The 144179-nt window shown below is 39.1% G+C and overlaps 1 protein-coding gene, 1 non-coding gene and 2 pseudogenes across 7 annotated transcripts; 2 read left to right on the plus strand and 2 right to left on the minus strand.

The window, feature by feature from the left end:
- Positions 1-3355: 3355 nt before the first annotated feature.
- On the plus strand, positions 3356-110532 carry MAGED1 (MAGE family member D1). 6 transcript variants are annotated; one of them, XM_074029237.1, is made up of 14 exons: positions 3356-3397; positions 27948-28003; positions 102425-102505; positions 102780-103913; positions 104557-105225; positions 105356-105419; positions 105644-105723; positions 105890-105981; positions 106209-106288; positions 106380-106422; positions 106676-106738; positions 108358-108472; positions 109732-110117; positions 110324-110532. In XM_074029237.1, the coding sequence occupies exons 3-13, from the start codon at positions 102461-102463 to the stop codon at positions 110107-110109; spliced, it is 2763 nt and encodes a 920-aa protein (XP_073885338.1). In that variant the 5' UTR covers positions 3356-3397; positions 27948-28003; positions 102425-102460; the 3' UTR covers positions 110110-110117; positions 110324-110532. The 6 variants fall into 6 exon arrangements, with proteins under 6 accessions (XP_073885338.1, XP_045240079.1, XP_073885337.1 ...); XM_045384144.3 differs by having other exon boundaries at positions 103206-103913; XM_074029236.1 differs by lacking the exon at positions 27948-28003.
- LOC123571464 (U6 spliceosomal RNA) lies at positions 79859-79964 on the minus strand. Its single transcript, XR_006695624.1, has one exon. It is a non-coding gene; the product is annotated as a U6 spliceosomal RNA (small nuclear RNA).
- A 24746-nt stretch (positions 110533-135278) lies between the features above and the next one.
- LOC102124716 (importin-7 pseudogene) lies at positions 135279-136530 on the minus strand (annotated as a pseudogene).
- Positions 136531-138611: 2081 nt separating this feature from the next.
- LOC102125091 (cytochrome b-c1 complex subunit 9 pseudogene) lies at positions 138612-138789 on the plus strand (annotated as a pseudogene).
- Positions 138790-144179: the final 5390 nt, after the last annotated feature.

Genomic DNA, 144179 nt, shown 5'->3' on the forward strand with positions numbered 1-144179 from the left:
CACTTATGAAACTTAGTTTGGCTGGATATGAAATTCTGGGTTTAAAATTCTTTTCTTTAAGAATGTTGAATATTGGCCCCCACTCTCTTCTGGCTTGGAGAGTTTCTGCTGAGAGATCTGCTGTTAGTCTGATGGGCTTCCCTTTGTGGGTAACCCGACCTTTCTCTCTGGCTGCCCTTAAGATTTTTTCCTTCATTTCAACTTTGGTGAATCTGGCAATTATGTGTCTTGGAGTTGCTCTTCTCGAGGAGTATCTTTGTGGCGTTCTCTGTATTTCCTGGATTTGAATGTTGGCCTGCCCTACTAGGTTGGGGAAGTTCTCCTGGATGATATCATGAAGAGTGTTTTCCAACTTGGTTCCATTTTCCCCCTCACTTTCAGGCACCCCAATCAGACGTAGATTTGGTCTTTTTACATAATCCCATACTTCTTGCAGGCTTTGTTCGTTTCTTTTTCTTCTTTTTTCTTTTGGTTTCTCTTCTCGCTTCATTTCATTCATTTGATCCTCAATCGCTGATACTCTTTCTTCCAGTTGATCGAGTCGGTTACTGAAGCTTGTGCATTTGTCACGTATTTCTCGTGTCATGGTTTTCATCTCTTTCATTTCGTTTAGGACCTTCTCTGCATTAATTACTCTAGCCATCAATTCTTCCACTTTTTTTTCAAGATTTTTAGTTTCTTTGCGCTGGGTACGTAATTCCTCCTTCAGCTCTGAGAAATTTGATGGACTGAAGCCTTCTTCTCTCATCTCGTCAAAGTCATTCTCCATCCAGCTTTGATCTGTTGCTGGCGACGAGCTGCGCTCCTTTGCCGGGGGAGATGCGCTCTTATTTTTTGAATTTCCAGCTTTTCTGCCCTGCTTTTTCCCCATCTTTGTGGTTTTATCTGCCTCTGGTCTTTGATGATGGTGATGTACTGATGGGGTTTTGGTGTAGGTGTCCTTCCTGTTTGATAGTTTTCCTTCTAACAGTCAGGACCCTCAGCTGTAGGTCTGTTGGAGATTGCTTGAGGTCCACTCCAGACCCTGTTTGCCTGGGTATCAGTAGCAGAGGCTGCAGAAGATAGAATATTTCTGAACAGCGAGTGTACCTGTCTGATTCTTGCTTTGGAAGCTTCCTCTCAGGGGTATACTCCTCCCTGTGAGGTGTGGGGTGTCAGACTGCCCCTATTGGGGGATGTCTCCCAGTTAGGCTACTCAGGGGTCAGGGACCCGCTTGAGCAGGGAGTCTGTCCCTTCTCAGATCTCAACCTCCGTGTTGGGAGATCCACTGCTCTCTTCAAAGCTGTCAGACAGAGTCGTTTGCGTCTGTGCAGAGGTGTCTGTGTGTCTTAGTTTACTGTGCCCTTTCCCCAGAGGTGGAGTCTACAGAGACAGGTAGGTTTCCTTGAGCTGCTGTGAGCTCCACCCAGTTCGAGCTTCCCAGCAGCTTTGTTTACCTACTTAAGCCTCAGCAATGGCGGGCGCCCCTCCCCCAGCCTCGCTGCTGCCTTGCCGGTAGATCACAGACTGCTGCGCTAGCAACCAGGGAGGCTCCGTGGGTGTGGGACCCTCCCGGCCAGGTGTGGGATATGATCTCCTGGTGTGCCTGTTTCCTAAAGCGCAGTATTGGGGTGGGAGTTACCCGATTTTCCAGGTGTTGTGTGTCTCAGTTCCCCTGGCTAGGAAAAGGGACTCCCTTCCCCCTTGCGCTTCCCAGGTGAGGCAATGCCTCACCCTGCTTCAGCTCTCGCTGGTCGGGCTGCAGCAGCTGACCAGCTCCGATCGTCCGGCACTCCCCAGTGAGATGAACCCAGTACCTCAGTTGAAAATGCAGAAATCACCAGTCTTCTGTGTCGCTCGCACTGGGAGTTGGAGACTGGAGCTGCTCCTATTCGGCCATCTTGCTCCGCCCACCCAAACATGCGTTTCTAAAGAACCCATGGGTCAAAGAGGAAGTACAGGCTGGAGACAGTGGCTCATGCCGGTAATCCCAGCACTTTGAGAAGCTGAGGCAGGAGAATTGCTTGAGCCCAAGAGTTCAAGACCAGCCTAGGTAACAAAGCAAGACCCCGTCTCTACAAAAAATAAAAAAAGATTAGCTGGACATGGTGGTGTGCTTCTGTAGTCCAGCTACTCAAAAGACTGAGGCAGGAGGATCACTTGAGCTTAGGAGTTTGAGGTTATAGTGAACTATTATCATGCCACTGCACTCCAGCCTGGATAACAGAGTGAAATCCCGTCTAAAAAAAAAAAGGAACTACAAAGGTGAACTAGAGATCATTTTGAACTAAATTAGAATCAATACACAAAAATATCAAAATACAAAATATAAAGATTGGTGGGATGCAGGTAAAGCAGTGCTTAGTGGGAAACGTGAGTCAAATTGTTGAAATAAATTGTAAAAATACCAGCAAAACTAAGGACCTTACTGCTAGTTTCCTTCTTTGCTCTGACCACATTTTGGTCATTTATTCATTTAACAAGCATTGATAAACACATATTTTATGCCAGGCTCTTAAGTGTTTAAATGCCATTTTTAGCTCTAGGCTGTGGGATCCTAGTATAATGTCTCTGGGTGTAGCATAGTATTTGGGACATGGTAGGTGTTCAGTATATACTTGTGGAATGACTAAAAATAGCCACAAGAGATCGTCCCCTGTGGTGAGAATTGTGGTGCAGATTTGGGGGCCAGGAGAACTTTCTGGAGGTAGTGGCAATAAATAATTCAATTCTAAACTTGTTCTGAAGGTATTTAACCAGAGTACGGATTTTTATTACTGAAACATTTTTTTCAGTTTTCATTTTCTTCTTTTTCTTGGGGAGTATGTAAAATAATGCAAGAGTGCTTTCTAAATAAGTCCACCTCTATTCTTTGGACATTGGAATATGGTATGTAACTCTGGATACGATTTCAAAGCAAAAATGATTTAGATTTAAGATGTTTTAAAAAAGCTTGAAATTGAAGTACACCGCTAATACAAATGAACTTTTTAAAAGTGGTGTGCCAGAAAACAGTAAATCAGTTTGGAAAATATGTAACTGTAGACGTCCAAGACAGAGAAAATGAGGCCTGAGTTAAGGGATTAAGATGAACGGAGATATTCCTAAGGCGAATCAACAAGGAGAGGTGGCGAATTGTACATGAAGGATTTGGCAGAGATACTGCGGTTCCTGGCACGACTAGAATTAGGATTTGTAAAAAGTTAGTGATTCTCTCTCCCAGCCGGTTTACATCACAATGTATGTGTTCATCTATTGAGGGAGTCAATGAGATAGAGCATTGCAGAGCTTGCTAGAGAGGCACAGGAAGTTGCCTGAAGTGAAGGAGGGGGCGGCGGCTGCAGAAGCTAAAGCTTCCGCCAAACAAAAGAGGACAGCACTTCCGGTCACGCCATCGTCGCTGCCTTCTTCGTCAAGGTGAGTGTAAAGAAGGGGACTTGGTAATTCTCACAAATAAATCCCCATACACTCCAGGGAAACCTCCTTTTGTGCCTCAACGTGGGGTGGAAAGGAGAATTCATCCCCGCGAACGTTGTATGATGGATGCTTCTGGCGCCTGTGGTTCTGATCTCACCGTCTCCTCCCTTCTCCTCAGGAGATGGGGAGCCCGCACCTGCCCCACCTCCTGACTCTTGTGGTCCTTTTATCCGCTTGACTCCCGGTCATGCTTCACCTCTCCTCTTTATCCCGGATCCTCTTCTCTGATCTGAGCCAGGGTCATTCCCTCTACCACAGGTCACTTCTACCTCCTACCTCTCACCTCCGCCTTCTGCCCCCCATCCTTTTAACCTGCGACTCTTTGCAAGCCCTTTCCTACACTGCTTTACTCCCCCTGCTGGCCTTTGGTCTTTCCTATTCCCCTCCCGCAGAGACCAATAAATTACGTACTTTGCAACAGTAGGTGTGACTTCAAGGTCAAGGCTTTTTTTTTTTTTTTTTTTTTTTGGTTCTTTTAAAGTATAAGCAAAGAAGCAGAAACCTTAGAGCCCTAAGAGACATAGGTACTTGTCCAAATTATGTTTTTTTATTTTTTTAACTCAACAAAATTACACATCATTTAGATACTATTGCACAGATTTCAGTCTTCTACATATTGCATTTATTTTTTTCTGTTGCTATAGAATTGAATCCTCAAATTCTGGGGGGCAGACATAGTGGATTATACCTATAACCTGGTGTCAGCTTCAGCGTAAGCTTTCCTATCCCCTGTAAAACTTCTCTTAGTGGAGGAATCACAAATTTATTACTTTATATGAGTTGAGTTTATTATGCAGTTTCTTTTCTGGTCTCTGATAGCAACATTAAACAGCAAGCTGACGTTTTTCAGACAAAGACTTTTTCTCAGAGCTTTGCAAGTATTACATAATCTATTTATTGCAATGTGAAATGTACTTTTACATTTGTGACCATGTCAAATTTATCTTGTGAGAACATTAGTTATTAAATAATAATCACAACTTATTATTGCCTTTACCAAATGATCATTAAATTGATGGTGAGAATCAGTGTTTTCCAGGCTCTATCAGGATCTAACGAAGAATTTAACCAAAGTTCTCTTTGAACAAGCAGTTGACTCCTTCCTGTGTGTTATGCTTGCCAAAATAAGGGGTGATTATCTTTTCTAGGCCATGTACAGTTTTTATTTAAGAATAAACAATGAGGCAGAGCTTTTGTGACACCACAACACTTAGGAACTTTTCCAAAGAGTATTGCTGATGTCTCTTTATACTCTATTTAAATCATTATTAGACAGCATTTAAATGTTATCATACTTGTTTCAGCCCACTGTGCATCCATCCATTCATTCAATAATTTTTTATTCAATAATTTTTATTTGCCAGACAGTGTTCTCAGCACTAAGGATACAACAGTGGATAACAAAAACAAAGTCTTTTAAACTTTAGCTGGGTGACAGACAATAACTTAATATATAATCAATATATATTGGCAAGTGCCACTGGTGTTAAATGAACAAAACAAAAAGATATGAAGAAATTAAAAAAAAAACAAAAAAAGATAAATATATAATAGGTTGTAATGTGGAGAGGCTCTGTTATTTTAGATAGGATGGGCAGGAAGGCTTCACTGGTAAGGTGATATTTGAGCAGGGACCTGAAGGAAGTGAGGGCACACAATATGCAGATATTAATGGGAAAACAAAATTTATGTCATAGTCTCTGCATTTGTTCACTCTGTTTCCTAACCCGCCCCCACTTTCCCATTCCCCTAGTGGTCACTTTTCTGCATAGTATTAATTCAATGCTCTGCATACTCAGATAACTTGATCCATTCACATACATTTCTCATATTCTCTTCTTTCTGGCTAGCTTCTTGCTACCATTTAGGCGACTTGTCAGCCTCTCTAGTAAGACATATCACTGTCTCCATACCCACCTCATCGTCAGTTTGTTGATTGCTGGCTCATTGTGTGCTAACCCATGGCATATATGATTATCTCTTTCGCTGCTCTTATCACTATGTGTTCATAATATGTTGTCCATAAATATTTGGTATGGTAAAGTGAAATGAACTCAGTACTTGTTTATAACAGATAAAACTTTTAAATATGGTTTTCTCCCTAATGTTCAAAACCATTCTCTAAGGTCAGTATTATCATTGTCATTTTACTGATGATAAAACCAAGACTAGGAGGTATGTAGTAACTTGCTAAACTGTGGTACAGTTTATGGAGTTAAGGTTTTTCAGACACTCAGTCCTGGTCTGGTTCTCTCTGTCTCTGTTTCTTAATGAGAAATAGAAAATATACAGAATATTTTATTATTTTATAAAACAATCTTGGTATAGAAGTTATATTTTTTGTGCTTCTTTTACAACTTAGATCATATCAGGTGCTTGATATGATATTAAGCTCTGAGAGGCATGGATAATGCCTCTTTTTACCAGAATATTTTTAAATAAAAAATTAAGCAGAAGTTGAAAGAAGAGTACAATGAAAACTTTTATATTCTGGACCTAGATTCAACAACTGTTAACCTTTGCCATATTATCTCACTCTCTCTATTACTCATTCTCTTTCTCCATCCATCCATCCATCCATCCATCCATCCGTCCATCGATTTATCCATCCATCCATCTATTTCTTGATCTATTTTGGCTGAACCATTTGACACTTGCAGACATTATTTTAAGTAAATGTAAATACATGCAGAAAAGTGCACATTATCATAAGTGTATAGCTCAAAGCATTTTATTTACTTATTTATTTTTTTGACGGCGTCTTGCTCTGTCGCCCAGGCTAGAGTGCAGTGGTGAAATCTTGGCTCACTGCAACCTCCGCCTCCTGGGTTCCAACGATTCTCCTGCCTCAGGCTCCTGAGTAGCTGGGATTACAGGCGCGTGCCACCATGCCTGGCTGGTTTTTTTACTTTTAGTAGAGATGGGGTTTCACCATGTTGGCCAAGCTGGTCTTGAACTCCTGACCTCGTGGTCCACCCGTCTTGGCCTCCCAAAGTGCTGGGATTACAGGCATGAGCCACGGCACCCGGCCAGCTCAAAGCATTTTCACAAAGTGAACTCAGCTGTGTAACCAGCATCAAGATCGGGAAATTTTGAAAGACCCTAAATGTATTCCCTATTTGTTACTATTCCAAATTAATCACAATCCTGGCCTCTGTCACTGTGTAATAATAATTTTGTCTGTTTTTAAACTTTAAAAAGTAACACAGCTTGTGTTAATTTTTTGGCTTGAGGATTTGTTTCTGAGATTCATCCATGTCATTGAGTGTAGTAGTAATTACTCTATTTTCATTGCTATTCCATTGTATGAATGTACCACAGTGTAGTTACCCTTTTATTGTAGATGACATTTTTGTCGTTTCCATTTTCAGCTTGCAAATAGTATTGTAAACACTCTAGTACATGTCTTTTGGTGACATATTCACACATTTCTGTGGGACATATACCTAAGAGTAGAATAGCTGCATCACAGGTTATGTATATGATTAATTTTAGTAAATACTGCCAGCCAGCTTTCCAAGGTGATTGTACGAGAACACTCCAAACAGAATTTTTTTTTTTTTTTTTTTTTTTTGAGACAAAGTCTTGCTCTGTCACCCAGGCTGGAGTGCAGTGGTGTGATCTCAGCTCACTGCAACCTCCGCCTCCCGGGTTCAAGTGATTCTCCTGCCTCAGCCTCCCGAGTAGCTGGGATTACAGGTGACTGACACTGTGCCCAGCTAATTTTTTTTTTTTTTTTTTGTAGAGATGGGGTTTCACCATGTTGACCAGGCTGGTCTCGAACTCCTGACCTCGTGATTCTCCAGCCTCCGCCTCCCAAAGTTCTGGGATTACAGGCCTGAGCCACTGCACCCGGCCAGAAATTTTTCAGAGTGGAAGTTGCTCTAGAATATGGCCAACACTTGTCTTTGTTTTGATAGCTATTCTAATGGTTATGAATGGTATCTCACTGTGGTTTTATTTCACATTTCTCTGATGATGGACCTTTCCATAAGTTTGTTAGTCTTTTGGATAATTTTTATGAAGTGCCTGTTCAAATCTTTTGACTACTTTTTCTCCTGGGCTAACTTTTTTTAATTGATTTATAGGAGCTCTTTCTATATTAAGGATGTAAATGCTTTGTCAGATATATGTATTACAAATCTCAGTGGCTGGTATCTTCAGTCTCTTCATGGTGTCTTGATGAACTGAATATCTGAATTCTAATATCATTCCCTTCATTATTTTTTTTTCATTTATGGTTAGTGCTCCTTTGTACTGATTAGGAAATCTTTATATTTCCCAAGGTAATGAAGGTATTTTCCTAGGCTGTGTTATTGTTTAACCTTTCATATTTATATTTATAATCTGCAATTGATTTTTGTGTATATTGTGAGTATGGGTATGTGTAAAGGCCCATTTTTTTTGTTGTTGAAGTGGACATTCATTCAACCCCAAACCACTTGTTGAAAAGATCATTCTTTCCCTTTTGTAGTGCCATCATATTCATTAACTCAAATATATAAATCAATAATTTGATTTAGTTCTGAATTCTGTTCAGTTGGGTTTGTCTATCCTTGTATGAATACCACTGTCTTAATTAATGTAACTTTACAACATACCTTATGTATGGTTATGTGAGTCTTAACACTTTTGTTCTTTTTCTTCAATAATGCCTTAGTTATTCCTGGTCTTTTTCCAAATACGTTTTAGAGCTAGTCAATTTCCACAAACATTCTTCTTGGCATTTTGATTGAGATACCATCTAACAGATCAGTTTAGGGAGCAGATATCATGACACATCACCCTTAAATATCTCAGTGTTCATCTCCTAATATTAGCATTACTTTGTAGTAATTAATCACCATTATCTCACTAAGGAAAATTAATGATTCCCTAATATTAACGAATACCTAATCTTTTCAAATTTGTAAGCTGGTATTTAAAACTATTATCCAACCTAGATTAATGTATTGTTAAGTTTTTGGGGATTTTATTGGTGCTATATTCTCTCCTTTGTTGAACTTGTGAATATTTATATATTTAGTACTTTTCAATCCATTGCAGTCATTATTTCTTCTGTTTTTCCAACTGTCCAATCATGGCAAGTGGGAGCCCATTCACATTCACATTGGCTTCTGGGTCTTTTCTCTTTTGTTACATACATTTTCAAATATATTCAAAGTAGAAAATAGTAAAATAGGCTGTGCACGGTGACTTACCCCTGTAATCCCAGCACTTTGGGAGGCCGAGGTGGGAGGACCATTTGAGCCCAGGAGTTTTAGACCAGCCTGGGCAACAAAGTGAGACCTCATCTCCACAAAAAATTTAAAATTTAGCTGGACATGGTGGCACGTGCCTGTAGTCCCAGCTACTTGGGAGGCTGAGGTGGGAGGATCACTTAAGCCAGAGAGTTTGAGGCTGAAGAGAGCTGTGATTGCACCAGTGCACTCCAGCCTGGGCGACAGAGTGAGACCCTGCCTTAGAAAAAAAAATGGTAAAGTAAACATGCATGTGTCCTTTGCACACGTATGTTTATTGCAGCACTATTCACAATAGCAAAGACTTGGAATCAACCCAAATGTCCATCAGTGACAGATTGGATTAAGAAAATGTGGCACATATACACCATGGAATACTATGCAGCCATCAAAAAGGATGAGTTTGCGTCCTTTGTAGGGACATGGATGCAGCTGGAAACCATCATTCTTAGCAAACTATCACAAGAACAGAAAACCAAACACCGCATGTTCTCACTCATAGGTGGGAACTGAACAATAAGATCACTTGGACTCAGGAAGGGGAACATCACACACAGGGGCCTATCATGGGGAGGGGGGAGGGGGGAGGGATTGCATTGGGAGTTATACCTGATGTAAATGATGAGTTGATGGGTGCAGCACACCAACATGGCACAAGTATACATATGTAACAAACCTGCACGTTATGCACATGTACCCTACAACTTAAAGTATAATAATAATAAATAAATTTAAAAAAAAAAAAACATGCATGTATCCATTCCCCAGCTTCAATAATTAACAACATTTTGCCAAAACTGGCAAGTTTTGTTTTATCTATTCTCACCCATTTTTTTCCACATCCCAGATATGTCATTACACAGGTAAATAACTCAGTATGTATCCCTAATTCATAGGTGCATTAAGTAACCACTGCGTCATTATTATACTTAGTAAGATAAACAGTAATTCCTTTTTTCTTTTTTTTTGAGATGGAGTCTTGCTCTGTCACTCAGGCTGGAGTGCAATGGCGTGATCTTGGCTCACTGCAACCTCTGCCTCCCGGGTTCAAGTGATTCTCCTGCCTCAGCCTCCCAAGTAGCTGGGATTACAGGCGTGCACCACCATGCCTGGCTAATTTTGTATTTTTTGTAGAGACGGAGTTTCTCCATGTTAGTCAGGCTGGTCTCAAACTCCGGACTCAAGTGGTCTGCCCACCTGATCCTCCCAAAGTACTGGGATTACAGGCCTGAGCCACCACGCCCAGCGTATTTTTTTTTTTTTTTTTTTTTTTTTTTTTTTTGAGACGGAGTCTCGCTCTGTTGCCCGGGCTGGAGTGCAGTGGCCGGATCTCAGCTCACTGCAAGCTCCGCCTCCCGGGTTTACGCCATTCTCTTGCCTCAGCCTCCCGAGTAGCTGTGACCACCTCGCCCGGCTAGTTTTTTGTATTTTTTCAGTAGGACGGGGTTTCGCCGTGTTAGCCAGGATGGTCTCGATCTCCTGACCTCGTGATCTGCCCGTCTCGGCCTCCCAAAGTGCTGGGATTACAGGCCTGAGCCACCGCGCCCGGCCTTTTTTTTTTTTTTTTTTTGAGACAGAGTCTTGCTCCCTCACCCAGGTTGGAGTGCAGTGGCGCGATCTTGGCTCACTGCAACCTGCGCCTCCCGGGTTCAAGCGATTCTCCTGCTTCAACCTCCAGAGTAGCTGGGATTACAGGCGTGTGCCACAACGCCCATTTCATTTTTTTGTTATTTTTAGTAGAGACAGGGTTTCACCATGTTGGTCAGGCTGGTCTCAAACTTCTGACCTTTTGATCTGCCCGTCTTGGCCTCCCAAAGTGCTGGGATTACAGGCGTGAGTCACCACCGCCCCGGCCCCTAAATTTTTTCTTTTTTATAGAGAGATGGGCTCTCGAATATGTTGCCCATGCTGGTCTCGAGCTCCTGGCCTTGAGGAGTCTTTCCGCTTCAGACTTCCAAAGTGCTGGGATTACAGGCATGAGCCACTGTTTCTGGTAATTGCCTTAAAGTTATAGTTATACAGTAGCTTTGTTAAGTCAGTATCCAAACAAGGACCGTTTATTGCCAATGGATGTTTTTCTCTTAAGTCTTAGCCCTTGCATAGTCCCCTTTTTATTTTATTATTGTTTTTTTTGAGACGGAGTCTAGCTCTGTCGCCCAGGCTAGAGTGCAGTGGCGCGATCTCTGCTCACTGCAAGCTCCGCCTCCAGGATTCATGCCATTCTCCTGCCTCAGGCTCCTGAGTAGCTGGGATTACAGGTGCCTGCCACCACTCCCGGCTAATTTTTTGTATTTTTGGTAGAGACGGGGTTTCACCGTGTTAGCCAGGATGGTCTCGATCTCCCGACCTTGTGATCCGCCTGCCTCGGCCTCTCAGAGTGCTGGGATTACAGGTGTGAGCCACCGCGCCCGGCCCCTTGGTGTCCTTTTTAAAAGATCGTTGATTAATTCAAGAAACTACATCATTAGTTCTATAGACTGTCTCATTATCTGGATTTAGGTGATTGCTTCCTTGAGGTGGCATTTATTTTGTTTTCTCATCTTCGTGTTTCCTGTTTACTGGCATTTAGAGCTAGGGGCTTGATTAGATTCAATTTTGATTATTTTTTAAGAGAAAGACTCATTTTAGGCAGTGCTGTTTACTTTCTATTGTGTTTTATCATGTCTAATTTTTTAATTGATGCTGGGATTGATTTGTCATTTCAGGGTATTGTCAGGCTGATCTCTCCATTGTAGCTTTTCCTACCAACCTTTCTTCTATTGGTTTTAGCAGCCATTGATGATAATTGCTTAGATTCATTATTTCTGTAGAGGTTGAAAAATGGTGATATTTAATTCTTTCAATCTTTCTGCATTATTAACTGGAATTACTTTATAAAGAATACTTTTTCCTTATCAGCTATTTTTTGTCCTGAAGTATATTTTGTAATAATCAAGATAGGTGCTGCTGCCGCTGCTGCTTTTTTCATTTATCAGTGTTCATAGTAATGAGTTGGTTTCTTAGCAACCACCGTTTTCTTTAATATCATTAGGAATTCATGGATTTTTACGTAGTTCAAGTGTATCCACCCATTGTGGTCATTTTTTTAATACTTAAACTGTGTCATCTTATAAATTAGGAACCCCTTCTGTTTAACTTCTATGTTTTTTTCACATTATCTCATTAGTCCTTGTTGGCGTCCTTGCTTTTTGGCGTAAGCTATTTTAGGCTTATCATGTACACTCCCTGCCCCACCCTTGGAATTAGCAATTTTACAAGGAACCATGTAATTTTTCAGTGAACCTTGGTATTTAGAAACTAAGATGGGAATACTCAAGGGATTATTATTTTAAAAGTCATGCTACCTGATCTTTTGTTGTGCTCTTTTCCCAGCTATTGTGAATGCATTTGAATGACTCTTGCAGCATTTTATTGAAAATTCGCTAAACATGGCTTTCATTTGTTTATGTAGTCATTCATCCAGCAAAAATTTATAGAATGCTTACTATCATGTATCTGGTCTTATGCTGGGCACAGGAAATATGAGGTTAAACTTGACTGGTCTCCTGTCCTTGAAGAAGACTCATTCTAGCGTGGATATGAGCAAATAGGCAGTGTCTAAAGAGCAGTGAACAATACTGTGTTCATACTCTTCAGACATTGAGCATACTCTGGGCATAGGCAAATGGGGTGACAGGCTGTAGGAGCACAGAGAAGACATCCCAAAATGCTTTGGAAAGGGGAGATAATGCTTGATACTGGATGAGTAAATAAGGTATGAAGGTAGAAGAGTAATGAAGAGTGTTCAGTCAGCAAACTGGAAGAGGTAGGGGGGATCTTGATATAGGCAAGGAAAGGCATATATGTAGTTGATTATGATGGGAACATAATTGTGTAAGTTTTTCAGTTTTCAGAAGATTGACAAAATAGTCTGTTTACCGCAGACATGAAGATGTCAAATGTTGTATGTATGTGTTGTTGATTTTTATTTTAAATCTAATAATGAAACAATCCAAATTCTAATTAAAATTAGTATTTAATGTACTTCTTGGACTTGACCATATTTTTTAGATATTTCATTAATATTAAAGCATAGTTACAGTTAGGAGATGCCTATTTCATGTTTTAGTTCACTGCTTCTTTATTTTTTACTATAATTTTTTTTTATATGTGTTAAGAATCTGAATTTTCAAGATATGACATTAAAAATAGTGGCATATTTATTGTGGCTCTTCATCTCCCTTCACCCTTTGGCTGCTATTTGTGTCAACCTATTTAAGACCATAATTACAGCCCCTTACATACTCACAAGGCAAAGTTGTTCCAGAAAACATGTCATCTCTCTTTATTACAAATTGGACATTATACTATACCTGTTACATTTTACAGCATGTTGCACCTGAGGCTATCCATCTGGCAGATATTGCATGAATAGTATGTTAAACACAGGTTTATGATTTACTGGAGTGCTATGGTTTACCAGTTGGGAATTTTGGGACCATGAGTGTGGGAGAATCACTAGGCTTAGGAGGGAACCACAACTCATATGTGGCCAGGAGGTGAGGCGGTATTCTATAAATCATTGAAGAATGTGGGGAAGCTTATTTTTTAAGAAGGGGGATTCTAGAGGTCACAAAGAAAAGATTCCAGGTGGCAAGGAGAGCAGTGAAACAGTAGATTAAAGGGGAAGTTGGAGTAGATTACTACTTTTCATTCTCTCTATTTGTTTTCTTTATTATGAGAATAATATGTTCCCAGAGTCCTGAAAGGCAAGAAGTGTGAGTGAACAAGCAGGGAGTCAGAGAAGGTGAGAAAGGAAAACATACACTGTCTGAGAATGTCAGATGTGATGGGAGAGCAGTGGGGGGAAGATAGATTGCAAGCCTTAGGATGGATTGATAAGTCTTAGAAAAGACAGGTAATTAATTAATTAGTCAATTAATTAAAAACATACTGATGACTAACTGGATAATGAGAGCACGTAATTGACTTAAACATGTTTTCAACTGAGTGCGGTAGACATAGACATTGCAACAGCACTGCTATGCTAGAGGAGAGACCAAGGTGTGGTGCTGGCAGTAGAGACATAGAGGAAGGTCCTCTAACCTATCTTAAGGGCTCAGAGAAGGCTTCCTAGAAGAGACCACGTTAAGAACTGAATTTTGACCAAAAAAAGCTGTAAGTGGGACCAGAGAGCAAGTGGCCATTGGTCTTTTAGACCATGTAAAGTAGCTGACTGGGTATGCCATTTAGCCTTGAGCTTGAAAGTACCTAAAGTAATGGGCAATTTAGAGGTTACTCTGTAGTCTAGTAAAGCTAAGGAAAAGGGGCAAATAGAAAGGAATAGTTTTATAAATGGTTAAATTTATGCTATAATATGTATCACTTTAGTTAGCCCTCATAGAAGAGCAACCTCTTCCATTTTACCCAGTATGCCATGAAATGATTGTATATGTTGTGACATGAACAAATATAAGCATGTACTTGGATATTGAAGATGCATTGTGTTCCCTGTATCAAGGAATTTTCATAAGTTATCTTGAATCGTGCCAACAACCCTGTGCGGGGTGGAAACTGACTGCAAGATGAAGTGACACATACAACAGTCTGTTAGAGGCTGAACTGAGATTAAAACTCAGGTTTACATGTCTTCGTAACCTATGCCAATCCTACTCTTGCACAGGTAACTCTCTTCTTTTAAGTAAAGGTATAATTTAAAATGACTTCCATCTTATCACTTTGCAGGACTGTTCAATTAATGAGTTTCAGCAGTCAGTATCCTGAATTTTGTAGCAGTCAGTATCCTGGCCATCATTTTGAAACATGACCATTTTCCAAATCCCCATCCTTTAAATTTGTTTTCTTCTAGTATGGGGCCAGGCATGTGAAATTATGTTCAGATCACAATTCTTTGCACCACCTTTCCAGAAAAAAAAAAAAAAAAAAATCACATCCTTTTTAGCCAAATCCCTCTTTCTTGTCAAAGAGATGTCCCTTAGTGTGCTTAGTGTTATCATAACAGAATACCTGAGGCTGGGTGGTTTATTTCAAAAAAGATGTTTATTTAGCTCATGGTTATGCAGGCTGGGTTCTAGGGACATGGTGTTGGCATCTGCTCAGCTTCTGGTGAGGGCTTTTGTGCTGCATCATAACATGGGGAAGGTCAAAGGGGGACATGGACTTAGGCAAAGGGACAAAACCTGAGGGACACCCTGGTCTTATAACAACCCACTCTCACAGAAACTAATTGCGCAAGAACTCATTCACTTTTGTGGGAATGGCACCAAGCCATTCATGAGGGATCCGCCACCATGACCCAAACACTTCCCACTAGGCCCCACCTCCAACACTGTCACATTGGGATTAAGTTTCAGCATGAGTTTTGGTGAAGACAACTGTATCCAAACAATAGCAGCCCTTTTCTTGCCTTTTGCCTACCTTCCTAGGGGGAAGATACAGAACATACTTAACTCTTGGAGAGTTTTGGGTTCCCACCCCAAATCCCCGCTTCCTTTCCATTTAGGATTTCCAGGCTTCAGATGGCTGTTATCTTCTAGTTGAGGCCTGAATATATAGACTGACTCTGAGATCTTTAGGAAACTAAGGAGATTTAGGGCTGCAGTTGCCTTAGTGATTATTTTGATTGACATCAGCTGTGCCCCAAACAAGATACTGGATATTTAGATGAGTCAGACAAAGACCTGCCCTCAAAGACCTCTCAGTTTAGTGTGAAGGAGGAACATGTAAACAACAGTTATACAGATAAATAGCATTATATTGTGGAAGCACAAAGGAGTGTGATCTAACTGCAGTGTGCAGGTAGTGGGAAGTCTTCTGGGTGGAGATAGCATCTGTGCAAGATATCGAAAGATGGTATGAGTTAATAGAAGAAGAAGGTGAAGAGTGGTAAGAGAGGTAGGCAGTGGGTAAGGTCATGGAGGGTCTTTTTTATGCTAATAGGCTGGAACTCAATGGAGAGAGGGTTAAATGGGGGAATGTCATGATCTGGTTATCATTCTAGAAAGGTCACTGAATTAGAACTGAAAGTTCCGTTCCCATTGAGCAAGGTAATGTATTCTATATGTTTGAAAGTGCTGTGGTTTGCTGTTACTACAAATTGGCCCCCAGTTTTATTTTTACTATAGGCCGTGTTTAACACCATATTACATGCTTTGAGAATACTGTCTCTGGTTCTAACACAAGCACATAAATTAGGTAATACCGTTTCTGCTTCATAGATAAATAATTAGTATTCCAGAGAAATCAAGGGTGATATAATAAAGATAATTTTGAGTTAGGCATAGAGCTATGATTTTCCAAGTTTTGCTCCTCCAGCCTTTCCAGAAACAAGGGAAACAAAGTGGTCAAGTTTCTGGGTTCTCTGCTTGTGCCTCAACAAGAATTACTCTGTTATATAGCTTATTCAACGTGCCCTTGGATAAGGTTTTGTTTAGAAAAACAGGCACTGCATCTTTGAAAATTGATTCCAATGGAAAGATGCTATACTTCAAGGTATTGGGTATAAAGAAAAGACAGACAAAAATAATATTAATTTGATTGAATGAGGAAGATGTAGATGGCTACATATGGAAGCAAAGGAGGAATTTAGGATGTTGCTATTTTTGTTTCTGGCTTGGGTTACTCAGAAGATATGGTGCCATTGAAGAAGGGACAGGGAGGTCCTACCCACTTTCATGTGTTTGTGGGATAACCACACAGATGTGTCTGATTGGCAGTTAGACATATTGTTTGGAGTTTAAGAGAGGGATCTGGGGTGAAGATAAACACTAGCTATTTAGTGACATAGAAAAGATAGCTGAAACTACAGGGGTGAATGAGATTGCTTAGAGCAGTATGGTCCTACAGAAATATAATGTAAGCCATATACGTAATTTTCTTTCTTTCTTTTCTTTTTTTTTTTTGAGACGGAGTCTCCCTCTGTCGCCCAGGCTGGAGTGCAATAGCATGATCTGGCTCACTGCAACCTCCGCTTCCCAGGTTCAGGCAATTCTCTGCCTCATCCTCCTGAGTAGCTGCGATTACAGGCACCCGCCACCATGCCTGGCTAATTTTTGTATTTTTAGTAGATATGGGGTTTCACCATCTTGGCCAGTCTGGTCTTGAACTCCGGACCTCGTGATCCAACCGCCTCGGCCTCCCAAAATGCTGGGATTACAGGCGTGAGCTACCGCGCCCAGCCCACATACGTAATTTTTAAAATAAACTTTATTTTAGATTTACAATAATATTATTAAGATAGTGCAGATAGTTCCTCTATACTCCATATTCAGTTTCTGCTGTTATTGACATATTAAATTACTAATGTACATTTGTCACAACTAATGAACCAATATTTATATGTTGTTATCAACAAAAGTCCATACTTTATTCAGATTTCCTTATTTAAAAAATTTGGGGCCCTGCCCTCCTTAGCCATCCTGGGTGCCACATGGCTACTTAAGACTCAGGATGACTGGAGAAGACATGAGGGAGGGTACCTGTGTCATAGTTTCAAAATTCTTTTTCAGTAATTTAAAATCTTAAAGTCATGTTAATATTTAATTAAGTAATCATAAAATGCCCGAGTCATTTAAGATAAAATACTAAACATTAATTATTAAGCATATATTTATAAGTTGATATACTTTGGCACCTTATTTTTAAATGGTATAGAAAAGCTAAATGTATTTAGATTTGTTAATGAACAAAAATTTGAGGCCGGGAGCAGTGGCTCATACCTGTAATCCCAGCACTTTGGGAGGCCAAGGCAAAAGGATTACTTGAGCCAGGAGTTTGAGCCCAGCTTGTGCAACATAGAGAGACCCTGTCTCTACAAAAAAGAAAAAGAATTAGCTGGGTATGGTGGCACACACCTGTGGTCTCAGCTACTCAGAAGGCTGAGTTGTGAGAATCGCTTGAGCCTGGGAGGTCAAGGCTGCAGTGAGCCGTAATTGTGACACTGCCCTCCAGCCTGGGCAAGAGCAAGACCCTATCCCCCACCAAAAAAAAAAAAAAAAAAAAAAAAAAAAAAAAAAAAAAGAAAAAGAAAAGCAAGATATGTTTTTGGTGAGGAAAGAAAGGCATAAAAATGTGTGTTTATTAAATAATTTGTCTAGTTTAGCAGTTGCTTAAAGATAGTTTCAAATTAAATGAATAAAAAGAGATGTAGATAAAACTAAATACAATATAAAAAAATTGAAAAGAAAATAAAAAAATTTCCAGGATATTACAGTATATTTACATTTAGTCATCATATTTCCCTAGGATACCCTTGGTTATGCCAAGTTCTCAGGCTTTCCTTGTTTTTGATGACCTTCACAGTTCTGAGGAGTATTGGTCAGATTGTAGAATGTCCCTCAGTTTGAGTTTGTCTGATATTTTTATCATGATTAGACTAGCATATGGGTTTTTGTTTTGTTTTTTAAAGGGCACAGATATAAAGTACTATTCTTATTACATAACACTGAGGACATCCTGTGAACATGACTTATCCATGATGAGATGAATCTTGAGCACTGGGCTGGGGTAGTGTTTGCCAGGTGATTCCACTGTAAAATCACTTTTTTTTCACCTTCCCATTCTGTACTCTTTGCAGGGAAGCCACTATGTGCAGTCCAAACTTAAGGGATGGGTATGATGCATCTCCTTTTGGGGGAGGAGGGCAGTAGCTAGATAAATTGTTTGGAATTTTTCTCTACATGGGATTTGACTTCTGTCCTCCATTTATATATCCAGTCATTTATCCATATCAATATTGACCCATGAATATTTATTTTGTACTTTGGGTTATAGTCCAGTACTACATTATTTATTTTGTTGCTCAAATTGTTCCAGCTTTGGGCAGGTCACGGTGGCTCACGCCTGTAGTCCCAACATTTTGGGAGGCCAAGGCAGGTGGATCACTTGAGGTCAGGAGTTTGAGACTAGCCTGGCCAACATGGCAAAACCCCGTCTCTACTAAAAATACAAAAAGTAGCCGGGTGTGGTGGCTCATGCCTGTAATCCCAGCTACCCAGGTGTCTGAGGCAGGAGAATTGCTTGAACCCAGGAGGCGAAGGCGTCAATGAGCCAAGATCACACCACTGCACTCCAGCCTGGGCTACAGAGCAAGACTCTGTCTCAAAGAAAGAAAAAAAAAATTGCTCCAGCTTTGGTTATTGTGGCAATTTTAGATTCACTCTTGTGTCTCTTGACGTACCCCCATCGTTTTGTTTTTTGAGTACTTCCTTATTTTCTGGAACACAAGATACACCACGCTCCTATTGTATATTCCATGCCCAGCCCTAGAATTAGCCATTTCTCCAAGAGCCCTGATTTCTTTTATTAGAGTATGGTGTTACACACAAAGATTCAGGTGTTGGGTGTACTCATTGCTATCAGTGTGCCAGTGCTTCTAGGCCTCTCAGCAGACAGAGTTAGGAAATATGTGTACTAATCATGTATACACATATATTTATAAATGTATATGTATATTCCATCTTTATCTTAAGCTGAGACTCTGATTCTAATCCAGTACCATGAACATAGTTTATTCTAGCCTTCCCCACTTTCTTATCTGTAACCCCTCATTCCAGTGAGAAACCTTACTCCCACCACTCACCATCCATTTACTTATTTGTTCAATCCCAGTATGCATGTATAGCAGTTTCAGAATTATTAATTAATACTCCATGAAAAACAACATTACCAACTATAGTGTAGCACTTGTGTAGTTTCTTTTGTCTTTATTCTTACAGTCTCTACTCATTTCCAAAGTTACCTAGTGTGGCATCTTTCCTTTCTACCATCTTTAGGGAGGTTCTATCATACATCTGTAATTCAGTTAAAATTTTTGTCACCATATGCATTCCAGCCCATTATCCCATGCCCTCCTATTTGATGTTTGAAAAATTTACATATATTAAGGTTCACTCCTTGTGCTGTAAGGTTCTGTGGGTTTTGACAAACGGATAACATCACGTACCACTACAGTGTCATACAGAATAATTTCACCAACCTAAAAAGTATACTCTGTACTTCATCTGGACAACCCTACTTCCCTCATGAAATCTTTGGCAACTAGTGATCCTTTTGCTCTATGATTTTGTTTTTGAGCAATGTTACATAAATGGAATCATGCAGTATGTCTTCTTTTCAGACTATCTTTTTTACTTAAAATATACATTTAAGATTCACTGGTGGCCGGGTGTGGTGGCTCATGCCTGTGATCCCAGCACTTTGGGAGGCCAAGGCGGGCGGATCACGAGGTCAGGAGATCGAGTCCATCTTGGCTAACACGGTGAAATCCCGTCTCTACTAAAAAATACAAAAACAAATTAGCCGGGCGTGGTGCCGGGCACCTGTAGTCCCAGCTATTTGGGAGGCTGAGGCAGGCGAATGGCGTGAACCTGGGAGGCGGAGCTTGCAGTGAGCCGAGATGGTGCCACTGCACTCCAGCCTGGGCGACAGAGCAAGACTCTGTCTCAAAAGAAAAAAAAAAAAGATTCACTCGTGTTGCTACATGGGTTAACAGCTCATTACATTTTAACACTCTTTTGTGTTGTATTAAATTTCTATATGTTTATGCCCAACGAATAATTTTATAGATATTGTTTTATGCCATTGACTTTTAAACATGTTAAGAGAAGAAATATTTGTTATTCTGTTATTATATTTATCTTCATAGTTGCCCTTACCATTGCTACTTGTTTTTTGTGTGGATTCATAGCACATTCTGGACTCATTTCTTTTCAGTCTAAATAACTTCTTTTAGTATTTCTTGCAAGGCGGGTCTGGTAACAACAAATTCCTCCCATTTTTGTTTACCTGGTAATATGTTTTTTTTTTTTGTTTTTGTTTTTTTTGAGACCGAGTCTCGCTCTGTTGCCCAGGCTGGAGTGCAGTGGCGCAATGTCAGCTCACTGCAATCTCTGCTTCCCAGGTTCAACCAATTCTCATGCCTCAGCCTCCCGAGTAGCTGGGATTACAGACACCCACCACCATGCCCGACTAATTTTTGTATTTTTAGTAGAGATGGGATTTCACCATGTTGGCCAGGCTGGTCTCGAACTCCTGACCTCAAATGATCTGCCCACCTCAGCCTCCCAAAGTGCTGGGATTACAGGTGTGAGCCACTGCACCTGGCCTATCTGGTAATATTTTTTTATTCTGCCATGCTTTCTTCTTTTCTGTTAGTAATTCTACTTTTTAATTAATATATAATGCACAAAAAATAAAAATGGACATTTTAAGGTATAAAATTGAGTGATTTTAAAAGTATATTTACAAGGTTGTGCATCCATCACCACTATCTAATTCCTGAACATTTTCATCACCCCTAAAGGAAATCCCATACCCATTAGTAGTCACCCCCAGTCCCCATTCTCCCAGCCCATGGCAACCACTAATATACTCTCTGTCTCTCTGAATTTCCCTATTCTGAACATTTCATATAATTAGAGCCTTGCAATACGTGGCCTTTTGTGTCTTGCTTCTTCCACTTAGCATGGTGTTTTCAAAGTTTATCCGTATTGTAGCATGTCTCAGTATTTCCATTCCTTTTTATGGCTGAAAGATATTCCATTGTATGACTATACCACCTTTTATGTATTCATTCATCAGATTGTAGATGGACAGATGAGTTGTTTCTACTTTTTGGCTATTATGAATAATGCTGCTATGAATTTTGGTATACATTTTTGTGGAAACATACGTTCTCATTTCTCTGGGGTATATGCCTAGGAGTGAAATTGATAGTAACTCTATATTTAACTCTTTGAAGAACTGCCAAACTGTTTTCCAAAATGGCTCTACCACTTAAATTCCCACCAGGAATGTATAAGGGTTCCAGTTTCTCCACATCCTTGCTAACACTTGCTCTTTTCCTCTTTTTAATTACAACCTTCTCAGTGAGTATATATAATAAAGAATCTCACTTAATTTTTAAAATATTTAACTGCTGACATCTTTTTTTTTTTTTTTTTTTGAGACGGACTTTTGCTCTTGTTGCCCAGGCTGGAGTGCAATGATGCCATCTCGGCTCACCACAGCCTCCATCTCCCGGGTTCAAGCGATTCGCCTGCCTTAGCCTCCTGAGTAGCTGGGATTACAGGCATGTGCCACCACGCCTGGCAAATTTTGTATTTTTAGTAGAGACGGGGTTTCTCCATGTTGGTCAGGCTGGTCTTGAACTCCCGACCTCAGGTGATCCACCCGCCTCTGCCTCCTAAAGTGCTGGGATTACAGGTGTGAGCCACCACGTTCTGCCAACTGCTGACATATTTTAAGCCTTACCTCTCCCTCTTCATTTTCTGCTCCACAACTGGGCAAGTTGATTAGAAAGTATGAGTGCTTCCTCCTTTGGAGCTAGCAAGAGATTCAAATCATTAAGTGTCTTCCTGAATGAAAGAACCCTCACTCCTGCCTCATCCTTTAACCACAGTAAAAACTCAAGTTAGTTTCCTTTCCTTGCTTTTTCTAACCTGCTTAGGAGACTTGCCTTGCTGTCCCCAGAAATGCATCATTTATGTAAGTAAGTAGTAAACATTTTCATACCCTCTTTGTGTGTGAGGTGTTATCAATCTGAATATTGGAATCAAAATTAGGGTGGGGTCCCTCCTTCTTCTGCAGCATGGCAAGAACAATTGGTGGCACAGTGAGCTTGGTGCTCAGATAATGACAGCCATCATGGGGGCATGGGAATATCTTTCCTTGATTACTTTGGCTCACTAACTGGTTCTGATGGCAAGCATAAACATTGAGCCTGCAAGGCTAGCTAGGTTTTTTAGTTGTGCTGTGCTGTGTTGTATTGTTGACTCCTTATAGATTTAGCTAACTTGGAAGTTTAGATAATTTAATTGACATTTAGGAACAGTATGGGATCCTTAAAGTAGCCCTGGATCATGTGTCTGATTCAGCCTAGACCTATTTGTGTGTCTTAACGTAAAGCTGTGACTGACGCTAGGCTCAGGAGGACAACCTTGTCTATGACTAGTTGGTTTTGTGTCTCAGTTAGGCTCTGACCCTGACAGCTGACTGCCCATTGGGTGGTCGCTCTTGAGAGCAGTCATCAGGAAGTGAAAAAAAGAGAGAGAAAAGAGAAAAGAAACAGCTATTATGTGGCTTGCTGGGGTCTGGACTCCTAAGCACAAATGACTCACTAGGACCCTTAAATACCTCCGTTGTTATTGCTGTTGCTGCAGCTGCCGCCGCCGCCGCCGCTGCCACTGCCGCCACCACCACCTGTGCTTCTGTTGCAACAAAGATCCTGATTTTCAGGATTATAGGGAAAAACATCAGTGGCACCCCTGTAGCACGGAGAAAGGGGTAATTCAAACCCATAAAGCTCCTAGTCCTTTAGTCTTACGTGACCACCGTTGCCTTTGGGGAGGCCCCTTACAATGACAGTGCTGATTTGAGACTTTCTGCAGGAAGATATTTATAAATATGAGCAGGGTAGGGACCCCCCAGAAATATATCCAGTAACAACAGCAACAAAAAAAGGAAGTACAGTCATCTACAGCATTATGATGTTTTGGTCAATAACAGATCACATATGAGGATGGTGGTCTCATAAGACTATAACGGAGCCGAAAAATTCCTATCACCTAGTGATATCATAGCTGTTGTAACATTATAGTGCAACGCATTACTCACGTATTTATGGTGATGTTGCTGTAAAGAAGCCTGTAGTACCAGTTGTGTAAAACTAGAACAAGTACCATTATATATGGTACATAACACTTGATAATGATAAAAAAAACAGCTAGGCGTGGTGGCTCACACCTGTAATCCCAGCACTTTGAGAGGCCAAGGTGAGCAGATCACTTGAGGTCAGGAGTTTGAGACCAGTCTGGCCAACAGAGTTAAAACCTCTCTCTTAAAAAAAAAAAAAAAAAAAAATTAGCTGGGTGTGGTGACACACGGCTATAGTCCCAGGTACTCTGGAGGCTGAGGCATGAGAATCGCTTGCATCTGGGGGGCAGAACTTGCAGTGAGCCAAGATTGTGCCACCGCACCCCAGCCTGGGTGACAGAGCGAGACCCTGTCTCAAAAAAAAGATGAAAAACAACCATGTTTATGTATTTACTATACCATAATTTTTATCGGTATTTTAGAATGTAGTCTTTCTACTTATTAAAAAAAAAAGTTAACTGTAAAAGAGCCACAGGCAGGTCCTTCAGGAGGTATTCCAGAAGAAGGCATTGTTATGGAGATGACGGGTCCATATGTGTTATTGCCCCTGAAGAACTTCTGGTGGGACAAGATGTGGAGGTGGAAGACAGTGATATTGGCGATCCTGACTCTGTATAGGGCTAGGCTAATTTGTATGTATCTTAGTTTTTAAGAAAAAAGTTTAATAAAAAGAAAAGTTTTAAAACAAGCTTATAGAATAATAATATAAAGAAAGAAAATATTTCTGTATAGCTGTACAGTTTTTTATTTTATTTTATTTTTTTAGATGGAGTTTCGCTTTTGTTGCCCAAGTTGGAGTGAAATGGTGCAATCTCGGCTCACTGCAACCTCCACCTCCCGGGTTCAAGCGATTCTCCTGCCTCAGCCTCCGGAGTTCTGGGATTACAGGCGTGCGCCACCACGCTTGGCTAATTTTGTACTTTTAGTAGTGATGGGGTTTCTCCATGTTGGTCAGGCTAGTCTCGAATTCCTGACCTCAGGTGATCCACGCATCTTGGCCTCCCAAAGTGCTGGGATTACAGATGTGAGCCACTGTGCCCGGCCCTGTGTTTGTATTTTAAAAACTAAGCTTTACTACAAAAGAGTCAAAAAGCTTTACAAAATTTTAAAAAGTTTATAAAGTAAAAAGTTGTAGTAAGCTAAGTTTAATTTATTATTGAAAGAAATGTTTAAAAAATGATTTTAGTGTAGCCTAAGTGTACTAAAGTGTACATTAGTGTACAGTAATGTCCTAAGCCTTCACATTCACTCACCACTCATTCACTGACCCACCCAGAACAACTTCCAGTCCTGCAAGCTTTATTCATGGTAAGTGCCTAATAACAAGTGTACTGTATTTCATCTTTTTTTTTTTGAGATGGAGTTTCACTCTTGTTGCCCAGGCTGGAATGCAATGGTGCGATCTTTGCTCACTGCAACCTCCTCCTCCTGGGTTCAAGTGATTTCTCCTGCCTCACCCTCCCGAGTAGCTGGGATTACAGATGCCTGCTACCATGCCCGGCTAATTTTTGTATTTTTAATAGAGTGAGGTTTCGCCATGTTGGCCAGGCTGGTCTCGAACACTTGCCCTCAAGTGATCTGCCCGCCTGGGCCTCCCAAAGTGCTGGGATTACAAGCGTGAGCCACCGCGCCTGGCCGTATTTTTGTATTCTATACCATATTTTTACTGTACCTTTTCTATGTTTAGGTAGGTTTAGATACACAGATACAGAAATACACAGATACACAAATTGTGTTAAAATTGTCTATAGTATTCAGTACAGTAACATGCTGTACTGGTGTGTAGTCTAGGAGCAATAGTCCATACCATATAACACAGGTGTGTAGTAGCGTATACCATCTAGGTTTGTGTAAGTATACTCTGTGATGTTCACACAACGGTGATGAAATCAGCTAATGACACATGGCATTTCTCAGAATGTATCTCCATTGCTAAGTGACACATGATTGTAAAAGAAAGAAAGAAAAAAAAACAGCTATGAGAGGATGAGGAAACAGAAACGGAGATCCACAATTTGACGCAATTAGAATCCAGAATTTATGGAAAAATTTTACTAAAAGAGCAAAAAGATAAAAGGGTGCCGATTGGTGTTGAAATGCAGTGGGTGGCAAAACTTCATGACCTTAATTAATACTGGGGCTTAACTTGGTTGTATGTCAGGATCCCAGTATATTTAATCAAGGTGCCTCCTGTAATCTAAGGGGAGTTCCTGAACAGGAAAGAGATAAGCAAGTATACCTCACATTAACTATCAGAAATATTGCCTTGCCTGAATTCCTCACATTTGTACCATTCATTGCCTTAAAATATCCCATAGTGGGTATGAGCACTCTGATCCAATGATAAAATTTAAGTTAGAGATAAAATTTAATGATAACATTAAGTATTTGGCACATGTGAATCCATTTGACAACGTGAGATCCCTAGGACTATACCCCAGTTCAAATAGGTTAATACAGCCCACTATAAATTAGAATAAGTCTATAAATACGGAAACCCATGATACAAAGCCTATTTGGTAAAAGGGTGATTATCCCCGTGTCTTCTCCATTAACAACCCAATTTGGCCTGTTCTTAAACTTCAAATGAATAGAACCCAATGGATTACCATAATGCTAATGTTGTGGCCCCGCACATTAAGGTCCCCATAGCCAATATTGTTGACATTACTGATTCCATCCAGTCTGTGACTGGTAAATATTTTGCTATTATAGATTTGGCTAATATGTTCTGTTCACTGCCTGTTTCAACAGCCTTTCAGTCTCAGTTTGCGTTCATCTCTGAAGGGACACAATAAACATTTACCTGACTACTCATGGGATACCTCCACAGCTTTGCCATTGTACACTATCTTTGCTGGCAAGATCTTAACTGTACCGAGCTTTTTCTAGGTGTACAGGTGTGACATTACATTGATGACGTCCTTCCCTGAGGAGATTCATTTGACACACTCATTCCGGAAATGCAGATACTCACAAAATTGCTCATAAAATGGGATGGCCATTGTGCCACACGTAGTGCAAGGTCCTACCACTTTTCAATACCTACACATTATTTGCTAAACTGAAGACCATTTTGTCTCTGACACTGTCAGAAAAGCAGCTATTGGCCCTGTCAGCTCCCACAACTTCTTTTAGGCTCATTCGTGTTCTGGAGACAAAACATTCCTGTTTTATAAATTTTATTGAAGCCCATTTACGCTATTTCTTACGTATCAGTTCATCTTGAATGGGGATCCCCTCCAACAAAAGACTCTAGAACCTGTCAAAATTGCAATATGACACTAACGCCAATTAAGTCACTAACGACAATATCATTAGAGACCCCAGATGCGCTTCACCATAGAGGTTTTAGCAACTTCCTCATTTCTCCTAGATTCTCTGGATCATCCATCATTCCCATAAGTTGCCAAGGGTTTCTGATGCAAGAAACTCATCCTTGGACTTGTTCTGTACACCATTAGAGTGACAATTGCTAGCTGCATAGCGGGCTGTCTTAGAAATAGAGACTATCACAATCCCTCAGCCTGTGACCCTCGATATCCAGCTGCCTATTGTGCCTTGGGTCATGGAAGCCATGGCACTGCAAGCTGGGCATGGCTACTGAGGCCTCTTTGCCACAAGATGGAGAAAAACCTGGGTCTTCTGTCATATACCACTTGGAGGAAGGGGTAGCCTCCCGTCTTTAGTTCCTTGCTAAATACCATGGTTTTGGGGGACCCGTCACCCCCTCCCAGACCCTGGGGCTACCTGCAGAGCCCCTTGAGATCAAATGGTGTGAAAAACAATGGTTTGTACAATTTATGGATGACACCACAAGCATTGTATACAATGGAGTTTGCTGGAGAGCTTATGCTTTTCATCCTTTAACCAAGATGCTTCTGATAAGGACAGGAACACAGGGTTTATTCAGTACAGTTGGCCAAACTTCAGGCATTCACCTTAGCACTGTATGCCCTAGCCAACAGTTGGCCCCATCTGCACATTTTTACAGACTCTTGAGCCACTGCTTAAGAGTTGCCCCATTTGGGGAAAGAACTCTGAGAATCTCTAACCTCACAGATACCCAAAATGTAAATGAAGGTAACACATTTATTTTCACATAGTAAAGGTCAAACATAAGGTCTCACCAAGAGACTCCTTATTTTCCTTCAGAATTTGAGGCATCATTGATAGTGACGAAGGCACCCATTTTGTTTCTTAGAATATACAGTGCTGGGCTTAAGGAAGGAATTCAACAAAACATTTACTTTGCTTACAGACTTCATTCTGTAGGACTTAGCACCATACTGACTTCATTAAACAGATGTATATTTAATTAAATGAACATGGCACAGTTCAGTCATTAGACAAGCATCAGGGGTGAATTGTAAGATTCTGAGTCTATTTTTTGAAGTTTGCTGACATTTTTTTAAGCTTCACCTTCTTCCCCTCTGCCCCACATCGGGGCAAACTGGTAAGAAGCTCTGGTTGCTCCCTCCTTGGGGATCAGGAAAAGATTCAAACTATGGAAGCTCCTTCATGTGTGTAGGAAGCCTTACACTGGGCCCTAACCACAATGAAAACCCAAGCTTGTCTCCTTTCCTTGTTCTGTCAAGCCGTTTCTCACCTGCTTGGGAAGCCTGACCTTCTCTACCAGAAAATCTTCATTTAGGTAAGTATTAAACTTTCTTGTACCCTCTTGGTGTGTGTAACCAGTCTCAACATCTAACCTAAGTTTGGGATGGGGGTCCCTTCTTCCTCTTCACAGTGTCAAGTAGTACCTGATCGAAGTTCTTCTTTGCATTTCCCTAATGACTAATGATGTCGAACGTATTTCCATGTCCTTATTGGCCATTTGTATATCTTCTTTAGAGAAATATCTATTCAAGTCCCTTCTTCTTTTTAAATTACATTATTTATATTTTTAATTGTTTAGTTATATGTCTTTTAATGTATTGTGGGTATTAGGTCCCTAACAGATATATGATTTTCAATTGTTGTCTTCCATTTTTTTTTTTTTTTGAGACGGAGTCTGGCTCTGTCGCCCAGGCTGGGGTGCAGTGGCGCGATCTCAGCTCACTGCAAGCTCCGCCTCCCAGGTTTACGCCATTCTCCTGCCTCAGCCTCCAGAGTAGCTGGGACTACAGGCGCCCGCCACCTTGCCCAGCTAGTTTTTTGTGTTTTTTAGTAGAGACGGGGTTTCACCGTGTTAGCTAGGATGGTGTCGATCTCCTGACCTCATGATCCGCCCATCTCGGCCTTCCAAAGTGCTGGGATTACAGGCTTGAGCCACTGCGCCCGACCTGTTGTCTTCCATTTTATGGGTTGTCTTTTCACTTTATTGATGGTGTCTTTTGAGTACAAAAGTTTTTCATTTTAATGAAGTCCAAGCTATCTAGTTTTTCTTTTATAGCTTGTGCTTTTGTGTCTTATTTAAAAATTGTTACCTAATCAAGTTCACAATGATTTGCACCTATGCTTTCTTCTGTGAGTTTTATAATTTTAGCTTCTACATGTAAGTCTTTGATCTCTTTTGAGTTTATTTTTTATTTTTATTTTTATTTTTTTTGAGACGGAGTCTCGCTGTGTCGCCCAGGCTGGAGTGCGGTGGCGCGATCTCGGCTCACTGCAAGCTCCGCCTCCCGGGTTGACGCCATTCTCCTGCCTCAGCCTGCCGAGTAGCTGGGACTACAGGCCCCCGCCACCACGCCTGGCTTTTTTTTTTGTATTTTTAGTAGAGACGGGGTTTCACCCTGTTAGCCAGGATGGTCTCGATCTCCTGACCTTGTGATCCGCCCGCTTCGGCCTCCCAGAGTGCTGGGATTACAGGCGTGAGCCACCGCGCCCCGCCTGAGTTTATTTTTGTATGTAGTGTGAGATAGGGGTCCAATTTCATTTGCATGTAGATATCCAGTAGTCCTGGCACCATTGTTTAAGAGACTATGCTTGGCACTCTTGTCAAAAATCAATTGACCATAAATATAAGGGTTTATATCTACACTCTCAATTCTGTTCATCAGTCTGTATGTCTACAATTATTCTAGTACCATAGAATCTTAGTAACTGAAGCCTTGTAGTAAGTTTTGATACTGGGAAATACGACTCCTCCAACTTTGTTCCACATTTTCAAAATTGTTTTGACCATTTTGAGTTACTTCCGTTTTAGTATTAATTTTAGGGTCAGCTTGTCTGTTTCTGCACAGAAGGTATTTAGAATTTTAATAGGAATTTCACTGAATCTATAGATCAGTTTGGAGAGTATTGCCATCTTAACAATATTAAATCTTACAATCAATGAAACCAAGTGTTTTCCCATTTTTAAAGGTCTTAAATTTCTTTCAGCAATGTTTTGTAGTTTTCAGAGTACAGGTTGTGGTCCCACACATTAAGGTCCCCATACACAATATTGTTGACAAGTCTTTCATCTCCTTGGCTAAATTTATTCACCTTTCACCTTCTTGGCTAAATTTATTCCTAAGTGTTGAATTTTTTTTTATGCTACTGTAAATGGACTTGTTTTCTTTTTTAAGTTTTATGTTTAATTGACACACAATAATTCTATTTATTTATGGGGTACAGTGTGATGTTTCAATAGACATATACATTGTGCAGTGATCAAATCAGGGTATTTAGCATATTAATCACCTCAAACATTTATCATTTCCTTGTGGTAAGAACACTCAAAATCCTTCATCTAGTTATTTTGAAATGTATAACACAATATTGTTAATTATAGTCATTCTACTGTTCAATAGAACAACAGAACTTATTTCTCCTATTTAACTGTGATTTTGTACCCTTTAACTAGTCTTTCTGCCTCTCTTCCACCCCACTCTTTTCCCTCTACCCTCCTCAGCCTCTGGTAACCACTATTCTAATCTGTACTTGTATGAGATCAGCTTTTTTAAGATTCCACAAATGAATGAGATCGTGTGCTATTTGTCTTTTTGTGCCTGGCTTATTTCACTTAAACTTGTTTTCTTAATTTTATTTTTGTATTGTTCATTGCAAGGTAGAACTACAGTTGATTTTTGTTTATGATCTTATAACCTGCAACTGTGCTGAACTCATTTATAAGTTCTAGTAGTTTTTAGTGGATTCCTTAAAATTTTTACATTCAAGGTCATGCCATCCACAAATAGAGATAGTTGTACTGCTTCCTTTATAACTTCAGTGCCTTTCATCATGTTTTCTTTTAAAAGTGCCCTTGTTAGAATCTTCAGTACATTGTTGAAGTGGAGAGAGTAGACATCCTTGTCTTTCTCCTGATTTTAGGGGGAAAGCTTTTGATCATTAATTATTTATTGATATTATTATTATTATTAGAGACAAGGTCTCCCTCTGTCACCCAGGCTGGAGTACAGTGGCACAATCTCTGCTTACTGCAGCCTGGACCTCCTGGGTTCAAGTGATCCTCCTGCCTCAGCCCCCCAAGTAACTGAGACTACAGGCACATGACACCTTGCTGGATAGTTTTTGTATTTTTTGTAGAGACTGGGTTTCGCCATATTGCCTAGGCTGGTCTCGAACACCTGGACTCAAGCAACCCGCCCACCTCAGCCTCCCAAAGTGCTGGGATTACAGGCGTGAGCCACTGTGCCAGGGCCTGATCTTTAATTATTAAGTATGGTGTTTCTGTGAATTTTTCATAGATGCCATTATTGGGTTGAAGAAATTTCCTTCTGTTCCTAGTTTAAGAGTTTTTAAATGAAAAGTTGTTGGGCTTATTCAAAGCCTCTTTCTATATCCATCGAGATGGTCATGTGGTTTTCACCTTTTATGCTGTTAATATAGTGTATTACACTGCTTTTCATGTATTTATCCAGCTTTTTATTTCTGGAATAGATCTCAGTCATGGTGTGGAGTTCTTTTTATATGTGTCTGAATTTGGTTTGCTAGTATTTTGTTGAGGATTATTGTGTTTATATTCATAAGGGATATTGGTCTGCAGGTTTCTTTTCTTGTAATGCCTCTGTCTGGTTTTGCTATCAGGATAATACTGGCCTCACAGAATAAGTTAGGAAGTGTTCCCTTGTCTTCCCTCCTTTCAAGGAGTTTGTGTAGCATTTAGCAGCGAAGCTATCTTGGCCTTGGCTTTTATTTGTGGGTAGTGTTTTGATTACTAATACAATCTCTTCACTTGTTATAGGTCTCTTTATCTTATCTATGTCTTCCCAAGTCAGATTCAGTAGTTTTTGTTTTTCTAGGAGTTTGTTTTATTTAAGTTAATCTGATTTTTTGTCATACACTTATTTATAGCATTTTTTTATAAGATTGGATGTAATATTCCCTCTTTCATTTCTTATTCTAGTAATTTGAGTCTTCTGTCCTTTTTCTTGGTCATTCTGGTTAAGGGTTTGTCAATTTTGTTGATCTTTTGGAAGTACCAATTTTTATTTTCATTGATGGCTCTCTATTATTTTTTGATTCTCTATGTCATTTATTTACTCCTTAGTCTTTGTATTATTTCCTTCCTTCCTTCTGTTTGCTTTGGGTTTAGTTTTCTTTTTATAGTTAATTAAGATGAAAAGCTAGGTCATTGTTTTAGATATTTCTTGTTTTTCATATATTTATCCAACTTTTTATTTCTAGAATAGATCTCAGTCATGGTGTGGAGTTTTTTATACATGTCTGAATTTGGTTTGCTAGCATTTTGTTGAGGATTATTGTGTTTATATTCATAAGAGATATTGTAATATAGTTATTACAACTATAAATTTTCATCAATAAAGAATACTGCTTTCACTGCATGTCATATGTTTTGGTAGGTTGTGTTTAAGTTTTCATTAATCTCAAAGAACTCTCTCATTTCCTGTGTAGTTTCTTATTTGACCTTTGACTTTTTTAGAGATGCGCTGTTTAATTTCTACTTTTGAATTACTTTACAAAATATCTTCCTGTTACTGATTTCTAATTTAATTCTATTGTGGTTGGTAAAGATACTTTTTATTGTTTCAGTCCGTTTTATGGAGACTTGTTTTATGATCTAACATATGGTCTATCTTCCATGAGAATATTTCTTTTTTTTTTTTTTTTTTTTTTTTGAGACGGAGTCTTGCTCTGTAGCCCGGGCTGGAGTGCAGTGGCCAGATCTCAGCTCACTGCAAGCTCCGCCTCCCGGGTTTACGCCATTCTCCTGCCTCAGCCTCCAGAGTAGCTGGGACTACAGGCGCCCGCCACCTCGCCCGGCTAGTTTTTTGTATTTTTAGTAGAGACGGGGTTTCACCGTGTTAGCCAGGATGGTCTCGATCTCCTGACCTCGTGATCCGCCCGTCTCGGCCTCCCAAAGTGCTGGGATTACAGGCTTGAGCCACCGCGCCCGGCCTCCATGAGAATATTTCATATGCACTTGAGAAGAATGTGTGTTCATCTGTTACTGGGTTAAGTGTTACTCTAGTGTCTATTAGGTGCAGTCTTCTTTTTCCTTGTTGATCTCCTATCTGATTGTTTTTAATCTATTATTGAAAGTGGGATATTGAGGCAGCCAGAATATGTTATTGAATTGTTCGTTTCTCTGTTCAGTTCTGTCAGTTTTTGGAATCTGTTGGTAGATGAATGTAAGTTTATCATAGTGATATTTTTGTGATGGATTGGCAGCTTAAAGATTGCAAAATGTTATTCTTTGTCTGTTTTACCAATATTTGTTTTAAAGTATATTTTGTCTGCTATTAGTATAACCACTCCTACTGTTTTTTGGGTACTGTTTATATGGTATCTCTTTTTCCATTCTTTTACTTTAAACTTATTTGTGCCTTTGAATCTAAAATCATTCTCTTGAAGATAATGTGTAGTTGGGCCATACCTTTTTTTTTGTCAATTTAACTAGTCTCTGTCTTTATTGGAGAGTTCAATCCATTCACATTTAGTGCAGTTACTCTTCAGGTAGAATTTACATGTGTATTTTGTTATCTGTCTTCCCTATGTCTTATGTTCTTTTGTTTTTCTGTTTTTACATTACTGCTTTCATTTGTTTTAAGTCAATATTTTCCACTGTGCCATTTCAATTCCCTGTCGTTTCTTTTGCTATATATTTTGGTGTTTTTTTTTTTAGTTCATTCTATGGAGATTACCATTAACATCTTAATTGATGAGAATCTAGTTCAGATTTATATGAACTTATTACTGTCGATAGAATACAAAAGCTTTGCTTCCTTAATAGCACTATAACCTTTATGTTGTTAGTGTTACAAATTATATCTTTTTGCACTGTGTGTCCATCAACATAGATTTATAATTATTGTGGTAGTCATGTTTTAAGTCAGACTGGAAAACACAGGAATTGCAAATTTTTAAAAAGCAACAACTATATTTATACTGTTTTTAATATTTACCTATGTAGTTACTTTTACCATTAAACTTTATTTCATCTTATGATTTCATGTTACTTTCTAGTGTCCTTTCCTTTCAGACTGAAGGACTTCTTTTAGTATTGCTCATAGGGCAGCTGCCAGCTACTTGATATCTCTTTCAGTTTTGTTTATCTGATAATGTCCCATTTTCTCCTTCACTTTTGAAGGATAGTTTTACTTCCTTTATTAGATACAGAATTGTTTATCGCAGTTTTTTTTCTTTCTGTAACTTGAGTATGTCTTCCCACTGCTTTTTGGCCATGGCTTCTGAGGAGACGTCAACTGTTAAACTTCTGTTTTCTTGTTTGTGAGAGTTGTTTTTCTCTTGTTGCTCTTTGGGATTTTCTCCTTGTTTTGGCTTTCAATATATTTATTATGATGTGCCTGTGTGTATATACTTCTCATTTTTCCTACTTAGTGTTTGTTTGCTTTTTAGAATGTGTATGTAAACATTTTTTTCATCAAATTTGTGATACTTTCAGCTGTAATTTGTTCAAATATCTTCTTCCTCTTTTCTGTTTTCTTCTCTGATTCCCATTATATGTATTTTGGTTGCTAGATGGTTTCTTACAAGTTTCTGAGGGTGTGTTTATATTCTGTCTCCCTGTGTCTGTGTGTGTATATATACATGTGTATGTATATATATATGTATATGTATATATACACACACACAGTCTCAGAAACCTATGTGTGTATGTGTGTAAAATTTCTGTTCCTCAGACTGGATAATCGGAATTGGACTATCTTCAACCTTGCTGATTATTTTTTTCTATCAGTGTAAATCTGCTCTTGAGCCCCTCTAATGAATTTTTCATATCAGTTACTTTATATTTCTAGGGGGCTTGAGGGATTTAGGGGCTTGTTGAAGAAAGACATATGACTGTGAGGTGGCAGTATCACACACAAGTTTTATTGGGAGATGTGTTGACAGGCTTGCATGTTGGGGAAGTCTTTCACAGTAGGAGCTTGTCCAGAGGCCCTGGCTTTGGAGTTGCTACTCTGAAGGGGAAGAGGCCATGGAATTTCCAGAGAGGGAGACTGTAGAGGGGACTTGACTTACATGTTTAGGTGATGGCTACTCAGCAGCACAGTGGGGAGTCTCTGGGTCCGAGAGAGCTCTAAAGGGCAACAATATGTCAAAAGACAAAATTACAACAAATTTAGTTTAAAGATCTCACTTGGCTGTATTTGTGATTCTAGAATCAGGCAACACTATTCCACAAAATAGAATACTTGTTCAAATGAGCTGAGAGCAGAAGAGATTGACTTCATAGAGGAGAAGGGCTGAAGAAGCAAAGAACAAAGTGTATTAGTTTATTGTGTGTGTAACCACTAAAGTATCTACTCAGTAGCTTAGCCATCATTGGATAAAGATTTCCTTAAATGCCTGGGACCAGTAAATTGCATAGTCTTTAATAAAGGGATCTGTATACATCTTGGGGCATGCAACACTTAGCCAGGCAGTTTACAACCGTACATTAGCCTTCACTTCCTGATTGCAGAGAGCCTAAAAGTCAGTTAGAAGTGAGAGTTTATGGCCTTCTTAGGTGTTTCCTGAGCATGCACAAAGCCCTATACATGCAGATGGCCTTCTATATTCCCTAGAAAATATCAGAACTCTTCAAATCCCCTATTGATAGCTTATTCCTCAGCTTTTCCTTTCATTCTTTTTATTTAGTCTATTGTTTGCTGCAAGTGTTAGCATTTGTGGAGGGGCTTTTAGTATGGGTTTTGCACTGAATCAAACATAAACCTTTTAAGTAGTGTCTTCCGGGGAACCAACGGACAGGACAAATAATGACAGTTCTTTAGAACTGAAGCTTTGGGAGTTGATGCCACTGCTAAACAGCTGAGCCAGCTAATGTAGTTCTTTGACAGCATAGAAATGTAGGGAGAAATGAGCAGCCCCTGACTGAAATGCCGCCGACTCTCCTTGTTCTTACTTAGTTCTGTAGATTTTGTTGCTGTTGATCAGTTCCCAGAGAATTTAGGTGATTGACTTTGCTTGTTTTGACCAGTTTTATTAGATGTCTCTTTGGGGAGGAGATTTCACTGAGCTCCTCACATAGCCATTCCAGAATTCCCATACTTTTGGTGTTTTATATAAAACCTCATTGCTGAAGCCTAAGGTCATGCAAGTTTTCTGTTTTCTTCTAGAAGTTTTATAATTTTCTGTTTTACATTTAGATTTGTGATCCATTTTGAATTAATTTTCATGTGAAGTGTGAGGTTTGTGTCATAATTTTATTTTGCACATGGATTCCAGTTGTTTCAGCACCATTTTTTTTTTTTTTTTTGGCGAAGATTGTCCTTTTCCATTGAATTACCTTTATGCCTATGTAAAAAAAATCAGTTGACTAAAATGAAATAACCTGATTAAAAAATAGGCAAAAGTCCTGAACAAAGACACCTCACCAAAGAAAATATACAGATGATATATAAGCATGTGCAAAGATGCTCAACAACATATGTTATTAGCAAATTGTAAGTTAAAAAAGATACCACTACACATTTATTAGAATGTTCCAAATCCAAAACACTAACAACATCAAAAACTGGTGGAAAGATGAAGCAACAGGAGCTCTCTCTCATTCTTTCTTGGTGGGAATACAAAATGGTATAGCCACTTTGGAAAACAGTTTGACAGTTTCTTACAAAGCTAAATGTACTCTTACCATATGATCCAGCAATTGCGTTCCTTGGTATTTACTCAAATGGGTTGAAAAGTTACGTCTACACAAAACTCTGCACATAAATGTTTATAGTAACTTTATTCATAATTGCCAAAATTTAGAAACAATCAAGATGTCCTTTAGTAGGTGAATGGATAAATTGTAGTGCGTCCAGACAATGGAGTTTAGTGCCAAAAAAGGGCTATGAAAAACCTTTTCGAGCCATGAAAAGATATGGTGGAATCATACGTGCATATTACTGAGTTTTAAAATAAGCCAATCTGAAAAGGCTGCATGTCTCAGCTACTCGGAGGCTGAGGTGGGAGGATGGTTTTAGCCTGGGAGGCAGAGGTTGCAGTGAGCTGAGATTGCACAGCACCCCAGCCTGGACAACAGAGCGAGTCCCAGAAAGCAAGCAAGCAAGTAAGAAAGAAGGGAGGGAGGGAGGGAAGGAGGGAAGGAAGGAAAGAAGGAAGGAAGGAAGGAAGGAAGGAAGGAAGGAAGGAAGGAAGGGAGGGAGGGAAAGAAAAAGCTACATACTATATGATTCCAAGTATTTGACATTCTGGAAAAGGCAAAACTATGGAGATGGTAAAAAGATCAGTAGCTTCCAGGGTTTGGGGGTTGAGAAGGGATGAACAGACGGAGCACATGGGATTTTTAGGGCAGTGAAACTACTCTGTATGGTACTATAATGGTGGATACATGTGTTTATACATTTGTGAAAACCTATAGAATGTACAACACTGAGAGTAAACCCCAATGTAAACTATGAACTTTAGGTGAGAATGATATGTCAATATAGGTTCATCAATTATAACAAATATACATACCCTTCTGGTGGGAGATTTTCATAGTGGGGATGGTTGTGTGTATACGGGAGCAGAGAGTATGTGAAGAATCTCTACCTTGTACTCAGTTTTTATGTGAACCTAAAGCTTATTTAAAAAATAAAGTCAATTTTTAAAAAGTCAACTGAAAAAAAAATGCTTCTCTCTCCCACACCTTGCCCCAATCCTCTGGCAATAATAAATGGTTTTGCAGTATTAAAAAAAATCTGTGATTGTATTTGTGCGGATCTATTTATGGGCTCTGTGTTCTGTTCTGTTGATCTATGTGTCTTTTCTTTTGGTAATACTATGGCACCTTGATTACTATAGACTTATGTCATGTCTTGAAATCAGATAATATGAGTCCTCTAACTTGGTTTTTCTTTTTCAGAGTTGTGATAGCTGTTAGGTCATTTGCCTTTTCATGTCTACAAAATGCTTGCTAAAATTTTGATTGGAATTGTGTTTATATGACCTTAATTGAGCATTTTATCTCCTCTCTTTGCATATCATTTATATTTCTTTTTCTTAACTTTTTAGTAGTTACCCTAGTTTTTACAGTACACATTTTTAATCTAAGTCTTTCAAATACTATTGTATTGCTTCCTGTATAGTGTGGGTACCTTATAAGAGTTATTCCCCGTTTCTGCCTTGCTTTCTTTTTGACATTGCTGTCACCCCTTTCACTTACTTACATGCTACGGTCATTTCATACATTGTAGTGTTTTTACTTTATACACAGTTACCTCCTAGATTGATTAAGAATAAGAAAAATAAAAAGTTTTATATTACCTATATTTGTTTTTCTCTGACTTTCTTTCTTTATGAAGATTAGGTTTCTAACATGTTATTTTTATTTTGTGCCTGGAGAACTTCTTTTGACATTTCTTGCAGGACATGTCAGCTTATGGTATCCAGCAGTTTCTCTACCATGTAAACAAATCATAAGTGCTAGATCTTCCTGTCTCTCCAAATGTTCAAGTGGTGATTTCCCTTGTGGCCTGAGTTCTCTGATGATTTTTTAAAAGTTATTGATTTTCATTTTGTCTAGCTTTTGTAAGGGCAGGAGGGACATCTTCCCAGTTCTTTACAATTTGGAGCTACAGTTAGAGGTGCTTATGTATGTATTTTTAAATTTTTCTTGTGGATGTGTTACCAAAACAGTAAAAAGAAACAGGTGAAATTAATTTTAATAAAGTATTTTATTTAACCCAAACATCAAAAATAACATTTTAACATGTAATCTGTATAAAAATACTTAAGAGCTGTTCTACATTAAAACAATACTCTTCTAAATATCATATGGATTTTTCTACTTGTATCACATCTCACTTTGAACTATCGCATTTCACGTAATCAGTAACCCAATGTGGTTTGTGGCTATTGCATTAGGCAGCACAGGTCCAAAGAGAATATGTAGAAAGAGAAGGAAGGAGAGTTGAGGATGAACTTTTGGGGATACAGACAGTTAGGTGTTAAGCAGAGGAAGAGAGACCTAAAGACAGAAAGAAAAGTCAGAGAAAAATCGAAGAGAGCAAAAGAATAACTGAAACAAAGGGAAGAATATGTTTCAAGGAAAAATAAGTATTCAAATAGTGTCAAATGTGTCAAGGAGCTCAGGGTAGATATGGACTAGATACGGGAATTGACAAATGGAAAAGAATAGAGAATACGGAAATAGACCGGTGTGTGTGTGTGTGTGTGTGTGTGTGTGCGCGTGCGCGCGCGCGCGCACGTATATGTATATATATGTGAAATTAGTAAGTGAAAGAGGTGTCAACATAAATTAATAGAGCAGAATGTATCATTCAATAAATGGTGATGGGACAATTGATTATCCATATAGAAAAAAATAAAATAAAATACCAACACCAAAAACAAAACATTAATTTTTTATAGATTATACACCCAATTGTGAAAAGCAAAACTTTAATTTTTTTAATAAAAAAAATTAGGGGACTATTTTTATTATCTCAGGGAAGGGAAGGGTTGTTGAAACAGAATGTATAAAGAAAGTCTATAAATCAATTAAATGATAAGCCATCCAATCCGAAAAATGGGCAAAGTTATGAAGAGGTAATTTATAAAAAAGGAAATACAGAAGTCCAATAAATACATTAAAATGTGGTCAATTGCACTAATAATCAAGGGACTGAAAATCAAAATAATGAAATGTCACTTTTAACATATCAGATAAAAATTTTATTGTTTGACAATACCTGGTATTGGCATGGTTGTAGGGAAACAGTAGTCTTCATATATGGCTGATGTGGGTGGAAAGAAATACAGTCACATTCGAATGAAATTAATTGTGAAGGATCTAGTAAAATTGTAGATGGGCACTTCCCTCTGTCGCAACATTTCCAATTCTAGGAGACATGTAAGACAACATTGCAGTATTACTTGATATTGTGAAAAACTGGAAATAAACTAAATTCCCCAACTGTTCCAAATTAATAGGGGAATGATCAATAACTCATCATCTATTCATACAGTGCAATTTAATATGGCAGTGAAAATGAAGAAATCACATCAGTATGTGTCAGTGTGATCTTAAAAACATAAGGCTGATGGAGAAAAGTGAGTTACAGAACAATCACATAATATGATACCATTTATTTAAATTTAAAACATACACAAATACAATATATTGCTTATAGATACAGATATGTTTGAAAATGTATGTATAAAGAAGGAATTGAAATGATGCACACCACATCAAATTTGGTTGCCTCTGGGGAGGGGAAAGGATAATGACTAGGTGTGGCTTTACAGAGTACTTCATCCTTATCTAGAATGATTAGTTTGTTTCATAAAATAGATGAAGCAAATGTGACTACATTTTAAAAAATGTTAGCAATTGTTAATTCTGGGTGGATATTCTATATTTTTGAGATATTTCCAAAATAACACCAATACCAATTAAAGTTTATAGGAGATAAGGAAAGAGGAGGAAAAAAAAAAAAGGTAGTGCCTGGAGAAAGATGCAGAAATTTGGAGGAAAAATTACTTTCAAGGTGGTAAAAACTCAAATAGATTTAACTACTGGTGGGAAGGAGCCTGGGGAGACGGAGTGGTTCAAAGTACAGGTGTGAGGAGAGATGACTAAAGAGGTAAGGGCCCAAAGTGGTGACATCATCTTGACCTATTTATACTCTGATTATAGTACCAGTACCCAGCTTGTGAGGGGTGAAGCACAGCCATTTTTCCCAACTGATCTATCACGTATCTGTCACCTAAGGCAAAAAATGTATTTCTTAACTGATACAGCTATATGTTTTTTTTAAAATTTTTTTATTATTATACTTTAAGTTCTAGGGTACATGTGCACAACGTGCAGGTTTGTTACATATGTATACATGTGCCATGTTGGTGTGCTGTACCCATTAACTCGTCGTTTACATTAGGTATATCGCCTAATGCTATCCCTCCAGCCTTCCCCCTCCCCACAATAGGCCCCGGTGTGTGATGTTCCCCTTCCTGTGTCCAAGTGATCTCATTGTTCAGTTCTCACCTATGAGTGAGAACATGTGGTGTTTGGTTTTCTGTTCTTGCTATAGTTTGCTGAGAGTGATGGTTTCCAGCTGCATCCATGTCCCTACAAAGGACACGAACTCATCCTTTTTTAGGCTGCATAGCATTCCATGGTGTATATGTGCCACATTTTCTTAATCCAGTCTGTCACGGATGGACATTTGGGTTGATTCTAAGTCTTTGCTATTGTGAATAGTGCCGCAATAAACATACGTGTGCATTTGTCTTTATAGCAGCATGATTTATAATCCTTTGGGTATATCCCCAGTAATGGGATGGCTGGGTCATATGGTATTTCTAGTTCTAGATCCTTGAGGAATTGCCACACTGTCTTGTCTTCCACAATGGTTGAACTAGTTTACAGTCCCACCAACAGTGTAAAGGTGTTCCTATTTCTCCACATCCTCTCCAGCACCTGTTGTTTCCTGATTTTTTAACGATTGCCATTCTAACTGGTGTGAGATGGTATCTCATTGTGGTTTTGATTTGCATTTCTCTGATGGTGAGTGATGGTGAGCATTTTTTCATGTGTCTGTTGGCTGTGATACAGCTATTTGTAATAATATTTTGTATGCTGTCTCCTTTGTGTTTTATTTATTTATTTATTTTTTGAGACAGAATCTCACTCTGTTACCAGGCTAGAGTGCAGTGGCAGGATCTCGGCTCACTACAACCTCCGCCTCCCTGGTTCAAGCGATTCTCCTGCCTTAGCTTCCCGAGTAGCTGGGACTAGAGGCGCGTGCCACCGCGCCCAGCTAATTTTTGTATTTTTAGTAGAGATGAGGTTTCACCATGTTGGCCAGGATGGTCTTCGATCTCTTGACCTCAAGATCCGCCCACCTCGGCCTCCCAAAGTGCTGGGATTACAGGTGTGAGTCACTGCGCCTGGCCTCCTTTGTGTTTTATATTTGATAACTACATATCAAACAACTGTTATTCCCAATCTTGACTTGGAAAAGTAACAAAATATTCCTAACAAAGTTACACTGACATGCAAGTACAGTGTTTTCTGACGTAGCTCTTGAAAAAAATATTGGCAATAAATGTATTTAAAAATAATTTTAGGCTGGGGGCAGTGGTTTAAGCCTATAATCCCAGCACTTTGGGAGGCCAAGGTGGGTGGATTACCTGAGCCCAGGAGTTCAACACCAGCTTGGGCAACACAGGGAGAACCCATCTCTACAAAAAAAATAAAAGAATTAGCCAGGCATGGTGGTGTGCACCTGTGGTCCCAGCTAGTCAGGAGGCTGAGATGGAAGGATCGCTTGATCCTAGGAAGTCAAGGCTGCAGTGAGCTGTGATCTCACCACTGGACTCCAGCCTGGGCAACAGAGTGAGTTCCTGCCTCAAAAATTAAATTAAATTAAATTAAAAATAAATAAATAAAATAATTTTAATGATGAAGGAAATTTCAGAATTTAGTAAGTTCCCAATGTTGTTTGGGCATTGGAAGCAATGTACTGTGAATCTTTAAATTTTCCAAATACAGAGTATCCAATAGATAAATGGACATCCTCACTGGGCTCTATGGGTAACTTCCTTTTCATCTTCTCCCACTTTGCAAGGTAAACAGGCACTCTGCACTTCTTTCCTTTTTAAAGAAATTATTTTTATTTTTAATTATTATGGCTATATAATAGTTGTGTATATTTACGGCATACATGGGATGTTTTGATACAAGCATATAATATGTAATGATGAAGTTAGGATAATTGGTGTTTCCATCACCTTAAGCGTTTATCATTTGTGTTAGGAACATTCCAATTCCACTCTGTTGGTTATTTTATTTTTATTTTATTATTATTATTTTTTGGAAAGAAGATCTCACTCTGTCACCCAGGCTGGAGTGCAGTGGTGTCATCTCGGTTCACTGCAGCTCCACCTTTCGGGCTCAGGTGATTCTTCCACCTCAGCCTCCTGAGTAGCTGGGACTATAGGCGCACACCACCACACCTGGCTAATTTTTGTATTTTTAGTAGGGATGGGATTTCACCATGTTGCCCAAGCTGGTCTTGAACTCCTACGCTCAAGGGATCCACCCACCTTGGCCTCCCAAAGTCCTGAGATTACAGGCGTGAGCCACTGTGCTCAATCTCCTTTAGTTATTTTTAAATATGCTATAAATTATTGTTAACTATAGTCACCCTATTGTGCTATTGAATACTAGATCTTATTCGTTCTGTCTAACTGTATTTTTGTACCCATTAACCACTCCCACTTTATCTCTCCCTCTCTGCTACTCTTAGCCTCTGGTAACCATCATTCTACTCTCTCCGTGAGTTCAGTTTTTTTTTTTTTTTTTTTTTTAGCTTCCACATATGAGTGGGAGCATGTGATATTTGTCTTTTTGACTCTACTTCTCTTTTCTCATCCAGGCTCCATGGAGGGGAAAGAAAAGGGAAAAGGTAGACAAGAAAGATTGGTAACTTGGTCTTGACCCTGCTACTCATGAGCCTTAACGTGTCTTCTTATCTTTTCTTTTCCTCACCTGCTAAAACCTCTGCAGCCCTACTTCTGCAAGCCTTCACTCTTCAGGAATTACTAGGAAGTTCTACTCATACTGGGAGCCAAATGGGATATCAGGGAGATGGGTAGGAGAATCAGCAGTACTACTAGGGATATAGCACTGGAAGATAGGTTCTTAGCGTCTCAGTGCTAGCCCTCTTTTGTTAATTTCTCATAAAAGCACATTGTTTTATTAGTGGTCTTTATAACAGTATTGGAAAATTTCAGCACCAACATAGGTCAAACAATCTTATGTAGTCCAACGTAAGTACCTAATTACCATTTACGACATTTTCTTTTTTTAAATGGAAAACTGTTTTGGAATGTAATTTTCTTATAAATGGTAGTTTGGGGCTACATTTAATTCGTGAAAGTTAGTAAGAAAGTAGAAGAAGAATAAAAGTTTGAGTTGACAAATCCCGTATGTGAATCCTTTGAGATGTTTATTAAACTAAGGTGTTATATTGTGGTTAGATTTCAGGAGGTAAAAAGTGGTAGAAATTACTTTATTTCGTTTTTCTTTTTTTCTTTTTTTCTTTTTGAAACGGAGTCTCACTCTGTCGCCCAGGCTGAAGTGCAGTGGCCGGATCTCAGCTCACTGCAAGCTCCGCCTCCCGGGTTCACACCATTCTCCTGCCTCAGCCTCCCGAGTAGCTGGGACTACAGGCGCCCGCCACATCGCCCGGCTAGTTTTTTGTCGTTTTTTTTTTTTTTTTTCTACAGGAATAAAATAGTGGAATTGTTCTCTGATACCATAAGTCAGTCAACCAATCTCTCCCACCCCACACACATACATTTAATTTTTTTCTATATTCCTCGAATGTGAGGTACCTTTAATTTCTTAAAAAATCTCAGTAAGTGTGCTGTTGCTGAATCAGTTTTTTTACATTAAGTACTACAGGGTTTCATCTGTCATTACTTTTTATGCTAACCATTTTGTAACTTTTATCTGAATAATTAAATACTTGTAACTAAATTATGTTTGAAGATTCTTAATCTATATAGGAGAAAACTTGTTTTATTAAATTTCATTTATTAGTGTTATTCATATTAGTAAAGTGTCTACTTTTTCTCTGTGGTTGTCAGAAGCTGGAGAACACCAAGTAATTTAAGATTTATTTGATTTGAGACTTTACCATAGTCAGGATATTTAAAGATATTTAACTAGGGGCACTATATGTATTAAAAGCTGACTTCCACTTTATAAAATTACAAAATATTAAAACATGCAGAAAAGTGTAAATAATAATAAAACAATGAACACTTTTGCATTTATTGCCTAACTCAATACATTTAGAAAATCGCAATGCAATTGAAGTCCCCTCTATGAACCCCCAGTCACATCCTACTCCTTTTTCTCTACATGTTGCCATTATCTTCAATTCAGTATTTATCATTCCTTTGCATTTCTTTTGATTTTCCTACTTATATAAATATCACTTGAAATATATGAAATTATTTTGCTTTTTTGAACATTATTTATATGGCAGAAATGTATGCATTCTTCTACAAACCTGCTTTTTTATTGTTCATCATGGTATTTGTCAGGCTCATTAATGAATATAAAACTCATGCATCTATTTATAATCTCGTATAAAATCATAATTAAAAGTCTCACTCCATTTTTAATGTTTGACTGCTGACAGCTTTGAAGTCTTATCTCTCCCTGTTCTCCCTCTGTCCCACATCTGAGCAAGATAAGAAAGCCATGATGCAGTGTTCTTTACCACCAGTGTAAAGTTCAAACCACAGGTGAGAATCCTCACCCCAGCCCCACCCCCAACCACCATAAAAACCCAAGCCAGTGTTCTCTCCTTGCTTTATAAAGCCATGTTTGGATGTGTCTGAGAGCCACCCCTGCTCTCTGCAGAAAACCTCATTATGTGAGTAATCAGCTTTTTTATGAATGTTGGTGTGTGTTTGTTTGGTATCATTGGTGTTGACATTCAAACCAAATTTTGAACTGGTGTCCATCCTGTCTTTGTGGAGTATTCAAAAAATTATTTCAGTGTTCTTTTGTTAATGGATATTAGGTTGTTTCCTTTTTTTTATAGTTGAAAACAGTGGTTCTATGGATACTTTTTGTTTTTTCTTATTGATTTGTAGAAGTTACATTTATATTCTGGATATGGATTCCTTGTTAGTGTTGCAAATATCTGCTCTCAGTCCGTAGTTAGTCTTTTTACCTTAACGGTTTCTTTTGTAGTACAGAGGTGATGAATTTTGATATAAATTTTGATCAAATCTACCAGTCTTTTTATTTATGATTGATCTTTGTATCTTTAAGAAATATTTCTCTGATTTGGAGGTTATAAAAATGCTCTTCTAAATGTTCTAAAACCTTTATAGTTGATTTTTCCCATTTAGGACTTTGATCTATTTATTTTTTGTTGTATAAGTTACTTCTTTTCTTGTAATGTCTTTGTCTGGTTTTTGTATCAGGACCATACTGGCCTCATAGAATGAGTTAGGAAGTATTTGCTATTCTTTAATTTTCTGGAAAAGTTTGTGTAGTACTGGTATTATTTCTTTTTAAAATGTTGGTAGAATTTGCTAGCGAAGTCATCTGACTCTTTAAAATTTCCTTGTGGGAAGGTTATACAGATGCTCCTTGATTTACAATGGGATTAAATCCCGATAAACCTGTTTAAGTTGAAAATACTGTAAGTTGAAAATGCATTTAATACACTTATCCTAGCAAACATTGTAGCTTAGCTTAGCCTACCTTAAACATGCTCAGAACACTTAATATCAGCCTGCAGTTGGGCAAAATCATCTAACACGGAGCTTCTTTTATAATAAAATGTTGAATAGCTCATATAACTTATTGAATACTGTGCTGAAAGTGAAAAGCAGAATGGCTGTATTGGTGCTCAAAGTTTATTTTTTATGGAATTTATATCGCTTTTGCGCCATTGTAAAGTTGAAAGAGCATAAGTTGAACCATCATAAGTTGGGGATTGTACTAATTTAGTTTATTTGTTTCTTTGTTATTAATGTGTCTTTTTGTTTTTCCTGCATTGTTTCCAGAGTTTTTAAAAAAATCTCTTAATCAGATTGATTGTGATCAGCCTTGTAGTTTCCTTCATGTTTCTTTTGCACCAAATATGTTGATATTTTTTGATTTGGGGGTTAAAATTATCACTAAAATAATGGCAAAACCCACAATTAATAGTAACATATGAAGAAACAGTGGCTAAGAATTTTAGCTGCCTTCCTCTCCCGAGAATCATCTCCTTACCTCAGGGGATCTGCCGGGTGAAAAGTACTAATACTCCTCTCATCTTCTTTGGGGACTTTAATTACCTGTGTATTAAGTTGCTTGCCATTGTTCAACAGTCCACTGATAGTCTTCATACTTCAAAAAAATTCTTTTCTGTCGGTTTCATTTTGGATGATTCTTATTTCCATTGTTTTCAAATTCTTTAATCTTTCCTTTTCCATAGTTTAATATGTCATTTATCCAATTTGGCGTATTTTTAAGCTCAGATATTATTATTTACATCTCTAAAATTTTAATTTGGGCGTCTTTGTTATAGTTTTCCATGCCTCTACTTAACTTTGTAAATGAATAGATTATGTCATAACTTTTTAAATGTCCGTGTCTGGTAACTCTAACATCTGCATCAATTCTTGGTTGGTTTCAATTTATTGATTTTTTAAAAAAAATAATTTCAAGCTTCTTTGCATTGCTGGTGATGTTTGTTTACATTCAAGCCTTGTGGATTTTACCTTGTTGGATGCTAGATATTTTTATATAACTAAAAATTTCTTGAGCTTTATTCTGGAATATGATGAAACTACATGGAAACAGTTTGATCCTTTTATGTCTTGCTTTTAAGATTGATTAGGTGGAACCAGGGTGGTGCTCAGTCTATGGAAAATTATTCCTTGCTGGCTGTTGGTAACAGGTGCTGTTCCTGTCCCAGTGTAAGTGATGAAAAGTGTTCTTTCTAGTGATTTCAGATGGTTCTCTCCCCTGCCTTGGGTAGTTTCCTCTATATACACTAATGTATACTCTGTTGAATACTCAATGGACCCTTTACAAATCTCAGGAGTTCTTTTTCTGCACTGTTTCCCCATTCTGCTAACTATTACCTGCAGATTTTAGCTGCCTTCTCACTGGACTCTGAGTGTTGTCTTCTTACCTCAGGGGATCTGCCAGGTTCTGTCTCAGTTATTACCCTTGCCTGTGGCATAATCTGAAAATTCTCTCAGGGAAGTATGCTGGGGCATTTATAGGGTCACCTTGTTTCTTTACCATTTCTCAAGGATTATTGGCCCTCACTACCTGATATCTATTGTTCTGAAAACAATTTACTTTTTAATTTTTCAACTAGTTGGGTAAATGGTCCCTGTCATTCCATCTTGCCCAGAAGTACAAGTTCAGCTGAGAGTTTAGAAAGTGTTAAGATTCTCATAAGTTTTTTATGTAGGGAATCTTATCAACTCTAAATATTAATAGTTTCCTTTATTCATTTCTAATCCTTACTCTCTTCTGCCTTCTCCTTTTCCTCCTTCCTCCTACTTCCTCCCGCACCTCTGGATAGGGCCTTCAGTATAATGAATGAAAGGGATGATAGCAGTGATTCCTGACTCTCATTATTAAAGGGGGAACACATTTCTAATGTCATTATTTGTTTTTTACAATGAAGACTTTGTGCTCTTCTTTCACATCAGTTTACAAGTGCTGTTTGACAAGAATTTCCTGTAAGCCCTTAAGATATTGAGTAACAGTTTAGTGCTTAAAAACTGTCAAGCAACATTTATCGTATGCCATCTTTCAAAGTACTTACCTGTATTAATGCATGAGAGGCCCAAAACAAACATAAGAGGTAGGTACTGTTATTATCCCCACTTTACATATGAGAGACAATGAGGTTAAATACATTTCCTAAGGTTGCACATAATATATGGTGAGGCTGAGATTCGAGTCTAAGAAACCTGGCACTTAGAGCCCAGGCTTCTTCTGCACTGTACTTCTCTGCTCGTAACTAATATGAGAGTATTAAATGCAATTGTCAGTCGGTTCATTTAAATGACCACAAAGACATTTCTAGCACTTAGTGTTCACATTTCAATTATTTATGCTAGCTAAGTAACCATTATCAACAAAAGTTACAAACAGTAGATATTTCACTATAGGAAAAGATGGGATTAAAATTGTAGCCCTCTTAGCAGGTTGGTTTTGAGGAATTTAATTTACTAGATTAAAGTTACGTGATTCCTGCTATCCCGTGAGTTTTGTTGGCTGCAGGCCAGGGATTGGCTGTTTACTACTTTCTGCTGTCTCAGTGCTGTAATACCCCGGCCTAATGACTCTAATTAACTCCATATATTTGTTCCAGAAAGATGCAAGGGTTCTGTATAGTTAAGAATCAATAAAATACAAACTGTTGCCTAGGAAACCCCATTTACTCTTAGTGTCGGTAATTAACTTTTTTTCTGGAGAAGTTTAAGAAACAGGCCCAAGCCATTCAATAGCCATTTGTGAAGCTGATATTTAAAGAAATGTAGATGCTGCATTAGAATCTTTAGGCATCTATACCAAGAATGCAGTGATTCCATCACAAAAATTTCTCTTCTTTCCTATTGGCAGATTATAGGAATAAAGTATTTCTAATTTAACTAACTCAGGTACCAGGGAATATTTGGGCAAATTAATACATCTCTTGTTTTGTTTTTAAAAATTTTTTCATAAAATCCAGATCCTGCACAATAATGAATCTCTTAATTTATTAGTAGCTGCTTTTTAAAAATAATTTATGAACATAACTTTCTGCTTTACTAATAAAGAGCTGAAGCAGACTTAGGACTGATGAGAAGAATGTAAACTAAAAATCACGTCTATGAAAATAGGAATTTCTTCCTAAGATCTGGGTGATGTTTTTCAGTGGCATACACTGACCTCATGGTCAGGATACAAAACTGACACAGACGATAAAGCTGACAAAGTGGAGGAAATTGGCTTGCAGACACTTGGAGAAATCACTTCAGAGTAAAACCACTTTCAAATTTTTTTTTTTCTGACTATGGAATAGTGTTTAGCATGTTTCAGCAAAAGTCTGCACAACAATACACTAGATATACATTTTAAAAGACAAATAGTACCACAGAGCAACACTCAGGGAGAGATCTATTTCTATGGAGTATAGGTGGCTTAAGAACCTAATGTGGATATTTTAAAACTTAAAAAAATCAAATCTCTTCCACTTTGGAGATTGTTTATGTGAAGATTTCATATGGCCATTCCTCTGCCAGAGCTCTCTTGGAGAGTAGAGTGTTTCTTAATTTTATTCCAGTCAGATTCACTGCTATTCGAACATTTATCCCAAATATTGATACTCTCAATACTTAAATTTATCTCAATCTATCAAGTCTCACTGCTTCTCCTTTTCTTTTTATTCTCCACATATTTAAAGTTACTAGTGTGTCCACATTAGCAGAATTCCCTGTATCCAGGAAGATGTGTCCTCTGTGTACTAAAAAGCAATATTCTCCTGTCCTATGTGTACAGAAATGGATCCAGGCAGAAACCTTTGAGTAGTCAACTGCATGAGCAGCTTCAGATCCATGACAAATCCTTCCCTTCCTGTTCCATACCTGCTCTTTTGTTCTAAGAGAAAACTGTTTTATAAGAAAATGTGTATGCTGCTTTCTCTATTATTACATAAAATTCAGGCTTCCTCCATTTCTGCCAGAAAAAAATATGTTCTTTAAACTTGCATTTTTTTTCTATAATCTTAATAAAATTCTAGAACTTAGCCTTAAAAATTCAAGGCTCATAATTGACAAAATGAGTCTTCATGCCTATAGCTGCAAAGGGATACATGTCATCTTGTATTATAAAACCAATTCAAAGAATCTTATTTGATATAAAAATCAATATGTCTGCAAATATTTTTATCTGGTTTTCTTTTGCTACATGGAGATTTGTGTGAATATACAGAACTGTTACCAACCTGTAGCCTTCTTGGTTAATAGAAATCTGTCCTTCAAATTTTTCATGTCAACAAATGGAGTCCTGTAAGACAGTGGTTCTCAAAATGTGGTCCAGGGAGCCCTGGGTGTCCATGTGACCCTTTCAAGGCCTTTTCAAGATTGAAACTATTTTCAGTCATGCTAATATATTTGCTTTCTAAATTTCATTATCTTGCAGTGATACAGTGGATTTAAAAAAGAGACTGTATGATGTGAGATATAACAGATTGGGTGAGGAATCAGATATGAGAATTCAGTTGTCAGCTATTAAGTCAGACATTAAAGAGATTTACAGAATTGTAAATCAGTGCCACTCTTCCCACTATTTGTTTTATTTTGGAAAACACAATTATTCTTCACAAGTTATTTATATTAACATGTAATAAGTTTTGTTGTTATTTAAAATAAGTGAATAAATATTTAAATTTCTAATACACTAAATATGGATAGATAGAACCCACATAAACCAAAGCCTTTTGGGTCCCTCAAAAATTTTTTTTGAGTATAAAAGGCTCTGGAAAACAAAAAGTTTAAGAACCACTGCTCAAGATTCCAAAGACTTTAGAAACTGTTGCCATGTCCTCTGAAAAAAGCTTCAGAAGAAAACCTATAGTTCTCATTGGTTGTCTTGATTGATGATTTGTTACCCTAGTAATAATGTTGTAATGAACTTAGATGTATTCTCAAACAGTGCAGATACTTCTGGTGTTTTCTTCTCTACCTCATTCATGGAGGAGCAAATAAAAACTTACAAGCCTGTTAGTTTTGTAATATATTTGAAGAGTCTTTGTTTATTTAGTTTAATACTGTACTGTGTGCTATATTAATAGAAGAGTTTCCGGTTTGTTGGTGAGATAGTCAGTTTTTAATAGTAGGAAAAGCTTTATTTTCAACATTGTGATTTGGGGACCTTGTTGTTTGAATGCTTTGGTTTGCTCCACTTTCTCATGTCTTCTTTCTCACCTTCTATGTGTAGTATACTTGCTATAGCTTTAAGTTCCAATTGTGTATCTTCTTTATGTAAAATGATATAATCTTGAGTACTGCTGAGTTAGGTGGGCCAAGGGAGAGAAGACAATGAGCAGAGGCCCCAAAATGTTAATGGTGTTCCTATGAGATGAGGTCAGGCTATCAGAAGGTCACACAGTTGTAGACACTTTAAATATATCACTTCTCTTTATTCTTAGTGGAATTTATATTTTGAGTATGATTTGAGGTTCTTTTAACGTGCCAACAATATTAGATGCCACTTTATTAACTAATTATTTATAAGATGGAGTCTCACTCTGACACCCAGGCTGGAGTGCGGTGGAGTGGTCTTGGCTCACTGCATCCTCCGCCTCCCAGGCTCAAGCGATCCTCCCACCTCAAGTCCCTGAGTAGCTGGGACCACAAGTGCGCACCACCATGGTTGGCCAATTTTTTTTTTTTTTTTGTATGTTTGGTAGGAATGGGGTTTCACCATGTTGCCCAGGCTGGTCTCTAACTCCTGAGCTCAAGTGATCCACCCGCCTCAGCCTCCCAGAGTGCTGGGATTATAGGCGTAAGCCACTACACCCAGCTAGATGCCACATTATTAAACATGCTTGAAGTAATAACTTCTGGCCTTATGAAGAGTTTTTATAAGTCTCCTTTTGAGGGCTTTATTTTCTTGGAGAAGGCTTTGTTGCCAATGTTTGTTGTCAGTTGAACCCATTAACTGTTGCTTCTCCTCTCTTAGGCACAAACCAGGATGTGACTTCTCATTCTGCCCCTTTCCAGGTTCCCAAATTTTTTCTGTGGTAAGCTCGATAATAGTCCCCTAAAGATGTTCACATTTTGAACCCCAGAACTTGTTAGTATGTTAATTTACATGTTACAAGAGACTTGCAGATATGATTAAGACTTTGAAATGAGGGGATTATCCTGGATTATTAGGATGGGCCCAATGTGATACAAGGGTCCTTATAAGATGGAGACAGGAATTAGAGTTATAAAAAGAAGATGTGAGACTGACAAGTGGTCAGAGAGGAGAGAAGACGCTATCCTGCTGACTTTGAAGATGGAGGAAGCGACTGTGATCCCAGGCATGTAAACAGTCTTTAGAAAATGGAAAGGACCAGTAAATAGCATCTCACCTAGAGCCTCCAGAATAAACGAACCTCACTAACACCTTAATTTTAAACCAGGGAAGTAAATTTTTAGACTTTTTACCTCCAGAATTATAAGATAATAAATTCATATTGTTTTAGCTACTAAGTTTGTGGTAATTTTTTTATAGCAGCAGTAAGAAACCAATACAGATTTTGGTACGTGGAAGTAGAGTGCTGCTGCACCAAGTACCTAAAAATGTGGAAGTGGCTTTGGAATTGGGTAATGGTTGAGAATGGAAAAATTTTGAGAATACATGGAAGAATTTTGAGAATGATTGAGGATGGAGAATTTTGAGACGTGTGATAGAAAAAGCCTAGATTTCTTTGAATTCTTTGAATTGTTAGTAGAAACATAGATCTTAAACATTCTAATAGTGAGGGCCCAGAAGGAAGTGAGGCACATATCAGAGAAAACCTATATTATCCTAAAGAAAATCTGTATCAGCTTGTTAAAAATATGGATATTAAAAAAGCTTCATGTGAAGGCAGATATGTGGACTTTAAAGGTTTTGCTGGTGACAGCACAGAAGGAAATGAGGAACATTTTATTGTTCCTCTCTTAGATGTGAGCCAGCATGTGACTTCTCCCTCTGCCCCTTTCCAGGTTCCCAAATTGTTTCTGTGGTAAGTTGAATAATGGCCCCCTAAAGATGTTCACATTCTAATCCCCAGAACTGAAGAAAAGAAGATCCTTACTATATAGTGGCAGAAAGCTTAGCTGAATGTGGCTTACAGTTTTGTAGTAAACAGACATTGTAGGCAATAAGCTTGGATATTTAGCTGAGATTTCCAAGCAAAGTGTTAAAAGTATGGCTAATTTCTTCTCGATGCTTGTTAAAATGTGACAAGAATGAGAGAAATTGAAGGAAGAACTATTAAGCAAAGATGAATTAGGACTTGATAGTTTGGGAAATTCTCAGCCTATCCAGACTGCAAATGATGTTAAAATTTGGAGATTCACGGTCAGGAAAGCTTGGAGAGAAATTCACTCACTATGGAGAGAAATTCATTCACTATGGAGAGAAAACCAAAGCAGGCAGTGTGGTATCTTCTCTTCTCTCTGATCTCTGCAGCATCTTCCTTTCTCTCTGATCTCAGTCACACACAAAGGTGTGACTGGACAGCCTTTTGCTACTGCCTTGGAAGGATCAAAAGGGTCAGAGTACTCAATCACACAGAGGGCTTTGTAAAGAGATTAGGCATGCATCTCATAAATCCTCTAAGCCAGGAATAGAGATGGGATTATCCAGGATAGATCTCTGGAGGAAGTCCTTGTCTCATGGAGTGAATACTGAGACATACACAGGAGACCCACAAGGCATTTTAGAAGGTTATAGCAGCAGAAACACTACCAGCTTGAACTGAAAGGGACAGAGAGAGAATGGAATGAAAGAAGGCTGTTGGACTTCTAAAATTCTACAGGCAGAAGACAGGCTGATAAAAATATTTAGCAGTAGGCTGGTCGCGGTGGCACATGCCTGTAATCCCAGCACTTTGGGCGGTTGAGGCGGGCGGATCACGAGGTCAAGAGATCGAGACCATCCTGGCCAACATGATGAAACACTGTTCTACTAAAAATACAAAAATTAGCTGGGCATGGTGGCGCATGCCTGTAGTCCCAGCTACTCAGGAGGCTGAGGCAGGAGAATCGCTTGAACGCAGGAGAATTGCTTGAACCCAGGAGGCGGAGGTTGCAGTGAGCCAAGATCTCGCCACTGCACTCCAGCCTGACGACAAAGTGAGACTCTGTCTCAAAAACAAACAAACAACAAAACAAAGCAAACGAACAAAAAATTTAGCTGTAAATACATGCTACCTTTTATGAAAAAGAATGACTCTGAAGGTGGAATGAGCCTGGGTCCAGAGGGTAGACCCTTGAGCCACAGAGGATATTCTCAGGCCTTCAAGTCTAATGGAGTATGACTGGTTAGATTTTAAAATTGCTTGGGACTGGTAGCTCTTTTTTTCCCTTTCGTTTTTCTCCCTTTTTGGATGCGAATGCCTGGACTATCAAACTATGCCTGTTTCACCTTTGTATTTTGGGAACAGATAATTAGTTTTGCAGTTTAACAGGTCCACAGATGGAGATGAATTTTGCCCCAGGATCCTTTATATCTAGAGCCTCACCCATATACTTAAATGAGATGACCTATATGATGAGATTTGAGACTTTTGAGCTGATGAGACTTACATGAGATTTTGGACTTGATCCTGTAATGGGTTGAGACTTTTCAGATCTTGGTATGAAATGAATGTATTTTCTGTGTGGATCCGATGTGAATGTTTTGTTTTGTTTTGTTTTGGAGACAGGGTCTCACTCTGTCACCCAGGCTGGAGTGCAGTGGCATGATCATGGCTCACTGCAGCCTCTATCTCCCAAGTTCAGGTGATCCTCCCATCTCAGCCTCCCAAGTAGCTGGGACTACAGGTGCATACCACCACGCCCAGGTAATTTTTGTACTTTTTGTAGAGATGGGTTTTTGTCATGTTGCCCAGGCTGGTCTTGAATTCCTGAGCTCAAGTGTTCCACACACCTCGGCCTCCCAAAGTGCTGGGATTACAGGCACGAGCCACCGTGCCCGGCCTGATGTGAATCTTTGGGAGCCAGAGAGTGGACTGTCGTATGCTGAATAATGGCCCCCAAAGATGTCCACATTCTAATCCCTGAAACTTGTGAATATATGACCTTATACGATGAAAAGAGACTTTGCAGATATGATTAAGGATAGATATTAAGGTGCGGAGATTATCCTGTATTACCCAATGTAGTCACAAAGTTCCTTATAAGGGGGGCAGGAGATTTGGAGTCAGAAAGGGAAGGTACAAGGTTGGAAGCAGAGATCAGAGAGAAGATGCTGCAGTGCCTGCTTTGAAGATGGAAGATGGAGCCATGAGCCAATGAATGTAGGTAGACTGTAGAAGCTAGAAACTGCAGGGAACTGGATTTTCCCCAAAAGCCTCCAGAAGTAATGATCCATGTTGACACCTTAATTTTAGCCTAGTGAAACAGATTTTGCATTTCTGACTATATTAGTTTGTTCTCGCACTGGTATAGAGAAATGCCTGAGACTGGGTAATTTACAAAGAAAAGAGGTTTAATTGGCTCACAGTTCTGCAGGCTGTACAGGAAACATAGCAGCTTCTGCTTCTGGGGAGGCCTCAGAAAACTTACAATCATGGCAGAAGGCATGCCTTACATGGCTGGAGCAGGTGGAAGGGAGAGAGGGGGAAGGTACTATACACTTTTAAAACAATCAGATCTTGTGATAACTCATTCACTCATTATCACAAGAACAGCACCAAGTAGATGGTGCTAAACCATTCATGAGAACTCCACTCTATGACCCAACCACCTCCCATCAGGCTCCACCTCCAACATTGGGGATTATAATTGAACATGAGATTTGGGTGGGAACAGAGATGCAAACCGTATCAGTGACCTTCACAACTATAAGAAATTACATTTGTATTGTTTTAAGCAACTAAGTTTATCATAATTTGTTATAGCGGCAACAGAATGATTACAACTTCTTAAACAAATATGTATCTGTTTAAAATGTTAATTATCAAATACATCAAACCTGTAGAAAAGAATCAGAAAATAACAGTCAGGGATTCACTATCCAGATTAAAATAAAGTTAACATTTTACCACACTTCATTTCAATATCTTGTTAAAAAGAAATAAAGTGTACAAATACAACTTCAGCTCACTCTCATCCGATTTCCCTTGTTTCCTCTGTAAAAGTAACCATTATTCTGAGATTGGTATGTATCCTTTTGGGTCACTTTTTTGGACATATGTCCCTAAAATACATACAGTATTGTTTTCTACATTCTAAAATATTGTATAAATGCTATTATACTGTACCTATTATTTAACTCCTTACTTATTCATCAACATGTCTTTAGATTTATTGAGTTCATTTTTAACTGCTATATAATATTGTTGCAGAATTTTGCTCCTTAGTTCCACTAGAACTGGGTTCTTGTCACAAGACCAGGATTAGGAACATGGATACATTGAAGGGTGAGGGGAATGGAATGTATTGGGTGAAAAGGAAAAAAAAAAATCAGCAAGGGGCTCCTGCCAACAGCAGGCTCCCATCTCACAGATTGAATGCCAGGCCACCGCACAGGAACTGAAGATGAAGAGGCCAGGCTCCTCCCACTGCAAAGCGTGAACTTCCCATGGCTCCACCCCATTCTCCTAGTGGTTAAACTAGTCGGAGATTCTCTGAGTGACCCTCCCCCTTATCTCTTTCTCCTGCATTTATCAGTATTACATTTTGTGGTGTTTATCTTTCCATTCTTAATATGTCGTATACCAAATATGGACATTTACTTGTTGCCAGTTTTTTAAATATTACAATGCTGAAATGAGCATTCTTGTACAAATTTCCTGTGTACGTGTGCAAGATTTTCTCTAGAATAGGTATCTAGAAGAGGAATTATTGTATAGTAAGTTATGTACGTCTTCAGTTAGCTAGATGTTGAAAAATTGTGGCTGTGACCCTTTATTTCAATTTGTCTCCCTATATTTTCAGCACTTTTTATTGTTGGACTTTTAAATTTTTGTCAGTATTATGGGTGTGAAATGGTATCTAACTTTAATGTCTCAGATAAACTAGGGGGGATTTGACATCTTTTCATATATTGACTGGCCATTCTTTTTTCCTATTCTATGATTTGCCACTTTACATCCTCTTCCTATTGTTGTGTTGGGTCTTTTTAATATACCTGCAAGACTTGTTGTTACATATTTATATACAATGGATATTTATGTTGATTTTACAGTTTATAATATCCTCTAGTGTGCGGCCTGTCTTTTCCATCTGCTTATTGTGTATTTTCACCAAGACCACCCTCAGGCTTGATGATTTGCTAGAAGGATTCACAGAACTTACAAAAGCTGTTATACTCACAGTTACAATTTATTATGTGACGGTGCATGTAAAGTGTTGTCAGCCAGGGAAGCATACCTGAACCTTGGTGTCCCGGGCTTTTAAAATTGGGAATCAGTCACGCAAGAATGCAGCACTTGCATGACTAACCTTAGTTACTCAGACTACAGCCTCCCCCTCACCCATCAAGCACAAAAACAGGCACTTACCGCGAATCACAGCATTTGCACAAACTATCTGATCATAATGGTACGGTATGGCCCAAGGCCTCAGGCATATGAAAACAATGTCAGGCAGAATATGCCAGTGGCTGAGAACTCATCTCCCAAGAATTGGGCAAGGGCCAGCCACTCCTGGAGATAGAACTTTCCTGAGAATTTGCAGGGTTTGGGGTTTTTGAGTTAACCCTTTCCTGCACAGGAGGCATGTATTTTAATAGTCACATTTATCTTCCTTTTCCTTCATGTTGTACTTTTTCTGTTTTTTATTTCTTTTTTTTTTTTCTCTTTTTTTTTTTCCTTGCTTCCAGTGGGATTAAGATCTTTTCTGTTTTTTTTTTTTTCATCTCGTTTAAGGAATTCTTCCTTACCTTGATGTCATAAAGACATTCCACTATAAATTCTCATGTAAAACTTTTATAGTTTCCTTTTCACAATTTAGCTCTGTGGTCCACTTGGAATTTCTTTTGGTAGAAAAGAAATTCTATTAGAAGAATGTAGGGATGTAAGTATCTTACTTAATTTCTTTCTGAATGATTAATGAGTGGTTCCAGGACTGTTAATTATTCTGTTCTTTCTCCACAGATTTATAATGTTATCTCAGTCATATACCAGTTTCCTATATACATGTGTGTCTGCTTCTAGGCCTTCTATTCTGTTCCATTGGTTCATTTGTCTATTTCTGTAGCTTTATAATGCATCTTAATATTTGGTAGGGAAAGGCCTCTTTCTCATTCCTCTCCCTCAAAAATATGTTCTTTTCATATGAGTTTAAGGTCGGTTTACTTTAAATCTTAAGGTCTGTAAGAAACATTGAGATTTGATTAGAGCTGCATTTTATTTATAGATTAGAGACAGAACTGGCATCTTTACAAAAATGAAGGTGGTTCATCTCTCCCTTTATATAGGTATTTTTAATTATTTTGAGAAAAGTTTTATAAGTTTTTTTATAAGTATCTAATTCATAGTTTGCTGGATATATTTTTGTGTGCCTATTGCTCTCATGAATATTTTTAAATTACATTTTGTTATTGGTTGTGTCAGGTGTATAGAAATGCTTGATTCTGGTGTATTGTTGTTAAATCCATCCACCTTGCTGACCTCTCTCTCTATGTCCAATTATTTGTTTATATCTTTTGCTAGGGTTTTATATAAATATTATATAAAACATACTTGAAAGTACATGAACCATAACTATAGAGCTAAATGAAATGTCACAAAGTGTTTTTGGTTTATTTATGTAATTTGTGAATAACTTTTTTTCCCTTTTACTCCTTATACCTCCAGAATTTGATGTCTTTCTATGTAAAATAAAATAGGTTTTCTATTCTGAAACAATTTCTTTTCTTTTCTTTTTTTTTTTTTTGAGACAGAGTCTTTTTCTGTCGCCCAGGCTGTAGTGCAGTGGCGCAATCTTGGCTCACTGCAACCTCTCTGCCTCCCAGGTTCAAGCAATTTCCCTGCCTAGCTGGGACTGCAGGCGCGCAACACCACGTCTGGTTAATTTTTTGTATTTTTAGTAGAGATGGGGTTTTGCCATGTTGGCCAGGCCGGTCTCAAACTCCTGGCCTCAAGTGATCCGCCCACCTTGATCTCCCAATGTGCTGGGGTTACAGAAGTGAGGCACTGCGCCTGGTCTGAAACAATTTTAATTAAGCACCTAAGGGGGCTCATGCTCTAGTGAGCTGTGTTGGATGTGTCAATGCTTTTGAACTTATCAAAAAAAGGAAATTACCACTATTTGGAAATTCCAACAGAACTTAACAAAAAGGCCTATAGAGTGGTGATTTCAGTTAGTTGACCACAGTCCAGGATTTGATTCTGAGCATTTGTGAAATGTTGAAAAAAGACTTGGTGGTAAACAAATACAAATTAATTTACTGAGACTAATGTAGATACAGGTACAGAGAGAAAAACACACACATCTATACTAATGTATTATTTTCACCGATCAGTACACTCAGGCCTTGTATCCAGGGCATGTCAGTTTCAGTACTGAGGTACATGGGAAGTCAAACTAAGAAAACAAAATGTTGGCTGGCGCAGTGGTTCACACCTTTAATACCACCTTTTTGGGAGGCCGAGGCACGCACATCACCTGAGGTCAGGAGTTTGAGACCAGCCTGGCCAACATGGTGAAACCCAGTCCCTACTAAAAATACAAAAAATTAGCCAGGCATGGTGGCAGGTGCCTGTAATCCCAGCTACTCGGGAGGCTGAGGTAGGAGAGTTGCTTGAACTGGGGAGGTGGAGGTTGCAGTGAGCTGAGATGGTGCCATTGCACTCTAGCTTGGGCGACAAGAGTGACACTCCATCTCAAAAACAAACAAAAAAAAGAGAAAGCAAAATTCTGTTTACTGTGACCTAGCACTAAAGCAAAGGAAAGTAAGGAATCTTGTAAACATGGAATCCTTTGTATTAAGGAATATGTTCAGTTACTCTGCCTTCTCTTTGTCACACCCCAAGCAGTTTGAGAGGCAGCAAGATGCAGTGGAAAAGTACTGGGTTTGATAACTGAATGACAGGGATTTGAATCCTAGCTGTTTGTGGATGGACCTTAGCACTTAACTTCTCAGAGTTTCTGTTTTCTCACTGGTGAAATAGAAATCATGACATTGGTAATTTAAAAGAAATACAGCGTCTCAAAGTAATTATTATAGAGTAAATCCAGCAGAATCACAGGCTTGCATTTGCTTATCCAGGCCTGTGAGTAAAGAAGGAAGTGCCAGTAGATGATTATTTCTAATTTGCTGGAATAAATCATAGTACCAATCTGTTTCCAAGTACAAGTAGTCCCCGCTTATCCTTCAGGGATACATTCTGAGACCTTCAGTTGATGCCTGAAACTGTTGACAGTACTGAACCCTATACACACACTGTTTTTTACCTATACATAATGTACCTGTAAATTAGGCACAGTTAACAACAATAACTAATAGTGAAATAGAAAGTTTATAACAATAGACTGTAATAACAGTTAAGTGAATGTGGTCTCTTTCTCTCTTTTCTCTCAAAATATCTTATTGCACCATACTCATCTTCTTCTTGTGATGATGAGAGATGATAACCCAGCCAGCTACTAGATGACTCATAGACGGGGAGCATCTATAGCACAGATACGCTAGACAAAGGGAGGTTTCATGACCCAGGTGGTACAGTCAGAGATTTCATCATGCTATTCAGGACAGTGTGCAATGTAAAATGTATGAATTGTTTATTTCTGGAATTTTCCATTTAATATTTTTGGACTGTAGTTTACTGCAGGTAACTGAAACTGCAGAAAGTGTAACCACAGGTAAGGGGGTACTGCTGTATAGAGATGGCAACTACAACTTTACCACCAGATGTATTAGTTTCCTATTACTGCTGTAGTAAATTATGACAAACATAGTAGTTTAAACCACACACTTTTAATGTTACAATTCTGGAGGTTAGTGGTCCTAAAATCAAGGTGTTGGCAGGGCTACCCTTCCCCTAGGGAATCCTAGAAAAGAATCTGTCTTCTTGCTTTTTCCAGTTTCTAAAGGCCACCTACCTTCCCTGGCTCCTGCTCCCTTTCTCCATCTTCAGATCTAACAGCAAAGCGTCTTCAGCTCTCTGACTCTGACCTGCTCCTGTTGCCATCTCTCCTCTGACTCTGATCCTCCTGCCTCCTTATAAGGATCCCAGTAATTACACTGGGTTCACCAGGATAATCCAAGATAATCTCTTCATCTCAGAATCTTAACTCAGTCACATCTGCAAAGCCCATTTGCTATGTAAGGTAACATCTTAACAAGGATTGGGATTTGAACATTTTGGGAGGACCATTATTCTGCCTACCACACCAGGTTAATAAATTACCAAGTAAAATACCTAATTAGAATTACACATTTCTTTTGTAGGTTATTTTCACTGAAACAGGCATTAATTTATAAAGTTGTAGGAGTCTTATAAAATGGCTTTATTTAGACAATACTTCAAAGGAAAGATTTGTATTAACAGAGAATAGAACTAGTTGGTAACAGTTACAAATATTCTCAAATCACCATATTGCAAAGGGGAACAAGATTTACATTCTTGTTAAAGTTCTCAATTTTGTCTCAAGCCTGTAATCCCAGCACTTTGGGAGGCCGAGACGGGCGGATCACGAGGTCAGGAGATCGAGACTATCCTGGCTAACACGGTGAAACCCTGTCTCTACTAAAAAAAATACAAAAAACTAGCCGGGCGAGGTGGCCGGCGCCTGTATTCCCAGCTACTCGGGAGGCTGAGGCAGGAGAATGGCGTCAACCCGGGAGGCGGAGCTTGCAGTGAGCTGAGATCCCGCCGCTGCACTCCAGCCCCGGCGACAGAGCGAGACTCCGTCTCAAAAAAAAAAAAGTTCTCAATTTAACACCTTTTAAAATTCAGATTATTTGAAATTATTGTGCAGCAAAATGGTTTCCACTCCTCCACGGCAGCAGGGGAGCGGGCGCAGAGCCTTCATATGTTTCTGAGTTTCCTTTTTTTAATTCTGAAGATTTGCATTTGTAAAGCTAGGCTCTGGAATTTCTTAGCTAGTTTTAAATAAAAAGCGTGTCTGGGGCCTAGTTATGCTGGCAGAAATGGAGAAAAAGCTGAAAGGATTTTATTACCAATGAAATTCTTTATTTTGTGCCTTGTAAAGTAGTTGTGAAGATTTAATGTGACCACTTACAAGCCCCGACTACTGCTTGATGAATGAGAGCAGTTTGAGTCTCTTACCTTCTTTTCTGTACTTTCCACCCTTTTGTATCTTCCTGCTGAGCTCAGATAATTTTGTCTTACCTGTCTTTAAATTGAAATTCTCTACTTAATCTGCTGATTAAAGCTATCCTTTGAGTTTTTAATTTTGAGCACTGTATTTTTTTTTCTAAATGTTTGATTAGGTTCAATTATGGTCTGCCATTTGTTATGGTTTCCTGTTGCTTGGTAAGATCTTCAAGTTTATTATTTATCTCTTTATGCTTAGTAAACAGTTGTCTTATAGTTTGTGTTTGATAATCCTATTGTTTAAAGTCTTTTTGTGAACATTTCTGTTGTCAGCTGATCCTGCTGATTTGCTTCTTTATCTAATTCAAGGCTCAAGGTTCCCAGGGCAAGTCATGTGATCCAAATCTGAGCTGCAAAACTGGCCTGCTTCCCATTCACCCAGGGGGTAGCCCTTTGAGGTCCCAGCTTATTGTTGGGAGTGTCTCCTCTTAGTTTTCCCATGTAGTGTAGGTCTGGGTTTTAATTTCTTATCACTTTTGCCTTTCAAAGCAGGCAAAATGAAAGTTGAAATTTTTGGGATATACAAATGCCCTTGGGGCAGAAATTGCTTCGCTGCTCTATTTACTTCTCGAGGTTCCTCATTTCCCAGGAATGTTGCCCTAGTGTTTCCATACTGCCATTTTATTGTTTTTAAGTCGGTGTTACTACTTTTCTTTCATCAAGATTTTTAAAATTTGTTTTCAACCTGAGGATTGGTCCAAATAATGTGGCAGGCAAGCATCAGAACTAGAAACATTTGTTGTAACTCCTTGCTACATTTTTCTTTAAGATTAGATTTAGGCTCAGAACTTCATTATCTTTTGGGTTTTGTTTCTTCTGTTTTATAGAGGACACATGTGATGCTCAGAAAAGTGCAAATACTTGCTCAAGGTCACATAGCAAGTAAGTGGTAATGTTGAGCTTTGAACCTAGCTCTGTCCAACCCTGAAACCTACACTGTGTCAGTTTTTGTTCCTTCGTTCTGGGACTTCTTTCTTTTAGGAAGCAAGTAAATGACTCGTGATTTTTTTCGTTGAGTTTTATCTCTCAAGGTCAAGACCATCTCCCTGTCTCTTGGAAGCACACATAGTTCTATGCTTTTTTCACAAGGTCCTTATCCTGTTTCTAAGACATCTTGATAAATAAGTATCCCTTTCTGCCACCCACCCTGTACCTTTCAGAACTGAATTCAGGGACATTCAGTATCCAACTGTAACCATAAAGTTTCATTTCCTTTTCAACTACAGTATTTTCCTCAAAAGACCTAGGTGAATTCCCTGCTGAATTTGGAAAGAGCTAAGGACAAAGGGACCCAGGAAGCAATCCTTTTAGGAGAAAGGAGGAGGGAGAATGATACAAGTAGGGGTTAGAGAACTTACAGTTTAGTTGTATAGAGGTGGGATAGTTGAAGATTTTAGATTGGTGAATGCCCACAAGGCACCTTGTCATGGTGACAAATACAGGAGCTTTGGAGTCAGACCCACTTCAGCTGAATATCAGTTCACCTACATATTAACTCTAAAATGTTGGGCAAGTCAGTTTCCCTCCCTTGACCATCAGTTTCTTCATCTACAAACTTGGAATAATAATAGCAAACTTTCAAGGTTTCCATGTGAAATACCAATAATGTATTTCAGTGAAGTGTTTGTGTTTGGTGCATGCTTACTAAATGATTGTGGTAGTTATTATTGTTGTGCCCCTCAAACTTTTCATCTGGTGGGTGCCCTAAGACCAAGCAGGAGAGAGTTCGTTTTTCCTTTGTGTGTATGCCCAGTTTCTCCTGTCTCCTCTGTTGCATCACCTTTTTCAGTCTCCTGAAGATCTCTTACCAACTACATTCTTCCCAATCCTTGCTTTCCTCTCCTAGTTCTACACAGTCAATACCTCCTTTGTTCAGATAATCTTCCCATTTCCCTACTCAATTTAATCTCTTTCATTGCCTCTGCATTGCCCTCCAGATAAACCAGTCATCTTCATATTACTTTGTTTCTCCATGTCCCTCTCTCCCTGATTTGGGAGGCCACCCCAAAGTGAGACAAAGTGAGTCTCAGCAGGCCTTAATTTCTCAACTGATTCTCTGTCTTATTTTGTCAGCTTCTTTTCATCAAGTAGAAGTTATGTTTTTCTGTGGATTATTTTCTAAGCTGTTTGCTTATGGATATCTTCCTTCTTTTTACATATTTTACATTATAAAAGTAGAGACATGCTCAATTTGAAGATTTTAGAGAACAACAAAACTTTATCACGAAGGAAATAAAAGTGACCCACTGTTTTATTAACTAGAGATAAATATTATTCAGTAATTGATATATTTCTTTTCAGTATATACAGTTTTGTATCATTTGCTAGGACTGTATACCACAGTCTGGGTGGCTTAAACAACAGAAATTTATTTTTTCACAATTCTGGAGGCCAGACGTCTGAGATCAAGGTGCTGGCAGGGTTGGTTTCTTCTCAGGCCTCGCTCCTTGGTGTGTAGATGGCCATCTTCTCCTTCCTGTGTCCTCACATGGTTTTCCTTCTCTGTGTGTCTCTGTCTTTATCTCCTCTTCTTTTTATTTTTGCAATTCTCTCGTCTCAGTCTCCTGAGTAGCTGGGATTACAGGCGCCCACCACCATGCCCAGCTAATTTTTGTATTTTTAGTAGAGATGGGTTTTCACTATGTTGGCCAGTCTGGTCTCGAACTCCTGACCTCAAATGATCTGCCCACCTCAGCCTCCCAAAGTGTTGGGATTACAGGCGTGAGCCACCGCACCAGGCTTATCTCTTCTTATAAAGACACCAGGCATGTTGGATTAGAGCTCTAATGATGCCATTTTAATTTAACTACCTAACTAGATGCTAATGATGTCATTTTTAATTTAACTACCTTTTTAAAGATCTCGTCTCCAATGCAGTCATGTTCTGAGGTACTGGGGGTTGGGACTTCACCGTATGAATTTTGAGGGGACACAATTTAGCCCATAACACCTGCTTTCTTCTCTAAAAGTTATCTTTTAAGAATTCCCACTTGCCAATAACAATTCTTTGACATTAGTTCTGATGACTACATAATATCCCATCATTAAAATACACCACAATTTATTTAATCAATTTCATATTCTTGGACATTTTGGGTGTTTTCAGTTTTTTCACTAATATAAATGCTTCCGGATGTTTGCATATCTGACTATTTTCTTGGGATAGATTGCTTGAAGAGTGATTATTGGGTCAAAAGGTATGACCGTTCTCTGGTTTTTAATTACATACTGCAAAATTGTTTTCCAGAAAGTTGTACTAATTTACATTCCTACCAGGAAGGAGAATAGTCAGTCAGGCATTCATATAAGCTGCTGGTGGGAATGAGAAAGGAAAAATAAACTCTCATGGTTGTTTCAATTTACATTAATTGATGGTTAACAAAATGGAATATTTCATGTATTTATTATCCGTTTGCATTTCCTTTTTTTGTGAACTGTTACTCATGTTCTTTGCCCATTTATGTGTGTGAGTCTATCGTTTTAGATGATAAGATTATGATTTAGAGTGAGTTCTACTCCAGAGAGGGAAATTTCAGGAAAAGTCAAATTCCAAAGAATGTTATGGATCCAGAATCCAAGGACTATTGGTCTGAGTCTCTTCTATGGAGAAGACTTGGCATGTGATGACATCTAGGTAAAGGAATGGCTGCAGGAAAGCTTGGCAGGGAAGAGTTGAACATATTCCTTATGCAGGGAAATTTGTCACAGGCACAGTACTGCCACTTATAAGAATAATCCTACTGAAGAGAGAGGCTGTGAGTGAATTAACTGAGGAAAAGCAAGCTAGATGTGTATTACATATAGGAATCTTCTAGGAAAAAAAGCACAGAGATATGATTCACATGACCATAACTCTTGCAAAGGTTTTAGAATTTGTGAGACAGTTGGGAGGTTCTGATGGGGAAACGTCTTATGTATGTGATTAATGTCAAAAAGCCCTTTGTCAGTGTTCAAGGGAGGTACCTCAGAGTACTCATGGTAAAGAGAAACCCTATGAATGCTGTGAATGTAGTGAATATAAAGAAATTTTTAATCATGATGCCAGTCTTACTTGCCATCTGAGGGCTCACACCTGAGAATTCATTGATTTGTTATGGCCATAAGAATGTGGAAAGGTCTTTAGGCAGTACATGATTCTCTTTCAACACCAGAAATTTCATAGAGTAGAAAAACTTTCCCAATGCTGGACAAATTGCAGTGGGTGATGAAGCTTTTTGAATCATGCAAAAGTTTATACTGGACAGAAACCTTTGAGTGTACTGACTGTGGGAAAGGCTTCAGGACAAACTCAGACTTTTTTTTTAACATGAGAGAATTCATAGTGGAGAACAACCCTATGCTCATAATGCATGTGGAAAGACTTTCAGATCCAGCTCAGACTTTACTAAACATGAGAGAATTCACAGTGGAAAGTAACCTTATGCAATGATTAATGTGGGAAAGGGCATCTGGAGATATCAGACCTTCAAAAACATTAGAAAATTTATAGCAGAGATGGAAAGAGATCCTTTCAGTGTAACGAATATGGAAATGTTTTTAATCTAGAGCTCAAATTTTATTTGTCATCAAAGAGAATCTTTTACAATGAATGTACAAAAATCTCCAAACAGAAATCAATCCTTGTTCATCATCTGCAGATTCATAGTGGAGAGATGCTCTGTACCTGTAATGAATAAGCCTTCAATTGGAGGCTAAGTCTTATTCATCATCAGAGGATTCATAAAGGCATCACCTTCTACGTATGTAAAAAATTATGGGTATGCTTTCAGCAGGATATCAGCCTTATTTGATATCAGCAAGTCCATAGTGAGTTCGCTTAAATTCAGTGAATGTGGAAAGGCCTTCAATCTGAAGTTTAATCTTACTCAGCATCAGAAAATACAGAGTGGCAGGAATCTTATTAATGTAATGTGTGTGGGAAAGTCTTTATGAGAAAATCAGGTCTTGGTAAAAATGAAAAAAGATTCTTTGTAAAAGTTAATTAAAATAGTTACCACATAATTACACGCCTACCAGTGTGCCAAGCACTACAAGAACTTTACATAGTTTGTTTAATCATTTATTTTTTTACAATAATCATACAATGTAGAAACCTTCATTGTTGTTTACACACACATGAAGAAACCAAAGAAACAAGGTGGAAAAATTTCCCCAAGATCACATACTTGTCACTGGAAGAACCAGGATTTGAGTCCTAGAGAGTTTAATTGTTCTGGGTTTATAGTGGCAATATGTAAATCTTCAAGGATGTGTTAGTCTTTATTCATCATTAAGAAATTCCTTCAGAAATCAGGATTCACTCTTCAGTGAGTATTGGGAGCCTTCAGTCAGTTTTGGAATTAGAGACTCTACATTGAAATTCAGTAAGGACTATAAAGACTTTATCATATTTATATTATCCCTTTGAATAGGAATTACTTCCAATCTTGAAAGATTTCATTAATAACAAAATTCTATTCTCATATGCTCGCCCTAACCACTTTTTGTGGTGTAGACAACGTGGAGTGGGATGGAAAGCACAGGCTCTGGGATTGGCCAGGATAGCTTCACCATCGGTAACAAGGTAGAGTTATCCAGTTCTTAAAATGATTGAGTAGGAATTGAGAGGACAGATGTGGTGAGAGCTTCAGGAACACAGCCAGGTCATTCTAGGAATTACAATCAAATAAACCAAAATAAAGTAGAATTCAGCCTATAAGGAAGTGGAGAAGCTAGGGTATGTGGCATGATTTTCTCCCCAGATGTGTTTAGCTATAAGTTGCTTGTGTATCATCCAGTATTCAGAGGAACTTGAATTTGAAATTGCTTCAGGAATATGCAGTACTCTAGAACTGAGTCAAAAATAAGTGTGACTTTCAGAAACTCAAGATATAAGAAATATTAAGACATTAATTTTCTACCTTCTCACTTCAAGGAGGCAGTGTGCTATAGCAGAAAGTATTCAGGATCTACCTCCAGGTATAACTGGGTTTATTTGCCAGCTTAACCGCCTTCTAGCTGTGTGACTTTAGTTATATTAATAAATCTCTTTGAGTCTCACCTTGCTCATTTTTTTTTTAGGTCAGGATGTAATACTGTACCAAGTTGTAGAGATTCTAGATAAAGAGTATAAAGTGTCTCGTATGGCACCTGGCATGTAGTACATACCTAATAAATACGTTATTGAAATATATTATTGTTGGTTCTGCAAGGATCTTAACACTCTATAATAGATCTCTCCCATCCCAGTTGGGGAATGAATGTGTTACACTTGTGTTGTGATAGTATTAATCACTTTAGATTATGGGGCTTCTGCTGGCTCATACGGTACCTTTGTGTGAATTGTAAAATAATACCTCTTCCTCAAAAGACTTTCTTACCATTTGCTAGAAAATTGTCACAATAAACACAGATGTCTTTGATGGTCATAATGTGAATGCTGTTCTGCAGAATCACAAGGTCCACAATTTGCACAACCTGCAGTTGGTAGGCTGAATAATGGCCCCCCAAAACTTGTCTGCACTTTAATCTCCAGAACCTGTGAATATATGTTACCTGAAATGGTAAAAGGGACTTCTGCAGATGTGATCAAATTAAGGATTTTGAGATGCAGGGATAATACTGGATTGTTAGGGTGGGCCCAATGTAATCACAAGGATCCTTATAAGAGACAGGCAAGAGGGCCAGACTTACAGAGGGAGAATGTGAGGACTAAAGGAGAGGTCAGAGAGGAAAGAAGATGCTATGCTGCTGGGTTTGAATTTGGAGAAAGGAGCCATGAACAAAGAACTGCCTGGGAGGCAGAGGTTGCAGTGAGCTGAGATCATGCCACTGCACTCCAACCTGGGCAACAGAGTGAGATTCTGTCTCAAAAAAGAAAGAAAGAAGGAAAGATCCTGTGGGTAGGAGTGTGATGGATAGCCGGGTGCATTGGCTCACGTCTGTAATCACAGCACTTTGAGGCCAAGGTGGGCAGATCATTTGAGGTCAGGAGTTCGAGACCATCCTGGCCAACACTGTGAAACCCTGTCTCTACTACAAATACAAAAATTAGCTAGGCATGGTGGTGTGCTTCTGTAGTCCCAGCTACTTGGGAGGCTGAGGCAGGAGAATCGCTTGAACCTGGGAGGGGGAGGTTGCAGTGAGCTGAGATCATGCCACTACACTCCTTCCTGAGCAACAGAGTGAGACTCTGTCTCAAAAAGAAAAGAAAAAAAGGAGTGTGATGGATAGATTGGAAAAGAGAACTGGGTGCAGGGAGACCAGTTAGAAAGCTATTTATAAAACAGATACGGAAATCTGGGTTAAGGCAGTGGAAATAAAACGAGAATACAAGAATGAAATGGGAATGCAAGAAATTTGGAACTTGGTCACTGACTAGATATGGGGGACTGATGGAGAAGAAGGAATCAAGGATGATGCCCAGTTTTCTTTCTGCCTTGGATGGTTAACAATATGTAAAAACCATTCATGGAGAACTCAGAATAAGGAGCAGGTTTGTGGGGAAAGAATGACCTTTGCAGCGTGCAAGAGGAATTATTCAGTAGGTAGTCCAGAATTCATTCTGCTGCTGTGAAGCAAGTAGGGTTACAGATAGAAATCAGATAGAAATTTGGTAGTCATCAAGTATAGAAGTGGTGGTTTTAATTGAAGTATCAGTGAGATTGCCCCGGGAGAGGGTGGTGTGGAGTAAGAAAAAATCAAACAAAAAAACAAAACCCAAGGCATTTCAGAAACCTAGGCATTTTAAGGGAGGACAAAGCTTAGAATCAGCAGAAGAAGGGTAGGAGGGGGACCAGAGGAGATACTGCATTCTTGTTCTGCCCTCTTGTGGCAGGCTGAGCGTGTCCCAGAATAAATTTCTCCTTCCAGGTCTCTGACTCATAATTCCATTCCCACTCTACCTGGGAGAATGGAGCTGCCAGCTCCTCTCATGGTCATTTCTCAAATGTAAAGCTCCTCTTTGATTATTTCTACAACTGAAGAGCAATTTGGACCCCACTCCCATGTTGCAAAAGAATAAAAAGCAAACAGTGGGTCGGGGCTTCAGTTTCCACATTTATATGCGCCACCATCTTTTGATCTATTCTGTTGGCCTCATTAATTTTAGTACGTCTCAGCTCTCATCATATCCCTTAGCTCCCTTTATAATTAAAAGACATTTTAGTTTGAATTTTTAAATTATAGTAAATATACTATATATTATAGCCAGACCTATGTGTGGCTTAAAAAAGAACAAAAAATACCAGTATTAGCTTCACTTTTTTTCACCACCAGACTTGAACACTTGAAGGCTAGAATGCAAATTAGCCAACTTTGAAATCTACTTCTTTTGGTTTTTATCTAAATACCATTATTTCATGAGTTACTTATTTCAGATATTAGCTGTTGACTTCCCATTATGGTAGATGAAGATTTAACTCTCACTTTTTTCTCCATCAATTCCCTTCTCCGTTCTTTTAGTATAGTTATAACATACTTTTTGGTTAATGATGATGTTTATACTATTGTGATTGTGCAAACATTGTTCACTAAAGAGACAGGTAGTGAATTGTGTCTACGTTTCTGTTTTGAACACATTTGTATCATTTCTAGAGTTATAATTCCCTTTTATCTGTGTATTTTTATATATTTATATTTGAGGCAGAGTCTTGCCCTGTTGCCCAGGCTATAGTGCAATAGTGCAGTCTTGGCTCACTGCAACCTCTGCCTTCCGGGTTCAAGCAATTCTCCTGCCTCAGCCTCCCAGGTAGCTGGGATTACAGGCACCTACTGTACCCGGCTAATTTTTTTGTATTTTTATTAGAGACGGGGTTTCACCATGTTGGCCAGGCTGGTTTTGAACTCCTGACCTCAAGTGATCCGCTTGCCTTGGCCTCCCAAAATATCCAATCCTTATTTTTTCTGTTAGCCCTATCATGTCTATTTTTGTGTAACTGCTAAAAAAAGTCAGAATATTCAGAATATTTATTTCTAGAAGTCCTCTTTGTAGAGCCTTCTCTCTTGATCCAGTCTGGGCTGTTTTCAATCCTGAAAGCTTTTGGGATTTCCACTTTATCCCTGATATTCTAAAATTTCATGATGATGTGTGGATATTTGTATATCCGTTGTCCTAGATACCTGGTAGGTAGACTCTTTCAGCTTGTATGTTTTTGTACTTGGACTCTGGAAAGTTTTATTATTTCTTGGCTACTTTGTGAGCTCCATAAGGACACATTTTAATCTATTTTATTTATTTCTGTTTTTCCAGTGCCTAGAATAGTGCCTGATACATGATAGACATTTATTTGTTGAATTAATTAATATTTACATTTAAAATAATAAAAATGAAATAATGCCTCCAGACCCATCGACCAGGACAAGAAATAGAACATTAGCAGTACTTTAGTGCCCTTTCCAATCACACCTTCCTGTCCACCTCCACTTAGAGATAATACTACCCTGATTTTTGTATTAACAGTTTCTTTGGTTTTCATATATTTTTATCACTTGTTTATATGTTTTTAACATATTGTTTAGTTTTGAAAAAATGGAAAAGCAAACACAAATCTAGTTGTATGAGAAAAGGGTATGTTGCTCCTGTTAGATAGTCTCCCAGGAAAACAGATTCTGAGTCAAAAAACTGACTTTAGCTTCTCTGAGAACTGTAAAGCCATTTCTGGGATAATTAGTGAATGAGGTCATGAAATTTAGTGTTACTGATGAAAGTCCTGTCTGTCTAATTTAATTTTTCTACTGCAGGTGACACTTAAATTTTTCTACTGCAGGTGACACTTTCTCTCTTTTCAGCTCTATTAGGGTTATAGTTGACAAAAATTATACATATCCAAGGTGTACAACATGATATTTTGATACAAATATACATTGGGAAATGATTTCTACAGTCAAGCTAATTAACATATCCATCAACTTATAGTTACCTTTTTTGTGGGAATACTTAAGATCTACTCTCTTAATGAATTTCAAGTTGTAATACATTATTACTAGCTATATTCACCATGCTGTACATTAGATCTCCAGAACTTATGCATCTTACAACCACAAGTTTGTATCCTTTGACCATCTCTCCATTTCCCCCACACACTGGCTGACCTTGGGTAACCACCCATCCACTCTCTGTTTCTATGAGTTCAACTTTTTAAAGATTCAACATATAAGTGAGATCATGCAGTATTTGTCTTTCTGTGTTTGGCTTATATCACTTAGCATAGTGTCCTCCAGGTTCATCTGTGTTGTTGCAAATGGCAGGATTTCCTTTATCAAGGGTGAACAATATTCCATTGTGTGTGTGTGTGTGTGTGTGTATACACACAATTTCTTCATGCATCTGTTGCAGACACTTAGATTGTTTTCTTATCGTAACTATTGCTAAAAATGCAGCAATGAACAGGGGAGTTCAGATGCTTCTTTAAGATAGTGATTTTATCTCCTTTGGATATACACCCAGAAGTGGAATTGCTGGATCTTATGGTAGTTCAATTCTTAATTTTGCGGGGGAACCTCCATACTGTTTCTGCTAGTGACTGTACCACTTTACACTCTCACCAACAATGTATAAAGGTTCACTTTTGCCACTTTTTGCCAACTTTGCCAACACTTGTTATCATTTGACTTTTTGATAATAACTATCATAAAAAGTGTGAGATGGCATCTCATTGTGGTTTTAATGTGCATTTCCTTGAAGATTAGAAATGTTTAACACTTTCCATATACCTGTTGGGCATTTGTATGTCTTCCTTGGAAAAAAATACCTATTCAGGTCCTTTGCCCATTTTTAAATTGGGTTATTTGTGTGGTTTTTTTTAGAACTACTGAGTTAACTATATGAGTTCCTTATATATTTTGTGTATTAACCCCTTATCAGATATATGGTTTGTGTATATTTTCTCCTAATCTGTGGGTTGCCTTTTCATTTTGTTGATTGTTTCCCTTGCTGTGCAGAAACTTTGTAGTTTGATGTAGTCCCACCTTTTTATGTTTGCTTTTGTGGCCTGCCTTTTTGGTGTAATAACAAAAAAAGTCATTGTCAAGTTCAATGTAAAGGACCTTTTCCCATGTTTTCTTCTAGAAGTTGTATGTTTTAGAACTTACATTTAAATCTCTAATCCAATTTCCAATTTGAGTTGAGGGATGTGTGTGTGTGTGTGTGTGTGTGTGTGTGTAAGATAAGGATCCAATTTCATTTTTTTCTGCAATGGACATTCAGTTTTCCAACACCATTTGTTGAAGAAACTATCCTTTCCCTGTTATGTATTCTTGATACCTTTGTCAAAGATTAATTGACTGTATATGCATGGATTTGTTTCTGGGCTATTTTATTTATTTGTCTATGTGTCTGTTTTTATGCCAGTACTATGTTGTTTTGATTACTATAGCTTTGTAACATAATTTGAAATCAGGAAGTACGATGCCTCTGACTTTGTTCTTATTCAAGATTGCTTTTAGTTATTAATAGGGGTTTTATTGAATCTGCAGATTGCTTTAGTTAGCATGGACATTTTGACAATATTAATTCTTCCAGTCCATGAACACAGAAAACTTTTGAATTTATTTGTGTCTTTTTCAATTTCTTCTATTATTGTTTTGTAGTTTTCAGTGTACAGATCTTTTACCTCCTTGGTTAAATTTATTCCTAAGTGTTTTATTGGTTTTGATGTTATTATAAATAGGATTATTTTCTTAATATCCCTTTTGGATTATTTACTGTTATTACATAGAAATGCTATTGATTTTTCTATGCTGATAGTATATTATGTAACTTAATTCAGTTATTAGTTCTAACAGTTTGTTTTATGGAGTCCTTAGGTTTTTCTGTATATACAATCATGTCATCTGCAAACAGATATAATTTCATTTCTTCCTTTCCAATTTGGATGCATTTTATTTCCTTTTCTTGACTAATTGCTCTGGTTAGGGCTTCCAATACTATGATGAATAGGAATGGTGAGAGTAGGCATCCTTGTGTTGTTCATAATCTTAGAGGAAAAGCTTACAACTTTTCACCATTGAGTATGTTGTTAGCCATGGGCTTGTGATATACAGCCTTTACTGCTTTTGGGTACATTCCTCTTATACCTAATTTGTTGAGAGTTTTTATCATTGAAAATTTCTGAATTTTGTTTCTCTTTCTCTTTAAGATTGTAATTTTTTTCCTGTTTCCTTGAATTCAAGAATTTAATCAGGGTGTGCTGAGTATATCTTAGAATGTAAGCTCCACAAAGACAGGGATTTTTGTCTGTTTTGTTCACTGATATACCCCAAGTGCTTGGAATAGTGCTGGCTGTGTAATAAGTCCTCATTAGATGAGTTGATTAAATTAACGTATGAATACATAAATTAGTGAATGGATGGATGAACAGGCACTCAGTCTGGAATTCAGGTAGCCCTTTCTTTAGGTTAGAGAAATTTTCTTCTATCATTTAGTTAAGTATTGCCTCTCTTCCTTCTATTTCTTTTCTCCTTTAACTCCCCATCCATCTCCCATATTCACATTTTAGATTCATTGACACTATCCTCTAAATATCTTGTCTTGTATCTCATTGAATCTATTGCTTTATGGATTTTTTTGCTGAGTACCTTGATATAAATCTTGCACTTGATTTTCTAGTCAAGTAATTCAGGGCTCATCATTGACATCATTTTTCATTTTATTGTTTAATTGGAATTTGATACAGTTTGGATTTGTGTCCCCACCCAAATCTCATGTTGAATTGTGGTCCCTAATGTTGGAAGAGAGGCCTGGTGGGAGGTAATTGGTTCAAGAGGGCAGATTTCCCCTTTGCTATTCTCATGATAGTGAGTTCTCACGAGATCTGGTTATTTAAAAGTGTGTAGCACCTCCACCCTTCTCTCTCTTCCTCCTGCTCTAGCCATGTAAGATGTGCCTGCTTCCCCTTCACCTTCTGCCATGATTGTGAGTTTCCCGAGGCCTCCCCAGCCAAGCTTCCTGTACAGCCTGTGGAGACATGAACTAATTAAACCTCTTTTCTTTGTAAATTATGCAGTCTCAGGAATTTCTTTATAGCAGTGTGAGAATGGACTAATATAGAGTTTGTTTTTAAAGCTTTGAGCTCTAGAAAGTTTTTGTGTGTATGTGCTGCATTTTCCTCAGGTGTTCTTATTACTTTTTAGTCAGTTTTTACATATCTTGTCTAATAGCTTTGTTTTCTTTCTCTCTGACTGCTGAAACTTTTTAATGTTTGTTTTTATTAATTAGTGATCACTTTGTGGGCCTTGATGTAGATTGGAATGTATTTGAGTCAGTACTGCTAGAATATCAACTATGTGCAGATATGAATGGTGTTACTATGCAAAAGAGGTCACATGTGAATTCTGATCTTCACACTGCTTTATTTCCAGCGAAAAGTTGCCATTTCTTTACAACACTGATTGTCCCCGGATAAAACTGTGAAAATTTCAATATTTAGGCCTAGTCGCCTTGGACACAAATTGCACTCTGAAATATTGTTCTTTCACTGAGAGCAGACAAGCACAGTATTTAAGTTTATATGCAAGGGCTCAAAAGCTAATACAAAGCTAGCTGGCAAAAAGAAAAAAGAAAGAGCAAAAATGACTGTTAGATGTAATTCTACATAATCTGTTTTTAACAAGAGCATTCTGTAAGACTAAATTATAAAGTTTTTAATCAAAGAGTGTTTTCTACTCTTGATTAATTTTCACCTACTGTACCATGGTAACTCTACCCATTCAGAATTTGAATTCCTAGTTCAGGGAAAAGAGGAATCTGGGGTAGTGGCAATGCAATATCCTTGTTTAGACTTGATGTTAATTTGTATCAGTGTTTGCTGGTAATGCTAATCAAAAACAAACTCCACCTAGAAACCTGTTTGTGGTAAAACATGGATAACATGAGTAAAGAGAATTTATATGATTTCATTGATCCATTGTGTGGGAGTTGTGAGGGATTAATAAATAGCACTCATCTTCCCTGACTAGGTTCAGAAACAATTGAAATTGAAAGATGTAGAAATCAGGTAAATGGAACTCAAAACATCATCTTTATTACTGATAACACTTCAGAGAATATGGCTTTAATGTGGACTTCTTAATATTGGGCCCAGAATTAAGCAGATTTACCTAGACCACCATAAGCAATGCTAAAAAACCACAAGGCTCTGGGCCAAAAGTGGGCCACTTGATGCATGATATGTTATCTGTAAGCATGTAGACGAAGGGCAGAGAGCAAGAGCCCCAGCCAAGCTGTATTAGTCAGGGTTCTCTAGAGGGACAGAACTATATATACACATAAAAATAAAGGGGAGCTTATTAAGTATTAACTTACATGATCATAAGGTCTCACAATAGGCTATCTGCAAGCTGAGGAGCAAGAAGAGTCAATCCGAGTCCCAAAACTGAAGAACGTGTAGTTCAATGTTCAAGGGCAGGAAGCATCCAGCATGAGAGAAAGATATAGGCTGGGAGGCTAGGCCTGTCTCTCCTTCTGACGTTTTTCTGCCTGCTTTATATTTGCTGGCAGCTGATTAGATTGTGCCCACCAGATGAAGGGTATATTTGCCTTCCCCAGCCCACTGACTCAAATGTTAATCTCTTTTGGCAACACCCTCACAGACACACCCAGGATCAATACTTTGTATCCTTCAATCAAGTTGATACTCAGTATTAACCATCACACAAGCATACTTAGATGTTTCTTCCAAACATACTAGTCATATAACTCATTCCTCCTTCTGTGGACAGAAAAGCAGAAGTGTTAGTCTGTTTGAAGTTCTTCCACTTGGAAACATGAGAAGTAAAGATTAAGTGTTCCCTCTAACACAGCTCAGTGATATATTCAGTATCGCCATGTGCTTGAACTTGTCTATCTCTTCGGGACCAAAAATACCATAATTTTGCTGTGACACGAAAGGTATTAGGATATTTTAGGAAGACTGTAGTACAAATAGCTCAACTACAGAATATCATATTAATGACATATCAATAGAATATTTTAAAACCCCATCTAAATGCTATAACAAAACATGAAGAAATGCTTCTTAAAGGCAGATGTACCAAAAGGAATCCATTCACCACTCTCTACCAATGGGAACACCAAACATTGTACATTTAGAGCATGATATGTTTCTCCACTTAACACCTACTAGAACTCTGCAATGAGGCTTCAAGTGAGAAGCTTCTCTATTATATCTGGATTGATGTAAGATCCACATATCAGGAAAGTGTGTGTGTGTGTGTGTGTGTGTGTGTGTATGAGAGAGTAAGATAGGAGTGGGGGAGAAGAAAGGAGAGGAGAGGAAAGAAAAGAGAGAAGGAAAATGAGATAGCAGGGAATGGGCACCACAGGTATAAAATCCTAAGTGATGTGGGTCATATGTTTGATGGAGAGATAGGGAGAGTATTGTGTGATAGTGAGGTAGTGGAGGTACGTGGCCAAAGTATGTGTGATAATGGTGTCAATGGGGACAGTGTGAGGATGGTATGAAATCATTGTGATCATGAAGACAGAGGCAATGTGAGTGACAGTGACAGAAAGAGATCAGAATGTATGTGACAGTGGTAGTTACGGTCACAGTGTATGTGAAAGACAAGAATTGTGCATGTGTGTGCATATGGTTGTTCGAGAGAATGGGGAGGGAGAGGACGGGATGATGGGACACTGGGATCATTGTGTGAAAATGTGGATGGGACATGTTGAAGTAGAGGGAGGATGGAATGGGGCAAGTGTAATGTCATTATGGAAGATGGGTACATGATGGAGGTGAGAAGGTTAGTGTATGTCTGTGTGTCTGTGTGTGCTGGGGAAAATGAGAAGTGTGTCTCTGTGAGGACAGGTGGATACAGTGAGCACGGGTAATCACAGTCGATGAAAATGTGATTGGAGTGGGGAAATCATGAGGGTCTGAATAGGGTTGTTGATAAAGTATATGATGGGAAAATGCACAGAGTTTCTGAGTGTCAGTGAGGAATGGGGAATATATGTGTGTGAGAGCAGAGCTGATGTGGTTATTGGTTGTGAGTATGTATGAAATGGAGGTGGTATGAGAATGTGTGGAAGGAGATTTGGAGGATGATACAAGTTTGATAATGGAGACATGGACTGTGTGTATGATAGTGGGTGTGGCTAGTTACTGCGTAAGGGTGTAGTGTAGGGATTAATTGGGGTGTGACTATGTGAGAGATGGGGATGGTGTGTATGATAATGGGGATTGATTTAAGTTAGTTGTATTTGACAGTGGGTATCATGGGTACTGTATCTGTTCTGGTCTAAAGACATTTTATTTATGATAGTACAGGATAGGACAGAGTATGTGTGGAAATGGTAGCGATAGAGACATGTTAGTGGGCATATTAATCCATTTTCACACTGCTATAAAGAGTTATCTGAGACTGGATAATTTATTAAAAAGAAAGAGGGTTTAGGGTGCTGGGATTGCAGGCGTGAGCCACTGCTCCTGGCCTGGAAGATCTCCATTTTTATGATTTTTTAATTTTTAATTTTTTTTTTAAGAGACAGGGTATGTGCCAGGCGCGGTGGCTCATGTCTGTGATTCCAGCAGTTTGGGAGGCCGAAGCGGGCGGATCGCTTGAGCTCAGGAGTTCGAGATCGGCCTGGGCAACATGGCGAAACCCTGTCTCTACACACACACACACACACACACAAACCAAAAATTAGACCGGTGTGGTGGTGGGCACCTGTGGTCCCAGTGCTTGGGAGGCTGAGGTGGGAGAATCGCTTGAACCCAGGAGACGGAGGTTGCAATGAGCCAAGATTGCGCCACTGAACTCCAGCCTGGGTGACAGAGCAACACCCTGTCTCAAAACAAAACAAAACAAAAAAAGAGATGGAGTCTTTCTCTGGTGCCCAGGCTGGGGTGCAGTGGCGCTATCATAGTTCACTGCAGCCTAAACTCCTGGGGTCGGGGGATCCTCCTGCCTCAGCCTCCTGAGTAGCTGAGACTAGGAGGGTGAGCCACCGTGCTGGGCTAAGATATCCATTTTTAGACGCTTTGTCTCAGTGTATTAAAAATATCGTCCTTGGACAAGTGTGGGTTGGTGATCTAGTCTACCATGAACTAAATACAGAACTTAGCCTAAGTGTTTGGGAACTTTTACTGCAATTTTAGAGTGATTTTATTTATGCTGAATCAATAATTTAAAGAGCGAGGCTTGTATTTCGTATTATAATTTACTGTAATATCAGTTTTTCTAGAAACAAACTCTTATTTCACGAAAGTATTGATTGAAATGAATTAAAACGAACAAAAAAACAACTGGTTTTGCACAAGTAGTTTGAGATATATTGCTGTATCTTACTCAAAATTGATGTGTATGTGATTTCTTTTTCTATAATGTGGGGTGTGTGTGTGTGTGTGTGTTCTTTGGGGATCTTGTGCTCTATTCCTAAAATATTAATGTCATGTGGGATTCCAGAATTGTTTTGTTTTGTTCCAGATATTTGCCTTGCATATATAAAGATGTGACCATTCTTTGCATGCTCTTTCCCCAGAGGCACATGTAAATGGAGTTGTAATTTCCTGTTGGTAAACAGCACAAATATTTAAATTTAGAATCAGGTGGTAAGGTTGATATGTAGAAGGGTAATACATTGGATTGCCTTCAAAGTGATACCTTTCCAGTTAACTGTTAACTCACCAGTTTACTGCTTTTCTTTTCTTTCTTTTTTATGCTTCATGAATTTGTGTGTCGTCTTTGTACAGGGGCCATGTGCTAATCTCTGCACCGTTCCAATTTTAGCGTTTGTGCTGTCAAAGCAAGCACGACTTTTCTTAATCATATCAAATATTACATGGTATGTGAAAACAGTATAGGTCTGGCTTAAGGTATTTCACAGATGACAAATGGACCTCTTGTTATAGAGGAATGAAAGATATAAATTAATAAAACATGATCATGATAAGAATAAAACAAAACTAAATCTCTCCAGTGCTTGGCAGCACACTCCTGGAGAGGGTTCAGGCTGTGTGTGGCCCCCCAGCAGGTGCTCAGAGATGGCTTAATGGCCTCGGTGACAACGGGAGCCCAGACTGCATAAGATTCTGCCTCTGGAGATGCAGAACAGTAGGGGCCTCTGATGTGCTCGAACATCTGTTTTGGATCTCCATTTCTCCTCAAGAAGAGACTCCTTTTTAAAAATTATTTTTTGGAAGCTGGATTACTGCACTGATTTCCAGAGTCCTCTTACACCTGCCACTTCTCAAGGGAATATTTTGGGCATAATCTTTTAATCTTTTTGGAAAGCTAACAAAACATTACCTATGCCAGGCCTTCCACCAGGAACACCCCATTCTTTCCATCATAGTGCTTTCTAAAGGACTTTATCGTTTGTTCTCTGGGTTCATTTAACTCTTAACTTACACCGATTTAGCATCTTTGCTATATTTCCTTGCTATTTTCTTATTTCATTCTTTACATGTTATGTTACATTTCTGTTTGAGTCTTTACAGTATCTTCTTTCTTAACAACTTGTCTTTCTAGAATATTCTCACAATTAATGTTTTGGTTTGTTTTGAGGTAGGTGATCAGCAGGTCTTGTTTTCTGAGCACTGGTCAGGACCCTGTCTATCTAAATGGTATGTAGCAAAGAAACTGGCCAAAGCTGGGTAGGACCAGCAATTATAATGCACTTGCATAAGACACTTCTACCAGTACCATGACATTTTACAAATGCCATGGCAATGACCTGGAAGTTATCTTATATAATTCTGGGAACTCTCTTCCCTTTTTCCATACTCCCGTTTGTGAATAACCCACCCCTTATTTAGCACATAATTAAGAATGGGTATAAATATAGGTAGCCAGCAATCCACAAGTGCTACTCTGGACCAATCTGCCTATGGGGTGGCCCTGCTCTGTCTATGGAACAGTCACTTGGCTGTACACTGTTGCTCAAATAAACTTGCTTTCTTTCATTGTCAAAAAATAAAAATACATAAAAAGAAAGAGGGTTTAGTTGACTCAGTTCTGCATGGCTTGGGAGGGCTCAGAAAACTTACAATCATGGTGGAAGGGGAAGAGGCACGTCTTGCATGGCAGCAGGTGAGAGAGAGGGAGCAAGAGTAGGGAAAACTGCCTTATAAAACCATCAGATCTCATGAGAACTCACTCACTATCAGGAGAACAGCATAAGGGAAAGTGACTCCATGATCCAATCACCTCCCACCTGGTCCCTCCCTTGACATGTGGGGATTATGAGCATTACAATTTGAGATGGGATATGGGTGGGGACACAGAGCCAAACCATATCAGCAGGATTGAAGGGTAAAGTGTGAATATGATAGTTTGGAGAACTGGGACAATATGTGGAGATCATACTTCATAAGTCATAGTCATAATCATGAGTCAGAGAGAGTCGTGTGAATGAGTTAGTGTGTCAGACTGTGTGTGTGTGTGTGTGTGTGTGAGAGAGAGAGAGAGAGAGAGAGAGAGAGAGAAGTTGGGATAGGGGCATCTCATGTTTTAGGATGGGTATTTGGAATATCCTTTGGATGTGAGTAACAAAGACCTAAAAATGAGTTGCTTAAAATAATTAAGGGATATCTTTTCTTCACCTGAAACAAGCCCAGGACCTTCAGAATTTTATCAGTGTCTCAGTCCCCTTATGTATTTTTTTTGTTCCATGGTCCTTGGTGTATAGCTGTCATCTTCCAGGTGCCTTCTGGTTGAAGGATGCCTGCTGCAACTCTGGCCATCATTTTTATGTTTCAGGTAGAAAGAATGAGGAAGAGGAGAGGGCAAAAATACCTTGTCAGTGGAATTAGTAGTCTCCTTTTACAGAGCTTTCCCAAAAATCCTATCCAATGACTGCCAAATACATCCCATGGGAAAGAACTGTGACACATAGCCACCACTATCTGTAGCTGAGAGAACATGGTAAGAAAAAACAATTTCCTAGTAAGGAAAAGGGGATGTTGGTAGGATATAACCAGTAGAGAAGGAGAGGTTGAAGATTTGGGAGAGAGAGTATAATTAATAGATGAAAATCACAAAGGTGCTAGATACAGATGGGATATGACTGGCAGAGTTTGAGATGCTGGAGGATATCATGGTAAGCAAAAATAGACATATTGTCTCTGCCCTCATAAAGCTACTGTCTTGTGAGGAAGATAGACAGTAATCGCAGACACAAATATTTGTGAAGTTGTCACTCTGGTAAGTGCTATGGAGGGGAAGTACATGGTTCTGTGGATAGGTTAAAAGAGGTCTTTACCTAATCAGGGAAGTAAAAGCAGGGAGGAAGTAATGATGGAGATGAAACCAGAAGACAGATTCAGAATTCATTGGTTGAAGGATCTGTGGGTGGGATGGGGTAAAAGTGTTTCCAGAAGAGGAAACAGCATGAACAAAGGGACTTATGCTCTGTTATCTTTTAAAATGTATTTTATTTCATTTAGAATCTTTTCTATTATGTCTTCAAGTTCACTAATATTTAGTAATAAATATCTTCTAGTATTTTTTTCTTCTCAAATATAGTTTTTATATCTAGATGTATGACTTGGCCTTAATAAATAGATCTCATGTTTTTACTTAACATGACCATTCTTTCCTCTAAGTTTTTGGACACATGGAATATAGTTATGATGGCTTTTAATGTGCTTACCTGCTAGTTATAACATCTATTAAATATGTAAGTTCTGGGTAAATTTGGATTGATTGATTTTTCTCCTCAAGATGGATCCTATTTTTCTGCTTCTTCGTATGCCTGTGTTTTTTGTTTGTTTGTTTGTTTAATTTGATGCCAGGCAATTGGAATTTTACCTTTTGGTAAAATTTTGTTGAAGTTTTGTCTTTTGGTGCTAGATATTTTTATATTCCTACAAAGCTACCTGTGCTTTGTTCTGAAATGCAGTTCTTTGGAAACAGTTAGATCTTTTTTAGTCTTGCTTTTATGATTTGTTAGGCAGGACCACAGCAGTTTTTTTTGCATAAAGCTAATTATCCCTGACTGATGAGGCAAGACCCATCTGAGTATCCCATGCCACATGAATTAGGAAGTTTTCCACTTTAGCTGGTGAGAACAGCATGGTCCCCAAACCTGTTCGAGCTTCTGGCACTTGTTCCCTTTAATCCTCTCAGGTGACTCTTTCCCCAGCCTCAGGCAATTTCCTTTTATGAATTCACTGATCAGTACTCTGTCTAATACTTAATGGCAATCCTTCAAAGATCTCCAGTGTTCTCCCTGTGTACCTCTCTCTTTTTGGGTACTCTGCTCTGTGAACTCTAGCTACCTTGGTCTTTCTGGTCTCTCATCTCTGTCACCCCAGAATTCAGGGAATCCCCTGGATTCTGACTACATTCTCCCTTGCTGCTCCACAAACTGGAACCTCTCAAGCAGTAAGTGCTCACTTCTTTTTTCCTCATCTCTCAGGGATTACTGTTCTTCATTGCCTAATGTTCGGTGTCTTGAAAGACCATTATTTCATATTTTCTGTCCATTCTTAAGTGTTTTTTGTCAGGTTGGAGGGCAAAATCCTGTCCCCAGCTTGCCTCTTAGGAAGTTATATGGCAGAGACCTGTTAGATAATTATTTTCTTTTCTTTTACAGTTGTTTGACCTTCTCATTACTGCCAAGTATCACAAATGAGTGACAGTTATAATTTTTTTTTTATCAAATGAGAAGAGCCTGAGAATAAGAAATGTATTCAAAATCAGGGATCTGAGGAACAATTTGGGTCACAGAGGAATGTGGCCATGTATTACAAGGATAACTCCTCATTACTCTAATCACAAGAAACTTCTGAGCATAAAGACAAGTTAGAAAAGGAGATTAACCTTCTTTTAAAGGATAGATGTTTAAGGCTTGGGGTAGATATTCACAGGATTGGTTCCCAGCCAGGGGGCTTCCAAGACATACTAAGTGTTAGAGTAATTGTGCTCTAATCTCAGACATCCTACGGGAGGATGAAAGCATACATAGGACAAGCCCACACTCACACCCATAGTGTGGGTCACATGACCATAGCTTCAGACTAATTTCAGAGACTATAAATCAGCAAGAAAAGGCCATGATGGTGAGAAAATGTGTGAAGAGCATTGAAGAGCCTTTGGCCAAGCTTCAGATCTTATTAACATCAGATAATTCATTAGCAGAGATAAACTCTATGAATATAGTTTTCATGGATGGTCTTTCTTTTTTTTTCTTTTCACATTCACTTGACTTTGTGGATGGTCTTTCAACTAGAGTTCAAATGTCATTCATTATTGTTAAATATATACTGAAGCCATAGGAATGCAGTCAGTGGAAAAAAGCCTTTAGGAACAAATCAAACCTGAGTAATCATGAGAAATTTCAACCTGGAGAGAAACTGTTGAATATAAAAAATGTGATACTCCACTCTGTTCTTATCCCATGCAGACTCCCCCAATCTGTGTAAGTGATTCCTTTGGATTCCTCCTCACACGACTTTGGTGAGGGAGTTGCATGCCCCTCTCCTTCCTCAAGAGAGAGGAAAACACTCTTTCCCAAGCCAAGGACTCACAACACTGTAAATTCTTATCTAATTCTTTCTAGCTTTCTGAGTACATATGGGCTGAAAAGGAATGGAATGAATACCAGTAGCATGACTAGTGTGCTCTCCCCATGTAAGGCCTGTAGGATTGTGCTCAGATCTCCTGGGATGTTCTCTTTAGAATGTGGAGGTACTGGGTAACTTTTTCTTTTCTTTACTTTATTGTTTTTTTTTTTTTTAAAGGCTATATGGCTTTAACCAAAATTGTGAGGAAAGGGTGAAAGTTCAATTCAATAACCTGCTAAATTTGTATTATCTTTTCTCATTTAATATTACAATAGAAGCATGCTTCTGTCATTAAAAACATCTAAATCAGATTTTTTATCACTCCCAATTTAAAGCATAGTCTTTAAAGGTAAATTACTAAGAAAGTATAGATATATTTTAGGCTCTAAATATACATTTCTGAATTGTTTTCTAGTAAAAGGAATACTTATTTGGCTTTTCAATAGCAAAGGACATCCCTAGCATTTTTTTAAAAGGAGAAAATGATAGTGGAAAAGAAAGTCATAGATTGCATTTTTTCCTAGATCAGGAATTCATAAATAAGACTAAGAGGCAAGGCACCAAGCATTTGCAACAAGTGTGACAGATACAAGGTTAATAACCTTGATGTACAAAGAACTCTCACAGCAAAATACAAATGATTAAGAAACACTGAGAGTATCTTCCCATCATTAATAATAATAATAAATACAGTTTGAATCAATTAAACATCATTTTGTCTATCAAAAGGGCAAAGATTTTTAAAGCAAATGTTCAGCACTATTAAAGGTATGTGAGAACTCTTCTGCATTACTAGTGTTGACAAAAACCTTTCTGGAAAGCATTTTGGTATTATTGAATAACAGCCTTAAAATAGTTCATACCCCTTTGAACTAGTAATTCCATTTCTAATAATATACCATAGGGAAATAATTGGAGGTATGCACAGAGGTTTGTTGGGGGAAAATCACCACAATGATAATCTAGTGAACAAAAATAAATGGAAACAAGATTTTTGTTACTTGGTCAAGTAGGTAAGTTTATATGATGGGATATTACACGTTATCATAAAGAATTTTGCAAAGACTTTTCAATGTCATAGAAAATGTTATGCTAAGATAATTGTGATAAAACATTATATACAAAAAAGAGTCTCAGATGTAGTATATTAATTACAACTGTGCATGTGTGTTTGTGATGTTAGACTTGGTTTGGACCATTTTCCCAACGTTTTTCAGGTGATTTTTCTTTTATAAAATGAAATTAGGAAATGTCATACTGTGTAGCTGAACTCATGACTTTTCTGAGTCCAGCTACATATCTGTTTTAATTGTTGTTAATGTTCCATGATTTCCAAATTAAGTGGTTTATGAGGTTTATATTGATGCTGAACATTGAGGATACATATGGCACTAAATCATATCCCAGGTGTCTGAGAGCATTCAGATATGTCTTGAAATTTTCCAGTGCAAATGAAAGAGGGACTCTATGTCACAAGATACCAAAAGCTCACATGGTAAGGTCATCTGATGCAGTACCAAACAAACATTCCCAAACTGTGCATTGGGGTTCTACTTGCAGGCTTCCTTCCCTTGTCTCTTCTGATAACCTTCTGCTTATTAATGGAATGTGAGTTGCTGTGGTGATGGGGGTGAGGAATTAACTGGAAGGGAATTGTGCAATATGAAGGAAGGTGTAACCTATTTAAGTCTATAAGAGATTACAAGTCACCAAGAAAGCCTCCGATGGTGAGAAACCATGTGAAGAACATTGAAGAGCCTTTAGCCAAGCTTCAGATCTTATTAACATCACAATTTGTTAGCAGCGATGAACTCTATGAATGTAGTAATCATGGATGGTCGTTCCAGCAGAGTTCGAATGTCATTCATTATTGTTAAATACATACTGAAGCCATAGGAATGCATTTGATATAATCCTAAGATGTCACTTTGCCTGCTCTTATGATGCAAATTGGCATTAGAAATTCAGCCAACTTTCTTAAAGTTGTGGAAATCTGACTGGACTCAGATCCATTAATCCTTGAAAGCAGGTAATACATGTATTTTTGCTGTCATTATTTCTCCAGAACTTATCACAATGTGTAGTACTTTACTAGGTATACTTTTAAAATGTTTTAAAATTCTTATACATGTATAAATAAAGAAGATAAAATCAAGTTGACTCAAGTCTAGAAAACATGGATGAGGGATTTAAGAATTCTGAAGTGTTTATTCTGAGGCACCATATAGCTTTATGTTTGGGCCTCAGTGTATATTATCAATGTAGAGGCTTCAAGAAGGACCCATTATTTCATATGGTTATTCTACCCTTTACTTAGGGGTGTTATAATCTCATGCTATGATTTTGTTTTTATTATATTTTGCTTTAAAGTACTATGATATTAATACATCATCTTTTTATTATTTGCATGTAATAGCTTATTCCATCCTTTTATTTTCATGTTTGCTGTATCTTTATGTTTAAGATATTTCTCTTGTTAATTGCATATAGCTGTCTTTATAATGGAAAGATACATAAATTTCCTTTAATTACAGCATCCTCAAATATTCTGTAATTGGAGATTTGATTTCCTCTTTGAAGGAAAGCTTCATTTATTCCTTCTCCAGTGCTCTCCCTTTCTTTATGTACTTCCAAGTTCTGCCCTATATCATTTTCTTTCTGCCTGAAGAAAATCTTCTAATATTTCTTGCAGAGCAGGACTATTGGTGATCAATTCATTCCATTTTTGTTCATCTGAGAATGTCTTTACTTCTCCTTTACTTTTTTTTTCCTTCTCCTTTACTTTTGAAAGATCTTTTTCTATATGTAGAAATCTAGGGTGGTAGTCATTTTTCTTTTAACACTTTAAATATTTCACTTTACTCTTATTGCTTGCATGGTTTCTGATGAAAGCTGCTGTAATTTTTATTCTTGTTCTATTATAAGTAAGATATTTGGTGTTCTCTGAGCTTCCTGGATCTGTAATTTGGTGTCTGTCATTAATTTTGGAAAATTCTTAGCCATTATTTGATATTTCTTCTGCTCTATTCTCTTTCTCTTCTCCATCTGATGTTCCAGTTATGCATATGTGACTCCAGATTTGCCTATCCATCAAGATTTTAGGGAGATGATTTGCCCTGAAATTTCATTTCTATGACAGGTCCAAAAAAGTGGTTGATTTTTAGTTTGTCCAGTTTTTTTTTTCTGGTTGTTGGTGCCTCCAGCCTCACATTGATTCTGTGGTGGAAGAAAGGCATGGGGAAGCATAGAGTCAGTAGATATTGTGGGTTCCTTAAAAAGGAGGAACTGTAAGCCCCATATTCTAGGGATGGGAAGAAATGCCAGATAGGTTTGTAAGATCCTTAAGCAATGTGTTCTTGTGTCTCACCTTCTGGCTAAGGCCAGAGAGGACAAGATTACAAAACAGAATTGTCTGTGTGGTGTCTATAATTATTTGTAGCCTCTTCATGTGGTTTCCCTCAGCTGAGGGTATTATGGGAGTATATGTGAGACAAAGACAGCCTCACAGAGATTAACAGACCTCAGCATATCATAGGAACAGCAGAATGTTTTCCACATATATGAGTGATATATGATACCCAAAGAGAGAGTTGGACCCAAAGCAGCTTTACAGTAAAGAATGAAGCTCACTCAACAACTACCTGCTTGAACAGACATTGGTGAACAAATATGACATGTATGCCAACATGGATACATGACACCCAACATATGTTCCCCATCCTGATGTTTTGACACTATTTAACATCGTAGAACTTAAATACAACCCCAAAGCAGAGAGTGAGAGGGGGACTCCATACTGCTGGAGATTAAGTTTCCACCACTCAGTGGAATGGAAACTTGACATAGAATTTATGTTGAGTTGCAGAGAAAATAACTTACATATCCTGCATACCGGAGTTTGTCAGATAATACCCATACCTGCAGAACAATCATCAACAGAACGTGTGTGATAAACACTGAGTATCTCAAACAAATTTATCTACTCAAAACTTGGGGTGTATGTCTCTTATAGTAAAAAACCACAGTGGTCTTACCTCAAGGCCAGAGTGAGATGTGAGAAATGACCTCTGGCATGTTGGTGGGTACCAACATAAAGGGAACTGAGAATCTGAGAAGAAGAGAGGACAACTTCTCTGCAGAACGAAATCACTGTCACTGGTGAAATGTGATTCTACTTCATTTCTTCTTCGTCCTGTCCCTGGCCCTCTTATTTCAAATACTTCTCTTTTCTCCCTGGTTATTTCCTCTACTCCCTCCTTCCTCTTTTTTACCCCTCTCCTCGTTTATTTTTCATCCCTCCTTATCTACTCCTTAACCTCTTGTCTTAGTCAGTTTGGGCTGCTATAACTGACTACCATAGACTGGGTGGCTTAAACAATAGAAATCTACTTCCCACCATTCTGGAGGCTGGCAGATCTGCTGTCTGTTGAGGGCCCTCTTTTTCCTGGTTTGCAGATAGCCATCTTCTTCTTGTGTCCTCACAAGGTGGAGAGCAGACCGAGGAAGCAAGCTTTCTCCTTTTCCTTCTTATAAGGTCATTAATCTCATTATGAGGGCTCTACCCATATGACCTAATTACCTCCCAAAGGTCCCATCTCCAGTACAGTCACACTGAGAATTTAGGTTTCAACATCTGAATTTGGTGAGGCCACAAACATTCTGTCCATACCACCCCTCTATATACTCCCCACTCCCTCTCATGCTCTTCTACCTTACATCCTCTTCTCTTTCCTCTTGCTTTTTTCTTTTTCTTTTTCTTTTTTTTTTTTTTTTTGAGACGGAGTTTCACTCTCGTTGCCCAGGCTGGAGTGCAATGGTGAGATCTTGGCTCACTGTAACCTCTGCCTCCTGAGTAGACGCGATTTTCCTACCTCAGCCTCCCGAGTAGCTGGGATTACAGGCACTTGCCACCACGCCCAGCTAATTTTTTGTATTTTCAGTAGAGACTGGGTTTCACCATGTTGGCCAGGCTGGTCTCGAACTCCTGACCTCAGGTGATCTACCTGCCTCAGCCTCCCAAAGTGCTGGGATTATAGGCATGAACCACCGCACCCGGCCTCCTCTTGCTTTTTCTGCTCCAACTTAGTATCTGTTATTTCTCCATTATCTTATTTTTCCTTATCTTCCTAATTCCATTTACTTCCAGCTGCTATTTTTATTAATCTTTTCTTATTCCTGTTATATTCTTTCTTCTTTTCTTCCTCCCTCTCTTCCTCTTCAGTCCCTTTCTTTCTTACTTGACCTTCTTTCTAATTTCTCCCACTCTTCATGCTCCCATCTAACAAGATGGTGGAAAACAGAGAAAAAGATAATAGAATGGAATAAAAATGTACTTAAAATGGGAACAAGAATAGGTAATGGATTTGACTGGGGAATAAGGCAGGGAGAGGCATTATGAATAATCCAAAGTAAAATAGGGAGAGAAAGAAGTTATTAAATATGATTTTTAAAAAACTACTTATCAAAAGCCATAATTATTCTGATAGGCAAAATGGTAAAGTCACTTCAGGAAAAAGAAAGGGATGTTACTTATTTAGATTATTACTCAATATTGCTCTTGATGTTTTAGCAACTCATATAAGAGACCACCACCAAATAAGTGCTATTCATATTGTAAAAGAGGTGATCAAATTATTTCTTTTTCTTATAATGCGATTGTACATTAAGAAATCACAATAGATTAAAAAAAATACGAGAATTGAGAACTTCCAGAAAGAAGTAGTAGACAGGGTAGATGTATTTTTCCTATCCAACTCTGGAAAAAATATATAAACAAAACATAACAAGACCCACAAAGTTGAAACGAAGATGATATATTCTCTAGGGAACATGGAACCAAGGAATCAACATGGAGGTAAGTTCCCTGTGTTTTCTTTTTGCTGCGTACATCCTAGACCAGATGCTAGAGAAACTGGCAAACTGGAAACATCAAAGGGCACAGACCAAAAAAAAAAAAGCCTCAATATAAATCCACTCTTTCTTCACCTGAAGAACAGACAGCCTAGTAAGGATTTTTTTTTTTTTACTCTTGTCATCCAGGCTGGAGTGCAGTGGCACAATCTTGGCTCACTGCAACCTCCGCCTCCCAGGTTCAAGTGATTCTCCTGCCTCAGCCTCCTGAGTAGCTGGAATTACAGGTGTGCGCCACCACGCCCGGCTAATTTTTGTATTTTTAGTAGAGACAGGGTTTTGCCATGTTGTCCAGGCTGGTCTTGAACTCGTGACCTCAGGTGATCCGACAGCCTCAGCCTCCCAAAGTGCTGGGATTACAGGTGTGAGCCACCACGCCTGGCTGACAAAATTTTTAAAACAATAACCACTCTACTGTAGCTAAATACCAGATGAGACTACAGCTCTACCCCTACTAGCAAAGGCCAACTAGAGCGACTTCCACCCTTGCCAGCCTGTAATAAGACCTCTAGTTCCCTGACAGAATGGTAAGATGAACGGGGAGTGGGAACGTCCTAGTACCTACCCTCAGTCAGTAGAGACCATGTGGGGAGCCTAGATTTCCACCCCTAATGAGTGATAATGAGGTGCCTCTCCCCTAACAAATGGTGTGGTATCAAGAGGAAGCCTAATGAAGAGTCAGGTTTTTATCACCACCCAACAGTAACAATGATACCTATCTATCAGTGGTCTCAATGGAGGACATTTGGAGAGAAGTAATTGGGCACCCAATCTCTCCCAGAGTGGTACTGGTAAAAGCTTAATGTGGAGCTAGAACTGTCACTTAGCCCATGGTGGCAGCAAACTCCTCAACCCCAGGTATCAGTGGAATCTGAGTGTGGAACCTGGACTTCCACCTACATGTGATAAAACAGAAGATTTAAATAAGACCCAGATCTTCATAACATAATATGCAAAATATCCAGGATTCAACTGAAAATCACTTGTCATAGTGAGAACTGTAATAATCACAACCTGAGTGACAAAAGACAATCAACACACATCAAGATGGCACAGCTATTAGAATCATCTGACGAAGATTTTTAAACAGCCATCCTAAAAATGTTTCAGTGAGCAATTGTGAACATGCTTAGAACAAGTGAAAAAAAGGATGCCTTAGCAAAGAAATTGGAAATCTCTAAAAGAAATCAGAGATACAAAGAAAAATTAATAGGAAATTTTAAAACTGAAAATTTTAGTACATGGACTTTAAAAAAGACAAACCTCAGTAGATGAACTCAACAGCAAAATAAAGATAACAGAAGAATGAATCAGGGAACTTGAAGATAGAACAATAGAAATTATTCAGTCTGAATGACAGAGAAAAATATACTGAAAAACAAAACAACAACAACAAAAAACAGTCTTAGGCACTTGTTGGACTATTACAAAAGATTTAAATATGTGTCATTGTAATCACAGAAGAGAGAGAGAAGAGGGACTGAAAAAGTGTTGAGAGATACAATGGCTGAAAATGTCCCAAATTTGGGGGTGGGGGAGACAATCCCACAGATTCAGTGATTCAAGAAGCTGAGCAACCCCCCGAGAAGATATAGTCAAAGCAACCATTTTCAAACTTCTGAAAGCTTAAGACAGAACAAAAAATCTTGAATCCCACCAGAGCAAAATGACACCTTACCTATAGAGAATACCAAAGCAATGACAGACAGAAGCTCTCCCATTAGATATCATAGAGGCCACAATATATTTCAAGTGCTGCAAGAAAAGACTCATCAACCTGGAATTAAATACCCAATGAAAATAAAATACCCTTTAGTCTTGAAGAGTAAATCAAGACATTTCCAGAAGAAAGAAAACTAAGAATTTGTTTCTAGCCTACCTATCCTAAAATAATGGCCAAAGGAAGTTCTTATAAAAGAAATTAAGAATTCTAACAATTGTTCAAAGAAGGATGAACATTTCTACACAATCTCATCCAGAAAATAAGAGGAAACAACTTCCATTAATTCTGTGAAGTCAGTCTTACCCTCATCCCGAAACCAAAGTACACGAAAGAAACTTACATATTAATATGTCTCATGAACATAGACGTAAAAGTCTTCAACAGAACGTTAGTAAATCAAATCCAGTGTTGTAGAAAATGTTATACACCATGACCAAGGGGAATTTATTCCATGTAGGTTCAGCGTTCATAAATCCAGCAGTGTAATCCACTGTATCAACAGGCTAAAGAATAAAAGTCATATCATACTGATTGACAAAGAAAAAAGCATTTTAGAAAATCCAACAATTCATTTTTCCTAAAAATTGTTAGCAATTCACTAATAGAGAGTAACTTCCTCAAGGTTGATTTTTTAGGATATGCGCTAAACTTTCACCTAGCATCAGACTTAATGGTGAGAGACTGAATGATTTCTCCTTGCCATCAGGAACCAGGTAAGTATATCTGCACTCACCAGTGCTATCAAAATAGTATTGGGTTGCTGGATCATATGACAGTTCTGTTTTTAGTTTTTTGAGGAACCTCTCTATACTGTTTCTAAAGTGGCTGTATTAATTTACATTCCCATAAAAAATGTATGAGTGTACCTCTTTCTCCACATCCTTGCCAACATCCATTATTTTTGTCTTTTTGGTAATAGCCATTATTAACTGGAGTGAGATTATATCTCTTTGTGGTTTTGATTTGTATTTCTCTAATGACTAGTGATGGAGAGCATTTTGAAAATATATTCCCTTGTTCATTTGTATGCCTTTTGAGAATTATCTATTCAGGTCATTTGCCCATTTTTAAATTGGATTTTTGGGAGGTGTGTGTGTATGTTTGTTTGTGTTTTTCTATTGGGTTATTGGAGTTCCTTATATATTCTGGTTATTAAATCCCTTGTCAGTTGAATAGTTTGCAAATTATTTTCTCCCATCCTGTAGGTTTTCTTTTCACTTTGTTGATTATTTCCTCTGCTGTGCAGAAGCTTTTTAGCTTGATGTGATCCCATTTGATCATTTTTTCTTTGTTTGGGGTGCTTTTGAAGTCTTACTAAAAAAATATTTGCCTAAACCAATCCTGGGGCACTTCCCTAATGTTTTCTTCCAGTACTTTAATAGTTACAGGTCTTATATTTAAGTCTTTAACCCATTCTGATTTGATTTTTGTATATGGTGAGAGATAGGTCCAAAAGAAAGAAAAATCAGTATATCAAAGAGATAGCTGGATTCTCGTGTTTATTGTAGCACTATTCACAATGCCAAGATGTGGAATCAACCTAAGTGTCCATCAGTGGATGAATGGATAAAGAAAATATGGTATGTATGCACAATGAAATATTATTCAGCCATAAAAATAAGGAGATTCTGTCATTTGCAGCAACATGGATGGAACTGGAGGACATTATATTAGGTGAAATAAGCTAGACACAGAAAGACAAATATACGTATTCTCACTTATATGTGGGAGCTAAAGAAAATTTGATTTCATGGAAGTAGAGAGTAGAGTGATGATTACCAGAGACTGAGAAGCGTGGGAGGTGGGGAGCCTAAAGAGGGGTTTTTTAAGGGGTACAAAAATACAGTTAGATAGTAGGAATAACACCTAGTAGTCAGTAGCACAATACAGCAACTATAGTTAACAATCATTTATCGTACATTTCAAAATAACTAGGGGAGTAGATTTGGAATGTTCCCAATACAAAGAAATGATAAACGTTTGAGGTGATGGATATCTCAGTTACCCTGATGAGATTATACAAGATCATACCCTGATGAGATCATTATATATCATATACATGTATCAAAATATCACATGTAACCCATGAATATATACAACAAATATGTATCCATAAAAATTAAAAATTAAAGGTAAATCTAAGCATGCTTCTTAAAAAACAAAACACAACAAAAAGCAAAATAATAATGGAAATTCTAACCAGCTCAGTAAAGAAAGAAAAGCAATACAGATCAGAAAGGAAGAAATAAAACTCACTATTTCCAGATGTCACGATAGTGTATGTAGAAATTCCCAAAAATCTACAAAAAAATAAAATGTCCTAGAACTAATAAGTGAGTTTAGCAGGTCACAGGGTACAAGATCAACTTACCAATATCAATTTTATTTCTATATCCTAGCAATGAGCATGTGGAAATTAAAAATAGAATACTGGGCTGGGCACAGTGGCTCACACTTGTAATCCCAGCACTTTGGGAGGCTGAGGCGGGAGCAATCACTTCAGCTCAGGAGTTCGAAACCAGCCTAGGCAACATAAGGAGACCACATCTCTACAAAAATTCAAATAATTAACTGGGCATGGTGTCACGCACCTATGGTCCCAGCTACTTGGGAGGCTGAAGTGGGAGGATTGCTTGAGCCCAAAAGTTGAAGGCTGCAGTGAGCCATGATCGCACCATTGCACTTCAGCCTCGGCAACAGAACAAGGCCCTGCCAGAAAAACAAAGAAGAAGAGAAAAAGAAAAGAAAACAATGATTCAAAAACAAACAAACAAACAAAAAAAACCCCACAAGGTGAAATACGTGTAAATTAACAAAACATATACAATATTTCTATACTAAAAACTAGAACATGTTAGTGAAGAAATTAAAGAAGAGCAAAATAAATGGAGAAGCACATATCGTCACATTCATGGATTGTAAGAATCAATGTAAGAAATTGGGAGTTATACCTGATGTAAATGACGAGTTGATGGGTGCAGCACAGCAACATGGCACAAGTATACATATGTAACAAACCTGCACGTTATGCACATGTACCCTACAACTTAAAGTATAATAATAATAAATAAATTAAAAAAAAAAAAAAAAAAAAGATTAATTTTCCCTAAATTGATACACAGTTTAAGTGCAGTTCCTATCAAAATCCCCGCAGGATGTTTTCTAGATATAAATAAGATTATTCCAAAATATATGGAAAGACAAAAGAACCAGAATAATACATAAAATAATTTTGAGAAAGAAAGATAAAGTGGGAGAAATAATTCTATTCAATTTTAAGACTACTGACTATTGTAATCAAGACTGTGGGATTTGGTAGATGAACAGACACAGAACAATAGACTAGAACAGAGAACTCAGAAACTGCCTCACAAATATGCCAGCTGATTTTCGACAAAGGTGCAAAAACAATTCAAAGGAAGGAGGATCACCCTTTAATTACCCTGCACTGGCCTGACTGGATATCCATAGCTCTGACACCCGCTCCCCCCGCCCCCTCCCTGCTGCCAAATGAACTTCAGCCTAAACCTCACACCTAATTAAAAGTTAAACTCAAATGGATGACAGACATCAACGTAAAAATTAAAACCATAAAACTTTTAGAAGATATTGTAGGAGAAAATCGTGAGGTATACTAGGGCTTGTTGAAGAGTTCTTAGAAATGGCATAAAACCCACAATCCATAAAAGGAAAAAAAAAAACCCAATAAATTGAATTTCTTCAAAATTTCCCCTGCAGAAGTCTCTGCAAACTGGGAGAAAGTACTTGCAAACCATATATATGACAAAAGACTCGTACATAAAATATACGAACTCTCAATATTCAACAGTAAAAGAGAAAAGAAAGAAAACAATGCAATTAAGGGTAATGGGGGGCTGGAAAGGAGGTGGGGATGGTTAGTGGGTACAAAAGTACTTAGAATGGATAAGACCTACTACTTGATAGCACAATAGGATAACTATAGTTAATTGCACATTTTAAAGTAACTTATAGTGTAATTGGGTTGTTTGTAACTCAAAGGATAAATGCTTGAGGGGATGGATTCTCAATGATGTGCTTATTTTACGTTGCATTCCTGTGTCAAAACATCTCATGTACCCCATGAATATATATACCTACTATGTACCCACAGGCTTTTTTAAATTAAAAAATAGGTAAAAGGCATGAAGAGGCATTTAATCAAAGAGGATATATGGATGGCAAATAAGCACATGTAAAGATGTTCAACATCATTAGCCATTAGGGAAATGCAAATTAAAACCACAGTAAGATATTACTAAACACCTGTGGCCAAAATATACTGTCACCAGCAGATGCTGGCAAGGATTTGGAGAAACTGTATCCTTCACACATTGCTGGTGGGAATGTCAAATGGTATGATCACTCTAGGAAAGTTTGGTAATTTCTTGTAAAACTAACATGCACTTACTATATGACCCAACAATTGCACTCTTGGGTACTTATCCCAGAGAAATGGGAACTACACAGATACTTGTACACAAATGTGTATAGCAGCTCCATTCACAGTAGCCCCAAACTGGAAATGACCCAGATGTCTTTCAGTGGGTGAATGGTTAAACCAACTGTTGTAGCACCTCTATACCATGTAATAGTACTCAACAGTAAAATGAGAAACTCTGATACACAAGACAACTGGGATGGATCTCACAGGCATTATGCTGAGTGTGAAAAAAGCCAATCTCAAAATGTGACACATCGTATGATTACATTTTCATGACTTCTTGAAATGATAAAATTATAGAGATGGTTAGGGATGGGGATTGTGGAGGAGAATTGGTTGTGACTATAATGGGGTAGTATGAGGGAAATGTTTGTGGTGATGAAATAGTTCTGTGTCTTGACTGCTGTGGTGTTTGTAGAGACTTCCACATGTGATAAGGTGATAGAGAACTATATACACATTGTACCAATGTCAGTGTCTAGGTTTTGATTTTGTACTGCAGTTACATAGATGTAACCATTGGGGAAGCAGATAAAGAGTACATAGAACCTCACTGTACTATCCTCGCAATTCCCCGTGTATCTGTAATTATTTCAAAATAAAAAGTTTTAAAAGTTTTTTAAAAACAGAATTAATAAAATATTACCGAAAAGCAGTAGGGCACCAGTTATATTTCAAAAATCATGCCATAGGGCCGGGTGTGGTGGCTCACACCTATAATCCTAACACTTTGGGAGGCCGAGGTGGGTGGATCACCTGAGGTCAGGAGTTCGACACCAGCCTGGCCAACATGGTGAAACCCCATCTCTACTAAAAATAGAAAAATTATCCAGGTGCCTGTAATCCCAGCTACTCGGGAGGCTCTAGCAGGAGAATCACTTGAACCTGGGAGGCGGAGGTTGCAGTGAGCCAAGATCACGCCATTGCACTCCAGCCTGAGTGAAAGATTGAGACTCTGTCTTAAAAAAAAAAAAAAAAAAAAAAAAAAAAAAATCATGCCATATGTATTAGCTGGTTGGATACCATTGCTGCTGCTACTGAACATGGACCCTGGATGTTAGCCCCGCTGCTAATGCTGCCCCTAGAAACTGGATTTTCTTGTGGCTGCTGCTCCCACCACCACAGCTATGGCGATGAATTCCATCACTGCATATTTGAATCACTCCTTTGAGACAAAGTGTTAGGTCTAAGTCATAACTGTGCAGTGAAAGGGTTGACTCAGCAGGTCTGCAATGTTTAAACCCTGTGCTTTCCAAAAAAAAGGTCTTTTGCAAAGAATGCTTTGGCTCTTGACCAGCTCTTGGGAGATAATCTGTAAGCCCTTGGAGTATCTTGCCTGATCAGAGTGTCTTTGTTTACTGTGACCTTGGCCCACACTGGATAGTTTATGCTAACAGTGTGATTTGTGGTGTGAGCCTTGGGCTGAGAGATACTAGTTTAACCTCTGCATGGGCTAGAGACTGAATAAGGTCAGCCACACAGGTGCTCCCGGCCTATCTGACTGAACCCCAAAAACAACTCTGGGCACCAAGGCTTGGGTAAACTTCCTTGGTTGACAGTATGTCATACATATTAAACGCATCATTGTTGGGGGAATTAAGCACTGGTCATACAACTCCATTGGGAGAGTACAACTGGAAAGTTGTGCCTGGTCTCTCCTGAATTTTTCCCTATGCACTTTTTACTTTTGCTGATTTGAATCTGTATCCTTTCACTGTAATAAACAATAGCCATAACACTTTTTCTGAGTTATCTGAGTCCTTCTAGCAAATCATTGAATCTGAGGATGGCCTTCAGGAGCTTGCTACACTGGTAAATCCTAGATCACATTCTCTTAGCTGCCAACGGCATGTGAAGAAGTGAATATCTGGCCTTTGTGGCTTTTACAGTTGGAACTGTTACGCAAGAATATATATGACCTTACTAAAACGTTAAAAATCGAAATACGTCTGGCCCCAAGGGTTTTCAGTAAGGATCTATAAAGCTATATAAAGAACTCCTAAAAGTCAGTAAGACAGACAACCCAGATGAAACCCAGATGAAAAACAGGTAAAAGACATAAGCATATTATAAAATAAATCTAATATGTTCATTTATGTATAAAAATGTGTTCTACCACATTGCTTATCAGAAATATAAATTAAAACCATAAGGAGATACCAATAAATACACATAAGATTGGCAAAAAAAAAATGATAAAGTCTTGTAGCATATGTCTGTCTTACTCCTGGGCTTCTGGTGTCACGGAAATAAATACAAACATTCATTATTAAAGTATAAGAATATATGTACAAGTATTTTTATTGCAATGTTGTTGTATGTGCCATGCTCCCCACAAAAATCGTGAAACTAAAATGGATTCCATCCATGGGGGAATGGTTGAATACGTTGTGGTACATTCTTACCATGAAATATTATGCAGTCATTTAAAAGAACAAATCAGAGGTAGACTGTTGTCAAATAAGATAATTCAGACACATAAAAGTTCATGTAATCTTAAATTTGTAAAAATAAAACATTTTTGAGTATGGAGGGATATCAAATGGTGTTAAAAACAGGTGTTTGACAGGAGAAGGTAGAATTGAAAGAAAGTGGGAAGCAGTAAGGAAAAGAATGAAGTTTAAGGTCTGGCATATATAACACATCATTTATGTAACAATATATATGTGTGTAAAGTATGAAAAGGTAGCACCAAATCTAAGCAATTGTCCAAGGTGATGAGATTTAGAGTGATGTTTATTTAATTTATAAAATATTTAGGCAGTGTTTGAATGTATAGTGATTAATATGCATTATTTGTATAATGAGGAAAAATAAGTGAATTGATCACAGGAAAAATTGCCTCTCAGGTTTCTTGCTTTAGCAATGGGATGGAGAGTGATTCATTCATTTAACAAATATTTATTGAGGATATAAAAATGTGCCAGGCATGGTTCTAGGTGCTGGGGAAACAACAATGAATAAAACAAAAATCTATCTCCCTAAGAGGTTTACACTCTAAATGGGAGAGAAAAGCATAACTAGAGGAGAAACACTGTGTTGGTGGGAAGGAGGAGGTGTATGAAGGAATTGATTTGGGACCTGTTAATTTAGAGAATACTGAGAGATATCCATTTGGAGAAGTGAGGTAGGTAGTTACTATGGATCTAGAATTCACAGGGCAAGTCATAACTGAAGATACAGATATGGAAACAGCATAGAAAATTGTGTTTCCGACCTCCTTTCCTGAGTCTGATCACGTCTCACTGCAGACACTTTACAGAGGAAGTGCTGAGGAAAAACAGGCAGCTGACAGAGGAGGTTGCTATGCAACAGATTAGGAAAGTCATCCAGCCAGGCAGAACTGATGTTGGCCCTTGGGGACCAAATGCTGCAGTCCTTCCTAGCATTAGCTTCCTTTCATGTGCAGGCTTCTGGCATGAGTTGATGCCAGAACAAATGTGAACTGCACAAAGATCTGTCTTGAATTTTGGAAATGTACCAGTTTAATTTGAGTCACCTCACATCTGTATTTAATTTTCTGCCTTTTTGAGTTTCTCCAGTTATCCTGGAAGCATAGCAGCGTGTGTGTTCTTGGGTAGGACCCACTTGCTGTGCATTCCACTTTGCACATTGAGAAACCGGGCTCAGAGAATTGAGTGACCTGAGCGGGCTCACACAGCTGGAGACAGACAGGCTGGGCACTCCATCGCTGGAATTCTGAAGCCCAGCCCAGTTTCTCTCCGTAAGACCACAGCTGCCCCAGACCCCAGCCCTGAAAGGAACCAGGGCTTGCCATGGCTCAGACACACAGGTCTGATTGTCCTGGCTGCTCCAGTGGGCACCAGAAGGCCTCAGGGACAGTGCGATTGTATCCCTGATAAGGAAGAGGCCTGACGTTCTGAGCACAGAGTGGACCCCAAGGAGCAATTTCCACACCTGGATGGACCCACATAGGGCAGGGGGGAGGGTGGGGGCCTCTGCTTGTGTCCTCCTGAATGCAGAGCATGAGCTTGGGCCTCCTAGAACACAAACTTTGCTTGTTTAGGACAAATGGGGTGCCGTGGTCTGTTGCTCAAATGGAGGAGGGAGGGGTACCCTTAGTCCCCAGGGCAGCATGAGCAGAACGTGGGTTTTGGAGTCAGGAAGACCCAGACCCAAATTTTGCATTTTGTTTTCTGGCTTTGTGGCCTTGTCTAGTTTATGCAATGTATATGTGCCTCATCTTCCTGATCTGTAAAATGAGGGTGCTGACATTCACCTCCCAGGGCTGCTGTGACGGGAAGACAAGCCCCAGCACAAATCCTGCTGTGATGTACAAGCTGTGCCCTTCCCTCCTTTCCTCCCCCAACACACACAAATGAGTCCATCACCGGAGCTGCATAAAGAACAGGGAAGAAACTAACGTTCTTTCTGCGTCTGGGAGCTTGTGGGGGCGGGCAGGGAGTGGGGGAGAAATCATGGAGTCACGTGGCAGCCACAGACTTACTACTACTACTTTGTTAGCTCCAATAGTGTATCCTCTCAGGCCATTCCGTTTCCTCAGCGGAGGTCTAACACTTGTTGCAATTAGAGACCCCACACAGAGACCTAAGCGTGCTGGGCAAGGGGGTGGAGATGCAAGCCGACCTGACAGGAGGGGCCTTGAGTAGGGGAGGGACGGAATAGAGACGCATTGCGGAAAAGGTAGGGGGCCGGTGTGTGGGGCAAGGGGTGTGACCAAGAGGCACAGCGCATCTGTTGGGGGAGGGGGCGTAGAGGAAGGGGAGGTGCTGTTGTATAGTGTCGACCTGGTTGGTGGTGGGGTGGTGTGTTGGCAAAGGGGGCGGGACCGCCTTCAAGCGCACATGCGCATCATGGTCTCCAGGACGAAGCTTTTGTTGGGAAAGCAGGCGGGACTGACTTTGGCTTTTCAGTGTTTGCGCATGCGCGTAATGTCCTGAGGCGGTGGGTGGTATATTAGGCGAAGAGGCGGGGTCGCCCAAGCTGCCGCGCTGGCATTTTCTCCTGGACAAGGAGAGAGTGCGGCTGCTGAGAGCCGAGCCCAGCAATCCCGATCCTCTGAGTCGTGAAGAAGGGAGGCAGCGAGGGGGTTGGGGTTGGGGCCTGAGGCAAGGTGAGAATTAGCCCCCAGACAGGGCATCTGCCCCCTGGTGCGGGCCCCCATTTTTGTTTTATCCCGATCCCTTCACCCTGGATTCTGAATCCCTTTCCACCCCCCAAGCCCCAATTCACATGCCCCTCCCGATCCTTCCTGATTCAAAACCCCTGTCCGATCCCTCCCATCGTTCGAAATCCTCAGATTCCTTGACCTCGATCTGTACTGTTAGATGATTCCTCCTGACTCAAAACCTCCATGCAACTTCCCAAATGCGAATCCCAACCCAACCGCACCCCTCCTCCGCGAATTCAGAACTCATCTGCTTCCCAAACCCCGATTTGAAGCATCTCCCTGTCAGTAGCTTCTCGGGGTTCAGAACCTGCATCTGGACGCCCATTCACTTTTCCTGCTCCGATCCGTTCCTCCTCACATTCACCTTATCCGCCCGCACAATCACCACAGTCATCCCCCTCCCAATTCGGTCCTTCGTATTTGCCCTCTGTAGTATAACGCCCTGCCCCTCTCCCACAGCCCCCAGGCTCCGCTCTTGCCAGAGGGACAGGAGCCATGGCTCAGAAAATGGACTGTGGTGCGGGCCTCCTCGGCTTCCAGGTGAGATCTCCACTCCCCACCCCAGCATTTCCCCAGCCGACAGTCACCCCTCCCCGCGGGCCTCTTTGGTTTCCCAAACGCCGGGATCCGGTTTGGCCCTCTTTAGTGACTAGACTCCGTGGGCCTTTCGAATTCTCATCGTTTATCGAAGGGGGGGAGGGGCGTCTCTTTTCAGCCATCAGTCCCTGCTCAGAGAGAGGGGAGACCCTGTTAGTAGTCAGGGCAATCTGCCCAGAGAATGCGGGGTGGGTAAGGAACCATTTTTTTTTTCCAGAGTCCTGACGCTTGTAGAGCAGTCTGTCACCCCCTCCCCCAGCCTCCTGCCTCCACCCTCCCTCTCTCTGCATTCCCCACTCTGTGCGACCCCCCTTATTCTCAACTCCGCGATCCGCCTCCCGTCCTGAGCTGCTACTGCACGCCTCTCAGAGCGTCCCTGGCTCCTGTTCCTGCCCACTCTCTGCACACCTCCCCACCCCTCATTTTGCCCCTGCCCTACTCCATCCCTGCCACATGTTTAGTACCCGCCCCGCCCCCTATCGCCCCTTGCGGGTCCCATAGATCTCTGCCTCAGCCCCCCTGTTTTTGCACCCACCACCCGCCTGCAGCTCCCCTGTTGCGCTGCCACCCGGGCTCCCTATTCCCACCCCACCTCCTGCCTCAGAGGCCCAGAGATTTAATTTTTCCCCTCCTGTGTTTGCAGGCTGAGGCCTCTGTAGAAGACAGCGCCTTGCTTATGCAGACCTTGATGGAGGCCATCCAGATCTCAGAGGCTCCACCTACTAACCAGGCCACTGCAGCTGCTAGTCCCCAGAGTTCACAGCCCCCAACTGCCAATGAGATGGCTGACATTCAGGTTTCAGCAGCTGCCGCTAGGCCTAAGTCAGCCTTTAAAGTCCAGAATGCCACCACAAAAGGCCCAAATGGTGTCTATGATTTCTCTCAGGCTCATAATGCCAAGGACGTGCCCAACACGCAGCCCAAGGCAGCCCTTAAGTCCCAAAATGCCACCCCAAAGGGTCCAAATGCTGCCTATGATTTTTCCCAGGCAGCAACCACTGGTGAGTTAGCTGCTAACAAGTCTGAGATGGCCTTTAAGGCCCAGAATGCCACTACTAAAGTGGGCCCAAATGCCACCTACAATTTCTCTCAGTCTCTCAATGCCAATGACCTGGCCAACAGCAGGCCTAAGACCCCCTTCAAGGCTTGGAATGATACCACTAAGTCCCCAACAGCTGATACCCAGACCCAGAATGTAAATCAGGCCAAAATGGCCACTTCCCAGGCTGACATAGAGACCGACCCAGGTATCTCTGAATCTGACGGTGCAACTGCACAGACATCAGCAGATGGTTCCCAGGCTCAGAATCTGGAGTCCCGGACAATAATTCGGGGCAAGAGGACCCGCAAGGTGAGATCCCTGCTAGCTTCACTTTGCTTTGGGGCTCTCTCCTTTCTTCTCTGAGGGTGTTCGTTTGTTCAAAACAATGTATGTAACTGTATTCAGCTAGGCTATAGGCCATTTGAAGAGAATGTTTATTCCTGTCCTCCGGGTGTTCACAAACTGATGGGGAGATAATACATGGGCACAAATAATATATACAACCTGTATGTAATTCAGTTTACATTGTGTTAGTAACTACCGTGTGTTAAGCCTTGAGCTAGGCACATTCACACGGGTTGTCTCATAAAATCTTAAAGGCACCTCCTACCAGGTAGGGATCATAGTCCCAATTTTACAGAGAAGGAAATTAAGTGGCAGAGAAGTGAAGTGACTTGAGTGATTTGTTCAGGGTGGTACAGACAGAGCCAGTGGTGGACATAGGAAGAGGAGAAGCCTCAGTCCCCATCTTTGGTTTGTTCCTGACCTGGTTCGGAGATGAAACTCCTGCCTGGAAGACAGTGAAAGACAAACCCAGGACTCAGGGTGACCAATGGCTAGTGGGTCAGGCTGTCACTACAGGTGAGGGTTTAGAGGGCATTCCTGGAATAGATAAGGTAAGGACACAGAACCCACTGGTGATTCTGAACTTTTCTTCTCTCTGATGATACAGATTAATAACTTGAATGTTGAAGAGAACAGCAGTGGGGATCAGAGGCGGGCCCCACTGGCTGCAGGGACCTGGAGGTCTGCACCAGTTCCAGTGACCACTCAGAACCCACCTGGCGCACCCCCCAACGTGCTCTGGCAGACGCCATTGGCTTGGCAGAACCCCTCAGGCTGGCAAAACCAGACAGCCAGGCAGACCCCACCAGCACGTCAGAGCCCTCCAGCTAGGCAGACCCCACCAGCCTGGCAGAACCCAGTTGCTTGGCAGAACCCAGTGATCTGGCCAAACCCAGTAATCTGGCAGAACCCAGTGATCTGGCCAAACCCCATTGTCTGGCCTGGCCCTGTTGTCTGGCCGAATCCACTGGCCTGGCAGAATCCACCTGGATGGCAGACCCCACCTGGATGGCAGACCCCACCAGGCTGGCAGGGTCCTCCAGACTGGCAAGGTCCTCCTGACTGGCCGCTACCACCCGACTGGCCACTGCCACCCGATTGGCCACTTCCCACTGACTGGCCACTACCACCTGACTGGATCCCCGCTGATTGGCCAATTCCACCTGATTGGCAGAACCTGCGCCCCTCGCCTAACCTGCGCCCTTCCCCCAATTCGCGTGCCTCACAGAACCCGGGTGCTGCACAGCCCCGAGATGTGGCCCTTCTTCAGGAAAGAGTAAGAGCTGTAACTCCCCAGTCACTTTTCCCCTCTCTTGCTCTTTTCTTTGTCACCCTCTCATCTATAATTCAACCAAGATTTTTTGTAAATATCTTATAAGTTTAATGATTTCCTTTTTCCCTCCCAGGCAAATAAGTTGGTCAAGTATTTGATGCTTAAGGACTACACAAAGGTGCCCATCAAGCGCTCAGGTAGGCATCCGTGTCCCCTCCCCAAGCTCTACCCTTCCCTTCACTCCATGCTCTGTTGGTGTTCTTCTGCTTGTATGACCCTTCCCCTTCTGTCCCCTCCTTTCCATGGTTGGCTCTTTTCACCCTTGAGGACCTTGACTGTGCTACCCACAGCAGGGCTGGCAAAGGGACTGCTGCTCTGTGGCCTCCACTCGGCTCAGATGGCTCCCTCCTCTCTCCTACAGAAATGCTGAGAGATATCATCCGTGAATACACTGATGTTTATCCAGAAATCATTGAACGTGCATGCTTTGTCCTAGAGAAGGTGAGAAGACAGCCCTGGGGGACAGGAATAATGGGGAAAGTTGATTTCAAAGATTCATGGGGTTCCTATTGGGAGTTTAGGGCAAGTCTCAGGGAGGTGAGTGTCTGCCTATGGGTAGCTTATGCTAGATGTTGTAATTTCATGGTCTGTTTTCTTGTCCCTGTAGAAATTTGGGATTCAGCTGAAAGAAATTGACAAAGAAGAACACCTGTATATTCTCATCAGTACCCCCGAGTCCCTGGCTGGCATACTGGGAACGTAAGATGGGAAAGAAGGTGGAGCATGGCCTTTCTCAGTGGTGCTTTTTTTCCAGGAGTTTCACATAGATCAGGGTCCAGGGTTCAGGGTCACATAGCAGGTCATGGGCAGAGCTGGGGTATAATTCTCCCCTAGCTGAGGAATACTGGGGAGGCTAGATGGGTAAGCTGGTTGGGGTCTCTCATGCAAATGGCTGCTGAAAATACATTCTTTCTATATTCCCTTAGGACCAAAGACACACCCAAGCTCGGTCTCCTCTTGGTGATTCTGGGTGTCATCTTCATGAATGGCAACCGTGCCAGTGAGGGTGAGTGACTGGACCTGCAGCTGGGGGTTGGCCACAGCCTGATTTCCATGCTTATTTTCCGTCCCTTGTCTCCCCTTGCCTCCCATTGCAGCTGTCCTCTGGGAGGCACTACGCAAGATGGGACTGCGTCCTGGGTATGATTGGGCTCTCTCATCTCTTACCCGTTTGTACCATCCTTTGGCAACAGTGGATGGTCCCAGGATTGCATTAACCTGGGGGTCTGGAGGGTTTGGTTTGGGGATGTTCAGAGCCCAAAGATGTAACCTGGGTGGATGGGGGAACAGTTCTGAACTCTCTGCCTCTTTTCTCATCTCTGACCTCTGTTCTGGAAAGCTCTTTGGGCATAGTAATAGCCTCTGATTGTGGATTTCCTTTTTTTACCTTCAGGGTGAGACATCCCCTCCTTGGAGATCTAAGGAAACTTCTCACCTACGAGTTTGTAAAGCAAAAGTAAGTGATGCCTAAGGGGCTTTTCCTGCTCCCTATGATTCTGCCTGTGTGCTGGTCAGCTTTAGAAAGCCCTTCCTGGACAGGTACAATGGCTCACGCCTGTAATCCCAGCACTTTGGGAGGCTCAGGTGGGCAGATCCCTTGAGCCCAGGAATTCAAGACCAGCCTGGGAAACATGACGAAACCCCATCTCTACAAAAAATACAAAAATTAGCCAGGCGTGGTGACATGCACCTGTAGTCCCAGCTACTTGGGAGGCTGAGGTAGGGGAGAATCATCTGAGCCCAGGAAGTTGAGGCTGCAGTGAGTTGTGATCATGCCAACTGCACTCCAACCTGGGCAACAGAGCGAGACCCTGTCTCCAAAAAAAAAATTAAAAAAAGCCCTTCTGAAGCTCATTTCTTACACTGTACCTGTGCATATGTGTTTCTGTGCGTACAGAAACGTGTGTCCTCAGGAGTATTTATTGCATATACTCCTCGTGGTTAGATTCTTTCTTTTCTTTTCTTTCCTTTTCTTTTCTTTTCTTTTCTCTTCTCTTCTCTTCTCTTCTCTTCTCTTTTCTCTTCTCTTCTTTTCTTTTCTTCTTTTCTTCGAGATGGAGTTTCACTCTTGTTGCCCAGGCTGGAGTTCCATGGCATGATCTTGGCTCACTGCAGCCTCTGCCTCCTGGGTTCAAGCGATTCTCCTGCTTCAGCCTCCCGAGTAGCTGGGATTACAGGCATGCACCACCACGCCCAGCTAATTTTGTCTTCTTAGTAGAGATGGAGTTTCTGCATGTTAGACCGGTCTCGAACTCCCGACCTCAGGTGATGCTCCTGCCTCGGCCTCCAAAAGTGCTGGGATTAAGGCGTGGGCCACCGTACCCGGCGAATTCTTTTGTTTGCTTTTTTCGAGACTGAGTCTCACTCTATTGCCCATGCTGGAGTGCAGTGGCGCAATCTTGGCTCGCTTGAACTTCCACCTCCTAGGTTCAAGCAATTCTTGTGCCTCAGCCTCCTGAGTAACTGGGACTTCAGGTGCCTGCCACCATGCCCGGCTGTTTTTGTATTTTTAGTAGAGATGGGACTTCACCATGTTGGCCAGGCTGGTCTCAAACTCCTGACCTCAAGCAATTCACCCACCTCTGCCTCCCAAAGTGCTGGGATTACAGGTGTGAGCCATCATGTCCAGCCAGAATTCTTCTAATTTTTCTACTTTTCTAAGTAGTTGTCTTGCAAGTGAAGCCCATCCACCATCCCCACAGTAGACATTCCCAAGGCTGGGCCAGGCTGACACTTTTGCACTACATTGTAATCATTTCAATGGACCTCTGTGGCTCACTGACAAGATTACAAAAATCTGGAGCTAGAGCTGAGGCAGAAGGAGTGAAATGAAATGTTGTCCTTTCTGTGACCCTATACAAACGTCGCCTGCAGCTCTAAGTGAGTGCTTAGTGTTCTGGTGCAGGAATTCAAGGCTTGATGATTAAGGGGTAAATACCCTGATGGTGTTCAGGAATGAGCCCGAGGGGGAGTTGCTATTTGAAATCTGATGTTAAAAAATGTAGGATTATTTTTCATTACTGGACTACCATTCTGCCCGGGTAGGTAGACACAAAGACTGTTTTGCTCTTTCAGATACCTGGACTACAGACGAGTGCCCAACAGCAACCCCCCAGAGTATGAGTTCCTCTGGGGCCTCCGTTCCTACCATGAGACTAGCAAGATGAAAGTGCTGAGATTCATTGCAGAGGTAATGTGCCAACCAGCATTGATAGGTCAAGGGATGAAGTATCGCTGGCTGGGAAAGGTCCAGGGTAGGAATGAGATCCTAGGTATGGCACGTGATAGGTGCTGCATTGCTGGTGGTATTTGTTGTTGTTGTTAGGTAAACTTAACATGCATTAGGTGCTAACATATGTTAATATATTAGCTAATACAATTATGAGTTTGTTTTGGTTTTTTTTTTTTTTAGGTTTTTAAAGTATTTTTATTTTTTCCCAACTTTACTAAAGTATAATTGACAAAAATTGTATATATTTATGGTGTACAATGTAATTTTTAAGTATTTTGTTTTGTTTTATTTATTTATTTTCTCCTGAGATGGAGTTTTGCTGTGTTGCCCAGGCTAGAGTGCAGTGGCGCGATTTTGGCTCACTGAAACCTCTGCCTCCCGGGTTCAAGCGATTCTTGTGCCTCAGCCTCCCAAGTATCTGGGATTACAGGCACGTGCCACCACCATGCCTGGCTAAATTTTTATTTTTCTATTAGAGACAGGGTTTCGCCATGTTAGCCAGGCTGGTCTCGATCTCCTGACCTCAAGTGATCTGCCTGCCTCAGCCTCCCGAAGTGTTGGGATTACAGGCGTGAACCACTGTACCCAGCACATTCATTTATTTTTAATTGACTAATAAAAAGTATATATATTTATGGGGCACAGTATGATGTTTTGATAATACATGTCATGTACATTGCGGAATGATTATATCAAGCTAGTTAACTCTCCGTAGCTTCATATACTTGACATTTTTTTTTTGTGATGAGAACATTTAAAATGTACTCTTTTAGCAATTTTAAATAAACAACATATTATTATTAACTATAGTCATCATGCTATATGGTCAATCTCCAGAACATACTCTTCCTATCTAACTGAAATTTTGTACCTTTTAACCAATATTTCCCCATCCCTCCTGACCCCAGGCCCTGGAAACTATCATTCTACTCTCTGTTTCTATGAGTTAGACCTTTTTAGATTCCATGTATAAGTGAAGTCATGCAGTATTTGTCTTTCTGTGTCTGACTTACTTCACTTAGCATAATGTCATCCAGCATCATCCATGTTGTTGCAAATGGCAGAATTTCCTTCTTTTTAAAGGCTGAATAGTATTCCACTGTGTGTGTGTGTATCACATTTTCCTTATCCATTCATCCATTGATGGACACGTAGGTTGATTCCGTATCTTGGCTATTGTAAATAGATTTTGTTTTGTTTTCTATTCCTCATCTCAGGTTCAGAAAAGAGACCCTCGTGACTGGACTGCACAGTTCATGGAGGCTGCAGATGAGGCCTTGGATGCTCTGGATGCTGCTGCAGCTGAGGCCGAAGCCCGGGCTGAAGCAAGAACCCGCATGGGAATTGGAGATGAGGCTGTGTCTGGGCCCTGGAGCTGGGATGATATTGAGTTTGAGCTGCTGACCTGGGATGAGGAAGGAGATTTTGGAGATCCCTGGTCCAGAATTCCATTTACCTTCTGGGCCAGATACCACCAGAACGCCCGCTCCAGATTTCCTCAGACCTTTGCTGGTCCCATTATTGGTCCTGGTGGTACAGCCGGTGCCAACTTTGCTGCCAACTTTGGTGCCATTGGTTTCTTCTGGGTTGAGTGAGATGTTGGGTAGGTACATCACTTTGGATTGGGCAGTTAGGGTCTCTGGGGGATATAGGGTCCATGGGATTGTATTTATGTGCATGAGCTAGGAGTCTTAGGAAACTCATTGTAGGGAGGTGAGGAAAGTATGGGGCAGCACTCTTTGGTGTGTATATTCCTTATTATTTGATATATATCATTGATTTTTTTACTTTTTTTTCTTATGTTCACAGATATTGCTATCAATCGCAATAGTCTTTCCCCTGTGTGAGGCTGAAGCCTCAGATTCCTTCTAAACACAGCTATCTAGAGAGCCACATCGTGTTGACTGAAAGTGGCATGCAAGATAAATTTATTTGCTGTTCCTTGTCTACTGCTTTTTTTCCCCTTGTGTGCTGTCAAGTTTTGGTATCAGAAATAAACATTGAAATTGCAAAGTGAATTAGATGTGCTCTCTGCTTCTTTTTTTCCCTATATTTGGGGAGCGAGCAACATGTTTATGTGGGAGAGACAGGACCTCGGCTCTAGTTTGAAGGGGGTAGATCAGCTTTCAGCAGGTGGAAATATGGGAAGATCCAGCTACTGGATTGGGATACAAAGGCAGTATCAATGAACACGAGACCCAAGAACTTGTATAGTTTATTCAATAAATATCACTTAAGTGATTCTCATGTGACAGATATGCTGCTAGGTGTCCTGGAGTGACATTGCGAGAATTGCATAGTGAGAGAGGGTATAGGTGCTCAGACAGTTGCACTTAAGAACACAGCGGAGGTGGAACTCCAGGTGATGATAAAGTCCAGAGAGTAGGTAGTTGAAAGGGACAGAAGGTGACTATTCTGGAGATAAGGGGTCCATGGCCTGTGATTCTAGGGTGTTGGTTATACAACCCATGTGGAAAGTGAAATAACTCCAGGAGGGCAGCAGGAGTAGGAGCAGAGAACACTATGAGTTAGATGCCAGAGTCTCCTCTGTGAGAAGGAAGATATACCTCTAGTCACATTGCTCATAAAGGGATGGGCTCACGGGCATTCCTCCCCATCTCTGGAAATGCTGCCCTGGAGCCTGTCCCTCTAGGAGACTCTCACAATCTTCCCGCTTGCACAGGACCAGGGCTGCCTCATCAAGACAGGATCATATGGACAGTGAAGGAGGCTTCACAATGCCCTCTTCTCTCCTGCAGGGAGAAAGAGAAGCCTTTGTTACCTCAAGAACAAGAATTACAAAGTAAGACAAAGCTCCATGTTCAGCCTTTGACTGTGACTGTGAGCAGGAACTTGGCTTGAGCTGCTGAGTTCCATGCTGGAAGCTAGGCTCTCCCACTGAGGACAAAATTAGGCCTAGGCCATAACTTCCTTAGGTGCTTGGTGGTATCCGGACATGTGAACAAGCGCAGAGACAGGAGCTCCTGGGGCAGAAAAAGGAGCAAAGGCAATTTGGCCTCCTGGGAAGGGTTTGGTAGTGGGCAGGGATGGTGTCCACTGCTTCCTTAAGTTCCTGAGTGATATCCACATTCTGAGGAGAGAGCCCAGGATAAATAGGAAGGAGACAGCAGTGCAGGGCCCCAGTGCCTCCCCTGCCTCTTGTCCTCATTGCCAGGCTCCCCTCTTTCAGCCAGGCCTGGATCCTGACCCTCAGATAGGCCTGGGGGAAATCTTAGCCTGAGGCCTTTTTGGCAGGGATTGCGCCAGCCCTGCATCTCCATGATGAGATCTGGGCTGTAGTTCCTGCATTTCTGGGTGGTGGTTTTTCCACCTTTTGATGCAAAACAGCCAGACTCGGTGGGGTTGGTGCAGCCTTTCTGTGAAGGTGCTTCCACCATGTGCTGTGTCCACAGCCAGCTTGGGCAACAGAGTCCCCCACCTACCTCAGCCTTCTCCTGGTGTGTGTTCACAGCCTCCACATTCAGGTGGATGGACTCCACCTTGCAGCCTTGGAAAAGAACAATCCATCTGTCCATAAGCCCCCAAGGTAGGCACAGGTCTTCCATGAGGTATCACCTCCGCCCAATCACCACCCACACCCCTAGCTTCATACTATGTACAGATCATGACTTGCCTGGGGAATTTAGACAGCAGTGTGATGTGTGGGGAAGACACCAGGCCTAAGAGGCAGCCAACAGGGCATCCTATCACCTCTGCCCCTAACAGTCTTAGTTCTGTGAGCTTCAGTTGCTCATTTGTAAATGGGGATGGAGATGAGAGATGAACTCTATGGCTGCCCACAGCTCTTGAGGTCCGCAGGACAGCAGTCTCATCTGTGTAATATTGATGTAGCTCTGTGGATCCTCCAAGCCGTGTTAGGTGGTGAAGAGGTGGAAGAGTCCTGGGGCCACTGCCTTGGGCGATCAGTGCCAGGCAAAGTTTATCTGGAGGACAGTGTGGTTGTGGCAACACCAGGAGTGTGGAAGGTCACGTGGGAGTTTTAGGGAACCTGAAGAAGGAGGAGGGTGCATCTTTGGGGTTTGGGGCTGCATCTTTGGGGTCTGGGACTGACAGAGGATGCCTAATGCCTGTGGAAGCTCCCTTAGCTTTATCCCTATGGACTGCACCTTACTCCAGGCTTCAGTAGGCCATTCTGCTCTGTGTACACCCCAGAATAGGTTTGATTCTGTCCCTTCCCTGCTCATGAAATTCTTGTGTAATTTGCACAATTGGAAAAATCAGAACAAAGTATTTAGATTTAGATTAGACAGCAATATTATATTAATGTTAGTGGCCTTATTTTGATTTTATTATTTTTTTCTGTAAGACAGTGTCTTTGTAATTTAGTCTCCAAATATTTATGAAAGTGTGTGTGTGTGTTCACATACACAGAGAGAGAGAAGGATGGAGAAACAAAAGACATTGGGCAGTTAGGGTCTCTGGGGGATATAGGGTTCATGGGGTTGTATTTATGTGCATGAGCTAGGAGTCTTAGGAAACTCACTGTAAGGAGGTGAGGAAAGTATGGGGCAGCACTCTTTGGTATGTATATTCCTTATTATTTGATATATATCATTGATTTTTTTACTTTTTCTTTCTTATGTTCACAGATATTGCTATCAATCTCTATAGTCTTTCCCCTGTGTGAGGCTGAAGCCTCAGATTCCCTCGAAACACACTGTCTAGAGAACAACATCCTATTGACTGAAAGTGGCATGCAAGATAAATTTATTTGCTGTTCCTTGTCTACCACGTTTTTTCCCCTTGTGTACCCCCCAAATGTGATAAAATGTTAACATTGAAGAGTCTAGGTTAAGTGTAAACAGGAATTTTTTAAACTAGTTTTGCAACTTTTTTTGGTAAGTCTTCACTTATATCAGAATGAAAGTTTAAATTTAAAAAGCATTTTTATTTTTACAAATATTCACTGAAGTTCATCTGACTAGCATGTACTACACACACTTCTTTTTTTTATCACCAAATACTCACTTCCTTTTAATTATTATTATTTTTAATTAATTTCTATAAGAATTTTTTAAAATTACACTTTAAGTTCTAGGGTACATGTGCACAATGTGCAGGTTTCTTACATAGGTACACATGTGCCATGTTGCTTTGCTGCACCCATCAACTCGTCATTTACATTAGGTATTTCTCCTAATGCTCTCACTCCCCCAGCTCCCCAATCCCCGACAGGCCCCAATGTGTGATGTTCCCTGCCCTGTGTCCATGTGTTCTCGTTGTTTAACTCCTACCTGTGAGTGAGAACATGCAACGTTTGGTTTTCTGTCCCTGTGATAGTTAGCTGAGAATGATGGTTTCCAGCTTCATCCATGTCCCTGTGAAGGACATGAACTCATCCTTTTTTATGGCTGCATAGTATTCCATGGTACTACACACACTTCTTGACTTTGCACTCTTTGGGAAAAGGTCACTGTGTAACATGATGCAGTTATTCTTCATACAGACAAAAGTGCATTCACTCCTTTCCAAAGAAAGAAAACCAAAAGTCTCATAAGTTGTTGCACGCAGATCCAAATCCAGGGATAATGGTTCATCCTAGTTTAGCAGGGATTTTGAATAAGGACATGTGGGAAAATATCCGAAAAAGAGGTCTAGGGAAGTGGTATGTGGACTTCTTGGGATTGATCCAAAGCATGAGACTTAGTGTTAAATGTGAATTCTCACCAATAAGCTCTTAGTAATCAGGTGAGCAGTATTACCTACTCATTGGAGGTCAGGAAGACTCTTTTCTCAGCTATTCCTGCACTTGTTAGATGGGCACCTATACAAAGTGATATGGTGGCGTGAACAGAGGCTATGTATGGCCTCAACAAAAGGCTCTCACAAAGGCTGATATGACTACCCCTACTGCTGAGTGCGCAACTTTCCAACACTATCCTGAGTTTCTGATATGTACCAATCCAAACAGGACCAGCCCAGTACCTGGCAGTAAATTTATTACATTGGGCCCATTACATCATGGAGGGGTTTGTTGACTTAATGATTTGTCAGCAATAAGTGAATATTCTAGGTATGGATTTGCCTTCCCTACACATAATATTTCTGTCTTATCACCACCTGTGATCCTACAGCATGCTTCACTCACTGTTGTGAAATTTCAGTGTGGGATGACATAAAAAAATATGTATATGTTAGCCAAATGAACTGTGGTGAATATTTGTCTTGTTGGTATCCTGATTGCACCCATTTTCCTTTTAGGATAATACAGTTTCCAATTGTAGTAAATAGGATTTTAGGATGGCCCACAAGATCCCCACCCTCTGGTGTACATAGACTTTTTGGCAGTTATTCAGTAAAACACTAATCTAGATGCTGTTGTGAAAGGATTTTGTGCATGTAATTAACATCCAAAATCGGTTGACCTTAAAATCATGTGGGCCTGACCTACTCAAGTAAGACTTTCGAGGGTACTGCACTCATCTTGGGAAGAGAGATTTGAAGTTTGAGAGGGATGGACATTCTCCATTCCTAGATTTGAAGATGGAGATGCTACATTCGTACAAAGAATATGGGTGGCCTCTATGAGCTTGATGAGGCCTCCAGCTGATACCCAGTAAAGAAATGAGGATCTCAGAACTATAGCTGCAAGTACAAGAGTTCTGCCAATAATCTGAATGAGAATGTAAGGCATCAGAAAGAAAGGCAGCCCTGCTGACATCTTGATTTCCATTTTGCCTGAACAGAGAACCTAGCCAAGGCATGCCACATCTTCTGTCCTATAATAACTTGGAGATAATAAATGGGTGTTTTTTAGCAACTCAGTCTGTGGTTGTTTGCTATGCATTAATAGAAAACCAATATGTAGTCTTTGTGGAATGACACGTCTAGATGTTTTCCTCCCCCTATTGACAAGGAGTAAATCAGATTATTTCTCTCTGGTTCCAATATTGCCAAGGGACAGGAATGCAACCTATTCTTAGTCAATCACATGCCCTCTCCTTGGACTTTGAAACTTAAGTGATTGACACAAGAGTGAAAAAAAAAAAAAAAGGCTTATGTGATTTTTATCCCCAGAGTAGCATCCTTATCAGACCATTCCTGTCTGTGTTTCATGCTCCTATCCATTTCTCAAGTTGCTTTCTCCAGTCTCCCTCCAGTTCTGTGAGCCTCTAACATCTGTCTAACAAAATCCATTTTATTTACATTGGCAAGAAAAAATTCTTATTGATTGTGACCAATCATGTGGTGAAGCCAGTTTGTACCAGCTTGAGACAGTGTATTGTATATAGCTCATCCCACCTTTGCCTTCAGTGAAATTGGCCACGGTGGGATTATTAACTTTGTGAAAAATGGCAGACTACCAACTTGGAATTTTTAAAATCAGAGAACCAGTTATTAACCATTTACTAGCACATCATTGCTTGCAAACAAAATCTTAAGTAATGGAATATGTATGGATTACAAAGGGGCTGGACACTGTGAGCTCTAGAAGGGCAAAGGCAGCAGGGTATTGTAGAAAGAACTTGGATTTCACCATCAGAGAATCCTAGATTCTAATCCTACGTTTCTCCAGTGATGTGACTTTGAGCAAGTATCTTCGCCTCTCTGAGTCTTAGTTTACTCATCTATGAAAGTAGGTGAGAAAATACACTATTTGGCAAAAACCGAATTTTCATGCACTCCCCTACATTTCCCAGCCAACTTTCTTGTTGTGTTGGGGTTGTATGACTATTTCTGGCCAGTGTACAGAAGTGATATCTGCACTTCCAGGATAAGACACCTAAAAGCCCAAATATCTTCAAATTAATGTGTGCCCAGCAGAGTCCTGGGGTAGGTACCCTGAATGGTTGGTTGGATATCCTGGTGGAGGCGAGACTGGTGCAGTAGGATGATAGGGAAGGACTGGGATGGCCTCTGAATCTGGAGCCTGGCATCAACCTTCCCTGTCTCTCATAGAACAGTAAGATGCAAAAAGGCTCACATGTGGGAGCTGATTTTAATAAGTTTGATTTGGTGTGGAGAGTGGCAGGTGAATGATGTAGACAGACTGGACTAGCAGGCCCAGAGGGGACCAAAATAACAAGTGTAGGCTGAGGCCGGATTGAAGAAAAGCCTTAAAGACAAGCTTGGGCAGGTTACACTTTCTCCTGGAGCATTAGACACATACATAATGTCATTTTTTTTTTCATCGACTGGTTTTAGTATCCATTAATTATTCTTCCCTCGTTTAATTAATACCGTGTTTATTGTGCAAAAATAACTTTCTATTTCCGTCATTCTTTCTTTTTCAGGTTTATTGAGGTACAGTTGACAAAAATTGTATATATATACAGAGTACAGCATGATGTTTTGTTTTGTTTCTGAGATAGTGTTTTGCTCTGTCATCCAAGCAGAGTATAGTGGCACGATCACAGCCTCAACCTCCCAAGCTCAAGCGATATACCTCATATAAACAGAATTACATGATATATCTCGTAAACAGAATTATACAGTATTTGTCTTTCTGTAACTTGTTTATTTTACTTAGCATAATGTTTTCAAGGTTCACTCATGTTGCAGCATGTGGCTAATAAAAGTCCATTATTTTTCAAATCTGAATAATAAAACATTTTGTTTATCCATTCATCTGTCAATAGATATTTTGAATTCTCCCACCTGTTAGCTATTGTCAGTGGTATTGCAATGAACATGGGTGTGCAAACATGTCTTTGAGACCCTGATTTCAATTCTTTTGGATGTATACCCAGAAGTGGAAATACACATGGTAGTTCTATTTTTAAGTTTTTGAGGAACAACCATACTATTTTCCATAGTAGTTGCACCATTTACAGTCCCGCTAGCAGTGCACAAGGGTTCCAATTTCTTCGCATTCCCAGTGACACTTATTTTCTCTCTTTTGATAGCAGCCATCCTAATCGGTATGAGGTGATATCTAGTTGTGGTTTTGATTTACATTTGTCTGATGATCAGCAATGTTTAGCATCTTTCAATATGCTTGCTGGCCATTTGCATATAATCTTTGGGGAAATGTCTGTCTTTTATCCATTTTATAATTGGGTTACTTGTGTTTTTCTTTTAAGAAATAGGGTCTTGCTCTGTCACCGAGGCTGGAGTGCAGTAGTGCAATCGTAGCTCACTGCAGCCTCAACCTCCTGGGCTCCAGTGATACTCCCACCTCAGCCTCCTGAGCAGTGAGGACTACAGGTGAACGCCACCAGGCCTGGCTAATTGATTTTTTTTTTTTTTTTTAGAAACAGGTTCTCACTATTTTGCCCAGACTGGTCTCGAACTCCTCACCTCAAGTAATCCTCCCGCCTCTGCTGAGCTGAGATAAGAGGCATGAACCGCTGTGCCCAGTCAGTTATTTAATTTTTTGTTGTGGAGCAGTATAATTTTTATATATATTCTGCTTATTAATCCCTTATTAGGTATATACTTTGCAAATATCTTCTCCCATTCTGTATGTTGCCTTTTCACTGTGTTGACTTTGTCCTTTGATACACAAACATATTTGTTTCATGTAGTCACATTTGTCTATTTTTTGCTTTTGGTGTCATTACCAGAAATTATTTGCCAAATCCAGTGTTACGAAGATTTTCTCCTATCTTTACTTCTAGGAGTTTTTAAATTTTAGGTCTTACATTTAAATCTTTAAACTATTTTTGTTAATTTTTATCATATAAAAGGTCTATTTTACTTTTTTGCAGATGGATGTCCAGTTTTCCCAGCACCATGTGTCGAAGATTGTCATTTCCCCATTGAATAATCTTGGCACCTTTGTCAAAGATCATTTAACTACATATATGAAGGTTAATTTCTTGACTCACTATTCTATTTCATTGGCCTATATGTCTATGTTTATGCCAGTACCATATATATAATATAATATTGTATTATATTATATTATATATATGTTATAATACAATACATTATATACAATATATTATAATATATATATTATGGTTTTCGGTATATAAGTCTCTTTGCTACCTTGGTTAGGTTTATTCCTAAGTATTTTATTCTTTTTAATTGTATTGAAAATGGAATTGTTTTCTTAATTTTCTTTTTGAATTGTTCATTGTTACTGTATAAAATGCAATTTTTTTGTGTGTGTTTTAAGTTTTGTATCCTACAAGTTTCCTGGATTTGTTTATTAGTGCCAACAGTTTTTCTGTGTGGAATCTTTAGAGTTTTCAGCATGTAAGAAAGATCATGTCATCTGTAAACAGAGATAATTTTACTTCTTCATTTGCAGTATGGATGCTTTTTACTTTTTTCTTTTCCTTTTCCTGAGTATTCTGGATAGGACTTTAATACCATGTTGAATAGACATGGCTGTAGTGGTCATCTTTGTCTTATTCCTTAATTTAAAGGAAAATACTTGGTTCATTAAATTAGTTTGGAAGTATTTTCTATTCTTATATTATCTGTATCTTATATTGTGTGAAATCAATACTAATTGTTTAAATACTTGGTTATATTCTCATGTGAAGCCGCCTAGACCTGTAGGTTTCTTTTTATGGAGCATTGAAATTACACATTATTTTATTTAATAGATATATACTTATTTCATCTCAATTGAATTTTGGTATCTTGTAGTATTTAAGAAATTGGTTCATTTCTTCTAAGTTGTAGCTTTTATAAGCATTAAGTTATTTGTCATGTTCCCTATTATCCTTTTAATGCTTGCAGAGTCGGTAGTGATAATCTTATTTCATTCTTGATATTGGTCATTTATATATTTTCTGTTTTTATTTTTGTCAGCTTTACTGAAGTTTGATCAATTTTATTGATATTTTCAAAGAACCAGCTTTTGTTGCATTGACGTTCTGTATAATTTTCCTGTTTTCAATATTATTGTTTTCTATTCTCATCTTTATTATTTCTTTCCTCCTGCATGTTTTGTGTTCACTTTGCTCTTCTTTTTCTAGTTTCTGGAATAGAAACTTAGATCATTGATTTTAGATCTTCCCTCTTTCTAATGTAAGCATGTAGTACTCTAAATTTCCATTTCATCTTTGCTTTATAGTATTCCACACATATCGATTTCTAAAATTCTCACTCAGTTCTATGGTTTTTTTTTATTATTATACTTTAAGTTCTAGGGTACATGTGCACAACGTGCAGGTTTGTTACATATGTATACATGTGCCATGTTGGTGTGCTGCACCCATCAACTCGTCAGCACCATCAACTCGTCATTTAAATCAGGTATAACTCCCAGTGCCATCCCTCCCCCCTCCCCCGTCCCCACAGTAGGATCTGGTGTGTGATGATCCCCTTCCTGTGTCCAAGTGATCTCATTGCTCAGTTCCCACCTATGAGTGAGAACATGCGGTGTTTGGTTTTCTGTTCTTGTGATAGTTTGCTGAGAATGATGGTTTCCAGCTGCATCCATGTCCCTACAAAGAATACAAACTCATCCTTTTTTAATGGCTGCGTAATATTCCATGGTGTATATGTGCCACATTTTCTTAATCCAGTCTGTCACTGATGGACATTTGGGTTGATTCCAAGTCTTTGCTATTGTGAATAGTGCTGCAATAAACATACTTGTGCATGTGTCTTTATAGCAGCATGATTTATAATCCTTTGGGTATATACCCAGTAATGGGATGGCTGGGTCATATGGTACTTCTAGTTCTAGATCCTTGAGGAATCGCCACACTGTTTTCCACAATGGTTGAACTAGTTTACAGTCCCACCAACAGTGTAAAAGTGTTCCTATTTCTCCACATCCTCTCCAGCACCTGTTGCTTCCTGACCTTTTTAATGATTGCCATTCTAACTGGTGTGAGATGGTATCTCATTGTGGTTTTGATTTGCATTTCTCTGATGGCCAGTGATGATGAGCATTTTTTCATGCGTCTGTTGGCTGTATAAATGTCTTCTTTTGAGAAATATCTGTTCACATCCTTTGCCCACTTTTTGATGGGGTTGTTTTTTTCTTGTAAATTTGTTTGAGTTCTTTATAGATTCTGGATATTAGCCCTTTGTCAGATGAGTAGATTGCAAAAATTTTCTCCCATTGTGTAGGTTGCCTGTTCACTCTGATGGTAGTTTCTTTTGCTGTGCAGAAGCTCTTTAGTTTAATTAGATCCCATTTGTCAATTTTGGCTTTTGTTGCCGTTACTTTTGGTGTTTTAGACATGAAGTCCTTGCCCATGCCTATGTCCTGAATGGTATTACCTAGGTTTTCTTCTAGGGTTTTTATGGTATTAGGTCTAACATTTAAGTCTCTAATCCATCTTGAATTAATTTTCGTATAAGGAGTAAGGAAAGGATCCAGTTTCAGCTTTCTACTTATGGCTAGCCAATTTTCCCAGCACCATTTATTAAATAGGGAATCCTTTCCCCCTTTCTTGTTTTTCTGAGGTTTGTCAAAGATCAGATGGCTGTACATGTGTGGTATTATTTCTGAGGACTCTGTTCTGTTCCATTGGTCTATATCTCTGTTTTGGTACCAGTACCATGCTGTTTTGGTTACTGTAGCCTTGTAGTATAGTTTGAAGTCAGGTAGCGTGATGCCTCCAGCTTTGTTCTTTTGACTTAGGATTGTCTTGGAGATGCGGGCCCTTTTTTGGTTCCATATGAACTTTAAAGAAATTTTTTCCAATTCTGTGAAGAAACTCATTGGTAGCTTGATGGGGATGGCATTGAATCTATAAATAACCTTGGGCAGTATGGCCATTTTCACGATATTGATTCTTCCTATCCATGAGCATGGTATGTTCTTCCATTTGTTTGTGTCCTCTTTTATTTCACTGAGCAGTGGTTTGTAGTTCTCATTGAAGAGGTCCTTCACATCCCTTGTAAGTTGGATTCCTAGGTATTTTATTGCCTTTGAAGCCATTGTGAATGGGAGTTCATTCATGATTTGGCTCTCTGTTTGTCTGTTACTGGTGAATAAGAATGCTTGTGATTTTTGCACATTAATTTTGTATCCTGAGACTTTGCTGAAGTTGCTTATCAGCTTAAGGAGATTTTGGGCTGAGACGATGCGGTTTTCTAAATATACAATCATGTCATCTGCAAAGAGGGAGAATTTGACTTCTTCTTTTCCTAACTGTATACCCTTGATTTCTTTCTCTTGCCTGATTGCCCTAGCCAGAACTTCCAACACTATGTTGAATAGGAGTGGTGAGAGAGGGCATCCCTGTCTTGTGCCAGTTTTCAAAGGGAATTTTTCCAGTTTTTGCCCATTCAGTATGATATTGGCTGTGGGTTTGTCATAAATAACTCTTATTATTTTGAGATATGTTCCATCAATACCGAATTTATTGAGAGTTTTTAGCCTGAAGGGCTGTTGAATTTTATCGAAGGCCTTTTCTGCATCTATTGAGATAATCATGTGGTGTTTGTCTTTGGTTCTGTTTATATGCTGGATTACGTTGATTGATTTGTGTATGTTGAACCAGCCTTGCATCCCAGGAATGAAGCCCCCTTGATCATGGTGGATAAGATTTTGATGTGCTGCTGGATTCGGTTTGCCAGTATTTTATTGAGGATTTTTGCATCAATGTTCATCAGGGATATTGGTCTAAAATTCTCTTTTTTTGGTTGTGTCTCTGCCAGGCTTTGGTATCAGGATGATGTTGGCCTCATAAAATGAGTTAGGGAGGATTCCCTCTTTTTCTATTGATTGGAATAGTTTCAGAAGGAATGGTACCAGCTCCTCCTTGTACCTCTGGTAGAATTCAGCTGTGAATCCATCTGGTCCTGGACTTTTTTTGATTGGTAGGCTATTAATTATTGCCTCAATTTCAGAGCCTGCTATTGGTCTATTCAGGGATTCAACTTCTTCCTGGTTTAGTCTTGGGAGAGTGTAAGTGTCCAGGAAATTATCAATTTCTTGTAGGTTTTCTAGTTTATTTGCGTAGAGGAGTTTATAGTATTCTCTGATGGTAGTTTGTATTTCTGTGGGGTCGGTGGTGGTATTCTCTGATGGTAGTTTGTATTTCTGTGGGGTCGGTGGTGATATCCTCTTTATCATTTTTTATTGCATCTATTTGATTCTTCTCTCTTTTCTTCTTTATTAGTCTTGCTAGCGGTCTATCAATTTTGTTGATCTTTTCAAAAAACCAACTCCTGGATTCATTGATTTTTTGGAGGTTTTTTGTGTCTCTATCTCCTTCAGTTCTGCTCTGATCTTAGTTATTTCTTGTCTTCTGCTAGCTTTTGAATGTGTTTGCTCTTGCTTCTCTAGTTCTTTTAATTGTGATGTTAGAGTGTCAATTTTAGATCCTTCCAGCTTTCTCTTGTGGACATTTAGTGCTATAAATTTCCCTCTACACACTGCTTTTAATGTGTCCCAGAAATTCTGGTATGTTGTATCTTTGTTCTCATTGGTTTCAAAGAACATCTTTATTTCTGCCTTCATTTCGTTATGTACCCAGTAGTCATTCAGGAGCAGGTTGTTCAGTTTCCATGTAGTTGAGCGGTTTTGATTGAGTTTCTTAGTCCTGAGTTCTAGTTTGATTGCACTGTGGTCTGAGAGACAGTTTGTTATAATTTCTGTTCTTGTACATTTGCTGAGGAGTGCTTTACTTCCAATTATGTGGTCAATTTTGGAATAAGTGCGATGTGGTGCTGAGAAGAATATATACTCTGTTGAATTGGGGTGGAGAGTTCTGTAGATGTCTATTAGGTCCGCTTAGTGCAGAGATGAGTTCAATTCCTGGATATCCTTGTTAACTTTCTGTCTTGTTGATCTGTCTAATAGTTTTATGTATTTTTAAAATTTCCTTAGAAACTTCTTTGATTCATGAATTATGTAGAAATATGTTGTTTAATTCACAAGCATCTGTAGATTTTCTGTTGTTTTTCTGTTATTGATTACTCATTTCATTTCTTTATGGGTAGAGAACATACTCCGTATGACGTCAATTGTTTTAATATTGTTGAAGTTTTCCCCATAGTGTATCCTATTGAATGTTCCACTGGTGCTTGAAAAAAATGTGTTTTCTGCTGTTGTTAATTGGAGTGCTCTTTCTATATATGTATCAGTTATATCATATTGGTTGATTGCATTGTTCATTTCTTTTATATCCTTGCGGATATACTGTTTAGTAGCTTTATCAGTTGCTGGGAGTGCACTGTTGAAATCCCCTAGTATAAATTTAAATGTGTCTGTTTCTCCTTTCGTCTCTATCAGCTTTTCCTTCATATATTTTGAGGCTCTTTTGTTTGATGCATACAAATTTAGGACTGTAGTTTCTTGTAAATCGTTGTAAATCTCGGTGATTGACCTTTTATCATCATGTAGTGTCTCTCTGTCTCCAGTAATTTCCTTTGCTCTCAATTCTTCTTTATTTGATATTAATATCAGTACTCCTGTTTTCATTTTTGTTTTGAGACGGAGTCTTATTCTGTCATCCATGCTGGAGTGCAGTGGCACGATCTCAGCTCATTGCAAACTCTACCTCTTGGGTTCAAGCGATTCTCCAGCCTCAGCCTCCCAAGTAGCTGGGATTACCATGATGCCTGGCTAATTTTTTTTTCTTTTAATTTTAGTAGAAACGGGGTTTCTCCATGTTGGCCAGACTGCTCTTGAGCTCCTGATCTCAAGTGATCCATTCGCCTTGGCCTCCCAAAGATCTGGGATTACAGGCATGAGCCATTGCACCTGGCCCCTGCTTTCATTTTATTAATGTTTGCATTATACATCACTTTCCATCCTTCACTTCCATCCTACTATGTCTTTGTATTTTTATTTCCTTTTAAATTGATACATAATAGTTGTACATATTTTGGGGGTACATATGATATTTTGATACCTGTATACAATGTGTGATAATTAAATCAGAGTAATTGGGATATCTGTCACCAAACACTATGTTGTCTTTATGTTGGGAGCATTGCGATTCTTCTAGCTATTTTGAATTATACAATGAATTATTGTTAACTACAGTTTCTCTACAGTAGAGAATTCAATAACTATTGAATACTGTAACTTATTCCTTCTATCTACCTGTATTTTTGTACCCCTAAAACAATTTCACGTCATTGCCCCCCTACCTTTTCTGGCCTCTGGTAATTACGGTTTTACTCTCTGCTTCCACGAGATTCACTTTTTAAGCTCCTATTAAATGGGAATGGGAACATGCAGTATTCACTCTTAATGAATGAGAACATGCAGCATTTGTCTTTCTGTTCCTGGCTTGTTTCACTTGAGGTAATGACCTCCAGTTCCATCTATGTTGCTGCAAATGATAGAATTTAATACTTTTTATGGCTAAATAATATTTCATTGTATACATGTACCACATTTTCTTTATCCATTTATCTGTTGATGGACACTGAAGTTTATTCCATGTCTTGGTTATTGTGAATTGTACCACGATAAACCTGGGAGTACAGATATCTCTTAAATATACTTATTTCCTTTCTCTTGAATATATACCCTGCAGTAGAATTTCTGAGTCATATGGAAGTTCTATTTTTAGTTTTTTGAGGAACTTCCAAACTGTTTTCTATAGTGGCTGTACAAATTTACCTTCCCAGCAACACTGTACCAGTATTCCCCTTCCTCTGCATTCTTACCAGCATTTGTTATTTTTGTCTTTGTATAGTAGGCATTTTAGCTGGAGCGAGATGATATCTCATTGTGTTTTGATTTGCATTTTCCTAGTGATTGGGTATTTTTTCTATATCCATTGGTCGTTTGTCTTCTTTTGAGAAATGTCTATTCAGATCTTTTATCCATTTTAAAATTGGATGATGATGATTATTATTATTATTTTGCTATGAGTTGTTTGAGTTACCCATTGTTTTAGTTCGTTTTCATGCTACTGATAAAGACATAACCAAAACTGGGAGCAAAAAGAGGATTAATTGGATTTACAGTTCCACATGGCTGGGGAAGCCTCAGAATCATGGTGGGAGTTGAAAGGCACTTCTTACATGGTGGCAGCAAGAGAAAATGAGGAAGAAACAACCTTTGATAAACCCATCAGATCTCACGAGACTTATTCACTATCATGAGAATAGCACTGGCTCCCATGATTCAATTATCTCTTCCTGGGTCCCTCTCATAACACGTGGGAATTCTGGGAGATGCAATTCAAGTTGAGATTTGGGTGGGGACACAGCCAAACCATATCACCTATATATTCTGGTTATTAATCCCTTGTCAAATGAAGAGTTTCCAAATATTTTTTCCATTATTCAGGTTGTATCTTCACTTTGTCGATGGTTTCCTTTGCTGTGCAAAAGGTTTTTATATTGATGTAATCTTATTTGTCTATTTTTACTTTTGCTGCCTATGCTTTTGAGGTCTTAAAAAAATCTTTAACTAGACCAATAGTCTAAAATGTTCCCCCAATGTCTTCTTTTAGTAGTTTTATAGTTTTAGGTCATAGATTTAAGTATTTAATCCATTTTGAGTTGGTTTGTGTATATGGTGAAAGATAGGGGTCTAGTTTTGTTCTTACAGATAGACATATCAAGTTTTCCCAACACCAATTATTGAAATGCCTGTCCTTTCTGCAATGTGTATTTTGCTGCCTTTGTCATTTAGGTCTTTTTACCCATTTTGAGCTGAGTTTTGTGTATGGTGTAAGATAACAGTCAAATTTCATTTTTTTTCCTTGTGGAAACCCAGTTTTCCCAGCACCATTTGCTAAAGAGACTATCTTTTCCCCCATTGTGTTCTCTTGGTGCCTTTATCTACAATTAGTTGACCATATATGTGTGGATTTATTTTTGGGCTCTCTATTTTGTTCCACTGTTTTCTATGTGTTTGTTTATGACAGTACCATACTGCTTTGATTACTATAGCTTTGTAATATATTTTTAAGTAAGGAAGTATGATCCCTCCAACTTTATTTTTCTTCCTTGGAATTCCTTTGGCTATTCAGTGTCTTTGTGATTCCATACAAATTTTAGGATTATTTTTCCTATTGCTGGGAGGAATGCCATTGGAATTTTGATAGAGAGTGCATTGAATTTGTATATTGCTTTAGGTAGTATGGGCATTTTAGCAACATTATCAGGTTAGTGCAAAACTATTTGTGGTTTTTACTGGAACCAAAATTAATGGCAAAACCCACAATTACTTTTGCACCAACCTAATAATTCTTCCATTTCATGAGAATGGACTATCATTCCATTTATTTGTATCTTCTTCAATTACTCTCCTCAATGTTTTATAGTTTTCCATGTGCAGGTCTTTCATCTCCTTGGTTAAATTTACTCTTTAATGTTTTTTAATGCTACCATAAATGGGATTGGTTTGTATCCTGCAAGTTTCCTGAATTGATTTATTAGTTCTAACAGTTTTTTTGTGTGTGGAATCTTTGAGGTTTTCTATATATAAGATTATGTCATTTGCAAATGGAGATAATTTTACTTTTCTTCTTTCCAACTTGGACACCTTTTATTTCTTTTTTAGCAGAAGTAAGTAATAACGATTAGAACGGAAGTAAATTAAATAGAGAATAGAAAAACAATACGAAAACATCAATAAAACTGAGTGATTTTTTTTTCAAAAGAAAAAGCTAGACTACCTAAGAAGAAAAGACAGAAGAGTAAAATCAATAAAATCAGAAATGAAAGGGGTCATAAGGGACTATTATGAACAATACACCAGCAGACTGGATAATTTAGAGAAAATGGATAAATTTCTGAAAAAGTACAACCTACCAACGTTGAATCAGGAAGAAACAGAAAGTCTGAACAGAACAATAACAAATAGATTGAAGTAGTGTAATAATTTAAAAGTTCCCAACGAAGAAAAGCCCGGGAATAGATGACTTTATCGCTGAATTCTGCAAAACATTCAAAGAAGAATTAATACAAATACTTCTTCAACTCTTCCAAAAACTAGAGCTAGAGGGACTATTTCCAAACATATTTTATGAGGCCAGCATCACCATGATACCTAAGCCAGACAAAGACACCATAAAAGAAGAAAACTTCAGACCAATATCTCTGATAAACATTTATACAAAAATTTTCTATAAAATATTAGCAAACCCAAGTTCAACAACACATCAAAAAGATTATACATCATGACTGACGATTTGAATATCTCCTCCAAAACTTATGTTGAAACTCAATCCCCAGTGTGACAGTATTGAGAAGTAGAGCCTTTAAGAGGTGAATAGGTAATGAGGTCTCTGCCTTCATGAATGGATTAATCCATTTATAGATAATGGATTAATGAGTTAATGGGTTAATGGGTTATCATGGGAATGGAACTGGTGGCTTTACAAGAAGAGAAAGAGACTCGAGCATGCTCTGCCACCTCACCATGTAATGCCCTGAACCACCTCGGGACTCTGCACAGTCCCCAGCAGCAAGAGGGTTCTTGCCATACGTAGCCCCTTGGCCTTGGACTTCTCAGCATCCATAACTGTAAGAATAAATTCCTTTTTAAAATAAAGTACCCTCTTTTGGATATTCTGTTATAAGCAACAAAAAAGACTAAGAAAATGGCCAAGTGGAATTTATCCTTGGCATGCAAACCTGTTTTAAAGTATGCATATGAATCAATGTGATACATTAACAGAATGAAAGATAAAAAGCACACAAAAATCATCTCAATTTACACAGAAAAAGCATTTGATAAAGTTCAACATCCTTCCTTGATAAAAATGCTGAAGAGTTTAAGTGTAAAAGGAAAGTTTCTCAGCAAAATAAAGGTCGTTTATGAAAAACCCACAATTAACATCATAATCAATGGGGAAAAATGAAAAGCTTTTCCTCTAAGATCCAGTACCAGGTAAAGATTCTCACTCTCTCCACTTCTGTTCAATATAGTACGGGAAGTACTATGATGTAAATTTCTTGTAGATAGTATACATTGGAATTTTTGAAAATTCATACTGCCAGTCTCTTTTTTTTACCAAATATTTTAAAAATTTTGTTTATAATTGACACATAATAATTATACATATTTATGGGGTACACTGTGATGTTTCAATACATGTATACATTGTATAATGGTAACACTACAGATTTTATCATTGTACAATGTATACATGTATTGAAACATGTATACATTGGGTATACATGTATACATGTTTGGGTAATTCACAGATCCATCACCTTAAACATCTACCAATTCTTGGTGGTCCAATCTCTTTTTAATTGGTATATTTATACCATTTATATTTACAATAATTGTCACTATTTTAAGGCTTGAGTATGCCATTTTGTTTTCTGTTCATCCCTCTGGTTTTTGTTTCTCTCTCTCTCTCTCTGTCTCTCTCTGCTTCCTATAGGTTATATGAACATTTGTTAGGATTCCACTTAGAGTGAAGTGTAGAAACATTACTTTTGATGTGTTTTTGATCCTGTGTTAACACTGGTTAATTCTTGGTGTTTCAATTTGCTATAATGTATTGCTTTTGCCTTTATATTTTCCTATAGTGCTTGATTTTTATAAAGCAATGAATATATAATAAATTTGTGAAGTCATTATCCTTCCTCCTATTATATTTGTAAATGTAGCTATATATTGTCAATGAAAAAAATGTGACTGATTTATACTGCTATTAAAACTTGAAAATCCTCAGTATTTATAGTTTTTAGACTTGATGCACTTGAGATTTAAGCAGCAAAATCCTTTTTTACACATGACCTAATTTTTTCTATGATCATATCAGTTTCTACCCAACCATTAGTGATTTAGGTCACTCGGATGGGGGCAGGTTTCTCTTACGACTCATCTCCAGATCAAGAAAAGCCTCTTTCTCTCAAGCTTCTTCCTCACTACTCCCTTAGAGGAAGGAAGACCAATGTGATAAGTCAAATTCTGGAGCACTGTAAGAAGTACCACTGTGCATTGCTAAGTGACACCCATACATGTAAGACACATCTAAGCTCTTCTGTTTCTTATGATACTGAAGTGATGAGATAAGCTGGTGCTGACTGTGAAAGCTGGGCATAGACACATTGGCCTCTCTTTCTTCTCACTGGAGATTTTGGGCTCTGTCATTCCTGCCTACTAGGGGTCAGCTGATGATAATATTTCTGTAGAATAAAATAGGCAAAGAGACCCTGCTTCATTCTGGTGCCTAAACCTGTGCTTCAATTCAACTTGAACTGAGACCCCTGCATTGAGGGGTCATGGGAACTGGCCCAGTGAATGATATTTCAGGTCCTTGTGTGCATGTCTTTTTCAAGGAAAGACCTAAGAGGGGGCAATAAAGCAGTGTAACATAGGAGTAGGGTATTTTTGTATCCTCTGAACAAATACTAATCCCATACTGTCAGATTCTTACCAGTAATGCCACATAATTGGATGTCTCTCGCACTAGTGCAGGTGGTGCAGATGGTGACCCAAATGTCATAATCCACATTGAAATGTCACACATGCCCATTCAAATAGACATGCCCTCAGGTGTTGCCATGTCCCCATCCAGATGTCAGCACTAGGTATTTGCAGATATGATTGGTGGACTTCATGTACGAAAAGACAAGGGTAACTTTCTGTAGTTCTTAGTGGTTTCAATCATTTGCAGCATTATTCCCTCCCTGTTCTCCTTTTTGTTTCTTCCTCATTTATTCTTTAGGGTGTTCTATGCTACTTAGCCTTATTGGCACCTGCTTTCATTTCCTGAGTTCATATCAGGATGTCACCTGTACCCTGCCTTCTTAGAATTCATGGTGATGCAATACAGGCAACTTGAATAAAAAGATTGATGGGAGGCCTCTTGAACTCTATTGATCTCCTTACTCTACTTTTCTTTTTGTGTTTCATGCACCATCCTCAGGTGCTGTGAAGCCAGTTCCTGGTTTTTAATCTAGTCTCACAGTAAGCAGGCTGTCCTCATTTAGATACCATTTTACTTCTCAATAATTTAACTCTGACATTAAATTGTCCGAACTGACAAACACATCCTAGATGAGCTTGCTGTTTTTTGCCACTTCTCAGCTGTCTTAATTACAGTTAGAATTGGACAATTAAGTTCATCTTTAGTAACTGCACACACATATTTAACTAATTGTTAGCTTTCCTTGCACATAATGTTATTCTATGTACCTCATATTATTTGATTTCCTTGAAAGAGAGAGCACATATCGCTCTTGTGTTTTCAAGAAGTAACTTTCTTTTTCTTTTTTTTTTTTTTTTTTTGAGACGGAGTCTTGCTCTGTCGCCCAGGCTGGAGTGCAGTGGCGCAATCTTGGCTCACTGCAAGCTCCGCCTCCCGGGTTCACGCCATTCTCCTGCCTCAGCCTCCCGAGTAGCTGGGACTACAGGCGCCCACCACTGCGCCCGGCTAATTTTTTTTTCTATTTTTAGTAGAGACGGGGTTTCACCATGGTCTCGATCTCCTGACCTTGTGATCCGCCCGCCTCGGCCTCCCAAAGTGCTGGGATTACAGGCGTGAGCCACCGCGCCCGGCCAAGAAGTAACTTTCAACTCTCAGTAAGTTATGTATTTGAAATTTTCTCCTGCAGCATTGCTACCACTTTCCAATATGCACTTTCTCTTGCACACAAACCTCACACAGGCTCATGTCAAATATTTATATAAGCATAGTCAAAATGGGGTGAATAAGTTTCTCTTTGGTGGTCAGTTTCCAATTACACCTTCACATGACAGGTAGAGCCTGCTTTACAGTCTCTACAATCAATCCTCAACTGTCCGTTACACAACAGTTTCTCCACCATTGGGAAATCAATTCTCTGTTCCCATAGGCTTTGGTAGAGTTACATTCCTCTGCCATCTCAAAACAAATCCATTTGTGAGATCATACTCATATCACATGGTGCCATCCCACAAGTTGAGCCCTAGCAGAATGGTAATAAAGTAAGTATTCCTAATACATGCTCACAAAAGGGGACTGGAATTACCTAATGACAAAGCTAAGATTGGTGCAGTAAAGTGGTCTCAGCATGGGAGGCACTTTTCCATTTCAGTTTATCTAAATGCTGAAAGTCTTGACTAAAAGACTTTATCAGTTTGTATTAACAATACCAGCTCATGAGGAATTAAAAAATTTAACATGAGGCCGGGCGCAGTGGCTCATGTCCGTAATCCCAGCACTTTGGGAGGCTGAGGAGGGTGGCTCACCTGAGGTCAGGAGTTTGAGACCAGCCTGGCCAACACGGTGAAACCCAATCTCTACTAAAAATACAAAAAATTAGCCGAGCATGATGGCAGGTGCCTGTAATCCCAGCTACTTGGGAAGCTGAGGCAGGAGGATTACTTGAACCTGGGAGGCAGAGGTTGCAGTGAACCAAGGTTGCACCATTGCACTTCACCCTGGACAACAAGAACAAAACTTTGTCCCCCCCCAAAAAAAAATTAACATGAGAAACCTGTAACACTATCTTGTAGCTTTGCACCAAGATTACCTTGTTTAATGGTCATAGTTGGTAATATTTATTTGCGTCAGGGGAATAACATTTTCATGGCTCCTGAATTTAAGTTTCCTATTTAGTAGGTTTATTTTTATCTAATGAATTTAAAATACCAGCACGAGTATTTTGCTAAGAGAGAGGATTAGATAACACCCTAGTATCCCAGAAAAGGGTATGGATACCTCACCACAAAATATTCAAAATATCCCCAAGAGAAACTTTTTAGCAATGACAAATGCAGTAGTTTATGCTATTCACTATGTGAAAGAAGAGGCATCCACCACTCTTGTTCATTCCCTAAAGTGCTGGTAGTATTTGCTTTGTAAAAACATACCCCTGTTAAAACTCTTTTAACTATCAGCTATAGGATAAACATAGAACTCCGTGTCATGTGTCTTTAAGATTTTCTATGTTTTGACGAAACTTCCTTTTAATTAATTAATTAATTAATTTTTCTTATTTATTTATTTATTTATTTTTATTAGACTTTAAGTTCTAGGGTACCTGTGCACAATGTGCAGGTTTGTTACATATGTGTACATGAGCCATGTTGGTGTGCTGCACCCATTAACTCGTCATTTACATTAGGTATATCTCCTAATGCTATCCCTCCCCCCTCCCCACAATAGGACCTGGTGTGTGATGTTCCCCTTCCTGTGTCCAAGTGATCTCATTGTTCAATTCCCACCTACGAGTGAGAACATGAGGTATTTGGTTTTCTGTTCCTGCGATAGTTTGCTGAGAATGATGGTTTCCAGCTGCATCCATGTCCCTACAAAGGACACGAACTCATCCTTTTTTATGGCTGCATAGTATTCCATGGTGTATATGTGCCACATTTTCTTAATCCAGTCTGTCACTGATGGACATTTGGGTTGATTCTAAGTCTTTGCTATTGTGAATAGTGCCACAATAAACATACGTGTGCATGTGTCTTTATAGCAGCATGACTTATAATCCTTTGGGTATATCCCCAGTAATGGGATGGCTGGGTCAAATGGTATTTCTAGCTCTAGATCCTTGAGGAATCGCCACACTGTTTTTCACAATGGTTGAACTAGTTTACAATCCCACCAACAGTGTAAAAGTGTTCCTATTTCTCCACATCCTCTCCAGCACCTGTTGTTTCCTGATTTTATAATGATCGCCATTCTAACTGGTGTGAGATGGTATCTCATTGTGATTTTGATTTGCATTTCTCTGATGGCCAGTGATGATGAGCATTTTTTCATGTGTCTGTTGGCTGTATGAATATCTTCTTTTGAGAAGTGTCTGTTCATATCCTTTGCTCACATTTTGATGGGGTTGTTTTTTTCTTGTAAATTTGATTGAGTTCTTTATAGGTTCTGGGTATTAGCCCTTTGTCAGATGAGTAGATTGCAAAAATTTTCTCCCATTCTGTAGGTTGCCTGTTCACTCTGATGGTAGTTTCCTCCTTAGCAGGCCCATTTTTCTCCCTGTTCTCCCGAGAGTCACCACCCACTCTTACCCAGCACCTTCATTAACGCAGAGCTCTCTGTCCTTTTCTTTTTCTTTTTTCTTTTTTCATACTGTGCATGGGATTAACTAAAATCTTTATTAGATATGATTTTCCATTAACAAAAATGTGATAATTGGAATTATGAATTCAAAAAGCAGTGAAGTCCGAACATTTAAAAAGAAGACTAGGTATTAGCGAACAAAAGGTAGAGGTAGATGAGACTGTTTCTTTAATACTATTTATTATCTCCCCTCTGTACACAATGTTGCATATATACAACTACTTTATTTTTATTGACTTTATATAATAGTGAAATCCCCTTAAGCAACCTAGGGTATACAGTTGGGGTCCAACTTTCAAGGGGTGAGGGGGGAGTAGAAACACACTTGAGTAACAGTTTTCACCCACACATTTTAGATAATTTTTTTCTTTTCTTGCCAAGATTTTAGTAGTAAGTTCATAAATATAGAAAATACTTTCACTTCTTCAGTGTTAAAATAGAAAACCAAAGAGTGTCGACAGTAGTGGCTTAATTATTGGTATACAAGAAAAACACAACACCAATGGGTTTTCTTAATTGTGCATTTTAAATATCAATATGTGCATTTGTTTTTACAGTTATAAATTTTCTCATCTGTTTTAGACAACAGCTTGTAATAGTTTTGAATCCATTAAGATGTTGCTTTCAGTTGAAATATTTTCTGTATACATGTATATAAAAAATAACCCAGCGTATGACTCATCTGACAGATGTTTACGATCAATAAAGGCTTATTTTTCAACATGCAGTTAGGAAGAGAGGGAAGCAAGCCAACCTCTCTACACTGTCTCTTGGCTGACTTGTTTTTGTAGTGGTATCGATAGTGATTTTTGAAGGGAACCATGTGCCATCAGCCTATCTAGTCAAGATCAGATACCACAATCAACAAGAGGAGTAGAAGAGATGGGGAAGGGGGAGTAGGTAAGTGGTAGATATCAGCTTTTTTTAAGTGTGCATTTTGTACTCTTCCAGGTATGGGATTAAAAACAGGCCAGTGAGGAAAAAAATGTTTTAATTAGGAAAAAACTGCAATCAAATCAAGACATAATAGCCGAATTAGGTTCTTTTAATAGACTGCTTATATAGATGTTTAGCCATACTGTTAGATCAACTTTTTAAGAGTAGAACTTTCTATCCAATTTACATGCTCTAGATACCACCTTTCTTATTTTTATAGTAAGGTCTGGTATTCAAATACCCACTTGTACACTGACAGCTTTAAGAAAAACAGGACACAGAGGGAGTCGTCATTTTTAGCAGCAATGAAATACCACTAACCCCTTTTTACATACCAAATTCAAGTCACTATCAGAGGTGAGTGTCACACAAAGTCACCAGGTATAAAATTGCTAGTTCATTTTTAAATTAATAACTTGAAATTACCTGTGCCTCCCCACCCCATTACATCTTTTTATAAACAGAAAACATTTTGCTATTTTATATATAGGCTGGCAGCCTTGTTTTAATATGAAAGTGCTAATTCATTTACAGATTTGTATAATCAGTTATGTAGTGCTACAATAAGTGTCCAATGATCTACACAGGAACAATGATGAATGAAAATAATGAAGATTGAATAAGGCTATTAGATTACCTTATCTTAGTTACATATAAAGAATAGATACCCAATGGTGAGGAAGAGAGAGAAATTGGACAAATACCCATAGGTGTAAACATTACATCTACCTTTGAGCTTTATACCGTAAGTGAGACATTTTAAATGGTTCTGTAGCCCATGCCTATTTTTTCCTCAGAAAAAGAAAAGCTGCCTTCATGACATCCCCTCTTGTTTCACATTTCCACAGTGTCACTTTGAAGCTTCAGAGTCAGGATCTTACTTTCTTCAAAAAATAAAGAAAATATGCCCCCTAAGGTACCTCCCCATCCCCCCATCCCCCAAATCCCACTGGTTTCTTTTCCAGTGCCAGGTTGCATGATCTGGTCCCATCTCCTGGGGTGGTTGGTGCTTTTTTTTTTTTTCCCCCGTCTATTGATCATTAGTTTAGGATAGATAACATGAACCAGTTCTGGAACCACTACTAGGAGGAACACAAGCTCTTCACTGCAATCACACAGCAGGAAATAAAGAGATAGCTCAATTCATCTGTGGTGCTGGGTCTCCAAAATTCAAAAACTTGGCACAACTGGAGCACTGAATTTGTGTCCTCCATGCTTCTTAATCATTTTGGATTTCTTTGATCGGCCAGAGTTGCTATGTCTTGTAACTATTTTCTTGTTCTTCATTAAGACCGTGTGACTCAGAGCCTGATACCACACAGGATTACAATTTTGAATAGTTTGAAAGATACTTTAAATATCTGATACTCATCAACAGGGTTATCTTCATCATCAATGATTGTGGAATAGCCTTCCAGAGCAGTCTCTTCAGCATCACCTTCCTCCCAATCTTCATCTCCATCTTCACCTGCCTGCTTAGCCAGAATCTTCAAATATTCTTGCTCATCTTCATTAATATCATCTTCATCACTCCCCAGTTCCTCGGTTTCATCATCATCTTCAGCTTCATCATCATCCTCACTGTCATTCCCATGTTCTTCATATCAGGCATGTGCTCTTTGAAATCCATTAAATATACTGAACAAGAGCATAGAAGATCTCGAATATTTGTTTCTGGTTGAGAACAGACTGATCAGACTGGTCAGAAAGAAGCTATATAAAATGATCCTTTAGAACTGATAGAAAATGCTGCATTGCTGATACCAATGGACTCCACTCCTCTGGTTTTTTATACTCATAATTTTTCACAAGCTGATAAAGGCAAAGAAGAATTCCTAGCCTACAAGCACTGTTATCAGATTGAAGATAAAAGCCAATTTTGTCCAAAATGGCAGTCCAGCGGCTTGGATAATAGTGTTTGATGATGTGATGAATGCATGTAGTAAGCTGTACCCTGATGAGCTCAGGAGAATGGATAATGGCTTCTACAATATTTTCTCAAACACAATGGCGATCTTCTTCTGGAATAGTATAAGGGGATATATACCCTAGTGCTATTTCTCGATCAGGCCAATACTGTGTTATCATATGTTTCAAATAGATAACACCTGCCTGTCTCACAGGTAAATCCAGCTGTTCCGACATAGTAATCTGGAGCAGTGTTGAGACAAAATTCAGAGACTTGTGTGTTGGGGTCCATTGCACCGCGGACTCGGTCAAACCCAGGCTTGGGCCAGGAATAGCGTTACTCACTGCACACATGGACCCGCAGCGCTCCGCAGCGGAAACCGGCGTCAAAGGCTTTATTTTATTTTATTATTTTTTTGAGACCCAGTTTCTCTCTTGTTTCCCAGGCTGGAGTGCAATGGCGCGATCTCGGCTCATTGCATCCTCTGCCTTCCGGGTTCAAGCGATTCTCCAGCCTCAGTCTCTTGGGTAGCTGGGATTACAGGCGCCCGCCACCACGCCCTGCTATTTTCTTCTTCTTCTTCTTCTTCTTTCTTCTTCTTCTTCTTCTTCTTCTTCTTCTTCTTCTTCTTCTTCTTCTTCTTCTTCTTCTTCTTCTTCTTCTTCTTCTTCTTCTTCTTTCTTCTTCTTCTTCTTCTTCTTCTTCTTCTTCTTCTTCTTCTTCTTCTTCTTCTTCTTCTTCTTCCTTCTTCTTCTTCTTCTTCTTCTTCTTCTTCTTCTTCTTCTTCTTCTTCTTCTTCTTCTTCTTCTTCTTCTTCTTTTTTTTTTTTTAGTAGAGACGAGTTTGACCATGTTGGCCAAGCTGATCTCAAACTCCTGCCCTCAAGTGATCCGCCCGCCTTGGCCTCCCAAAGTGTTGAGGTTACAAGTGTGAGCCACTGTGGCCGGCCTCTCTGTCCTTTTCTAAGTCTCTGATGTATTCTCTAAAGGTCCTGGGCAGTGCCTTATTTTTGGTGATTCTTCTCTGCCTTCCTTGCGGCTGTTTCAGTTTGGTGTGTGCCTGTTCTAAATTGTCAGTGCTCCTTGAATATTCGTTCCCTCTGAAATCCATGAGGCATGATGGTGTTATGCTTGGGTCAGGAAGGAAAGGCTGACTTTCCAGAGCTGCTGACCAGTGCTGCTCGTGCTGACTAACCAGTGCTGCTCTGGGTAGGGTTGGAGGCTGAGCAATGGCACTTTCACTTATTTCTCTGTGTGGTGTGAGGTCTCTCTTCAGAAGCATATCTGTGGCCTCTAAATATTCTCAAATTGGGAAAACTAGATGCATCTTAACACCCCTATCATGGAGAACTTTACCAAGGAACTTCCCAAGTTGAAAGACTCCTGGTCTAGTCTGTCTGTTCTAGTGTGAATTTCTATTGGTCCTGCAGGGTTGACACTGTGTTTCCATTTTTTTGTATTTCCTTAGGGCTCCTCAACCCTCTGTGAAAGGTGTGGAGGTACAAAGAAATGTTAAGTCAAGTCGCCAGGCAGGTGATATCAGTTCTCTGCAGAACAATGTGTGTAATAGCTGAGGGGTGAGTCCCCTTCCCCATCCCTTTCCCTCTCTGCAAGTGCCTGCTGGATAATCTAAGCTACTTTCTTATCTCCTAATTGGATGACAACAGGGGGTCAGGGTTGCCTCAGGGATACTAGAGGCCCTTGGTTTTGGTGGCCTATTGCTGTGCATCTAGAAAGCACTAATGCTTAGGTTTTTAGTCCTAATACCAAGTCAGAAAAACATGAAAGAGGAGGAAGGAGGATTTAGATTTAGCAATCAAGAGCTAGAACAGGATTTTTACATTACTCCCAAAACAATACTGCTGCCTTACTTTTCTTCAATATATGTAAAGTGCAAAATGAAAAAATTAACTGTTACACCAACATTTTATATCACATATATATTATATATGTACTTGAAAAATCAATGTGAAATACAAATCTTTTGTGAGAAGTGAAGACTAAGAGAGGTTGTTACCAGCAGAATAGTACTACAAATAATACTAAATGAAGTTCTTTAGGTTGAAGGAAAATGAGATTCAATGGAAATTTTGATCTACAGTGAGGAATAAAGAGCACCAGAAATGTTAACTATGTAGGTAAGCATAAAATATTATCCTTTATTTTCTCTTAATTATAAAAAAGAAAACTATTTAAAGCAAAAAAATTCTATGGTGGAGTCTATAATTAATGTAGAAATAAAATATATGTCCACAACTACACAATTGAGAGACGTGAATGAATTTTTACTATTGTAAATGTATTATGTTTTATGTGAAGTTGTAAATATTAACGCTAATAGGCTGTGATAAGTTAAAGATGCATATGGTAACCCTTGAGCAATCCCTAAAATTAATACCAAAATTTTTTATTAAAAAGATAATAGAGGAAGAAACATGGCGATGCCGACGTTGACTGCGAAATTGTACTCCCTGCTGTTCCGCAGGACTTCCACCTTCGCCCTCACCATTGCTGTGGGCCTGTTCTTCCATCAGGGCCGCGGACGCGATCTACCAGCACATCAGCGAGGGGAAGCTATGGAAACACATCAAGAAAAACCATGAGAAAAAGTAGTTCCTTGGAGACCCCCATCCAGGCCAGAAGGACCAGGTCCACTCGCCAGCTGTTTGCCCAGAGCTGGGGCCTCAGCTTGAAGACGACGCTCAAGTTGCTTTTCATGTACCACTCTTCGCTGTTGGCAAGAAACGGTTTCACCTACAAAATAGACTCTTTACCTTCTGCCGTGTTTGAAGTATGTTTAGTCAGCATCATCAAGAAATGGATGTGAATTGCCCTTGGAAAAAAAAAGACAGTAGAAGTACTGAAATAAAATACTAAAAATGTTTATCCCCAAATAAGTAAGGAATGTGGGATAGAGGAATAATAAACAAATGAGACAAAAAGAAAACAAATAGCAAATGACAGACTGAATGGCATCTATAATTACATTAAATAGAAATAAACTGAACACTTCAATAGAAAGGCAGAGATTATTAGATACGATAAGAAAGCAAGGCCCAACTATTTGTTAACAAAAAGAGATGCACTTACATATAAAAACTTAAATAGATTGAAAATAAAGTGAAGAAAAAGCAAAATACAAACCTAAGAATACTGTTTTGGCTACATAAATATCAGGTAAAGTAGACCAAGAAAAAGAATATCACATGAGATAGGGTGAGAAATTTTATAAAGATAGTGCATTAATAAATAGTAATGTTAAATATGTATGTGTTTAAAAACAGAGCCTCAAAATTTATGAGACAAATGCAGACAGATCTGAAGGGAGAAAGAGACATATCTAAAATCATAATTGATGATTTTTATCTCTCCTTTCTCGGTAATTAATGGAAGAACTAAAAAAAATCAGTAAAAATTTAAAATATTTCTATAATACTGTCATCCAAATTAATGTAATTGACATTTTATGGGACACTACTCCTAATTGCTGAAGAATTCCTATTATTTCCAAGGCCACATGGAATGCTCATCAAGGTAAATTATATTCTGTGCCATAAAATATGTATCCATAAATATCAAAAGTTTGAAATCTTACAGAGTATGTTCTCTGATCACAACAAAATTTAATTAAAAATAAACATGAAGTATCTAGAAATATCCGTAAATGCCTGCAAATATTTATAAATGAAATAACATATTCCTAAATAAGATATTAATCATCCAGCACTTTGGGAGGCCAAGGCAGGTCAATCATCTGAGGTCAGGAGTTCGAGATTAGCCTGGCCAAGATGGCGAAATCCCCTTTCTTCTAAAAATACAAAAATTAGCCAGGCATGGTGATGTACACCTGTAATCCCAGCTACTAGGGAGGCTGAGACAGGAGAATCGCTTGAACTCGGGAGAAGGAGGTTGCAGTGAGCTGAGATCGTGCCATTGCACTCCAGCCTGGGTGACAGAGCAAGAGTCCATCTCCAAAAAAAAAAAATATATATATATGTGTATTTTATCAGAGATGAATACATATATATTTTATGAGATGAATATAAAAATGTATTTTATCAGAGATAATTTGAAAAGATTAATAAAAATTATAAATTCCTAGAGAGAATGTCCAAGGAACAAAGAAAGAGAAAACTCTCTAGTAACAGGAATAAAAGAGTGTACATCACTACAGACTTTATGGATATTAGAAGATTGATAACAGTATATTCTCTGGCCACAACAAAATTAAATTGGAAATCAATATTACTATAAAAATGAAGATTTCCTCGGAGAATGGCAGACACATTTTTTCCTCAGTTACATGTCTGATTAGCCTATGTACTTATTGATTTGATCCTATATTAGCTGAGTAGCAGAAAAGAGAATGGGGAAGATGACATTGTGGGAATTGCCTGGTAAAGAGGATTTATAGGACTGTCATAGCATTGATAACTGAGAGAAGATGCAATTGAGGGCCATAGTCTTTCTAGTACTGCCACAGTATGTGGGTGGATAGCTAAGAAGCACACATCATAGAGGGATGCTATATGAAAGCCATCAGTTGGAGGTCAGTGGGGAATGGTGACCAAATCTTGCAAGGGGTATTCAATGTTTAGGGAAGTTACATTGAGATGAGTCCCTCATCAATAAGGCATTAATATAATTCCAACCCATTCTCATTAAGCCCCAACTGTCGTCTAAGGAAGAAGTTACATCAATAAGAGAGTGGGACTGGAAAATTCATCCAGTTGAGTAAAGAGTTGCGTGTCCCTTTTTTTGTCTTTCCATATCCCACAACACCATAGAGGGGAAAGTAAATTTCTAGAAGGGAGGACAACAAAGGGAGAGAATTTACAGTCCTTGACTTCTTCATCTCCTTTACACATTACGATGTTGAAGTCACAGCCTGGTCTAGCATGACTTAGACAAGGAGATCTGAGATTTAAATCAAGTTCAAAAATCCAATTGTAAAATAAATGTGACTATCTTACATGGCACATCTATTTACTTATATTTATAAGTAAAAAATTATATGAGATCATTCTAATAATATCACCACCAACTAATAGGATGTGGCCAATCTACACAAGTGTAAACGATATGTTTTCAACTTTCCTAGATGGAGAACAGTCACTGGAAAAAATAACATCACGTTTTATGTTTGCACTCTAATGAGTTGAGAATCCTTAATATATTCACTTACAGTTGAGGTTTGAATTAATCTGAACTATTATTTCTCTTCACATCCCTGTCCTTTTGCTTGCTCTTCAGCTTGCCCATTTCTCTTTTCTCTGTATTTAGTCCTTCATCTCCTCTTCTCAATCTTTATTATCCTTCATAATCTCCCCTATTCCTGCATCTTTCCACTCCTCCTACACTTAAAATTTTTTTACATCCTCCTGTCATCCCTCTTACTCCTCTCTTCTGCTTTTTTCTACTGCTTCTCTGCATGTATTGGACCTCTACTTAGAGTTAATCATATAATTTATCGGCCAAGTGGTGTTACTTTTGAAAGTAAATGAGGGTGCTATTTGTAATTTTGCTAAGGCAACAGATACAAACCAGTACTGTCCTAGGAAAACTGGGATATATGGTCACACTAGCTGTAGTAAAGCCCCAATTTAGGGTCAAGGTGGGTAGGGAAGGTCATTATGAGAAAATGATATTAAGTCAATTTCTGTAGGATGTGTAAGAGCCAGACGAAGAATGAGGAGAAGCATATTACTGGCAAAACAAACGAGAGTACAGAGGCACTGAGGTGAGAATGAAGGAAGTTCAAAGTAGCTGCAGAATGGAAAAAAATGGGAAAAGTGGCATAGGCTGAGGCTGCAGATGTGGATAATAATGAGAAGCCAGATCAGGACAGGAACTGAAAAAGGGACATCCGGAATTCCTGTATGTGGGGCAAGGGAGCTTAGATGAGGCTTTCTGGTTGAAAGGAGGACAATAGATTACTTGCCAACAAAGTTGCATTTTTATAACAAGCATAGGAATTCTATATAGAATTGCATGTTACAAGTCAATAAAAATATAACTGTTTTTAAAAGCTATTTGTGTTCACAAATTGCATGACCCAAGGAAGCAAGAATTCTTATTGAAGAATGTTATTAATATTTGACATGAAGTGATGGTGAGGAATGGAGAGGAAGAAAACAGAAGGGAGAGGTTAAAGCCCCGCCAAAGCCATTGCTTGGCCAGGATTAGGAGTTTGACTTTTATTCTAATTGCAATGGGAAGGCAATAGGAGATACAGGCAGGGAAATGGCATGATTTGATTTATATTTTTTAAAATTTTACTTTAAGTTCTGGGATGCCTGTGCAGAAGGTGCAGGTTTGTTACATAGGTATACTCATGCCATGGTGGTTTGCTGCACCCATCAACCTGTCATCTAGGTTTTAAGCCCCACGTGCATCAGGTATTTGTCCTAATGCTCTCTCTCTCCTTGCCCCTGCCTTCCAACAGGCTCCAGTGTGTGATGTTCCCCTCCCTGTGTCCATGTATTCTCATTGTTCAACTCTCACTTGTGAGTGAGAACATGCGGTGTTTGGTTTTCTGTTCCTGTGACAGTTTGCCAAGAATGATGGTTTCCACCTTCATCCATGTCCCTGCAAAGGACATTAACTCATTCTTTTTTATGGCTGCATAGTATTCTAGGGTGTATATGTGCCACATTTTTGTATCCAGTCTATCAGATGGGTATTTGGGTTGGTTCCAGGTCTTTGCTATTGTAAATAGTGCTGCAATAAACATATGTGTGCACATGTCATTATAGTAGAATGATTTATAATATTTTGGGTATATACCCAGTAATGAGATTGCTGAGTCAAACAGTATATCTGGTTCTAGACCCTTGAGGAATCACCACACTGTCTTTCACAGTGGTTGAAGTAATTTACACTCCCACCAACAATGTAAAAGTGTTTCTATTTCTCCACATCCTCTCCAGCATGTGTTTTTTCCCGACTTTTTAATGATCGCCATTCTGACTGGTGTGATATGGTATCTCATTGTGGTTTTGATTTCCATTTCACTAATGACCAGTGATGATGAGCTTTTTAAAAATATGTTTGCTGGCCACATTGATGTCTTCTTTTGAAAAGTGTCTGTTCAAGTCCTTCACTCACTCTTTGAGGGGGTTGTTTGTTTTTTTCTTGTAAATTTGTTTAACTTCCTTATAGATTCTGGATATTAGACCTTTGTCAGATGGATAGATTGCAAAAATTTTATCCCATTCTGTAGGTTGCCTGTTCACTTTGATGATAGTTTCTTTTGCTGTGCAGAAGCTCTGTAGTTTAATTAGATACCATTTGTCAATTTTGGCTTTTGTTGCCATGCTTTTGGTGTTTTAGTCATTAAATCTTTGCCCATGCCTATGTCCTGAATGGTATTGCCTAGGTTTTCTTCTAGGGTTTTTATGGTTTTAGGTTTTACATTTAAGTCTTTAATCCATCTTGACTTAATTTTTGTATAAAGTGTAAGAAAGGGGTCCAGTTTCAGTTTTCTGCATATGGCTAGCCAGTTTTCCCAGCACCATTTATTAAACAGGGAATCCTTTTCCCATTGCTTGTTTTTGTCAGATATGTTGAAGATCAGATGGTCGTAGATGTGTGGTGTTATTTTTGAGGCCTCTTTTCTGTTCCATTGGTCTATATATCTGTTTTGGTACCAGTACCATGCTGTTTTAGTTACTGTAGCCTTGTAGTATAGTTTGAAGTCAGGTAGCATGATGTCTCCAGCTTTGTTCTCTTTGCTTAGGATTGTCTTGGCAATGCCAGCTCTTTTCTGGTTCCATATGAAATTTGAAGTAGTTTTTTTTAGTTCCGTGAAGAAAGTAAATGGTAGCTTGATGAGAATAGCATTGAATCTACAAGTTACTTTGGGCAGTAAGGCCATTTTCACGATATTGATTCTTCCTATCCATGAGTATGGAATGTTTTTCCATTTGTTTGTGTCCTCTCTTATTTCACTGAGCAGTGGTTTGTAGTTCTCCCTGAAGAGGTCCTCCATGTCCCTTGTAAGT

This window comes from Macaca fascicularis, chromosome X (assembly GCF_037993035.2).
Source record: "Macaca fascicularis isolate 582-1 chromosome X, T2T-MFA8v1.1".
Taxonomy (NCBI): domain Eukaryota; kingdom Metazoa; phylum Chordata; class Mammalia; order Primates; family Cercopithecidae; genus Macaca; species Macaca fascicularis.

Bases quoted from the DNA above. Each gene is read 5' to 3' on its own strand.
- MAGED1 (XM_074029237.1), top strand. From the start codon at position 102,461: ATGGCTCAGAAAATGGACTGTGGTGCGGGCCTCCTCGGCTTCCAG. The intron at 105,724-105,889 runs GTGAGAAGACAG...TTGTCCCTGTAG, and splicing joins CATGCTTTGTCCTAGAGAAG to AAATTTGGGATTCAGCTGAA. The intron at 106,289-106,379 runs GTGAGTGACTGG...CTCCCATTGCAG, and splicing joins TGGCAACCGTGCCAGTGAGG to CTGTCCTCTGGGAGGCACTA.